At 40.8% G+C, this 128,956-nt stretch overlaps 9 protein-coding genes and 1 long non-coding RNA gene across 17 annotated transcripts; 3 read left to right on the top strand and 7 right to left on the bottom strand.

The window, feature by feature from the left end:
* The first annotated feature begins 17,453 nt into the window (after positions 1-17,453).
* Positions 17,454-21,011, top strand: LOC104453719. The gene is made up of 2 exons (XR_727156.3): positions 17,454-17,755; positions 17,907-21,011. It is a non-coding gene; the product is annotated as an uncharacterized LOC104453719 (long non-coding RNA).
* Positions 21,012-26,133: 5,122 nt separating this feature from the next.
* On the top strand, positions 26,134-26,887 carry LOC104453718 (WW domain-binding protein 2). The gene has a single exon (XM_010068326.3). The coding sequence runs from the start codon at positions 26,246-26,248 to the stop codon at positions 26,678-26,680; it is 435 nt and encodes a 144-aa protein (XP_010066628.1). The 5' UTR covers positions 26,134-26,245; the 3' UTR covers positions 26,681-26,887.
* A 202-nt stretch (positions 26,888-27,089) lies between these two features.
* Positions 27,090-32,278, bottom strand: LOC104453717 (protein WVD2-like 7). Of its 2 annotated transcripts, none has more exons than XM_010068323.3 (10): positions 32,032-32,278; positions 31,632-31,796; positions 30,312-30,971; positions 29,987-30,208; positions 29,775-29,818; positions 29,610-29,696; positions 29,434-29,530; positions 29,270-29,341; positions 28,596-28,706; positions 27,090-27,956 (listed from the first exon to the last, which is right to left on the bottom strand). In XM_010068323.3, exons 2-10 carry the CDS (start codon positions 31,671-31,673, stop codon positions 27,483-27,485), a joined length of 1,809 nt encoding a protein of 602 aa, XP_010066625.2. In that variant the 5' UTR covers positions 31,674-31,796; positions 32,032-32,278; the 3' UTR covers positions 27,090-27,482. The 2 variants fall into 2 exon arrangements, with proteins under 2 accessions (XP_010066625.2, XP_039174316.1); XM_039318382.1 differs by having other exon boundaries at positions 31,632-31,746.
* Positions 31,762-35,248, bottom strand: LOC104455655 (probable aquaporin NIP-type). The gene is made up of 7 exons (XM_039317857.1): positions 35,153-35,248; positions 34,832-35,053; positions 34,378-34,575; positions 34,214-34,275; positions 33,866-34,070; positions 32,401-32,449; positions 31,762-31,796 (listed from the first exon to the last, which is right to left on the bottom strand). Exons 1-7 carry the CDS (start codon positions 35,246-35,248, stop codon positions 31,762-31,764), a joined length of 867 nt encoding a protein of 288 aa, XP_039173791.1.
* Positions 35,249-55,255: 20,007 nt separating this feature from the next.
* LOC104453716 (auxin efflux carrier component 3) lies at positions 55,256-59,269 on the bottom strand. The gene is made up of 7 exons (XM_010068322.3): positions 58,676-59,269; positions 57,705-58,557; positions 57,236-57,548; positions 57,025-57,110; positions 56,189-56,346; positions 55,977-56,053; positions 55,256-55,836 (listed from the first exon to the last, which is right to left on the bottom strand). Exons 1-7 carry the CDS (start codon positions 59,078-59,080, stop codon positions 55,770-55,772), a joined length of 1,959 nt encoding a protein of 652 aa, XP_010066624.2. The 5' UTR covers positions 59,081-59,269; the 3' UTR covers positions 55,256-55,769.
* Positions 59,270-64,673: 5,404 nt separating this feature from the next.
* On the bottom strand, positions 64,674-70,175 carry LOC104453714 (homeobox-leucine zipper protein HOX3). Its single transcript, XM_010068321.3, is given in 5 exon segments — positions 64,674-65,093; positions 65,096-65,234; positions 68,871-68,950; positions 69,072-69,256; positions 69,918-70,175. Coding segments are annotated over 5 exon segments (684 nt in total). The 5' UTR covers positions 70,015-70,175; the 3' UTR covers positions 64,674-64,910.
* A 9,895-nt stretch (positions 70,176-80,070) lies between these two features.
* Positions 80,071-93,502, bottom strand: LOC104453713 (ATP-dependent DNA helicase homolog RECG, chloroplastic). Of its 3 annotated transcripts, XR_005553035.1 has the most exons (16): positions 93,363-93,502; positions 92,124-92,929; positions 91,915-92,027; positions 90,894-91,128; positions 90,175-90,338; positions 89,859-89,940; positions 88,707-88,796; positions 87,764-87,997; positions 87,395-87,466; positions 87,109-87,258; positions 86,880-87,023; positions 85,171-85,329; positions 83,322-83,405; positions 81,424-81,996; positions 80,743-81,042; positions 80,071-80,550 (listed from the first exon to the last, which is right to left on the bottom strand). XR_005553035.1 is itself a non-coding variant. In XM_039317127.1 (15 exons), exons 2-15 carry the CDS (start codon positions 92,838-92,840, stop codon positions 80,950-80,952), a joined length of 2,910 nt encoding a protein of 969 aa, XP_039173061.1. In that variant the 5' UTR covers positions 92,841-92,929; positions 93,363-93,502; the 3' UTR covers positions 80,181-80,949. The 3 variants fall into 3 exon arrangements, 2 of the variants coding, with proteins under 2 accessions (XP_039173061.1, XP_039173062.1); XM_039317127.1 differs by having other exon boundaries at positions 80,181-81,042; XM_039317128.1 differs by lacking the exon at positions 93,363-93,502 and having other exon boundaries at positions 80,181-81,042; positions 92,105-92,278.
* A 911-nt stretch (positions 93,503-94,413) lies between these two features.
* Positions 94,414-96,439, bottom strand: LOC104453712 (serine carboxypeptidase-like 50). Its single transcript, XM_010068319.3, has one exon. The coding sequence runs from the start codon at positions 96,054-96,056 to the stop codon at positions 94,650-94,652; it is 1,407 nt and encodes a 468-aa protein (XP_010066621.2). The 5' UTR covers positions 96,057-96,439; the 3' UTR covers positions 94,414-94,649.
* A 3,667-nt stretch (positions 96,440-100,106) lies between these two features.
* Positions 100,107-116,249, top strand: LOC104455653. Of its 3 annotated transcripts, XM_039316958.1 has the most exons (26): positions 100,107-100,511; positions 101,114-101,226; positions 101,354-101,480; positions 102,642-102,740; positions 102,823-102,891; positions 102,981-103,115; positions 103,181-103,249; positions 104,211-104,266; positions 104,346-104,505; positions 105,063-105,227; positions 105,825-105,909; positions 106,011-106,241; positions 106,359-106,453; positions 106,599-106,641; positions 107,765-107,922; positions 108,660-108,770; positions 109,734-109,802; positions 109,904-110,047; positions 110,211-110,285; positions 110,370-110,546; positions 110,638-110,723; positions 112,916-112,970; positions 114,307-114,432; positions 114,524-114,637; positions 115,472-115,588; positions 115,859-116,249. In XM_039316958.1, the coding sequence occupies exons 1-26, from the start codon at positions 100,389-100,391 to the stop codon at positions 115,922-115,924; spliced, it is 2,868 nt and encodes a 955-aa protein (XP_039172892.1). In that variant the 5' UTR covers positions 100,107-100,388; the 3' UTR covers positions 115,925-116,249. The 3 variants fall into 3 exon arrangements, with proteins under 3 accessions (XP_039172892.1, XP_039172894.1, XP_039172893.1); XM_039316960.1 differs by lacking the exon at positions 100,107-100,511 and having other exon boundaries at positions 101,362-101,480; XM_039316959.1 differs by lacking the exon at positions 100,107-100,511 and having other exon boundaries at positions 101,359-101,480.
* A 1,705-nt stretch (positions 116,250-117,954) lies between these two features.
* LOC104453711 (SEC12-like protein 2) lies at positions 117,955-124,942 on the bottom strand. Of its 3 annotated transcripts, none has more exons than XR_001989216.2 (11): positions 124,612-124,942; positions 123,898-123,992; positions 123,461-123,617; positions 122,766-122,854; positions 122,548-122,647; positions 121,817-121,892; positions 121,604-121,724; positions 119,531-119,647; positions 119,392-119,447; positions 118,337-118,628; positions 117,955-118,206 (listed from the first exon to the last, which is right to left on the bottom strand). XR_001989216.2 is itself a non-coding variant. In XM_018877770.2 (11 exons), the coding sequence occupies exons 1-10, from the start codon at positions 124,879-124,881 to the stop codon at positions 118,513-118,515; spliced, it is 1,197 nt and encodes a 398-aa protein (XP_018733315.2). In that variant the 5' UTR covers positions 124,882-124,942; the 3' UTR covers positions 118,208-118,431; positions 118,464-118,512. The 3 variants fall into 3 exon arrangements, 2 of the variants coding, with proteins under 2 accessions (XP_018733315.2, XP_010066620.2); XM_018877770.2 differs by lacking the exon at positions 117,955-118,206 and having other exon boundaries at positions 118,208-118,431; positions 118,464-118,628; XM_010068318.3 differs by lacking the exon at positions 117,955-118,206 and having other exon boundaries at positions 118,214-118,628.
* Between the last annotated feature and the right edge of the window lie 4,014 nt (positions 124,943-128,956).

Here is a 128,956-nt window from a genome sequence, read left to right as displayed (position 1 = left end):
TGTGCCCCTTAGTGTAAATAGTGTGAAAGTTCGTCCCATTGTTTAGGGACTCTTGTTTAATATCTAGTATTTCATCCTGTCTTTTCAATTTCAAGTTCTAGATGTTAGGAGTTGGCAATCTATAAATCCTCTTTTGATAAATAAAAAGCAGTTAGACCATTGCCATGGGTCAATCTTTGTTTACTGCCGTGTTCATTCATTGTTTTCACCACGAACAGGTAATTATGGATCGCCGGCCACTAATCTCCCGCGAATGGCCTCATGCAATAGGGCCCAATCAAAGTGATGTACAAAATCGTCTCATTAACATTGAAGACGGCGTGGGACAGATGTCCATTGTCCTTCAACAACTCTCGAGACAAATGAAATCCACTCAAGCTGAGCCCAACTCTGTAATTGCCGTCATGACATCCGCAAATTTGCTAGAAAGTAGCCAGTACCATAGACAGTTTGAAAAGATCATGAAAAAGTTAAGCCAACTGCAGGAGCAGAATCCCATGGACCTGTCCAATTACGCCGGCATTGAGATCCCCGAAAAACTCAAAGCACCTGAATGCGAAAGGTACGCTGATACCTCCCGCCCAGAGACCTACTTGCAGGCCTACCTGGTTCGAAGGGTGATTCAATCATACCAATCGAGCTTGATCGCCCCTGCCTTGCGATGGTACATTGTCAGGAAGATTAGTCTCCTTAAAACCTGGAGGGAACTAATTCATGTTTTTCACCAAGAATATGATATTGACATCGCCCCGACATAGCCTTGCCCTACGAAGAGGCGATGATCGCGGAGCACGAGGAACCGTTAGTCGCCGAGATAGGAGAAGAGCATGTCAATAAAGCCTTGCATGATAAATGGGCAGGTGAACAACACACCATTCTTGGAAAATTTCCCACTAGGAAAGGCAAGGAGCCTTTGTACGAGATCAAAGACACGAGCTGTTCAAGACCAGGGGCACGACTAGACGACTCCCCAAGCTTACTCCAAGAGCTAGGGTCCAAAAATACGACCCCTATCAACCCGGAAAGCGAATCGACACGGTGAAACTCTAATGTCTCTCACTTCCCTTGACATAATCGGCGACAAAACGAAGGGCCTTACTCAAAAGGTCTGGACTAGAAGCCAAGAAAAGAAAGCCTAAGCAGATCAATGCAGCACCTGCCAACGAGCCACCGCACCAAAGCTTCGAGCATTCCCAAGAATACAGCTTTGAAGGCTACCATCCCCTAGAGTACAACCCTGAAGACTTCTTGGCTCTAGAATACAATCCCAAGGACTTCCGAGCGTTATTTCGACAATGGCGACGATTCATCGTATAAGCTGTTTCCTACTCTCATCCAGGGGATGAAGGCCCGTCGAAGAGGAAGCATACGTCTTTATCCGTCACGATCCTAACGAAGTACTAAGCTCTTCCTCCGACCATGAGGATAGCTTCAATACTTCATCCTCATTCGGAAATTTTGACCAAGAAGAAAGCAATGGGATAATCTCGGTAGAATCTAACTTCCCTGAAACAGAAAAATTCACCACTACAATAGATATGCAGTGGGAAATCCATTGGCCTAACCAAGATACATCAAGCTCGTCTTGCCCTCATAGGATCATGAGCCCCATAGAAATGTGGATACCTAATCTCCGCAAGTATAACGACACGACTTGCCCCGTGGCCCACTTGCAGTACCTCCATGCTGAAATGAGTCGATATTATGGCCCGATGTCATTCATAACTCAGGCCTTCCAAGAGAGTCTTACGGGATCTGCATTACAATGGTTCATCACAGCAGATATCTACCTCATGAGAGATTGGAATGAGATGTCTTCGCATTCCGTGATATCAAAGCCGGATTAGGAATGAAGTGCCCGTCGAACTTGGTTCACTTCCAGGAAGAAGAACAATGGAGGATTTCCGAGCATATGCAAAGAGGTGGGAGGCTTTTATGATGCAAACTTACCCTCAGCTGGCTGAAGAAGAAATGATAAAGCTATTCATAGGGGCTTTACCTCGCAAGCATCATTGTTGGTTGTATGGGTTGCATTTCCATAGCTTCAATGAAGTGGTTCTCTCATGTGAATACTTCGAGTCTACTGGAGGCCAGGAACTCAAAGGCACTTGATTTCAAAACCAATACTATCAAAGCACTCATTTACACATGAGTTTTCATGGGTTTTACTTGTTTTTATAATTTCATGTTTCTTATCTTATCTAGTGTGCTACGATTGTATTTTCCATCCCAAGTACTCTATTGTACAGTTATAATATTTTTTTTAAGAGCATGAGGCGGTACTCCAAACCAGCCCGGTGATGCTATCCAACCATGAAAAAAGTGTATCATCCAAAGAGAATATTGAGGGCTGGACTTCCTCATGCTTTTTCTCCCCAGAATACATATTTTGAAAACAAAAAACACTTCATCACCAAAAGCTTTCGTCAAAACAAGATGTTAGATTTAATCATATTTGTCTTTCTGACTCACTCACTTTGTGTCTCAGAATATCATCCCCATCCCCCTTAACTTAGTGTGACGGGGGGCATTTGAAGCTGGCATATCATGTGAACTCACCGAATTCAAAGACACTCTTCCAAGAAGACAGTGGGGCAAATAAAAAATCATCCCACTTCAAAGAAGGTAAGTTTTATTCTCTGAATATAATTGTGGAAATGATGTCCTCTCTCTTCTATTTACAGGAAACGAAAGACAGGACGTAATAGGTACAGGCATACGGTTGAAATCAAGCCGTCCCTAGGAGCTTTGTGCACTCCATCTCGCTACTGCCCAATTCCTTCTCAAGCCGAAGCAGCATCTTCTTCCCTCAGCGTGCCCGAGCAACTAAATGCTACGGTTTCATCAACGGGACTTCCAGCTTCGACAAGCCCAGAAGCATAAGGAGGGGATCTTTTCTCTTTGAATTGGCTACTGTCAATAGGGAAGAAATCCAGACAGTTGAAGGTCTCTAGCCCGTATTCAAAATGAGGACCTAGAAACCTGACTTCCTATTCAGACGCATGCTCTCGCAAGAAGTAATTGCCATCAGAAAATTAGAGAAGGAGAAATTCCACAGAAGGAAGGCGTTGAAGATGAATCAACGACCAGCAATCATGCATACATGGTCACAAGTGAGGAAGGCCAATCGAAAGAAATGTCAAACTATGCCAAGACGAAAAGGTCTGTCATCGACATTCAAACATCATCAGAGTCAGCAAATACAAACTTTGGAGAAGAGTAATTTGGTATTGTTTCCAATACTCCCCCTCTTTGAATTCACTTTTGACATATTCCCCCTATTGGCAGGAAGCACCAGGATTCAAGAGTCAAATTTGATGGTTAGGCAAATCAATATTGGCCAAGCTAGTACATGGAAATGACCTACATCAAATTCACCTAGCTTCGTGTAAAAAGACATGTCATCCAGGAGCCAATTCAGAGAATAATTGACCTAATGAAGCAAGGGACATAGGACTTCGTGTCCCCCTCTCACTCTAGGTTCACCCAATCATCTGCAAACCAGTGAAGGGTAAAGTTGTATCGCTTCCAGTTATTCGACTCTTGAAAGAGTTCATAACTAACACATTCCCTCTTATTTGTTGCAGGATCACTTGACTGTCAAAAGCAAGGATAACGAATCAATGAGAAACATGTCTTGTTTGTTGCAGGATTAACTGATTGTCAAAAACAAAGATAACAAATCAATGAGAGGCATGACAAACTCTCCCAAGCAAAATGACGTCTCAAGTATTGCCAAAGCAAATGACAGAAAATCTTCAGGCCTCAACTCACATTTAATTTTGGCCAAACTAATTGATCTACTTGTACATCTTCTCTTCTGCAGGGGCAAAAGTAGAGATGCCCGATCAAATTCCCAACCCCGACTGATCATTCATGTGTCATATTCCTAATCAATAGGGACAACCATCGACGTCCATTTGCGAATAACCCTTTTGATGTTCAAAATCTAACATATTTGGAAACACCATTATGTTAGCCCCTAAAGTTGTCAATAGGGTCTTTTGCGAGTCAAAACCATTCACTTATTTTGAAGAGTTCAAACTCCATCATATTCAAAATGTTGCATGTCATTTCCAGATGAATTATGCATGATGATTTCGTCTGTCTAAGTCACTGATTCCACTGAGGATTATCGGAATAGACAGCTAAGTGAAGAATACAAGATTAATTGAGCATGCTTTGGATGAGGCGTGTCGAATGATGATAGGCAAGCCATATCCTACACACAGTCCCCATCTATACACTTGTGAGATGAGTGCGAGAAGATTCCATGGCTGCGGGGTAAAGAGTTCTCTCGCGAATGGTACGATAACCAAAATAGTGAGAGGCATTCCATCGCTCACCCCATTGAGCCCCATACATTGGTGAAGCTTCTCTCATACCCCGTCAAGAACAACCCCTACTTTGGGCGATTAGAAGCGACAAACATCGCGAGGTGAGAAGAGAGATAGAAATTTTCTTGCTCGCACTCGCATCAATCTTTGGGTGTCTTTATTGCATATGAACACTCACATTAATTTAAGTGCCCTAGAATGACGAAGAGCAATTCTTTCTCTATGCACTTGTATTCATTGTACAACCCAATTGAGTCTGTAATTTCACCCTCACATAGAGGCAAAACAGAAGTTACTGCCACAAAGCAGCATAGCCCAGAGCGCCTACTAAAGATGAAGACTCAAGAGTCTAATAACAGTGCTTCGATTGAACTTGCCTAGGCCAGATCCTCCAACAACAAGAACAAAAAACTGGGGCATAAAAAAGCAGTGTACCTGGTAAAAGCAAGGTCAATGCCCATGAATGAAGAACTGGAATAAAAATAGGGGCATAAAAAAGCAGTGTGCCTGGTAAAAGCAAAGCCAACGCCCCCCAGTCAAAAATACAGCCAAGAAAAGTTGTTGTGGTCCATAGAACCTCCATTTGACAGTAAGAAGAAAGACTAGTAACAAATGCCAAGGCAATCACCAGCTCTTACCTTTTTACACATGAATCAAGCCTACTTTGCATCCCATTGTAAAAGTCTCTTCAGACTAGGGGCACTTCAATTAACGTAGGATTTCATATGTCTATAAGCATCGCTCGAAGAAGTACGAGCAAGATTACTCTATCTCTTTTCGCAGGATTATTGACTTGTAAACCCGGAGATGATCGTGCAGCATTTTCGTCCATCAGCTTCAACCTTGATGGTCCCCTTTGATGAGCCGCTGACCAAGACTTCATCACAGTTTTAACAAAGACCTCTCACATTGGTAAAGTCGTACCATTTGCGAGAATACTCAGATCCCTGCTGACATGATGACAGTGAGATAGTGTGGTCCTTATGAATCCTGCATCAATGGTCAGGATAGCCTTTTCCATGAGAGTGAGCGGAAAGTCCTTTCAGACTGAAAGTCCCTCATCTGGCATGCTCAAGACATCTACATTCTAAATGAAGGTTGTCTTTCAAAATCTTCCCCAGTGGAAATCAAAAGATGCAAAACTGACAAAATTATCATGCATGAATCTCATTTGAACTCATGAATTTACAGCATATACAATCATGTGTGCATATTGTGCAAATAGTAGACATACTCTCAGAAATCAGAGATATTGCCAGGTAAGCATATCCTTGTCCCCATTTGTCTTAAAGTACCTATCACTGTCTAGGTACCCCCCTTCTTAACACTCGACCTATTCGAGTTGTCCCTTGAATTTCGATGCTTACTATTGTCTTAGCATCCCATTGTTTTTAAGTACCGGCCACCGTTCGGATACTCCCTTTTCCTGACACTCGGCCTGTTCGAGTTGTCCCTAGAGTATTGATACTTGTGACTGACCAAGTATCTCTTGGAATATCTACTGCTGTCTAGGTATCCCCATATCGTTAAGTACCCACCGTTGTCCAGGTACTTCCATTTTATGACACCCAGCTTGCCCAAGTTGTCCCCAAATAATAGCAGTTGTTCAAGCATTCCACTGCTTTGTGTGCCTGCGCCTACCCAGGTATGCTTTCTTACACTTGGACCAACTAAGTGGTCCCAGGTTGTATCATTAAATACTTGTGTTCATCCAAGTATCCCAGTACTTTGTACACCTGTGGCTATCTAGGTGTTCTAGCCCTTTTGAGTGCCTGCGGCCATCCAGGTAAGCCTCGTGCTACATTCAAGTTTATGTTACCAGGAGGTGAGAGACCTTCACGAATATCCAAGGTACGCCCTCGATATTCCTAATTACCAGGAGGTGAGAGACCTTCACGAATATCTCAGGTACACCCTCGATATTCCCCTTTACCAGGAGGTGAGAAACCTTCATGAATATGCGAGGCACGTCCTCAATATTCCCTTTTACCAGGAGGTGAGAGACCTTCACGAATATCTCAGGTACGCCCTCGATATTCCCTTTTACCAGGAGGTGAGAGACCTTCACGAATATCCCAGGTACGTCCTCGATATTCCTAGTTACTAGGAGGTGAGAGACATTCACGAATATCTCAGGTACGCCCTCGATATTCCCCTTTACCAGGAGGTGAGAAACCTTCATGAATATGCGAGGCACGTCCTCAATATTCCCTTTTACCAGGAGGTGAGAGACCTTCACGAATATCTCAGGTACGCCCTCGATATTCCATTTTACCAGGAGGTGAGAGACCTTCACGAATATCCCAGGTACGTCCTCGATATTCCCAATTACTAGGAGGTGAGAGACCTTCACGAATATCTAAGGTACGCCCTCGATATTCCCCATTACCAAGAGGTGAGAGACCTTCATGAATATGCGAGGCACGTCCTCAATATTCCCAATTACCAGGAGGTGAGAGACCTTCACGAATATCTCAGGTACGCCCTCGATATTCCCTTTTACCAGGAGGTGAGAGACCTTCAAGAATATCCCAGGTATGTCCTCGATATTCCCAGTTACCAGGAGGTGAGAGACCTTCACGAATATCTCAGGTACGCCCTCGATATTCCCCTTTACCAGGAGGTGAGAAACCTTCATGAATATGCGAGGCACGTCCTCAATATTCCCTTTTACCAGGAGGTGAGAGACCTTCACGAATATCCAAGGTACGCCCTCGATATTCCCCATTACCGGGAGGTGAGAGACCTTCATGAATATGCGAGGCACGTCCTCAATATTCCCATTTACCAGGAGGTGAGAGACCTTCACGAATATCCCTGGTACGCCCTCGATATTCCCCTTTCCCAGAAGGTGAGAGACCTTCATGAATATGCGAGGCACGTCCTCAATATTCTCAATTACCAGGAGGTGAGAGACCTTCACGTATAAGCAAGACCCATCATCGATATTTCCACACGAATATCTCAGGTCTGCCTTGATTCTTCCTTCAGAGTTTGTACCTGTGATCGTCCAGGTACCCTGTCGATACTTGTGATCATCCAGGTATCCCCAAAGAGTTTGTACCTGTGATCGTCCAAGTACCCCTTCGATACTTGTGATCATCTAGGTATCCCCAAATAGTTTGTACCTGTGAACGTCCAGGTACCCCGTCGATACTTGTGATCATCCAGGTATCCCCAAAGAGTTTGTACCTGTGATCGTCCAGGTACCCCTTCGATACTTGTGATCATCCAGGTATCCCCAAATAGTTTGTACCTGTGAACGTCCAAGTACCCCGTCGATACTTGTGATCATCCAGGTATCCCCAAAGAGTTTGTACCTGTGATCGTCTAGGTACCCCTTCGATACTTATGATCATCCAGGTATCCCCAAATAGTTTGTACCTGTGATCGTCCAGGTACCCCTTCGATGCTTGTGATCATCCAGATATCTCGAAAGAGTTTGTACCTGTGATCGTCTAGGTACCCCTTCGATACTTGTAAACGTCCAGGTATCCTCCAAGAGTTCGCACTTGTGATCATCCAAGTACCCCTTCAATGCCTATGGTCAGCCAAATACCAATTTCGACGCCTGCAAAGGCCCAAATATCCTTCATGTTAGTACTTGTGAATATCCAGGTACTCTTTGATATGCTTGTGAATGTCCGGTATCTTCCGAAATTGATGCCCCGAGAAAGGTCGGTGCATCCTCCCAGAAAGGTCGGGTTCCAACCGGTGTCTTCGACAGAAATCAGACGCCCCACAAATCGATGCCCTGAGAAAGGTTGGTGCATCCTCCCGAGAAAGGTCGGGTTCCAACCAGTGTCTTTGACAGAAGTTAGACACCCCCAACAAAACAAATGCTCTGAGAAAGGTCGGCGCATCTCCCGAGAAAGGTCGGGTACCAACTGGTGTCCTCGATACAAATCAGGCACCCACAAATGAGATGCCCTGAGAAAGGTCGGTGCATCTCCCGCCAAGGCGACCGAAGAAAGGTTCGGGTCTTAGACAAATCATGGATTGTTTTAACAGGCGACCGAAGAATGGTTCGGGTCCTGGAGAAGCAACTTCTCGTCACGGCGACCGAAGAATGGTTCGGGTCCTGGAAGAGCAGTCTCCCGTCAAGGCGACCGAAGAAAGGTTCGGGTCCTAGACAAATCATTAATTGTTTTAACAGGTGACCGAAGAACGGTTCGAGCCCTGGAAAAGCAACCTCCTCATATCACCAGGTAAGATGACACCTTGATACTTGCCAAAATTCGAGGTTCACACCCTATCTCACTCACTCCCAGTAAGTAACTACAGGTATCTTCTTATCTGTCTTAGTATATGCAATGTTATATTGCTCATTTTCTGCATAGGACACTAGGTCCTAAATATCATATAATCTATTGCATATATATAGACAAAATTTAGGTATCAGGTTTGTCTTTGAATGCAACCTCTGCGAACTCACCTTCAAAGAGGGGCAGCTGTTGACACCTAAAATTTTGATTAGGTTTAATTAGGTCTTAATTTCTTTTATTTTTTAGATAATAAATAACAAATAACAAAAACAACAAAAAAATAGTAAAAACAAAAGAAAAGAAAAACAAAAACAGCAGCCCCCATTTTCTTCACGTGGGGTGCGGCTTGGCCCCACCCCCCTTCCTTCTTCTTCTTCCCTCTTCTTCTTCCTCGCTCCTTTCTCCGCCTCTGTAGTTCACACGCAAAAGACGACGACGCACGCAAAGGACGGCCTACAGCCGAGAGGAGTAGGCCGACGTCGGTCGGAGAGGATAAGATCTCGGGCGCCATCAATGTCGAGCACGCTTCACTGGATAAGCTCGGATGGGACACCGGTTTGGCCGTCAAGGGCCGCTCGGTGCGCGAAGGGGACCGGCGGTCGAAGTTCCGTCGACCGGCCACCCCCTCGCCTATAAATAGCCCTCGATGTCGACGACGAAGAAGATGAGCGAGCTTTGAGATCTTCCCACTGAGAGACTTCGGGGGAGGAATCGAAGAGCGAGCGAGAGAGGACTCAGGTCGCGAGCTTGGCCGACCTCCCACTGAGAGACTTCGGGGGAGGTCGCCGGTGAGCGAGTTCGGGGAGGTTAGATCCGGCCGGTGGAGGCTCGGATCTAGCCGGAGTGAGAAGCGAGGGGGAGAGATCCGAGAGGGTCGGGTCTGAGAGAGAGGAATCGGAGGGAAAGGTGACAGATCTGAGAAGCTAACGGACCGCCGTAGCTGCCCCGTCGTCGCACCTGCACCCCCCCAGATCCGCTGCTGCTTCGGAGCTCAAAGAACCGCCGCGACTCGGAGCCCCCGTTGCGGAGTTTCGCTTGTGCTGGGTCATCGCCTTTTCCCACGCCGCTGCGCCATACCCTCTCCATAAGCAGGTATCAGCCCCCTCTTGGCCGTCGCCGTCTTCGCTCGCCACCCCTCGCCGCCCCCTTTTTTTGAAACCCTAGCCTCGGCCTCAATCCCGATTGGCCAAGAGGCTCGTGTTCTTGCCGCGCCGCGTCCCATCGAAGTCGGCCGTTCTTTGTCGTCCATGTAGCTGCCGTCGTCGTTGCCGATCCGTCGCCGTCGCGCCACCATGGCCGAGTTGCCGGCCCCGCCATCCCTCTCTAGCGCCGCAAAGAAGCACTAGAATTTGGGGTTGCAAATTCAGGTCGCGACCGGGTCGGGCGAAAGCCCCGTCGGGTAGGGTTCCTCGCGGGAACCGGGCCGGTCGACGGGTCGGGCGTGGATCCTGACCGGGTAGGGTTCCGGTCAGTTTGGGCCAAGCGGGCTTGGACGCAAGTGGGCCGATCTCACGCGGATAGGGACTCCTTTTGTTCCTTGGGCTTTGATTAAAAATTTTGGGCCAGGCTTGTATTAAAAGAAAAAGCCAAAAAAATCCGAGTCGGGCCCGTCCTCGTTCGGGTCGCTAGCCGGGTCGGACACAACCCGCGGATCCGACCGGGCGGTTTTGTTTTATTATTTTAATATAAAATAATAATAAATAAATAATTTATTTTCAAAAAAAAAAATCAAAAATGTTTTAATTTCCAGAAAATCGAAAAATATATAAAAAAATTTCGAAAAATGTTTTATTTTCTAAAAAAATCGAGAAAAATCAAAAATAATTTATTTTCCAAAAATATTTTGAAAAATATTAAAAAAATATTTTATTTTCCAAAAATGCCAAAAATCCAAAAAAAGCCAAAAATTCATAAAAAAAGCCAAAAAAATTTCAGAAAAAGCCAAAAAGACTTGTATTTCTCCAAAAATACCAAAAAATGAGAAAAATACTCAAAAAATGTTTTCCTCCCAAAATGCATGGAAAATCTCTCAAAATCCAAAAAGCCTCGGGGTTTAAACAAGATTAGGTACCGAAAGGGCATTAGTGATTAACTAGTGTAATCAAGTCCCCGATCCTAATTTCTGCAGTTGCGCGGGAGCGAGTATTTCTCCCGATACTTCGTTTGGGTTTCTAATCGACCCACCCCAAACCGATTAGTGGCGACTCCATTTTAAAATTAATTTACAGGTTAAAAATTTAGACTATTAAAGTCGTGAATTGGTGGACTTGGGAGAGTCCGGGCTTAATAAATTTAGCCGAGCCATTAGCCTCCTTTAGACGCTCGTACCCGATTGCGGGCGCCGAAAAAAAAGAGGTCGCGACAATGGTCCCTCAAGTAAGCGTTACGTGTAGCTCTCCAGAAATCAAAGTTCATTGGTAGTACACCATCAAATTGAAGTCACAATTAATGTTGCCCCTCAAATAGAAGTTTGAGACCAGCTTGTCTAGACTAGCACGTTGCGACGATGACAAAGTCGACTTTGACAAAAAAATTGACGTGAGACGATAACGTAGCATCTATTTGTCTCATGATAACGTAGCATCTATTTGTTGGTCCAAGGTAACGAATTCTAGAGAACAATTTATGTTGAGAATTAGTTTTTTTTTTTTCATTTTTGTTCCTAACAATAGAGCAATATTTTTTTTTACTCATTGTTTCGATTTCAAATCTATTCTCTAGTTACTTTTCTATTCCAACAAAAAAGAAAGAAAGTTTAGTTAACTTTATTAAACGGATTTTTGTTTTTTTAAATAAAAAAAATAGAAAAATGGAATGATTATCAAATAAATCCAAAGAGACTAGTTGGTTCAAACACTGCTGAACAATTCGACAGGATGTCCGTTTAAATGAGCGTTACGTGTAGCTCTCCAGAAATCCAAGATCATCGGTAGTGCACCATAAAATCAAAGTCACAATTAATGTTGCCTCTTAAATAGAAGTTTAGGACCAGACGGCCTTTCCAGACTAGTACGTCGCGACAATGACGAAAGTTGACTTTGACAAAAAAATTGACGTGAGGCGACGACGTGGCATCTATCTGTTGGTCCAAGGTAACCATAATTCGCATTAGGCCCCCGTGAGGCTTTCTTCGTCGGCAACTGAAAGGTCAGTACGGAACTCGCGATTTTTGCCTCCGGACCCAGTTTCCAGGCAACAACCCACGACCTCAAATGGGTCCAAATTGAAAAAAAATCACCTGACATCATTTTTCGGGGATTACACAACCTTCTAGTATCCAGCGATATCGTCAATCTTTGCTACAAACCGCTATTTTAGATGTAAATTTCGTGGACGCTAATCCAGAACCCCAACACCAGAACCCCCACTTCAAACACTTTAACAAGAAGAGGGTTTAAATTCTCAACCTCTACAATAAGGAAGAGAACTTATATTAACTGCGCTACTCATGGTTGGATGAATCTGGTCTGTTACGGATCCATCTAATTCAACGGCCGATAAGGAAGAGAACTTACTGGGGCCTGTGCGTGCTCGCATCCCGTTCGCTCAATAAAAGACCGGTTCGATTCACCCCGCCCTAATCAAACGAAAACGACGGGAACGGTCCGTCGTCGGGCGAAGCGGCAGGACCGATCCCGCCAATCCTCGTTGTTGGTCCCACCCCACAACAACCGGACAAGTGAAGATGGTCGGACGGCCCGCGAGGATTCCGGGCACATCGGACGGCCCAGGTTGTTCCTGCGCTTTGTTTTTCGGATGGAAACCGACAGGTGGGGAGGGGAGAGCTTGCGACGGTTGGGATTTCCTCCGCTCCGCTCTGCTTTTTGGACGGTGGCCGATGCTCTCGCCAGTCAAAAAAAGGGCAAATTCGCGCGAAAGTCAACCGCCACTGATTGTCCTGTCAAGTCGAAAAAGGCCACTGAAGGTCCCGTTACACCAATGAAAGAGTTACCTTCCATTTATCCTTTCGGGTGTCTTGTAGCTTTTGCCGATTGTACAGCTTACGGTGGTGTTTGTATACGTTCAATTCAATCTTGAAATGACTAATGGCCATCCCTTGCTAAAGAGGGCCGGCATTTATCTAGATTGCGTATACGTAATTGTTTAAAGACATAAAAAAGGAAGGAGCGCGTACCACTGAAAGAGATACATCGCTTACTGAAAATGACGATTCAAAAAAAAGATAACCCTAATATTTAAGGGGGGATTGAGCCCCTTATTGGATAGAAGGTAGTATGAAAAACAAAACCCGGTTTCGTGCCGTCCACCCTTCAAATGGTTTCTTTTGGTCCCCATTCGATGACAAATTCGACTGGACAGTTGACAATTTGTTGCAGGCTCACAGCAACGTGATTGGTGAGCTAATGGAACCAATCTGGTGGGATTCAAGCTCCTTCACTCATGTCGTTTGCAATGACGAGTCTCATAGTAGCGATCCTAAAAGTTTTTTTTAGCCTCATTCAACTACTAGACGGGGATTTTTTTCCTTTGGTTCTTTCCAGTATATTTTGGGACACAGTGATGAATTTGTCATTAGATTGTTACTATAATGCGAAATTTTCAGGCTGAGATCGGATTATTTAACTATATAACCTTACTAAAGCCCATCCAAAAGGTGTTGTTTGCACCCTTATAACCCTCGTTGCTCAAGGGCCACTGAGCCCATAATGAAGTGTACTTTTTTTTTTTTTTGGACAAATAATGAAGTGTACTTTAGATACTTATTTGGTTTAATCTTTTTAAAACTTTAGTTTTCTTTTTCTTCCAATAAAACTGACATGGTGGGAAGAGGCCATCAATATTAGTAATTATGCTGAACATTATTATGGAAATTGCACACTTGTGATCGAAATATTTATTTCGAGTCATAATTGCTATTCATTTTAAGCGACCCTATCACCATTACATCATATGCCACGAATTGGAATATAGTCGTGATTGATGCTTTGGGCACGCAAGCCAAACCTATGCCATAAAACAAAAGGATTTCCTAAGATTGAGAAGCAACCGGAGGATTCAAACCTATAGCCAATGGGGGCTCCCCACCAATTGGAAGACAGTCTTAAACTACTCGATCAATCGCCTTAGTGGTCTTGCCACTTGAGTTATATCAAAGAGCGTCTCAAGCATTTCCAAGCAATTTAATGTGGACTAGTGCAATATTCAATATTTTAATGGATTGCACATGGTGCGATTTGAGAATCAAACGAATTGGGCATGCTCCTTAAGGCGTGCTTGAAGGCTAATATAGACCATTCCCCGCCTCAACTTTGGTCCTACTTATTAAGGAAACTCAAACTTTGACGGTGCATTACAGAAAGACTGTCCTTTCATTTTCTTTTTTGGTCAGAACAGAAGGACAGTCCTCGAAATGTCGAATTGTGTCATGACTCGGAGCACTCTTGAGATACAACATTCCGCTTTGTTTTTTAACTTACACCAAGTTCCTTCCCGTCTTTGATTGCTCCCTTGTCATTTTCGTGCTTTCACTCCTCTTGATGAATTTGTCTCACCTAACACAGTCCGGTAACTTTTATAAAATTTTCACTCATGAGTAATGAGTTCGCACGTCGTTCTTCTAGCCATCTAACTGGTTTTTTTTTTTTTTATGAGAATTACTAAGAAAATGATGTATTCTCCATGATGTATGATGTTTGCTTTTTACACTTTTGATTTCAAAAAAGATAAAAAGTACACATTTGACCATATCAATGGGGTGATTCTTTTTCTTTTTTCTTTTGCATGAAAGTACACATTTTACCACATCAATTGGGTGGTTTGGTTCTTAATGATTAAGTCGTTGAACACTTGAAAGTAACTTTTTATGGTTAATCGAATAAAATAACCTTTTGGAATCGAGTGAATAGCTTGACAAAAAAAAAAAAGAGGGAGTATTAAGTGGATAGTGATCATCGCCATTGTGCCTTTCCACCCCGCGATCCGGATTTATGTTTTCATTTAACGTCCAAATGCGAAAATTGAAATGGAAAACGAAAATGCAATTTTGAAAAAATTGTCCCGTAGTCGATGGTCTACAGTTTTCCATCCCATAGGTCGGGGAAAAGCTATTGGGATTTAAATACCTAAATCGTTTTATGAGTCCCCACCAATCACTTCTTAGGTCGATTGGAAATGTAAAATTGAGGGTTAGGGGGAATTAAATCACCTAGAGGTTAACTAGTCTATAAAAATAAAATAGATCCGAAGGTACGGTTATATGTGGAAAAGGGTTATTACAACCACGTCGCCTTTTTGGTGTATTAAATGCAGTGTTATTAGATTTCCTTGGAGAAAATTATCCAAAAAAAAATAAAATTAAACCTATTATATTTATACCAATTTCATTATAAACATTTTATTTAGCTAATTTAGTCTGAAACATTTTGGTAATTTGCCAAATAAGTCATTCTAGCAAATTTTGATAGAAAATCATTGACGTAGTACATCGATCGTCGTATGTGACACGGCCGACAATGATTGATGCCAACATAGACAATTTTTGTATTTTTTAAAATTAATTTTTTATTATTTTATAATTATTAATTTCCTTTTCTCTCTTTACTTTTTTTTCTTTTTTTAATTATGCCGACAAGGGTCATCGGGGACCCAACCCCAAAGGCCTTGCTTGTAGCTGGTGAGGCCATGATGGTCTTGCCTAAGGCCTTTGTGATCGTGGGGGAAAGCATGAAGGCCCTCGTAAGATCCAGGCGAGGGTCGTGATGGCCTCGCCCAAGACCTTCATGGTCCAAGTGGTTGTGGGTGAGGTAGACCTCACCTAGTCAGGGCTAAGCCTTTGTGAACGACAAGGGTCGCTGATGACCCTCCTGGCCACAAAGAAAAAGAAATCATTTTTTTTTTTAAATTGCATAAATTGTTCACATCAACATTAACTCAACTTGTGCTATGTAGGATGATCGGCATTTAAGTCGGCAATTTAAGAACTCAATCGCCAAATTGTCAAATTTTATAATAATAAATTGCTAAATCAAAATGTTTATAGCTGATTTGACATAAGTACAAAAAGTGTAGGAATTTTTTTGGTAATTTTTTGGATTTACTTATATATATCTTTTAAGTTTTGAAAATTGAAATATCATTATCGACTCTAAGTGAGATTGTTACGTCATGAGATGAATGACAACTCAACTACATTGTGTGGTGTGGGATGTGATTCGTGTTTATTTCAAATATGTACTGCATTCAAAGCAAATCAAATGGCGGATGAATCCAATCCACTGCAAACGTAACATTGAAAATAGTCATGCAACGTGTGGGCATATTCAAACTTGAGCGGGTTGAATTAAACAGATATACGTCCATTGGAAGTCATCATCTGTAGATTGTAGTATGATATGACCTTCGAAATTTACACAAAATTTTTAAAATTTGTGGAATCCGAGAAGAGAGAGAGAGAGAGAGAGAGAGAGAGGCTCCCAAATCTTGGCAACCAATGAGTCTTGGTCATGTGTCCAATACATTGTCATCTGCTGGTCACGGTAGCTATAAGATATTTCTTCCATGTTGTGCGGGTGAGGAGGACTGTTTGATACGATGTGGATTTCACTTCCTATTCAAGAGAGATGACCAAAGGAAACAAAGAGAGAGAGAGAGAGAGAGAGTTATGTGCTCACAAAGAATAATGGGTAGATGGGAGTGGGATCATGCGCGGCTGGATGCATAGGATCCGTTCGTTTTCCACGATTAATTTCTTTCAGCATTTCAAGAATCACACCAGAGCACCAGCTAAACTTCACCATCAGCTGGCTCCTTCTCTGTACTGCTTTTCAAACCCTACTCTTCAAGTCTCTCTCTCTCTCTCTCTCTCTCTCTCATGCACGTCATAAGAGCAATATGAATATGGAAAGTATGCGCTGGAACCAGTGTCTGTTTGTGTTATCGAGGTGCTACCCTGATATGAATCTCAATACTTTTTTGGATGTGTCATGACCTAATCTGGTCAAAATAATCTAGATACTAGTAAATCAATCTCTTGAGTATCTTCTTCATAGGGACGACGAAGGAACTTCCGGTACGTTAGCATTTTCATGATAAAATAATTTGATTCATGGCGTGCTTTTGAAGATTATCGCACCCTCATGTGCGAGTAATTCGTACATGCACAAATTCTCTCCATATGAGTTCATAAAATTACTATCTATGCACTTGAAAAAGAAAATTTAGAAGCGTATAGCTAGATCTATAAGATGCCCTGCTGATGATTAGGCAGGATACTTATCACAAAAACAACGGACGTGGAAAATTAGATCTTGCACCGCCGGTGTAAAGAAAACTTTACCAAATAGCCTTATCCACCGTTGATTTTTAGGTTTTAAGTACTTACTCTCTCACCAACTATCAAACAAAGAACGGATACAACCGTTTGTGTAGTAAAAATGCACACTAGCAATTTATATTACAATTATTCATTTATATCTGAAACAACTTATTATTGTCTGAAATTCTATACCCATTATGCAGAAAGGTTGCGAACACTGCACTACTAATTGTGCGCAACCTCAGGCGATTCCAAGTAGGAAGGCGATTGAGGTTGGTGGCTTTGGATATGAGGTCGCGACCTCAAGCATGCGCTTGCGCGTGCGTGCACAGGAGAGAGTGAGAGAGGCGATGACGGAGCGGGGAGAGGTGGATGGCGTAGGTAGCGGTGTGAGGCGGCAATGGCGACAACAGGTTGATGATGGCGGAAAGAAGAAAAGTGAAAAGAGAGGTTGAATGGGGAAAGAGGAAAAGTAAACAGAAGAAGATAATTTTTGCCCCCTTAGATTGTGCGGATTCCAATCCAGAAACAGTTGCTCAGTTGTTAAATACTCTTATCTAGTTTCACCTGGGCAATAGATAACTAGAAGGCTTAGTAAAGGTTGTTAAGGTGCATTTGCACATCCTGCTGTGTCGTTCACATATCTACCACCCGTGAGTCAAAGCTTACTCTTCACTTGCCAAGTGAATGGAGTCTGACAAATTATTTTACAGACTACCTTTCTTTGGCCCCGTAGAAAATCTCTCTCTCTCTCTCTCTCTCTCTCTCTCTCTCTCTCTCTCTCTCTCTCCCCCTTTTCCTCTCTCTATAAAAATCAGGCTGGCCCTTCAAATTCATCAAACTGAGCACTCTCTTCCTTCCACCAAGGAGAGACCCTGGTACTTTGTTTCTTTATTTTCTCTTTATGCATAGATTTCTTTGGTTTAGACCTTAATTATACATGCATATGCTTTCTTTTTTCTTCTGCTGTTTCTCTGGTTTGCTGGTGTATGGATTCAAAAGTATTCACCATATTTTGGAATTTTACAGTTTTCGAGGTGGAAGAGGAGGTGTATTCATGGACATGCGCACACGGGTGAGTGTATTTCCATGCTATTCATGCCAAGTGAGCAGTCTTTTGTTTTCTAACCTTTGCTTCGTTGTCTGTTCGACCTTGAAACTGTTGTTAGGGCTTCATGAAACCCTAGATAGTTGATTCTCTCTCTCTCCCTCTCTCCCCGTCTCTGGGAGAGTAGAGAGATCGCGAAAGCATCGCGATAACAAACATCTGTTGGAGCAAGAGTGAGCTCTATAAGCGAAATCACTTGCTGGGTCATTTTGGTTTGTCTTGAAAGAGTCATGCAATGGTGCAATCAGAAGTTGTTCCGCTACCAAAATAAACTTATACCTAACACACAAATAGAAAGTACATATGTTACGTTAACGTATACCAGCCTGATACTCCCTATATTTAACATATGAAACACAGCGGACATGCGGATGCGATATGCTCGACTTAGAAAAGAAACCAAATCGAGAAAATTATTAAATTCTAAAGAACCAAAACAATTATATACAGGTCTCCAGAGTCCTTTTACTTTGTTTGCTTGTGCTAAGGAAAAATACTAGGGTGTGATTTTTGTGAACGAGTACATAGGTATACCATTTTATCTCAACCCAATTAAGCCTCGAGTTCTGTACATACCCCGATCATCTTCGCTTTAACAAAGCACGAAATGCTTTGGGGGTTTTTTGGAATTTGTTCCTTTGATAAAAAATTAGAAAAGGTGGTTAGTGATGATTCTCTCTCTGGTTTGCATGCGTATAAGTGATACATCAGCATGATTGTCTCTTTATTACGGTAGCATCCACGGCAGTTTCTAGGAACTTTCTACCTGATGCTTTGTGTCAAAGTATGACACCAAGTGAGAATTCTTGACCAGATGGCTCATGTCGTGATGAACTGAATGAGATTGTTCAACTTGAGTGACAATTCTTGACTAATCTGCACTGCGGTTGAACACTTTTTTTGATTAACTTAAAAGAGTCAAGGGAATCTTATTGGAAGGCTTTTCTTTCGAATTTGATTCTTTCAATTTATATAGGGTGAAACATTTGTCTAGACTCAGAATGTAAAGTGAACAGAGCGAATAAATCGCAACGGTAGATAGTGTTGGATTTCATGTGATCTACCGTCACTGACCACAAAATCTATTGGCTGTCATATTACTTCGTCCCCATTTCCTGTCCATGCAACTGTTCTGCAGTTTGTGTGGAGATCAGGACAAAATCCAGGCTAGGTTTGTACTAGACATCGTTATCAGAACCTTAAATTTTAAGAACGTAATGAATCTGTACCATTGAACTCTATAAAATAAGCTGGGGCTTTAAGACAATCTATGTCCTAGAGACTTGGAGATTTGACTAAGTAGGACGAAGTGTGACCATGACCAGAAGGTAAACTAAGGGGCCACATGCGTGCGGCGGTGGGTGAGAAAAGAGTTCTTCCTTGGGACAGACTAGCCAATTGAAGTTAGAACAGAAAGGTAGGTGGAGCTGGCGCGAGAACCCACTGCGCCCATTTTTCTGATTTTGGATTTTTTATCTATTGGGGTTTTTATCAAGATAATAAGATTAAAAGATGAGAAATTCTTACATGAATGCGGTATATGTACTAAAATGAATGTGGGTTATAAAAATGACAGGTCTCTTGTTGATTCCACATTAATTCTATTAGATATGATGGTCCAGATTTTATTTAACACAATATACTAAGTTCCTAGATAATTTCTCAACTAAAGATAACTCGTTTTCTTTTTCACACGAGTGAAACTTCTATTTACCAATATGATATGGCTGATAGTTGTACATAGGCTGAATGCCGTTGTAATCGAACACTGTGCACACAAGTCAATGTATAGGAAATACGCACATATATTAATTAGATAGACTGTGTGTTAGGTGAACAGCCTATACGTATTAGAGGTTGAGTATCTATATTCTATATAAGTTTGCGGTTGGTTAAAAAAAGAAAACGCTCATCTTCAATTCTATTGGCGAAGTCAGCACTGAAAAAGAAGCATTTACCAGTTTAACTGCATGTTGGTGCTTTGGTAAATCCACTCCTTGGTCAAAGGGGAAAAAAAGAGATTATACTAGATGCTAACTGGAGATAAAATCTAAACCTTAGTAAAGGCTAGCTCACAGAGTTCAGAGGCATAGTTCGGGGTGGCCGATCCCTAATTTACCATGGATAAGACTTCCATTTCATAGTACCGAATGCTAAAAGGAAGAGAAAAGACGAGGCACTTCCCTAGTTTTTTTTCTCTTAAGTCCGAATTTCAAAGCTAAGCGAATAGGGTTTGAGTGATTGCAGTATACCGTGACCGTTAGGTTGTACGTAGATTGCATGTGAAGTCCGCAAGGGCGATGGACCATTTGACTCACTAGAAGCTGGTGCACCTAAAAAAGTATTACCAAACCTCGTACTGCCTTAGGAAAGGAAATTTGCTTGTCTGTTTCCATGAATGTCTGAGGAGACTTTTGCTCATGTATTCTTGGGATAATACTCCTATGCAATGTGTCCGTGTGACCGCTTGCAAAGAGTTAACAACTTCCCATGCGCTTGAAGGGTAGCTTTTACATGGTTAGACGCTTCTTGTTAGAACTAGGCTGGGGCGTCTTAGGTTAGGGTTTCGCGAATGGAGAGTTTGAAGGTCGAACAGTCAACGAATGTGAGGTTATGAACGGAAGGACCGGTCATTTGGCATGCCTTCGCATGGAAGTCGACACCCCCCCTCCCTCTCTCTCTCTCTCTCTCTTTTGACCTTTCCGTGGTCGTCGTCAGCTGCATGATCAACGCACGGTTCGTTCGTTTCAAGACCAGTGGAAAGACGCAGGAGAGAGAGTCATCACGGAGTCCGCGGTGAATGAGGTAATAAACACACTAAAGGGATCTCTCTCTCTCGGAGAAAACTACTTTGAATTCGAAGTACGTCATTTTTCAAGCATTTGGTACTTGTTTAGATGGCACGTACTGATAAAGTCACTGGAACACGGCCTACATTCGTGTTTTCTTTTTCAATTTGGAGAAATGAGAATTGAGGAGAAATATTTTGTTTTCGCCATGATCAAATACAACCTTCCCTTAATGCATCATTGGGTCCTCTTCAACATCATGTGGTGGTGCGGTGTATATGTGACCAGCATTTACCTATACTATTTGTCGCGTTATTTGTCAAAAGCACAGCTGCAATTTATATTGAAGGCCAAGCTGTGTGCATCGCTCTGTTACGTTAAATATGAAAAAAAAAAAAATGCAAAGAAATCTTGCCTAACGACGAAAAGATGGTCGTGAAAAGTCTAGATTTGGGCTATAGAAGTTCCAAGTGCCAATTTCGGTTGCAAAAAGGACCTTGCTCTACGTCGCTTCTAGCAATCCAAATTATGGTTACCAGAAGAACCTTCAGTGACCTAATCACTGCTAGAACACTACTCCAACCGACCAAACGGGTTGCCAAAAGTTCCTCTCCGGTGACCATTTAGTCCCTAAAAAGTCAATTCTTTATCGATAAATTGTCGCGAGAAGTCACGGGGAGGGTGCTTTCTTTGACTTCGGGAGGGCTTTTGGCGACTAGAAAAGAGAAATTTGAGTCGAGAAGTACACCAAGAATTCCACACCCGTTGTTTTTGCAATTTCCCAGCCTGTAACGCCTGTTGACAAGCGAAAACAGCTTCATTTGCATCCCCGTAATAGGCCATGCGATCGTGAATCATTGGAATCCATACGTATCTCCCTCCTCTTGTAATACAAATCCGTACAACTCGATTACATAAACATAAAATTTTTTACATTGTAGGATAGCAAAAAGTCCGACGATCCCTAGAAATTTCACACGCGCGCAGATTAGGAGTTACGGCATCGATGGTCTCCCGAAACTTTCCCTCGTTGTCCAACATCGTTTCTAGATTTCCTTTCGTCCAGTTTAGTCCCCGAACTCTTTAAGATCGAGTCCATCTAATCCTCTTCCGCACATTCATCAGAAAGCAAACACAATCAAGACATTCGCATCGTGGAGATCGACACCGTTGGCATCCCGACTTGTAATAAGGGTATTCATGCATCCTTCTTAAATGCTAAACCTCGAGCGACACCCGACTTAGCATCAACTCGCCATGAGGCGACAATTGGTGATGTGCATCAGCGATCGACCGTGTCGGTCCTTGTATTGACCGAGATGACGAGAGAATTGAGATTTTAGGACGGCGCGAGACTTCAGCTCAAGGACACTGAGGCAACGTGTCCGAGAAAGTTTAGCTAAGGTCAAGCGTGTTGCTGGCAAATTTGTGCAGAAGTTCTCTAAGAAATCGTTGATCTATTGCCCAATCATTTATTTTGTTGTAATAAACATGATAAGTTTTATTTGAAAATAAGTAATTTGAAAAGGTCCGGTGTAGGGGAAAAGGGAAAAAGAGAAAAAAGAAAAAAGAAAGGAAAGGAAAGAAAGGAAAAAAGGAAATTTTTTAAAAAAATCTCTACTTCAGGGCTTGGTCGTGCCATGTAGGATGGCAATCGCTAACTAGACCCTCATGTAAGTGATTAGCACAAATTGGAAAATTGTTAAAGGGTTTATGACTAAATTAACCATATTAAAAATTTTAAAATTAAATTGACATAAGTATAATAGATTTATTTATTTATTTATTTGTAATTTTTCCTCTAAAGATTTTTTTTTTGATAGAAAGTAAGAGATATATTGACTTTAAACCAAAGAGCTATACAGCTATACAACAAAAACTCGACACCAAAACTTGCACTTACGAAAACAAACAAGTCAAAGCAAGTGGAAGGGTACCAAGAAAAAAGGGGGGGAAGCCACAAACTGCACAGGAGCAGAAACAAGCCAAACAACAGCTAAAAGCAACCAACACAGTGGATACAAGGAAAGGGAGAATAGGGAAATCCTTATAACAAAACAAGGAACAAGGCAAGCGTGAAAAAAGACGCCGGTGAACAGGGAGAAGGGCAGAGGATCCCAACTGAAAGATTATTGTCAAAAAGTCCTAAATTTATTGCATGGTGGTCAATTATTCTTAAACTTTTCAATTTAAACAATATAGTCTTAAATTTTTGATAATTTTCAATGCAATCCTTTCGACCAATATTGGCCAAAAATCACTGAGGTGGACGTTAATTATCTTCCATGACATCACATGTGCTAATGTGGATAATTTTTGCATTTTAAAAAAATTATGAATTTTTTTATTCTTTTCTTTTTATTTTCCACTGCTTATTTTCTCGAAATGGTCGACGAGGATAATAGGGGACTCGGCAATAACCAACCAAGGTTGCTAGCCACAAGTGATATCTATGTGAGGGCCACAATGCCCTCCCGTCATCTCGCTAGATTTTGCAAGGGCCATCACGGCCATTGCCTCTGTCCAATGGCTAGTCAACCATTGGCCATGCATATCCTCTAATTTTTTTTTATAAAAGTAATAAAAAGAGAGAGAGAAAAATGAAAACAAAAAACTAAAAAAAAATCAAAAGACATTGTAAAAATTGTCCATGTTAGTGCTGATTGTGTCATTTAGACTCGTGACACTCATTGAATCATTACGTAAGAGATTTTCAATCAAAATTTATTAGAATGACTATACTAGAAAAAGGTTGTGCTTTTTCTACTCTCTCTTAAACTAATATACTCCCTTTCACAATATCTTGATTATTTGATTCTTTGTGAGTCCCACGTTTTTGGTATCCGAAGGTTCAATATCCATGCTCCTCCTTTTATTTGGTTTCTTTTCTTTCCTTACGGTCCCACTACTCTTCTTGTTCTCTGTGCGTAGTACCATTCTCAAGGAAACAGTAATGGCAATGGTAAACAATGATGGCTAAGAAAAAGAAGACAATCCCGCCACATTGAACCAACCAGAGTATCGCCACCTCCGATCAATCAACGCCGCCGTCGCCATCCGCCGGATTCCTTCCTAGAAACTCTCTTTCCAAACTCCGGCCCACTGCTATCACTCTCCTCCGCCTCCCTCGGCTCCCACCTCTCCGACCCCATAGCGAGCCCCCTCTCCCGAACATCGCCGACCACCATGAATAGTCAGCTCGCCGTGCCGGAGATGAAGGTGGACTCCAAGCCTAGGCATGGAGAGGCTTTCGCCTATTGGGGGCGGCTTCGAAGGCTGCCTCGATGGGATGGGGAGAGCCTAATGCCTCACGTGCCACAACAATCCTTGCCAATCACCTATGAAGCAATTATAGTAGACTAATCCAAATCAGACTTGGACTATCTCTTTTGTTGTTGGGGTGTTCTGCTTCCGCCTCGGACATCCAAGCCACCTTGCCAATCGTCTCTTTGGTTGAACTTAAAACAAAAAGTGGGTGCAATGGATGATGGGATACATAAAGTCACTATTAGCGTAATTAACTATTAAATCACGCCTTCATCTATCAGTTTAAACTTTTAGAATGGTCGATTGTGATTCTACAAAATCTCACATAAAATCAGAGTTGGAGATCCTGATTTCAAATATTTTTATGTTATATTTGTCTCCCCAATTAAATACTAAGCATGAGGGGGTATTAGCGTAATTAAATATTAAACCACACTTTTATCTATCAATTAAGATTTTAGACTAGTCGGCTATGATCCCATAAAATCTCACATAGTATCAAAGCTTGGATGTCCTAAGTTCAATTCTTTCCGGGCTCCATTTGCCATCCCAGTTAAATTTCCACAAACCAGAATAAGCATGATGGGGAGTGTTAAAATATTTAAATGATAAATCGCACTTTTATCTAACATATTAAATTTTTAAAACAATTGGTAGTGATCTTACAAAATCTCACAGTCTCATGTATTGATCTCAGTGCATTGATTTGGTTTGTTTTTCATTGTTGCTAGCTAATGAGGAAAAGGACTGTAGATGCATGCAAATAGAAGAGTAACAAGTATGAAGAAGGAGTGGGACTCGTGAGGAAAGAGACCAAATAAAAGGACAAAATCTCTCAGCCTCATGCATTGATCTCGGTGCATCGATTTGGTTTGTTTTTCATGTTTGCTAGCTAATGAGGAAAAGGACCACAGATGCATGCAAATAGAAGAGTAATAAGTAAGAAGAAGGAGTGAGACTCGTGAGGAAAGAGAACAAATAAAAGGACAAAATCTCACAGTCTCATGTATTGATCGCGGTGCATCAATTCGATTTGTTTTTCATTGTTGCTAGCTAATGAGGAAAAGGACCGCAGATGCATGCAAATAGAAGAGTAATAAGTAAGAAGAAGGAGTGAGACTCGTGAGGAAAGAGACCAAATAAAAGGAGGGCCACCGTTTGAACCTTCGGATGCCAAAATGCGGGACCCACGAAGGATAAGATGGTCAAAACATTATGAAAAGGGAGTTTATTAGTGAAAGATAGAGTGAAAAAAGTGTGGCCCATTGAAAAATTGTCAAATTATTTAGGATTATATTAACCAAATTAAAAATTTTAGGATTGACATAACTAGACAACTATACAATAAGTTAAAACTTTTTGGACGATTTTCCTTATTCATCCACATATTCACGAACATCATAAAAAAATTGCACCAGCCATGCATCTTAGACAACTGACACTAAGTGGATCAAAATTGACTGTGACTACATTTGAAAACTGCTGAAAATTTAAGATTAATTAGTTAAATTAAAAAAATTATGACTGAATTAGATGCAACTTATTGAATAATTTTCCTCTCCTTAGGTGAATATCATATATATGACCTTCTACGGTACTGTAAATCCAGCCGCTATTGATTGGAAAACACGTCACATATCAGGGGAATCACAACAAAAACGGCAGGGTGAAATCTTGGATAAACCAAATCTCTCTTATTTGGTCGCTAGACGTCCACCAGAAGTCGCTGTCTGAAGAGTGGAAAAATGGATTAGGACAGTTGTAGCTAGCTAATTAGTAATCTCCCCGTGGGTTTAGCTTTTTCAAGGATAATTGAAGTGACCGTGTGATTAGAGAAATTCATTATTCGACTTTCTATTTCTTGTATTAGGTAAATTATATATAAAGACATAATAATATACTCAACATCATACGACAAGTGGGCTACGTGTGTCTATGGACAACCTCGTACGTTCGGTTATCAGTCGTTATCTAGCCGCGTGACTTCGCAAATCCACAGCTGTCCAGCTGCATGCGGTGCCTATGTTTTGCACCGCTTGATGGGACATGCGTGGCACTCGCTGATCAACACATTGATGTGAACATTAAAGATTAGATCTTTACTCAATCGCTCGCCGTCACGTAATCTTGTCCGATCTTCTTCCGGCCTCTGCGTCTTTCTCGAGGTGATTCTCTCGACCATCCCCCTCGCATGCTCTATTCACATGGCCAAGCCGGGACGGGCTGTTTCCACCCTCGTCTTAGCTTTCGTGATCCTGAACGTCATCGAGACCACCAGTTCCCAAGGGTCTTGCCCGTACCCGTCATGCACTGGTAATCCACCGCCCGCGTCCACCGGTAATCCGGCATCGCCCTCGGCGGTGATGACCACTCCGACTCAAGAAGGAGCCTACCCGGCACCGCCCGGCACTATCTATCCTCCGCCGGCGGGTTACTTCCCTTACAGTCCGCCTCAGCCAAGCGGCGGCTTTTATGGCGCTCCCCCACCGCCTGATCCGATCTTGCCCTATTTTCCATACTACTACCGGAAGCCTCCCCGGATGAAGACAGCGGAGTCATCGGCCGCAGGTCTCCGGATATCGACGGTCGTGCTTATAGGGGCGGTTGCTAGTTTGGGTCAGTTGTGGTATATTATTTAATGTAAGGCGGTGAAAATGACGATGTAAAAAATGTAGAGCTGTTTTCATTTGCTTGGTATGAAGCTTATGCGGAGAGCACTTCGGGTTTGTAATTTAGTGTTAAAAGAGTAAGCTGGACAAATAGACAATTTGATAGATGTACAACAGATGCTTATAGTGTTTTTGATGTCTGGAGGAAGGAATGTCACTGAGCTTTCGTTTTGACCACCTTCCAATTTCGTGCTTGTTTTCTTTTGGCTAAGCAAATAAAGCTTATATTGATAATCAAACATAATACACCACGAACCAATTTAAGAGGATCATCGTGGATCGACATGTTGTGCATCCTTTTCGTATGCAAGGAGGGAATTTTACTCCAGAGCGACAAGCAAGAAATGCAGCAAGTCGTGGACGAGCAGGATGATGAATATCGACGACGGAATGAAATCATTCATTGTTCTCAAGAGGATCAAGATCCTTGGGTTATTCGCGATAAATTACAATTGTCCTTCGGTATACAGGTGTCCATCCGATAATCGGTGTCGGAAGTGACGAATTTCGCCACCTTCGGGTTGAACTTATGATACATGAACATGCATAAAATGAAATTCTCTGGCTTTGATAGAGAATGAACGGCCAGAGAATGAACGCACTCTGATACATGAGCAGGCTTTCTCTTTTGGCCATGTAAGAATCTACGAAAGCCGACTTTACCTTATTTTCCTAAACTTCCTCGGGCATCTTCTATTCAAGTGATGTGGAGGCAAATGAGTAACAATGAAACAATGACTAATTTAGGGAAGATTTCACGGAAGAAATGCTGTCAGGAAGTAACACTTCCAGCGACACGGCCCGTCCTGCTCGTGCCAACAGTTCTAGTATCCTTTCTCATCATCTGACTGGTGTCTCTTTTGACTCCTGCTTTCTGCTTCCCCTCAACTCTCTGGCCTTTCGCTGTCCTAGCAGTTGCCGATGCTTTCGATTTCTGCTTGTTGGTATTCCCGTTGTCATCGTCTCTGCCCTTTCTCGAAGCAGTTTCATTTGCAATTGCATCTCCTGTGGATTCAGCTTTGTTCGATGATGGTGTTGGAGAGACCGCATTCGAGCCCCAGGTCTTGCTGATCAATTTGTGATCCAGAGAGGCTTCAGGTGGATTCGATGTGTTTAGAGATGCACTCGCGGCAACAACTTGGCAATTTCCAGCCTTGGAATGAATTCTGGATCGTGAAGCAGCTTGATTTTGAGGACTGGGACATCTCATAGATGAAATGCTTGACCTGTCCCTGGTAGATGAAGCCTAAGACATAAAAAAGCTGCCTTGAATTAGAATGGCTGGTTTATAAACCAAGTAAATAACAACAGAAGTATAGTGAAAGTGCATAGGAAATCCACTCAGAAGAGGGCACATTTGACTTTATACTCTGTTCTTCAAAATTCTTATGTTATAAAATGCTTCATGATCAAATGGCTTGTCTGATATAGGAGCACAAATTCTCCTATGACCTTCATGTTACGATGTCAAACAGAATCGGTCTTGGCTGTTTGCTCAGCTTCAAGTTTGAAGTAGGAAATGTTGGACATAAAGTCACACGTGCTGAAGTGGAGCATATTGGGAAGAAAATTAAATCAGATTGATTACGGTTTGGAGATTTGAAAGCCACTAAGATTCATAAGAAGACGCATTAATAATTTCACTTAAGTGGAACTGGCTTTTATCAACCATCATAAGAAGAAGCAGACATGAAAAACCTTTCCCCTGGTCCAGGTTGCAGAGTACCACGATTAGTGCAGGTAAAGGCTTCAGAAGATAGAAAGCCACTAAAAATTCATTGGGAAACACATTTCACAATGACTAACTTATTTCCCCAAGTGGAACTTACTCTTATTGACCCTCATAAAAACAGGAAAACATGGAAAAGATTTTGTGTTAATGTACCTTGTTGCCATCTGACCCAGATAGCAGAGTTGCGCGATAGAAAGAAGGCATAGGCGTTGCTTTGAAATTAAGGCTCTTCCGGAACTGCTTGATTTCAGCTTCTGTCTCTTCCTACAATAATAAGAATGACATTATCTAGATCTACAACCACAAAGGCAAAACTATAGTGCAATAAATCATGCTACCTTTTTAATTACATCAATGTGGTTTCCGGCTCTGAGCAGAGAGAGATCATATAATAGTCAAGGAAGAATGGAAAGGGGGATGGGGAAGGTCAATAAGCTAAAGCATCATTAATTGAAAAGAACAATACAAGAATTGCTTATCAGGTCAAGAAATGGTGATTTACGAAATAAAGGTGCAAAGATTATTTCTCTTCTGTATGCATCGATCATTTGGTATCCACCTTGCCTTGCGTGAATGTAGTATTCTCAATGAAGATAAATAATGATACATATTTGAATAACACTAGTCTCCCAAACTGATATGGTAAGTGATCTGATAAACTGTATGTAATTGACACAGGTGGACCATATTCAACATCAAATAAGAGTCTGCCATATCACTTTATATAAAAGTTTTGTAAACCATCCTTGATGTACCTACTATTATTCTTTGGACAATTCAGTATACCTACATAGCGAAAAAAAGAAAGAAAGAATGATTCAGCATACCTGTGCTTTTGCTTGAATCTCATTAATCTCAGCCTCCTTAGCATGCATCTTTTCCTCCAGCCTCATAAAATACTAAATCAAGCAAATTGCGAAACCAAGTTATCAGGCAGATATACCGACCATGAATTTTACCATCATATCCTGTTATCATTTCTAACACTTACCTCTTTTCTCCTTTCTGCTCGCTGGTCACTCAGAAAATTAAAACCTTTAGAGGTGGACTTTGTTTCTGGCTTCTGTGACTGAGCAATGTGCTTTAGCCTGTATTTCAGGTCAAGGAATTAAGTCAGAAGATTCGAAGACTGATCTCCTCAAGGAGTTCTGAATTTTCTTTTCAGACCTGCTTCTAGTAGAATCTGCTCTTGATTCGAGCTTCGTCATCGACACGGATTGAGGTTCAGAAATTTTCTGTCCTCCTTCTCCTTTGCTGTTAGAAATGACAGTATAAGACCTCTGTAGAATGGAAATAACATATCACGTTTCATGTAAAAGAGGCAAGAAGTACCTATTGTCTTCACGCACTGGTTTCGCCACCAGCTTTTCCCTTTGCTGAGCATAGATGACCATCATGCATTAACAGTTAGAAGAAAGTATCGAGCAAAGAAGAAAGTCAAAGAATTGGACTTTGACATGATTATTGATGTAATCATGCAAGTTGTACTTCTCAATTCAAAACGTCAACTTTGGCATTGTCACTCATCACAAATCAACCGTTACCTCTGGGTTCAAAGTTTTGTGTACTAGACGGGAAGTTTGAGCTGCAGACATGGTTGAATCTTTCTGTCTATTTGTTCTCAATGGAGATCCTCTTATCCTTCCACCCAGAGTTTTGTTCAAATCTTTGGATGATCCGGCGGAAATTTTTCTCTTCTCATCAGCCACTGAGAACTGAGACTTAGCTGTGGCCTCAGTGAGCTTAGTTTCCGATGCTGATGCCGACTGAGATGACGATATATGGACGAATAAGCAACATGAAAAGGAACCAGTACTTTAACCCATTAAACATGATGCATGAAGTCAATTACATGAAAGTATCCCATACCTTTGGAGAAGAATGAGATGTTTCTGAACAGGTCTTTTCAACCCTTTCATCAGTCTTGTCCTTTATAAATGAATAGCTGGCCTCAGAACAATTCTCTGCTTCTCTCTCATCATAGTCAGAACTTGTTTTTGCGACTATGGGTGTCTCAGCAAAACCTATTGGCAAGTCATTATGCCCAACCTCTATATAAACTGGCATCCCTGCATTATGCTCTATAGGAATAAAATCCATGGAAAGATCATTTAACCCCTCCTTTTCATGGGATCGGAATGACAAAACACCTGGATCTTCTCTTTCACCAACTCTTACTCCGTACTCTCCACTACACCCTGATCTTGCTGGACTCTCATCAAAGTGACCAAAATAATTATCCTCAATTGAAAGCTCAAATCCTTCCCTGCTCGTATTGTCTGATGTGTCATCTTCATCATGCTGATGGTCCCTTCCAGTCTGCCACTCAGATGAACTTTGATGCAGAAGCGGTTTCTTCTTAAAATGAGCTTCAAGTAGAGCTTTCTTCTCGTTCACTGAACCAGGTTTGGAGAATTTCTCAACCTCTTCTAGATACCTATTGTGCGAGAAAGAAGACCGCCTTTCCCATGCCAAAGGTTCTTTTTCAAACCTCCCAAATGAAATAGAGCCGGAGTGAATTGAATCAGCCTGCCAATTGGATTGAAAGCACGTTAGAAAGGAAAGAAAGGAGGATCAATTATCTGCAGGGATGGGAGAAAAAGTCAAAGCTAGTTCATCACATCTTAACCAGAAATCCTCCAGGTCACTTTCTGCGTTCACAATCTTCCAGATAACTTATTGGAGATCATAAAAGCTCGAATTTTTAAACAGATAGCTCTCTGTTCATACTCAGCTTCCAGGTTCGAGAACGAAATGCTGACGATATCAGGGAGATACTACGCTACGGGTAAAATCCCAACGCAGTGACCATCTTCACGTCAACAGCAGAGAGAACCATAGAAGAATTCCGAGCTATGTATTCACATTGCTCTCTCTAACCTCACAAAATCGCACTTTTGCTCAGTTCCTGAATCCGGTAATTCAGGCAGATAGCACAGACTAAACGGGCAACCATCGATCTACATAATGCTTTGATCCCGTGATCCTACCCAAATAAGAAGTGATCCTCAAACAATATCATCTAGAAACCATAGCGGACTAGCGATAAAAACTGCACCTTCCTCTTGCTGTGATCCTCTCACACACATACACGAGAAACGCAGAGCAGAGTAAGAATGAGTAGAGTACGTGCGAGTAAGCGGGATCCTCCAGAATCTCCACACACACACAGAGAGCCGCGATGCTAACCTGAAAACCGACGCCGAACGTCTCTTCGATTCCTCCAGCCATGCGAAATAATCCCCCCCCGCCGATTCCGACCAGAGAGAGAGAGAGAGAGAGAGTCCCCGGAACTAGCAGCCGCCTGCGCGAACGAGCATCACAATCCGATCACCATTTCCACCGCCTCACTCCCTAACAAACCGATCCGCAGGCATCACAATAAAGCAAAAAAACACAAAAACAAAAAAGCCCGACGCGAGCAGATTCACCGCCGACGGCGGCGGCGGCGGCGGCGGCGAGCGGCAAAAGGAAAGAAAGAAGGAAGGAAGAAAGAAAGAGGAGAGAGAGGGAGGGAGCATTATGTAGGTGGAGGGAGGGACGGAGGTGTGGAGCGTAAGCGGAGTCGAGCGGAAGGAACGAATGATACCTCGATCACGCATCGAGGCCGAAGGATCACGCGCGAAGCAAACGGAACGGGGATTTGCGACGGCGAAACCCCCCGCCCCGCCCCCGCGGCGGCGCTTCTCCGTCCGACGAACGGAGAGAGGAAGCTCCGGAGAACGCGATGGCGACGGCAAATCCACCTGCAGAGCGAGCGAGCGAGCGAGCGAGAAGAAGAAGAAGACGAGGGGGAGGAGAGCTTTCAACGTCAGTTGCGAATTATGGGACTGTTGCTTACTCGATTCAGCGCACCGCGGGAGCTCTTTCTTGTTATTTTATTTAATTTTTTATCATTAATTATTAATTTTATTTTTGGGGGGGAGGGGAATCCTGGGGGGGGTTAAATCTGAATCACGTGCACTTTTGTCCTTTCTGTCATCGTCCGATCTCGACGACGACCACCGCTCCCGTCACGTGGATTCCTAACGTGCCTTCCTTCGGTGTAGATCCGATCCGTCGAATTATAATCACGGGAGTTGGGAAACTCTACAAGTACACGGTACGTAGGGGTGAGCAACCTCGGTTCCAGATAAAACCGCCCATAGGAACTTATCCAATTCTAAGTTTCCATAGTTACTGGTCCAATTCTCAATTTCAATAAAAATGCAACTCGTATTGTTTGTTTTCGTTCCCAAGAATTAGTTACCGAATAAATTTTTTAAGCACATGTTTTAAACTTTTGATTGTTTAGTTTATCTCATTTATTCATATTTTATAGATTGTCCAGTATTCATAGGTGAGATTTTTGTAGTTATGTTCACTTTCATTTTTGGTTAATTAAAAAGGAAAAATATGTAACAAAAAAAGAAGAAGAAGAAATTGACCAATTCTCTGGTAGACTCTAGAACCAATTAACATGTAGGTTTCTAGTTTCAAAAGTTAGGGAATTGATCCTACGTAGTAAGTTTTAGGTGAAACCTAAATCGACTCTGGAACTACTCATTTCGAATGGCATGTCAAATGCAATCGAAATCCTAACACTTGTCTTAAATGTGATCAAATCCCGAGTTGTGTATCAAATAATCGAGCTCTTTCATTTGGTCACCCTATAGATTCAAAGGGTAAACCAATTTTCCAAATCATACTTACAAGTTAGGACCTCGTTAAGAGTAGAAATTGTCACGTGGAAATCGGATTGCATGGGACTCATTTATTTCTAATAAGTTAGAATCGAAGCAAACAAAAGTCACATGCTTGAAGACGTTAAGCTAGTTTCAAACTCATTTATCGCAATCATAGAATGTAACGAGACAAACATTTCGTTAGGATCGAAACTTTTAGGGCTAATGTGTTCCGAATTCGGACCGGATTGATTCAGTCCCATATAGCCCCACATGCAAAGGAGCTAGGGCCGGGAACTATTTTGCTTCCCGACGAAGCGCACATAGACCCCTGCTTTCATGATTAGATTATGGGTGCTTTTATTTCAAAGGAAAACTTCATAACAAAAGCGAATACTTTTTCCATGAAAATGTTGTCCCCCTTTTCGCATTAAAGAATTCATTTTTCCTATTTTAAGCACGCATGCATATTTTTGACCGTAAATGGTTTTCCCCATATTTGACAAGATAAACACATGAAAAGCTTGGAAAGTCAACACGCGAAATTTTACTTTCACTTAAATAAACACATCCTAAACACAAGGGGCCAACAAGATAAAGTTGGCTAGACAACATGGATTATGTCCGCCCTAAAAGAAAGCCAAGAAAATTCTCCCACAAAAAATAAATAAATAAATAAACAAGTACTCTATATCATCCTTATGGATGCTGTTATTCTATACATTCAACATTAAAAAGGTAAAGAAAAAAAATTCACACTTCGGCTTTGCTCCTGAGGAAGGACGCGCTCTTGGTCAACTCGCCGAGGGACTTATCCGTTTGCCTGATCAGATTATAGGCGAAACCGCCCAAGATGGTGCCGACGAACGGCCCAACAATGTAGACCCAAAGCCCATTGTAGACGTGCATCGTGATGGCCGGCCCAAGGGTCCTTGCCGGGTTCATGGATGCGCCGGAAACCGGCCTGCAATTTTTCAATAAATTAGAAAATTGAAAAAAAAAAAATCTATTTGTTTTTTATTTAAATTCCATCTTAGAAACGTATGTTTGGTACAGTATAATTTGTGATATTTTTTTTTTTCCGATTTATTTTGAGTACAAACTAACCCGCCGACGAACACGTTCAGCAAGATCGTCATCCCGATCGCAATTCCTGCTAGTTCGCCGGTCTGCATGAGAAAACGATCAAAACGTTACCGAAACTGTACTCGATTCATCGTCTCACGGGAAGGACGTTTAGAGGGAGGAAAAGAATTCTCTCGGGGTCGTACCGCTCGGTTATCGGTCGCGACTCCGGATACGACGAACATCAGCAGGAAGGATATGATGATCTCGACCACGAGCGACCGGACGTGGGGACCCGTCGGCACGGTCCCGAAGAACGACTTGGAGTCCACGTCGAAGAGCAGGTAGAGCGTGCCGCTGGCGAGGATCGATCCCAGCAGCTGCGCTACGACGTAGAGAGGTACCTGCACGGCTAATCTTCATGAGCGAAGATGACGCGAACGTGCAACACGACGAGCATCGACTTGCTCGATCGATAGGGCCGTATATCCGCACCAGACTCGATCTCGAGCACGAAAGCCTAGCCCCAAGCCTGGTTAGCCCGACGCGAACACGTTAGGCTCGGCTCGAGAGCTCGGCCTGGGCCCGAGCCGGTCGGACGGCTGCCTCTAACATGCATGGCAAAGAATCTGCAAGAGAAGAAATGAGCAAAGGACTCGCCTGCGTATAAGGGAAATGCCTGAAGATGGCGAAGGTGACGGTGACGGCCGGGTTGAAGTGGGCGCCGGAGATGTGACCCACCGAATATATCATGACCATCACGATCAGCCCCCAGACCACGCAGATGCCCGGGAACGTGACCGACCCGTATATCTTGTTCACCGCCACCGACCCGCACCCGGCGAAGATCACGAAGTACGTCCCGATCACCTCAGCAAGCACCTGCGGCGAAAGAAGAAGAAGAAGCATGAGAACCGAACGGAACCGAAAAGGAACGCGCGCGGGCGGGGAAAGAGCCACGGCGAGGAGAGACTTCGTCACCTTCTGCGTGAGGGAGACGACCTCGGGGGAGGTGCAGCAGTCGCTGATGTGGACGTCGGTCGCGCCCTTGCTAGATTCGCCGGCTTCTTTGCCCATCGTCTATCGCCGGGATTGGTTTTCCTTACGGATCAGGTGCTTTTCGAAGGTCCGATGCTTTGGGGGGGCGCGGGGGGAAGAAGAGGAACGAGAGAGGAAGAGGGAGCGGGAAAGAATGAGCGAGGGGAGGGATGAGTTTTTGAGGACTCTTTATTGGTTCTTTCTTTATGTGGGAGCAAATAGATGGAGGTCAAAGCAACGGCGGTGCGGATGTTTGTCTATTTTGAGGCCTTTTTTCTTAGTCTAAAAATGGAGGAAGAGGATGGATAGGTTTCTATTTATGTTGACGGCAGCTCTTTTTTTTTTTGGGAGAAGGTACGGACCCAGCACTTTCTGATTAGGGCCAGGCCCGTTTGGTTCGGCTTTTGGAAAATGCATTTGCAGTAATGCAAATACCTTTAGGTGAATGGGGTTTTTCGAAATGTAAATATCGTTTGGTAAAGTTTGCATTAAAAAACAACTTTGACCAAAATACCGTTTGGTAAAATGTGCATTTGTAATTAACTTTTATTAAATTAAAAAAGAAAAAATACACATATATTTTTTTTTGAAGTCCGGCCACTGGACCACCGGATCCGGCGGTCGGACCACCGGATGGTTGCCAGGGTCAAGCGACCCCAGGCAACGGCCGCGTAAGGTCATGCAAACCCGGGCGACGGCCGCCTAGTCGCTTGAGATCGCGTGACCCAAGCGACCATCGCCCGGGTTCGCACGACCTCGGGCGGCCGTCGCCCGGGTTCGCGCGACCCAAGTGACCGTCGCCGGGGTCGCGCGACCTTAGGCGGCCGTCGCCTTGGGTTGCCCGACCCTGGTGACCGTCGCCTGAGGTTGCGCAACCTCAGCGACGGCCTAAATCACGCAACCCAGGCGTCGCCTAAGGTCCGACGACCGTCGCCAGGGTCAGGCAACCCTCAGGCGGCAGTCGCTAGTGCGCGCGACCCCTTGGCCAGCTGTCATCGGCCTCTAATCGGCCGTGGCTTGGAGAAGATGAACAGTACCGACTTATATTCCCAAGATGCAACTTGCCAATGCACCTCAAGAGCTCAATTGGGCTAAAAGCCTTTAAACTCCTTTGGAGATGCAATTGCATCTTGCCAAAGTCACACAAAAATACAAACTAAACGCATTTGCATTTGGCCAAGGGACTTTAGAGTCCAAATGAGTATTCCAAATGTTGAACCAAACATGGCCGAAGAAACCTACATTGGAGTGTTTTTATTTCGAGGACAAATTTATAATAAAGGAATACATTTTTTCAAAAAATTGTTTTTTCGAGAAAGCAAATATTTTTGTTGTTGTTTGGTAAGTGGTGAAATGTGATTAAAAACATTTTTTTGATATTTAGATTTTTTTTTAGAAGATGATTTCAATCTCATAACAAAAAAAAAAATTAAATATTATTTGATTTGATTTTAATTTGTTTCCCCTCCATAAGTCACTAAGCTTCAGCAACTACTAAATACTGGCCATAGGTGTGGACTGGCAAGAGCTCAAGTATCACTAGATTGGTAAGGCTCGAGCTCACCTATGTTCGATTGTTGGCTTTCGCTGTAGCCAACAATTAGCCAAAGAAGAAGGAAAACGAAAAAAATAAATGAAAAAGAAAAAAAGAAAAGAATAATTTACTTTCTTAAATTTAGGGAAAATTCCAAATAAGGACCTGAAATAGGTCAATTTTCTCAAATAAGGACTTAAAACAAATTTTGTATCAGATAATGACCTAAAGTAGATCCATTGTCTCAAATAAGAACCCGAAATGGTTGAATCAATTCCAAATAAGGACCTGAGCTTGCTAGTTAGACAAATATTCACCGGCTATCAAGCAGGTGACATTTCCGACGACCGGAGTTTGGGCAATTTTGTCCCAAAAAAATCTAGGGAAAATTAACAAATCCTAAAATAGAAAAAAAAAAAAAAAAACCCTAGGTTTTCTACGATCTCCTGTTCCTTGTACCTATCCTCTGCAAAGTCAAAGACCGAAGTTCTCCCAATTCCTTGTACCCATCCTCCGCAAAGTCAAAGACCCAAATTCTCCGCCGGTTGAGGTAGGAATACAAAAACAAGAAGAAAACCAAATGCTTTTTTCTTTGTTTGCGGAGACCCAAGTTCTCCATCGGTCAAGCAAGACGAGGAGCGACGAGAATTGATTAAGCGATGAGAATCGAGTCGTGACGATGAATGGGCAGTGATTTGGTTAAGGAGCAGCGGGGGAGAAGAAAGAAGAAAACGTAAACATCTAAATGGAAAACCTAAACTTAATTAATTTAGAATTTTCCTTTTTTTTTTCCAATCACAAATTTCTAACAAAATTGTCCCTATTTTAATCGTTGGAAATGTCTGCTGGCGAGCTAAGGTTCTTAATAGAGATTAACTTGACCACTTCAGATTTTTATTTGACACAAAATTTACTTCGGGTTCTTATTCGAAACAATGGATTCACTTTGGATCCTTATTTGACACAAAATTCACTTTGAGTCCTTATTTGATAATATAGATTCACTCAGGGTCCTTATTTGGAATTTCCCTTAAATTTATGCACAAATACTTTGGTCAATTGAAAAGTGTTTTAGGTTGACTAATCATTTTCCGCAACTTTAGATTGTTGGCATCGAACCGTAAATTATCTTACTAATTGAGTTGGTGAGGAGAGAGCAAAGATGATTCATATCAATCGGGTGCTTGATTCACTTATCCCCGTCGATTTTCTTAGTCAATAAGTCTGTATGTGTAACGTCCTTGAACATCGATTACTAATCGATCGATGTGTGTGTGTCTCTCTCTCGCAAAGTAGAATGAGTATTGTGAAAGACCCCGCTTTTCAGCTCTAGGATGATTTGACCTGATAGAATGGCAGATTTGAACAGATTATTCATCTTCATTTCCCATTTTCAGTTTTAGATAAAACCCATCTTTATTTGGATCTAAGCAAAGGGTTGGTTGGACCGAGCAGAAGCCCATTTAGCATGGGCTCGGCCCGATCCACTCCAGTCTTCTAAGGTCCATCAGTTTTGGAAAGCATTTTCAGCCCAACCCAAATTCGGGACATTTATCTGTTCTTTTTCTTTTCTCTTTTTTAGGAGAAGGCCCGGACCGGAGCACTTTCCTTTTGGGGATGAAGAAACCTTCCTTAGATTGGTTGATATCAGACTGTGAATTACCTCGCCAATTGGGTCGATGAGTAGGGAGCAAAGATGATTCGTATCAGTCAGGGGCCTAATTCACTTACTCACTTCAATTTCTCAGTCAATAAGTCAATTTTAAATATGTAAAGAGCTTGAACATCGATTACTAATCGATCTATATCTATCTCTCAAAGTAGTCTAAGTATAAGCTCCGAAAGCTGGTTCCTTCAAGATTAATGTAGATGGGTCGTTGTGCGAGGGATCGATGGAAGGAGCCGTGGCTTGCGTCGTCCGGGACTCCTCCGGTAGCCTCATTGACGGATTCACAAAACTTGTCCAGGGCGGAATCGGTGCTGCGGCTTGAAACCCTAGGGGTTCTCGAAGCCCCGAAGTACTTGAAAGAGAAAAAAAGTCGGGGAGGCTTTGGTTGAGACCGACAATCAATCTGTCGTGAACTGTTTGACAAAGGAAGAAGAAATGAACTGGCAAGCACGTGCGGGCACTGTTCGAATGTAAAAGTCTTATGCAGCATTTGCCGTTAGTGGGCTTAACTTACTGTCCAAGATCAGCAAACGCAATAGCGGACTGGGCCGCGAGACAACAGCGTATGAAGACTCTCCCTCCACGTTGGTGGGCCTCTCCTCCTCTAAGCCTTTGGACGTTGCTATGTTTGGATGCCCCACCTACGGGGTTTGTTGTCTCTGCCGTATAATATAAATAATATAACTCATTTTGACCACAAAAAAAAAAAAAGTAGTCTAAGTATTGTAAAAGACAATGGGGCACACTTTTTAGGTCTAGTGATTTTGGGGAAAATTATCCATAAAATGATAAACCTATTGTATGATCACTAATTCAATATAAAACTTTGTAATTTTGTCAAATTAGTCTTAAGACGACTTGCCAATTTCAATTATAAATCTTTTGATTGTGCCAACTTAATTATAAACCTTTAAACTGTTTGCCAAACTAGTCTGAAATTTTTTATTGAATTGCCAATTTAATCATTCCAGCTAATTTTAGCTAGATATTGCTGATGTGCCAATCTAATCAGCACCAGTATCTTATGCAATGCAATCAATATTGACATGAATGATTTTTTAAAAAGATTTTAATTTTATTATTATTATTATTATTATTATTATTATTATTATTATTATTATTTACATAGGATTGGCAACCCTTGCTGAGCCTTGGGCGAGGACTATAAAGCCCTCGCTAGATTTGGCAAGGCAAGGGCATTGCCGGCCATTGCCTAGGCCCTTGCCAGCCACAACGAGGGTGGGCAAGGGCCACTACACCCTTGCTGTCGTTCATGACAAATTATGTGAGGGCGATAACTTTGCCGAATCCAACGAGGGCTCTAACCTTCACTCGTGCCCGGCTAGGGCATTGCAGCCCTTGCCCATGGGCTGCCGGGCATCTTCATTTCCCTCTTATTTCTGGATAAAACCCATCTTTATTTGGATCTAAGCAAAAGAATTGGTTGGGCCGAGCAAAAGTCCATTTAGCATGGGCTCACCCTGATCCACTACAGTCTTCTCAGGCCGGTCAGCTTAACCCAAATTCGGTCCAGCCGAGTTTTAGCCGGTGAAACCTATGGCCTAGAGTTCTCCTCACCTCCAACCTACTGCTGCTATCTCCTTGCGCCGGTGGTTTGCCGTACATCTCTCTCTCTCTCTCTCTCAAAGGCATTTGGCAAATTGCAGAATGTGAGTCCCCATGCTAGAGAACGAAGCTACACACATAAGAGAGACATCAGCCATCGTCCCATTTTATCCTGCAGACCATGGACGTGAAAGATGTCATTTTTCCTTGTATTCAGATCACGGCTTCACCCGATCGCCCCTTATGATTTGGGATCTCGTCAGCAATGCTTTGAATGGCATTTAAGATTGCAAAAACTTAGAGGAAACCACCAAGACTCGCTCAAAATTATTACGAGACTAATGAGTACATGCTCAACGACGAGGGTGAATTCGTTGCACAAATAGATAACTCAGTACCTATATAACTCTTAGATCCTGCTCATGGAGAAATCGCGCGACGGAGAAGTCGTCGAATTACAAAACCGAGATATATTAAGGTCGGGAGGCATCTAGAGTAGAAAAAAGGGGTGCACGACGTGTTGATGCCGGACGACTCTTCGTGAGCACGACCCGGGATCGATTCCCAAGAGACGGAAAGACGTGTGCCGACCGTGGGCCGACCTCCGAGTTCGGGGACAAAAAAGCAAAACGATAGAGCCGATGTCAAAAAGCCCGGGGTCCATCCGTTCGTACTTAAAGAGGGAAAAAGCCTGAAGGAATCCGATCAAAATGGAGAAGTCACTGCAAAGAAAGCACCCACATCCTCAGCTTTTTGTCAAAGAGCCCCGACCTCGTTGGCTGGGAATTCAATCCTTTTAACCCCCCTGCGCACATGCAACGTTTGGTTCCAATCACCGCTTTTGACAAAATGGAAGGAAATAAATCCCCACATCACATGAGTCCACCAAGGGACCACACGATCACGGACCCCATTGGTGCTTTTTTCGAAGTGACAACACATCGCTTGAAAAATCTGACATTTGAAATTTTCGCAACCCGTGAACGTCGGGCGAAAAAACGAAAATCGGATGAGAATGTTTCGCCCATCGAATAGGAGGGATCTAGTCGGCCCGTTTAAATAGAAGTGAGTAATTCTAGATTTCATTTAGGTTTAAAATATCCAAGAATCTATAGCCTACCCTATTACAGGTTTTAAGATCTACCCAGATTTCACCTATATATTTAATTAATCAATTGCAATAAATCATTACCTCTAATGATTATCACTTTTCTATAATTTACTGATGACAACTCATAATTAGACAGACAAAAATGTAAAACATTAAAAAGATAAAATTCTCAGTCATGGTTATCATTGAAAATAGAAACTCATACAAGTGGTTTCAAATTACGTACTCACTATGGACGTCGTAGAATGCCATAGAATCGTGTGTCTTCGCATGGATTGTTTTAGTCTGTCCGTTGAAAACTATTCTCCAATTTTGAAATTTAGCACCTATCATGCATACTTTAGAATTCAAAACTGGATTGGTTCTTGCCGGTTTGATTTTCAAGTTCTCAATTATACCTGAACACATGTTCACCCTACGGGACTAGCATCTCGACGTCATTTGGCCACTTGTACGCACAGTCGGACTTTCTATATTATTCCTAAGATAGTAGACAAACGACCTGAACAATCAATGGTCACACGGATTCCGGGTCAAACCGGGAAGAACCGGGCACGCCGGGCCCGGAGAGATTCACTCGTCGGAGGATGCGTCATGACAAGGAAATCCCGGTTTGGTTTCTAGCTTTCGCGTCAGAGGGAGAAGGAAGAAAAGAGTCGTCGTTCGTTGCTCACTCCTGCACGACACCGTCGAATTTACGTCGTTCTGTCCGAAGACAAACCTCGAATGATTTGGGGGGGACAGGCCTCTGACGAACCCGGGCTCCGGGTTTGACCCGCTGACGCGGAGAAAACGGACCACCTCGTCCGCCCCTCTCCCCACGATGGATACCGCCACGTGTCCGCTTCGGAGTGGTTGGGTGGCGATTCCCGGTCAAATCTTTTTATTTATTTATTTATTCCGCAATCAGTCACGACGGGAGATGTCCCGTACAGGCATAAAGAGATCGTGAGGAGAATATGGCCTTCGATTCCGTGATTGCATTATTTATAAAGGCAAGCAGGAAAGGATCACATGCTAGTTAGCTTTTAGGTTGCGCAATATGTTTTCTTGACAAATAATTATTTATGTTGCTTGAAGAAAGTATATGATAAAAATATTTTCATCATTGATAATAATTTATATTTAAATATTTTAGATTTGGAAGTAATATTGCCCTGTTGAATTGCATGGGAAGGAACTGAGTACTATAAAGGCTAATTGAACTGGAATTGCGGCATTGGGTGGCGTAAAAGAAAAAACATGGAAAAGGCCTTTTCTACATGGTTTGAGATTCAATGGAGGTCAAGGACCTTGCCTTTTATTTCAAAAGATCTGGCATGGTGGAATGTTCTTTTTTTTTTAATATAAAATGTACCCCTTTTGCATTATGGCCATAATAAATAATTTTCATTGAAAAATTACAAAAAAAAAAAAAGAAATCCCAATTTATGTGATGAAATTCAAATTTAGGGACTATTGGAGTGCGAAAATTAAAATACGTGAACCATTAAAATTTTATAAAAGGAAAGTTAAATGGGAAAAAGTAATTCTAAATATACCCCAAAGTCACTAACTTTGTTAAGATTAATCACTCTTTAGAGAAATTGATAAAGAAAGAATAAGAAAGCCATCAGATAAATCTGACTCAAACATGATATAAGATTAGGAAAAATTCACCAAAAAGATAAATGAAGATATGTCACAATAATACGATTAACTGAAACCTAGTAAATAGATATTTTTTATACCACAATACACAAATCGTTATCTCGAGTACTATATATTCCCCTATCTTTCCATGGAGGAAACCGGAAGCATATCTTTTTATTAATATAACGAAAAATAGGTCCTGTTTTTTCCACAAAAAAGGCACGAAATTCAACACCCCGTACAACACTTTTTCGTAAGCGGTGGGACAGGATCGTGGGCGAATCAAAAGCGGAAAAAGCAGAGGAAAAACACACTACCTTTTTTCTCTTTTTCTTGACTCCTAGAGCTATCCTAAAGAGCTTTCACCATATTTTCCTCTCTTTCCAAAACTCTACCCGAAGTCATCAAATAATTCCTGCCTGGACAGCGATCCCAAGCCCACTAGGATGCGTTTGGGAGAGATTTAGGAGAATAACCTTACATGTGGACAAATTTTTTTTTGACTCGAGGTGTTTTAAGAAAAACCGAGTGGAGATTGGACAATTGACTTTTAATCCATATTCATAAAGCAACTTTGAAGGAAGGTAGAATTAAGAAAAAAGTAAAAACGTGAGGGCAAGGGTTGCAGGATCCAACGAGCATCAACCAAAGGTGAGGCCACGAGTCGCGCGAGCCTCTAAAATCTTGCAACCCTAGGAATGGTGAGACGAACAAAGAGGCAACGTGACGCTGAGGTCGAGAGACCCCAGACAACAAGCATTGAAGAGATTTGAGCTCATTTGAGCCCTTGCGTCAATGCCTTTATTCGATGGTAAGATCTATTTTGCTAATAAGGGTAAAATTGAAATTTAAATGGCTTAATGAGGGCAAAATTAAAAGAAAGCAAGTTTATCGAATCCATGAAGAAGCATTTTCGAATTGCTATAAGTCCAAGCTCGTCCTAAGTTACTTTGAACTTTGAACTTCGAGCATTTTCAAAACTTTAATTTTCATCGAAAGTCCCTGAAATTATGTTACCAAATAGTGAAACTTTAACTCAAGAGCCTTTAGAGGCTCCGGAACTTTATGAAAATGTTGCGACAAACACAATCACGTGCTTTGGAAAAAGGAGAAAAATAAGGAAAAAAGCACAAAAAGTCCATGAGCTTTCGAAGTTCCCGTATCTCATGGCATTCTCTCTTCCCATTCTAGCTTGCTTGCAATAAAGTGAGAAAAAAGAACGTTTATAAAGAAAATATTCACAAATTTTATATCATCACTTCTAAGGATCTGTGCCATAGGAGAAATGTGATAGACAAGCGTGATCGGCAGGGTCGGCAGGGCTATCGGCATTTCGAATATGACCATGCGAAAAAGGGTTTTTGCGTGATTTGAAAAGAACATCAGGTGCTCGGCCGCAATGAGAAGAAAAGAATATTCGATGCGTTCGGCGTATTTGAAAGTTCAATGGTTTTAGGACTACTACGCGGTGAAGAATGGCTGACTATTCCTTGTTGAAGCGGACCGTGTCATTGTCGACGGGACTGTGAGAAATCGTTCTCGCGTCAATTGATCCTGCGGCGGAGCGTGGGAATCGAATGTGAGATGTCATGCTCTAGACGCGTGAAACCCTATTCCTCAATAAATCGAATTAAATTAACAAGTCTTGATGTACGTGTTATGGTATACTTCTTTTCCTCGAAACGACAAATCTGGAACATCCAAATCTTTAGGCTACGTTTGGTCATCCGGATTTCTAATCGGGATAGGATTGGATAGGATGGGATATGAAATCCTGGAATTTTTTTATATCCCGTCTATTATTTGGTGAATCATAGTATTTAAGTTGGATATGTTTACATCATATTATGTATATTTTTTTTTATATAAACGGCATATCATTATAAATAAACATAAATGTTCATAAATGGAGATGGTGAAAATCTCTCGTAACACTATTCTTTTATTTTTTATTTTATTTTTCCTCTTTTTTTTTTATATTATTTTCATTATTATTTTTTCCCCTTTCATCATTCTTTAATAAAATTTTATCAAATAGTAAATGTACTAACATACCTAAAATACAAAAATACCTAAAATATATAATAAATATAAATATTTAATTTATAGATTGAATGTTTATTATAAGATAGAATTAAAGTTGAATATATAAATTAAAATAAGATTAATTAAAAATAATTTTTTTAATGTTTTTATTTTTAATTTCTTAAATTATAATTTAAATATTATTTATATTGAAATATAATTTCAATTTTACTAATTTAATAAGTTTGTTATTCAAGAAAAATAACTTTACTATTATGGACATTAGAAATCCTATCCACCTTTATCTCACCTCCCCCATGAGATAATTTTATCATGTCTATATCCCCTTTATATCCAACTTTATCCTGTCATGAGCGAGCACCAAACGTAGGATAGGATAAATCATATCATATCTTGAATTTTATCCCGACTACCAAACACAGCCTTAGAGGAATGGATGCCTACCTAGATGATGGCTATATGAAGTAGGTGCCGCACAATTTGATAGCGATGAAGGCGATGGCATGTTAGGATTAAATGTTCAAACACAACAAAATAGAGTGAAAGCAAAAAAGAGAAATTGAGACACAAAAATTATCATTGCCATTAACTTTTTTTTGGTTGGTTTGCTATTAACTTAACTAGGGCTACATCTTACATAGCATTACACTATAATTAGCATATCGCATCTCTTTATTACAACCTTCCATTATAGGAGAAATAGATTATATATATCTAATAGCTATTCATGGGCTCAACCTAAATTACTAATAAAATATATTGATGGTGTTTTATTTGCTGGGCCCCACCAAGCCCGTCCGCCCATAAGGGAAACCAAGTTCGTGGCATTATGAGCAACTGTATAGGAGAGTGTTTAATTTAAGAGATTCTTGGATCATTTAGATGTTACGAAGAATGTTGCAACATTTTTTACCAAAAAAAAAAAGAATGTTACAACCTCATTGTTGATTAATTGTGATAGCGAATCAGTGATAGCGCATAACAAGGATTCCAAATATCATGACAATACCAAATATATAGACACTAAGTACAACTTTGTCAAGAATATTGTTGTACAAAAAGATGTAAATTTACGCATTGAATGATAACAGATCCTATGACAAAGTCAATACTTAGATATGTCTTTTGTCGTCATGTAAAATCTTTAAGATTGTGTAAAGGTTGATGTACTAAATATTGTAATTTCCTTAAGTGTTTAAATTTAATGAAATCGTCTTTCATTATTAATGCCTATGAGTTTTTTGTTTGACGTGTATGCATCTTAATGCTTAGTGCATTATAGAATTGAGAAAGCATATCGAACAGATAAGAGATTAGCCTACTTACATGGATAATTGCTTCTATTTACTGTGTGATAAATAGATATGAGACAAATTTTAAACTTGTCATCTAAATAATAATCAAGAGCTCAAGTTTAAAATATAAAAGTCACATAAATTGAGTGTTAAAATAATGACATAATATTTACTGTGTCTGAAAGTAAAATAACCCACATGTTTTACTTTATTTGTTTTTTATGCTAGATGTAAGTTCTGATGGATTCTTTGAAAGAGTACATACGTGAACTCAAGTTAGATATTTCTAGAAAAGTAAGTTCAACTGAATTAAGAATTTCCAAGAAAAAAGAAAAAACAAGTTTGGAAAATCACATTCTAGTCTTGTAGTAACAAGTTGACCAATTATGATTGTTTTGAAATTATCATAATTGTGAATACAATATATCAAAATTAAAAAGAGATTGAAAGAGATATGAATATGATTGATAAATCGATTTAGGGTACTGCATATTATATCTATTTGAAAACGTAATACCCAGTTTGAGTTGTTTTATATTCCTAATAGATATATGACAGCGGGCTCTCAAATTATAATGGTTGCACAGATTATTTATTGGTATGAACGTTGCAGAGATGAGAAGAAAAAATTATGTTTGACCCATCATGTGTGAATGGAAGATGATAATTTTTTTATTTGTTGGACCAAACCAAGCTCGTCCACCCATGTTGGGCCAAACTCGGCCCATAAGGGAAGGGCCATAAGAGAGAAAGAGCAGTTGACAATTATTTTTTAAGTAAAAATAACTACTAAATATAAAAATAAAAAGAAAATGGGAATTTTAATTGAACTGAGATGGAACATACGTTTTCTTCATTTAACAATAATAAACTCTTTTGAAGAATGGAACTCCAAAGATTTCAATAAATCTCCTAAGATTGCGACAAGTACTTAATCTGTGACAAATAAGGTACATGTTCATCTTTATGATGTCTCTTTCACTCGGTGTTACATATATCTTTGAGCTCGTTTCCGCGTTTGTTTTTTATATTCGATTGTTTGAGTATCAATTTGTTTTTAGGAATCTGTTTCTGTCGTATATGTTCAAACTATAAAAGTCATTTGGCAGTTTCATGCACTGCAGCCGCAAACCATGTCTTTCTTGTTGATGGAGAGTATAAATCACTCCAACTTGACTGTCAAGGCTGGGTCGAGAGGAACCTCACGGCCATGGCAAATGTGAGAACCGTGTTCCGACAAGCGATTGTCTTCGGCTGAAGAGCCATGAGCACACCTACCGGCAATAAACACACACCACAATATCGAAGTCAGATCAAAACCACCACGAAACAGGTCTACTGAGGGACCATCTCTTAAAGACGTATCAAATTCAAACTTAAAAAGTCTCTCTCGTCATCATTTTTAACATTTTCTGCAAGTACTTCCATGGACCGAAATGGCATTTGAAAACTCAACCGAAGCCCACCAGCCTTACGACCGCGGGGCGACGAGGGGGGTCGGACCCACATGTCGGGTCGGGCCGAGCTGCTTGTGGGTTCCACGGGGTTTGGTTTGGGTGGTGCTCACAGAATACACACGGCTATGAACTGTGAGTTGCAGTTTCAAGTTCGCAAGACTCGTCAAGCTTTATGGTCCAAGGGGTTTGGTTTCATTACAGGTCAATGTCCCTCGCACCTGCTTTCACACAACCTAGACATGGGCCGACACAGCAGGGGAGGGACAATCATTGCTCCTTGATCGTCAGTATTCTTTCTACCGTGGTTAATCTAGCGGAGACGAGCTTGGTTCAGTGAATATCTGGTTTGACGATCGGCCATGACATTATTTTATTGATTTGCTGAAGTTATCCATGAATATGACCAAGAAAAGGAACCAAACAAGAATTGTTAATGGAGTATATGAAGATAAATGAAAGAAAGGAGAGAGATGAAGTCCTGAACATGGCCACTCCCACATCCCACCTGCACCACCACGTCCAGACGAACACGACCCCCCAATCATTATCACGTTTCACACTCGAAAGTCCCATCTCTCTTCAATCATGCAAGACTATTCATCACTAGCACCAACATACTAAATAATATCCCATAGAACTTTCATATGATGACTAGATCAATTCGTATAATGAATTTCTATATAGGTATAGTGATGTACTGCTAAGTTTACTTTTGTCGAAATTTAGTACCGATTAGCGTGATGATGAATTAGCAATTCTCCATATGGATTAGTTAATCGTCATGGGATGATAGGAAAATTTGTTGCGACAATATAGTCCAAGAGCAGTCATTGGATAATTTGGTATGTACTAGCCGGAAGACAATCAAGGACCAAGTGAGGCCAATGAGGCTCGAGTAGGTGTTAGGGTTCCCAATCAACTTCCTCCACACCATGATTAAGATCGGGTGGGTCATCCCACGCTCGCCGGCGTCATGTGCTCGTTGTTACCCCCAACGCTGTGCCCCGAGTCTCCAGTCGTGGAGCCCAGGCACGGCTTGGATAAGATTGAGATAACTCATTAAGAAGTCTTGGAAGGAAAACTATAAAAGACAGTTGTCTAACTAATAATTTAATAATTATAGTTCCTCTTGTTTCACAAAAAAATTGACATTTCTCAAAAATTCTTTTAAATAGTTTCAGAAAAATGATAATATTTTTTTAAAATATATTTGGCTGATATATGAAAATGAATTAAAAATTATATTTTGTCGCTTGAAAAGGAAAATCTTATTTGATTTATTAAATTGGACATATAGTAATCGGGTGTTAGTGATTTGTGCGTGGGCAGCCGAAGAACCAAGCATGGGCTAGGATCAAGGCTTTAGTCCCCAACTCTCAAGCATGAGCACGAGTGCCAATCCTAGATCCATAAAAGCTGAGCCCAAGAACCCAGTGTCCGTGCCTAGCTCCCTAGCGCACCCGACCAAGTCCATAAAGGTTGGGCCTGAGTCTCAAGTGCTCATGCTCATAATTGTATTCTTGACACTCATGGCCAGGTAATTCAAGGCTGGCCCTGAGACCTTGACTTGGAGGGTGGGCTCAAGAAGTGCTTGTGCCCGAACCTAATCATCGAGGTCTCGAGTCTTAGCCTCGATGAACCCGAACACAAGCATTGGAGAGTCAAGCACGGGCACCAAGGTTCAGGGCCCAACATGGATGGACGTAGGCCTGGGTGCCGAGGATCCAAGTTAGGTTTAGATAGCCTTAGGCCCTGACGTCAAGGACTGAGCACAAGTGTTGGGGTCTTGGGAGTTATGGACCTAGTCCTAGGCATTGAGATCTCGGGCTTGTCCTTGATGGACCTAGGCTTGCCCTCAGTGGTGTCTAGTAAACTCAGCCCCAGCCTTTAGAATGATCGTCAAGTTTCTCATGCTCAAGCACAGAGTTTTTGGGCCCAACGCCAATATCAAGTCGTATTTTGGGAAAATTATTTTCGATTTTTTTTAAAGAAATCATTTTCTTGAATTGAGGCATTGATGTTCCATCCACTTATTCCTTTTAAGCAATCCAAACGCCACAGAGAAAAAACAAATTTTTTTTTTCTGGAGAGCCAGGGCACACCCATCATGATGCAGAAGTCCGAGGTGTGAAGTTGGACCCCTCCTTTGTCTCCGAAAAAAAAAAAAGGTTGGACTCTCTCGGAATCAATTTACGTTGTGAGCAGCTTCTGGAGGGTGTCAGCTGCGATGAAGCAGAGGCTCATGGTCATGGCACGCTGTTGGCGGAGATGAAGTGGAAGGAAAGGAGCGAGACGGGGAAGGTGGCGACGAGGCGGTTGCTGCCGTAGCACTGGCATGGGAGAAGATCCTCGGCCACCGCCCAGAGCTGTCGGCCAGGATCATCGCCACGTGGTGCGGAACCACCACTGCCAGCACATCATTTTCTTTTATACTCAAACCTTAGTTTTATTCGATCAACCTAATAATTTGGAGATCTCATTAGTGAATGTTTTTAATACTTTTTAGGATAATGAAGAATTGAATGAAAGGAAAAATAATATAAATGATCCATGAGCGTTAGTTCAATATATAATGTGGTGTCAAAAGTTTTAATTTATTCAATTGGTCTCTAAACTTTAGCTTAATGTGCAATATAGTCTTTCGATTTTAATTAGTTTAATGTGGTACCTAGACTTTTGGTACATATTTAATATAGTCTCTAAATTATATGCAAATTTTCAATGTTGTCATTCAATTAATTTAAGTTTAAGGATAACATTGCACATTTTCATATAATTTATAAACTAATATTAAATATATACAAAAAAATCCAGAAATAACATTGAATAAATTAAAAAATTTGAGACTACATTATATTTTGAGTTAAAGTTTAGGAATTATAATAAATAAATTAAAAATTCAGAGATCATATTATATATTCAATTAAAGTTTAGAAATTATTTATGTCAAAAAAATGATTGTCAATATAATTTTAGACAATGGAAGTGCAATAACTGTTTGATAAGAGCGCTCTGAGGGCCCTAGTTAAAATGGATCATATCACCAGACCAGGGCATAAATTCCTCAGTGGTGAGAAAAATCAGTGTCATGAAAGTCATAAATATATGTACTCATATTGCCAAAAGTCATTATGAGACTAAGACGGGTTAATTTGTCGCATAAAGAGAAAACATGCGTGACGAGAAAGTCATCATAATTTAAATTCCGAAATATATTTAGTAGGAAAAAGGCGTGTGGCGTATTCGTGCCGAACAACTCTTCATGAGCACGACCCGGATCAATTCCGTAGAGATGAAAAGACGTCGGCCAACCATAGGCCCGGCCCGGAGCTTGGGTCGAGAAAGTCAAATGAAAGAGTCAAAATAAAGGTTGTGTCAAAAGAAAAAAAAAAATATCGTGTCCATCCGTTTGTACTAGTAAGGAAAGCAAACAAAAGAAATCGATCAATCGAATAATAATCCATACACATGTAACGTTTGGTTTCAATCACTGCTTTGATGATTAAAGGCAAATTTCCATATCACGTGAGTCTATAAACGAGGGATATGTATTCATGGGACCCATCGACGATGTTTTTGTCAAAGCAAAAGTGTGTCGCTCCAAAATTCGAAATTTGAAAGTTTTCCGACTCATTGGCGTCACGCGACGAAACAATAATCGGATGAGAATTTTTTCATATGAGAGGAATCAAGTCAGATTATTCAAATGTAAAAGGACCGACACTATCGTGTGATTTGATCAATTCTATTAGACAAAAAAGGGGGAAAAAATAACAGGAGATGTCAAAATTGACTAGATACATGCCCAACTTAGAGATCACTTGACGATGGCATCACGAGCGATAAGGAAATCCCAATTTGGTTTTTAGCTTGTGTGTCAAAGGAAGTTGCTCACTCCTACACGACACGGTCAAAATTACGAGATTTGCCCAACCTTGACCTGGATAGAATGATTTGGTCAGGCCTATAGTTCAACCCACTTATGTCATCGCCAGTCAAAGATGGTCAGTCTATCGTGTGGACACCTCTCTTTTTCCTCAATAAAATTAGCATTCTAAATTTATTGCTCAATTTAATCCTAAACTTTTCGTTTTTTTTATAAATTTAGCTCTAAATCTTCTCGAGAAATTCCAATATAATCATTCAAGTCAATTTCCGTTATAAATTGTTGATACGGAGATCGGTCATCGTTGACTATCTTACGTGACACACCCTTACATCAGCAATTTTCTATGAAAATTATTTGAAAAAGTTACATCGAATTTCGCGTACAGATTTATGATTCAATTAGCATCTAAGTTTATGGTTGATTGGACAGTTCAGCATTTTTCTTTCAATCAGTCATGATTGTAGATGTCCTATAGATGGAAATTTCTATCTATCATGATTCATGCACATAGAAAACATTAGACATGATTGATCTTCGGAGGAGGCTGGAAAGTATGACCTGTCTATTATCTTAGAAAAAGAGTTGATTGCTCGCGCATCCGTTGCTGATCATTGCTTCTCCATTATGCACAAGTTTCGCATAGAACGAGGGAACTTGAGATAGCGACGTTTCAAAATATTGTGATTAGGCCTAATTATGTGTGTAATCACAGGACGGCCGGCTTTGGCGATTCCTACACCGATAAGCAGCAACGAATAAAACGAAAGTGCGGCGTAAAAGAATGGCTTTACCATTCTCAGTGGACCTCTGAGGCACAATTTGGATGCAGCAGCTTTTCAAATCATAACGCCGTTCGAATAATGTGATTTAGGCCTAATTACGTATGTCATCACGATCGCTCTTTGAGTGGTATGCCTGGTTGAATGCATGGGAAGGGAGTTGTGTACATTTATAAAGATTAATGCCGCGAATGAAAATCATTTTATTTCAGAAATAGATTTTACTTTTTCTATTCCTTTGACGAGTTTCTAAATAAAGGAACGTGTTTGAAAACGACACAAAATTTATATTTTTGGAATAGAAATTCGTTTGATAACAACACAATTTCTCTCTCTTGGGCAGCGATCGATGGCAATGGGCGGCTTGTGGTGAGCGGCCGACTAGTAGTGAGAGTGAGTAATAAAGAGAATTTTATCATTTTTATTCCAAAATTAAAGAAGTAGAGAATTTTTACTTCTTATTTTTATTCCAAACCTATTTTTAAAGTAAAAATTTACTCCTTAAATAGAAAAATAAAATTACTTTACCAAACAAATATTTATTTCAAACCTATTCCAAGGAATATAATAATAGTTCTGGCCAAAAATATGATGGTTATAACGTGTGTCGTAATTGATCAGAAATTTCAATATCCCGGGACTGAAAAAAAAAAAAATAGAGAAGGCCTTTTATGTGGTTTGGGATTCGAAGATGGTCAAGGACCTTGCCTTTTTTTCAAGATCTGGCACGGGGAACGTCCCTTTTTTAATTTTTTTTTTATTTATGTAAAAAGTACTTCTGTTGTCTTATGGCCGTAATTTAAATTTTCATTAAAAAATTAAGAAAAAATCAAATCCAACTTAGGTGTCGAAATTCAAATTTCAGGCATTTTGAATTATGAAAATTACTATACACGAACTGTAATTTTTTTATAAATGGAAAATGAAATGGGAAAAAGCTAATTTTAGACAAACCCAAAAATCACATGTTTTGGTAAGATTAATCTTTTTGTATAGAAATGGAAAGGAAAGAATAAGAATGTCACCACATAAATCCGACTCCGACATGATATAAAACATGGGAAAAATTTATCCAAAATGAAATCGTTAACATGTCGTGATTATATTCTTTTTTTTTTTAATCACGATACACAAATTGTTACCTCGACAATGGTCATCTCTTACTTTTCCTTCGAAGAAAGACAATATTTTTTAGTAATATAATGAAAAATTAGGACCTTTTCTTTTTCCACATAAAGCTGGTCCATCTTGCACGAAATTCACCGCCCTACAACACTTTTTTTGTGCAAGAGGGTGGGGTAGGATTGCTGGCGAATCTAAAAGCGAAAGAGCAAAAAGAAAAGCGCACTCCTCTTTTCCTTTCTTTTGACTCCTACTGAAGCTTTCTAAAATGCTCTCTCATCATATTTTCCCATCATTAGCTTCTCATAAAAGCCTTTCCAAAACTGCGCCATGTTTCGGGAGAGCCTTAGAAAAATGACTTCACATTTTAGACAAAACTTTTTTTTGACTCGAGGTGTTTTCAAAAAGAAAAAAAAAAATCAAAGAGGATTTGGATTATTGACTTTCGGTACATTTTTGTAAAGCAGTTTCAAAAATAAGGTAAAAGCTGAAAAAAAACAAAAAAGGAGAGGCCAAGCATTGTTGACCAAAGACAAGGCGATAGCAGGTGATGAGTCGCGTGGACCTCTGAAATTTTGGGACCTTGGGAATAGATGGATGACTTGAGGAGTGGTGATGACTAGACGTGAGGTAAGGCAACACACAAGTCGTGAGACCCCGAGCGATATATGATAATTTAGTTAATGATTTTGTCCGCCGGTCAGATCTGTTTTGCCATTTAGATAGCTTAAAGAGTGCAAAATTGAAAGAAAGGATATTTAACAAATTCATGAAGTGGCATTTTTTAAATGTTAAAAGTCCAAAATTGATGCTGTGTTGCCTTGAACTTTGAGCTTTGAGTATTTTATAAACTCAACTCTACACCAAAAGTCCTTGAAATTGCGCTGCCAAATTTTGCAACTTTGACTTAGGGGTCTTTGCGAGCCAACATTGCGACAAACGTAATTATGAGGTTTAGAAAAGGGGGAAAATAAAAATAATAAATCGATTAGCTTTTCAAAGTTCTCATGTCTCGCGCCAGATTATAATGAAAGTATTCACAAAGTTTATATTAGGGTTAATACCCTAAAAAAACCCAAAATCAATACACGTGCGACAATTTTACCCCAAACTAATTTTTTGATCATGAAAAATCTCAAACTAGTACACTTGTGACAAATTTACCTCAATTAACTATAAAAAAAACTCAAAACTAGTATACTTGTGACAAATTTACCATAAACTAATTTATTCAACTGCCAAAACCCTGAACTGGTACATTTATGACAAATTTACTCTCCGTTAAATTGTAGTAATATCACAAAAATTGTATAACTGTAATAAACATAAAGTAAAATTGCAAATTGGTATACCGATAAACTGTCATATATCATTCAACTTAATAATTTGACAGTAAAATTTAATGGAAATTAACATAGGATAAATTTATTACAAATATATCAGTTTGAGATTCAGTTTGGGGTTTTTGGTTCTCAAAAAACTAGTTTAGAAAAAATTTGTTACATGTGTATCAGTTTGAAAATTTTCAGGATATTAATCATTTATATTAACACTTGTAAGGATCCATCCAAAATAGCATAGGAAATATGTGGAAGCTTTGTTCTATTTCTTTTTTTTTCTCCAAAACCGTCCTTTTTATATTTCTAATTTTTCATCAAAACTATATAGCTTGACTCCATCATTTTGTTGAAATGTCACTAAATTTAGTATAATGAGTTTAGATATTAAACATAGGCCAAAAAAACTTAACCTCGAGATTCCAAACCTAAAAACCATTCCGAAATAGTTATTAATCTTCTAATCGGCCTACGCCACTAGGCTATCTTACAAGACAAGCCAATAAACATTTTTTACGACTAGAGAACCTTAAATGTCGAGGCGACATATATAGAATCAGGCAATAATCGTGACAATCAAAATCGAATATATGGACGGAGCAATAAAAAGGAAAAAGAAAAAAGAGAGGAGGGGAGCCAAATTCCCTCCTCCATCTTCTTCATTCATTCAATGGAGGGAAACTTTAGGAATCTAGGAATAATATAATGAAGGGTATATCTTATCTAGAACCTCCTTCCCACCCCTCATGTCCCCATTGAAAACATTAGACTAAGCTACATAGCTAGGTGTTCTCTCTCTCTATATATATATATTCTTTCTTACTCAATAATCAACACTTGCAAAAGAAAAATAATAAAAAACCAATTCAGACCAGCTCTAATTGGCCTCTTATGGAGACATGAACCCTATTTTCCAGGGGGGGGATTCGCCTAACGTTTTACACCCCTTGTCGCTTCGTTCTTCCCCGTGTAAGAATCCCAGGAAATCCTCACGAGTGCTTCCCCGAATCGCCTCTCCCATTTGTCGTCAATTTCGCCATTGTCGGATTGGATTATGCTTCGGATTCACTTCCTTTGCGACTCGTGTATAGGGGGGTGGGAATATATTTAGGAGGAATCCTTTTTATAGTCCTAGAAGAATGTAATAGACAAGCGTGATTGGCAGGGCTATCAGCATCCCGAATATGACCCTGCGAAAAAGGGAGTTTTGCGCGTTTTCGAGAGAATAATCAGTTGCTTCCTTGGCCACAATATGGAGGGAAGAAAAAGAAGTTTGAAAGATCTGATGCTGCCCGATATCTTCGAGAAAGTAGGATGGTTTAGGACTTACATGGTGCTGAGAACGGCCGGATGAACGTTGTACTCCTTGGCAAACACGAACGGGACGATTCCCTGGGGAAGCGCCGCCTGCCATCATCATTCGAAGATCGTGAGGAGTCGAATATGAGATTAGGGCATGCTCGTTTTCCTCGAAACGTTTCTAGCATCGATTCAAATGACAAAGCCGGAACATCAAGACACTTAGGAGGAATGGATGCCTACCTGGACGATGGCTATATGGAGTAGGGGCCCGCGCAATCCGATAGCGGCGGAGGCGATGGCCATCGCAGCTGGGCCAACGAGGAACCTGACGGCCATGGCGAACGTGGCGACAGAGTTCCCGCACGCAATTAGCTTAGGCTGAAGAGCCATGAACAGACCTGCAAAACCACAAAACCCACCTTACCATATCGATATCAAAACCAAATCGGGATAAAAGAGCCCGACCGGGGGACCATCTCATAAAGATGCATCGAATCTACATGAAAACTTTCAATGAATCCCATTTTTTTTCCTTTTTCCTTGCAACTAATTCAAAAGTAATGAATGGACTGAAATGGCATCCGAAATCAACCGATGCCCGCCAGCCCCTACGACCGCAAGGCCACGAGGGGCGGTCGGACCCATGTGTCGGGTCGGATGGGTCCGACCGAGCCACTCATGGGTCCACAGGGTTTGGTTTGGTTTGGGTGGTGGTCATAGAATATAATGGCTGTGAACTGTGAGCTGCAAGTTTGCAGCACTATTCACACCTGATACAATGTATGGGAGGAACAATGATTGATCCTTGATTCCGAGTACATTTTTTTATGTGGGTTTTAATCGGATTGGAGTAGAGTTTGGTACAGTCAACGTCCGGTCGAGGATTGGCCAAGACATTATTCAATTTGCCGAAGTTATCTACATAAGTACGACTGACGGTATGAACAAGACAGCGAACTTGACCGTAAATGTTGACGAAGATAACCTAGAGAGAACGGCATGGATGGATGACAGGCGGAGAGATGATGTAACCAAGCAAGAGAAAGAACAGAAGAAAGGCCAGAAAGACGACTCACCCAAGCTGAACATGGCCATTCCCAGCCCGGCGTCGGACAGTATGTGGATGGACTTGTCGACGATCTCGGGCATTCCCACATCCCACCTGCACCACCACGTCCAGACAAGAAGTCACCACCCCGATTATCGTTACCTCCCGCGCTAACTACTACTGAAAACACCACTATCTAAAGACGAGACTAGTTATTGGATGATTCGGTATGCCCTAACCGGAAGGCGATCAAGGACCAGATGATGCCGATGAGGCTCGAGTAGGTGTTGGGGTTCCGGATCAGCTTCCTCCACACCATGATCAAGATGAGGCGGGTCATCACGCTCGCCGGCGGCATCTGCTTGTCGTTCCCGGCGTCGTCGCCGCCGCCGTACCCCCCCGGCTCTCCGGCGGAGGAGCTCGCGCAGAGCTTGTTGGGCCGGTCGGGCCCGGCCGCCTCCTTCTCTCCTCCGGTTCCCTCGTCCCTTTCGTCTGCTTTAGCCACGAAGTTGAACTGATCTTGCCCAGTAAATCCCGTCGTTTCCGGGGCAGCTTCCATGCGAAAAAAAACAAAGCTCAGAAATTTGGATAAGATTGAGATGTCAAATTAAGAAAGACTTCAGATTGTCTAACTAAGAATCTAATGATTAAGTCGCTGATTACTATAATGATGGAAAAGGGACAACGTTGTTAGATTAATGTCTATACTTTTGGTCTCGCCGTTGGGCTGGTTATTATCGGTAACCATCATCCGGATCTCCTTGACGCTGTGATCGGCCCGCCTGGATTGATTGTCCGGAGCCCCGAAATCGCCGCTGCCGAAAACGTGGAGCCCGCCGACTTCCGAAACCGGCGAGGCGCTGGAGCTCCACACGAACATGTGGAGCTCCTTGGCGTCGTAACTGTTTGCCTTCGCCGCGCCGTTAGATTGCTGCTCCGGCGGCGCCGGCGGCGGCTGCTGCTGTTGCTGGTTGGGTTTGCCGCTCTTCGCGAATGCTGATGCGAAATCGGGGATCGGAGCCGGGTACGGGGCGGACGCGACCTGGGCCGGGTAGAACCCGAACTTCGGGGACGGCTGCAGGTTCTCGTCGAAGTTCGATGGCCTCGGGGTCGGGCCCCGGGAGGACTGGACGGAGTACACGTCGGAGGGTCCGAAGTTGGAGAGCCGAGGCACGCCCATGATGGAGTAGAAGTCCGAGTTGGAACCCCTCGGAGTCAGGTTCCGCGACGAGCTCAGGCTGTAGATCTCCACGCCGCTGAGGTTCGAAGGTCGCGGCGTCATCCCGGAGAACGAGCCGCCGCCGCCAGGGCCCAGGCCGAAGGACCGCCGCGACGCGTTCGACTTCCTCACGGTGACGTGCAGCTTCCCGTCTTGGCCGACCTCCGCGTCGGTCTCGAGGAAGTTCCGGCCGTCGAGGGAGACGACGTCCGGGTCGACATTGAAGGACACGATGGACGCGGCGGTCTCGGGGAACTGCTCCATGATGAGGATCTTCGCGCCCCGGTACTCGAAGAGGAAGAGGAGGAGGGTGTACCAGATGATGCACTGCAGCACGACCACCTGAAGCCGGCAGCAGACGCAGAAGCTTAGATTACCATTTCGACACGAAGTTTTTCGAAAAGAAGTAATTTAAAACCGCGGAGCACCGAGCGGGCGGCCGGTGCGGCGGCGCTCTGACCTGGACCATGAGGTTGCTAGCTTCGGTGCCGTACATGGCGCCGAGGAGAGGGATGCCCATGACGAGGGTGTTGGGGAGGGTGGAGAGGGAGAAGACGGTGATGGACCAGTCCAGGGAGCCGCGGCGGTGGAGGTTGGCCCAGAGGGCGAGGAGGAGGAGGAGGAGGAGCTTCTGGAGGGTGTCGGCGGCGATGAAGCGGAGGTTCATGCGGTAGGGGTCGTTGGTGGAGATGAAGTGGAAGGAGAGGAGCGGGACGGCGAAGATGGCGACGAAGCGGTTGATGCCGGAGCACTGGTCGGGGGAGAAGATCCTCCACCACCGCACGGAGCCGTAGGCCAGGATCATCGCCACGTAGAGCGGCACCACCGCGACCAGCACCGCGTAGAGATCGTGCCACTTGATCATGGCGGCGGCGGCGGCGGTCGTCAAGCAGGCGGAGAAGCGACGAGGGATTGAACTGTACTGCGTACTATGTGCAGTGCAGAGTTTTCGCTTGCTGCGAAGTGGAGTTTCTGTGGGGAAAGTTTGGATTTTGGTGAAGAAGACGAAGCAAGGAGAGAACCATGAGAGAGAGGGAGAGAGAATGATGCGATGTCATAAGCCTTCGGGCATGTATTATATACATGCGGAGGGGTAAAGCGGGTCTGGATCATGGGCTCGTGGAGCGAACCCGACCCGGTTTGGTTTGGTGTTGCTTGCTCTTGCGTCACGTTCAATGTTTCATGGCCTCATTTGACTACATGTGACTCAATCCTACGTGGGGAAAGTAGTGAATTATTATGAAGTGCCCTTAGCCTTAGGTTCGAACTTGGTTCGAGCTCAAGAAAAATCAAGCCCGTCTCGAGCAGGCGAGCGAGGGTAGCTCGACTCGCTTGCACCCTCTACATCCGATAGAATTGGGCCATTTTCGGATGCAATACATCCTTTGGGACTGCTGTAGCGAAATAAAAAGGATTTTGTCAATAAGTGACTTAAGAGTTCAACAATCAACGGAGGAAGTTGTATTAATATACTAATTGTTCATCGTACCATATGCAATCGTTGATTTGAGAATTGAGTTTTGCCAAATTAAGTATAGTTTATAATGATTCCCTATATGTTAAGTTCATTAGAAGACAATCGGTATTATTAGTGGGTCCCATGGAGAGAAGTCGCTTCCCCTGTTCACCTAATAGTTCTATTGAATTTACCAAAGATTCGGAGGACAATTATGATAATATAATGTCCTAAGGTTAACGAAAGGTGTTGCTTTTATGGAAAAACGATAGTGCAAAAGTCCTTTTCACATACCAAAAAATCTCCCTCCCTCTCTCATCACATCACCTTGTCTCCAATCGAACACGTATGGCACATCCCACGCACACACAAGCAAAAGCAAAAGAACAGACACCTACCCGTTTCTGCCAAAACCTTGACCCGCCATGCCCCAATATTATTATTATTTTTTTTTTTGGTAGGACCACACCGCATTATTCAACGTGACCAAATAGAACGATTTCCCCCTTTGATAGTGACAATAGCCCTGTGGATTTACCTAGGCTAGGATTAGATCCACGATGTTAAACGAGAAATTTCTAATATTTGTTTGTCGCACAATGGGCGTAACATGATAGATGTTAGGATATAATATAGTATAATATGATGGAGACGCAATAGCTGTTACACATTGTTTGGTTTAAGTAATGTCATATTTATTACACTGTTTGGTTTCATGAATGATATATGTTAGAAGGGGGAATAAATAATTATTTCTAATGGTAAGAAGCTGATACCATGCTAATTATTGAATTATGAACAATTTCTAAAATAATGAACGGTAAATTATTATCGAAATATCATAATTATTATTACATCATCTATTGACCATGAATCATCACAAAATAATCATAATTGGTGTTATCATTTATATAAATAATTTAAATTATTTTAGTTATAACTAAAATAAATTTAAACAATAGCTAATAATCTGAATTGGCAGAGCAAGCGGGAGCAAAGAGAGGGGTGTCCTAGGAATAACAATTATAGCCTCGTTGTAATAGTTATTACACAAGAGATCAAGTAATGGCTATTACAATTTTGGTTATAATGGGGATTGCGTTGCAATAGTTATTATCAAAACAAAGCAGTCGGCCTATATGGCATTCGTAATAATAACCACTATTGCAACTAAACACGATATAAGTCTCGGCATAAGATGAGTTTCACGACCCATGAGTCATTTAATCAGTTTGTAAAGTTTTCATAAGCTTCCTTTATGATTGATTTATAAACTTTTCTATATTAAGCAAAAGATGCAAGATGCGCTACAATTAACCATTGCCTTATTAAATAACACCCGAAGAAATGAAATGTGACATAGTCTCTTATGTTCATAAGAACAACATCTTCGACTTTGTAGGCAGAATTAAGGATTTCACACCATGCCTGATATCATTTCTCATCTATATGCCCATAGTAAAGCTCACTTTCTCAAGACAATTGCATTTGATGTGAATGTTAAAATTCCAAAATTGACTGTAAAAAGAATATATGAATATATGAAGTATAAAACATGGTTATGAATATTAGTTCTACCCAGTAACATCTCAAGTGAGAAGCAGCTGAATTAACTCTATGGCAATGACAAATTAATTATTCTCCGGGATCGACTTTTACTCTTTTATCTTCTTTTTTTCGTTTAATCTAGATCTCAGGACTCATACTTATGCTTCTCTTTTTCCTTTTTCTTTTTAACATTCGAATTAATTGAAGTCTTTGCATTGTCCAAAATGTTGACGCTTAGATTCGCAAATAAATTCTACCATAGGTTTTTGAAATTTAAACAAGTTTTTTTTTTTTTTTTTTTTTTTTTTTACATTCGAATTACTTGAAGTCTTTGCATTGTACAAATGTTGACGCTTAGATTTGCAAATAAATTCTTCCATAGTTTTTTGAAATTTAAACGAGATTTTTAAAAATTGATTTTGTCCCTTACAATACAATGTGTAGTAGAATTGACGGACACTATGAAAAATAATAAACCCGTATAGAAAGAATATCTATAATGACAAAGAGAACTATACGATGTAATTATGCAATGGAGAAAGTTAATTTGCATTTTAAAGTAATCATAGTAATAATCTTTCTCTTTTTCGAATTTCCGTCCTCGGACAATGCAAGAAAATATAGGAGGAGTGCATGTGGGGACATAAAATGGAGGCGAAATGTGTCGGCCCATTGGGCCATGGCCTCACGACCACAAGCCCATTTCACTAAGCCCCCTAATCCCAAAATTAGCATCCCCGATTTCTCACGCCTACTCAGTATAAACAATTATACTTGCAAATAGATTTTTATGGCTAAATTCACGGTCAGTCCTTTCCTCCAAGAGTCCCCCATCCGGATAATGACTTGATCGCAGTGCAATCGGAAGACGATCATGGGCCGCCATCGAAATTATCCCGATCATCTAGATCCCGCTTGGGCGTCGATATCGAAATGGTTCGCATGAAAAATAGCGCGACATGTGAAGGGCCGGCGGGTTCATAACCCTCTTGTTAGCGGGTCGTTGTTGTGGCAGTTATATGCTGACCAAGCCAAAATCAGGGGTCACGTTTACCAAAATCCACAGAAAAATGCAACTTTCTCGGTCCATGATGCCAAAAAAAGAAAAAGAAATTTAGCATTAGTCAAACATGCGTCATCCAAAGTTTAGTACGATTAAATCGGTCATTGCTACAATCATGGCCGGTGATTCGGCCAACAAATAATTTGATTTGAAGTGACCAATTATTTTTTTAAATGTCGCCCCGATAATCCAGACATTAGTCAGTCCTGATCAAATTAGTTGATTGAGTTCGCATGTAATCAAAGACTAATATATATAAGATTGTCCAACCGCCAGGCCCATCAAAAGAGGGTCGCGTGTGATTACGGAGTTGACTAAACTAAACGTGCCTTGGACAAGAAGATTAAGTGCCAAAAGAGCTTTTTAAAAAATCGTTTTAATCGTGTCGTTTTCTGCAGTTATTCAATGCAAAATTAGAAGTGCTTGATGAATGATGGGTCTGTTCCGACGTAATCTAGGCAGAATATTATATGTACTGTCCAATCCGTGATTAGCCAAAACCATTAGGTTACGTTTAGTCATCCCGATTTTCAATTGCAATAGTATCGGATAGGATAGGATATAAAATTTAAGGGATTTTGTTATATTTTATTAACTGTTTAGTAATTACAGTAATAAAATCGAATGTATTCACATAATATCATATACATTATTTGATATAAATGACATATTAATATAAATGAACCACAAATTTTATAAACCGAGATGGTAAAATCTCTCATAACACTTTTGTCTACTTTATTTTATTTTATTTTCCTTTTTTTAAAGTAAATTATTTTTTTCTTTCTTTCTTTCCGTCCATCATTCTCTAATATTTTTTTAAAAAGAAAATTGTACTAATACACCTAAAAAAACTAAAATGCCTAAAATATGTAATAAATATGTATTTATATATTGAATTTATTTTATAAGATACAATTAAATTCAAATATATAAATAAAAACAAAATTAAATTAAAAATAAATTGTTATTTTGAATTTCTTATATTATAATTCAAAATATTATTTATATTGAAGTATAATTTAAAATTCGTCAATTTAAGAAGTTTTTATTTGAGCAAAATAATTTTCTTATTTTGGATATTAGAAATCTTATCCACATTTATCCCACATCTCCGATGGATAACTTTATCCGGCCCATATCCTTCTTATATCCAATTTTATTCTATCTTGAACAGACACCAAATGCAGGATAAGATAAATTTTATCCTATTTTGAATTTTATCCTAACCACTAAGCACAACCTTAATGTAATTATGCATATCCAGAACAAGGAAGCTATGAGAAGATTATATGAAAGATCCTAAACCTATTGTATGATGGCTAATTCAATTCTAAACCTATTGCATGATAGTCAATTTAGTCATAAACCATTTAGTTGTGTCAATTCAATCCTAAATCTTTCGATAATATGCCAATTTAATACTAAACCTTTTAACGATTTGCTAATATAATTCTTCCAACCAATTATTCAAATAATATGTTTAGGACTAAATTGGAAAATCTTCAAAAAATTTAAAATTAAATTGACATGATTGAAAGGTTTATGACCGAATTAACCGCTATATAATAGATTTAGGATTTTTTAGACAAGGAATATATTATTCTCCTCTTTCTACCTTATCAAAAGAGAGAGATTTGCATGTGGACCGGGTTGGTAAACGAGAGGCTGTCATGTAGTTGGTAAATTATGGGGGATGTCCCCTAAGAACCTTCTATGTTAATGATTCTTAAAATCCCAATTGACTACGAGTAACCACATCATTTTTTATTTTTTATATTTTTCCCACCGTCACTAATTAAACAATTTGCTATATTAACTGTTGCTATCTCTACCGTTATTCATTGACTAAATGTAAAATGAACTGGGTTTAATTCGATGTATATTCCACAAGAGAAAATATCATAAACATGACCTCTAGTGATGGAGTGAAATGATGAACTTCATTGGTTTGGAGTCACTTTCTAATTTTCCATACTTCCATCTCTACTAAATACAGAATTGAGAGGAGAAAAATGGCACAAAAGATCTACGTGGTTCGGGCAAATGCCTGCTGCCCGGGCCGAGGAGGAGGAGAAATTCTTTTGCGAGTATTAGGAGCACAATAAAAAAGGAAGAACTCTCAAAACCCTAGCCTCCCAAAAAAAAAAAAAAAAAAAAAAAAAAAAACATCTCCCCTGCTTTCCAAAGATAGTGTATAACGAGTAAGAAAAGTACCAAACAACCTCACCATTAACTCAATAAGGTCATTTCAAAAAATTTATTGGATCAGGTTGCAAATCGAACCTGGCACGTAAAATATTCAGAGTCAAAAGTTAGAAGATTATCATATAACCTCAACGTTGACAAGAATTCATCATGTTCCTCCTCCAAAATTTCGCTAAACATTTGTTAATCCCAAGCTTAATGATTATCATATATGATTTGATGAGTTCCAACTTCCATCATCAGCATCTCTCCCTCTCCCTCTCCAAAGCTTAATCAACGATGTCTTAAAAACATTTGTTAATCCCATCCCCAACCCAAGTGAGAGCGAATCGGTTAAATTATGTCCCCCAAATCCTAACTATCCACAACTCTATGCAACAATGTGAAAATCGCTGTATATGTCTCTTTCCACCCTCTGTGCTAGGAAGCCGCTGATGGCTGCCTCGAATGAACTGAAGGGGGCGACAGTTGTGATGCTTTAGACGGCGCCCTGGTCGCGGCGGAAGGGGCGGAGGTGCTGGTGGGGGGAGGGGCGGTGGAGGTGACGCGCTCGCAGCGAGGGCACATGCTGAGGGTAGAGGCGGGGAGGGGCTGGCATGTGTGGGGGAGATGACGGTGGGCGGGCCAACCTTGAGGGCACGAAGCTCCTCCACCTCCCTCTGGAGCCGCCGGTTCTGCTCCGTCAGCGATCCGAACCACCTCTTCAGGTACTCGCACTCCATCTCCGTTTGCTTCAACTTGCTCCTGCACACGGTCGCAAGTAGTTTTTCCTTCCATCGTTATATAAAAATTTCATAAGATCACCATCAATTACACTAAGTCATAACCGTTCCTATAAAAGAAAGTATAGGTTATCAAGAACCGAATCGATTGACATATACATTTGACCAAACAAACAATCCATCAACATTTATGTGGGGCTTATACGACCATGATGAATCTGATCATTGCGGACCCAAGCCCAGGCAAGACCTTGCCCATTATCAAACGAAATATACATATGTATGCATATATAGAAAGGAAATTAAACATGCTAAAAAAATGAAGACGAGTAACGGCAATTTGACAACAAGGAAAAAATGATTTTTTGTTCTTATTGCTATAGCAGAAGAATTTTTCATAAATCACACGATAGCCACGTGAGTGTGCACTATGAACTACAACTCCATACTTGAACTTCCATAAGTAAAAACCAGTACAGGGATGCAGGCAAATGTGAATATATGAAAGAATAATAAAAGATATCATGATGTATACGCAAATGGACTTCAAGTATACACACGCCGCATCCCGTAACGTGCATACTAGCTAGGGAAACTCCTACATTTACAAAAGACACTACTAGTCCATACTTTATTGAGTTCGTCTTTTGCTCCATATCAAATCCATACATGGTTTCAATGTATAAGCAGAACCAATGGTTTCAGTCATCACCCCCGCTTTGTATATTTCAAGCAATACATACAAACATACATACATACATACATACATACATCCATACATTATCTGTCATAAACGCGAAGAATCATGGAGGATCCGCATGATATCTGGACTTGGACACGTACCATCATTATTTTCCCCAGACCTAGTTACTTGAAATGTCAAACTCCAAGCATACATACACATTTCATCGTGAGCAGGTCCTATTGCCCTGTCTAGAACCTGAACGCGCAATAATGAGAACTTCCAAACAAGGCGGACAGATAGGTAAGACGACCCCAGAAAACATGTATGCGCAACAATAATGACGCTTTTCCCAAGAAAGATGACCTAATTATTGCACCATACTAGGGTTTACAGAAAGAGAGAGAAAGAGAGGGGGGAGGGGGGAGGAGAGAGAAGGAGAAAGAAGAAGGGAGTGCGTGCATGGCCAGTCAAACTGGCATTCGATGATGAGAGGAAGAGCACACGAGGACGACGACAACACATGGATATCTGCAAAAAAGACATCCCCCGCCATTATTAATGTGGCCCTCCCTCCCTCTCTCTCTCCTTCTCTCTCTCTCCTCTTTCTCTCTTCTGTCTATAAACAAATTGGCGTTGCACTGCAATGTGCAGACAACCATCATAGCCGATGTCTCGCAAAAAGCCGATCTCTGTCTCACGAGATGATCGCATCATTGACTGTTCATAAATATCCCTCACCTACTTATATTTTCCCGTTCTTTTTCCAATCTTTTTTGGCGGGGGCCGTGTCTTCTTTCGAGAGAACCATGCAACCGTCGCTTTTGTTGACCCGACACTCCCCGATTTTAAAAAAAAAATGCATGGAAAGCTAATGTGCATAACTACGTTTTACGTAATATTATTATGTTTCTTGTGTGCTTCTTTTGTCTATTTTTCTCTCTCCGTATCGATGGATGTTGAACAACCTTTTCCTTTTGTTTTCTTGCCCAGAACTCAGAAGAACCGAACAAATCGAAGTTTTTCATAGGTTGTAAGGAGGCCTGAGGGCTTCTAGAACAAAGACGAGAACAAAATGATAAGCTAATCAAGATGAAACCCACGCCTTAATCGAGCGGAATATATATATATTTTAAGCTGTTTTGTAAACCATGTTCATGAAACATTGTATTTTGGCGCTTGATAAACAGAATAATTTTTTAGGTTAAAGCCCACATGTGAAAAAGAAAAGGATCACTTATGCAGTCTTAAAATGAAAAAACAAATCTGATTATGGAAGGAATAGAAAAAACTGTGTATCTACCATTGTTTAAACCGTGCTTGTAGAATCTGTCTTCTACAGGTTGTATAGGAAATCGATATTCCAAAGCACAAAATTCAATTGTTACTGAAAATGAAACTACACGAATTATCGCTTTCCTGATTTTCAAATGCGTAAAATAGAAACTTTGAATATATTGGTAGAACTTAACTGATATCTCAATCGCACGAGTTACAAGACCCTAATTATAATAATAATAAAAGAAGAAAGGATTTTATAGCCAAATTTGGGATCTATAGTTTTCCAGATAAAAGAGATATGAGAATATCAGGCAAATCTTGAAGAAAAGTGAAAAATAATTAGCCAAAAAAGGTAATCGATTGTTCCAAAAAGGAAAGCTATCTTACAAAAAAAATACGACAAGATATACCGTACAATACCTGTTTATAAAATCGATACACTAAGGTAACATTAAGACAAACAGAATCTTATAGGGTGCCAAACATGGCGTTCTTTCTTTTTAAAACAATTCGCCACATCACTTAATATTAAAATATCTACATATCCAATAGAAATTTTTTTAAAAATTCGGAGCTCTATTTTTCTGAAACCGACTGCTAATTTCTATCGATTAAAAAAAACCCAGAGAGAAATGCCACCAAAGAAATCGAAAGCACACCTGCAGGCACGACCTTTTTTCCCTCAATCCCGTGACTTCACCGCTCGAATTAGTAAAAACTTATGTGAACAGAACACACGAACTCAGTCAACGAATCATCAGTTTCACGTTCCTCTATCTTCCTACTCGAACAGAGAGAGAGAGAGAGAGAGAGAGAGAGAGAGACTTAAAAGTTGAGAGAGGGTGGTGTTACATACGGCTAGACGTCCTTGCTGCAGCTCTTAAGGATTATATTTTTCCAGAGAAAAGGAAAGGGCGAGTAAATGCAGAAGCAGGCTAAAAGAGGCTGCAGTGCTCGCAGATCTTGGAAAGCAGAAATGGGGGTGGAAAAAAAGAAAACGAGGACAATTATTAATGAGTGTTGACCGAGCGTGAAGGCTGCTGTTTACGTAGGCGCATACATAGGCGCTTTGCTCATTGATCGATCCAATGGTCCCTTCCCCTCCCCTCCCTTTCCCCTATTAACTCTCGACATTGACCGAAACAGCCCCTCCCCTCTCCTCCCCACTTCGCCATCGTCAAATCACAGTTCCAGGGTTTCTGTACGTGTCTACAACCGTGTCGTCCTCAGAAAGACAAAACCCTTTTTCTCTTTCCTGCGATTTCATTTGGAGGGGATCGCTTTGTGTGTCATTAAAGGCATACGTTTTTTTTCTCCACGGGTAGAATCTGATTCAGATTACACAGAGAGAAGCGCCACTTTGTGACGATAATATTCTGTCAACGCTCTTAATATCCTGATCACTTTTTAGTCCCAACCACCAGCACCACCAATTCTCAAAGCCCCCCAAACCCCCAAAAAAAAAAAATTGAAAAAAGAAGAAAAATTTAAAGAAAGCAAAGCGTTTCGCTAGCACCCATTTGTGGAAAATCAGTTACCAGATTCTAAAATTTTGTCTTTGATCGCCTTTTGCTTCTGTGTGTACTTATCAGTGGCTAGATCGTTGTTAAAGGTTTTGTTCGCTTATAATTGTTTCGCTCACGGAATACGTACATGACATGTAGAGGAGATCGAAGTAGTGGGAGAGATACGAACCTGGCCCTACGGTTTTGGAACCACACTTCGACCTGGCGCGGGCGGAGCTTCAGTTGCGCCGCCAGTGCCTCCTTTTGCTTCTGCGAAACCACAACGCCGCCACATAAAATCACGCGTGCGCCCATGACGTTCTCGATCGCAGTGGTAATGACGACGATGGATGATGCTTATGATTAAAAGAAAGTTGATGAGGTTTCTAACCGGGTTGAGCGTGTGGTTTTGTCGGAAGCTCTCTTCGAGGAGGCGGGACTGCTCCTTGGTGAGGCGGAGCTTCTTGCGAGGAGGGCCGCCGTGGCTGCTCTCTTCCTCGTCCTCCATCCCTCCGCTCATCGTCATCCACTCCTCCTCGCCCCCCGACGGCACTTGGTTTATGTCCAGGTCCCTCACTGCATCATCACCCAACATCTGTTAATATCAGTTGGTGAATTTTTCGCTGTTGTTGTTGAATTGATGTTGTCCGACAGTTGCAGACCGATGATCTATGCGGTTCAATATCTAGATACTGTAACGAAAATGAAACTATAGCGATACTGATAGAGCACGCACAAAGTGCACCAAATCGATCGTAATCCGGCCAATCTCGACATGGTTATAGCGATGAAAACGTGAAAAAAGAGAAGGACAAAAAGAAACTTAGGGCTAAGGTGGTCATCAAAATAAGAGCCTGAGATGTATCAACGCCTAAACAAGGAAAAATATTTCAAGGAAGTGAATAAGGACCCATAAAGGAATTTCCTCTTTATTTCGAATGGAAATTCCGGGATCATGCTTTATTTGCGTGGAAACTACTTTTCGGTGAATATATCGCGCTCTTAGAGCCCAAAAAAGCAATGAAATCTATGATCAAATCGAGACTAAACTCGAAGAAAAACAAGAAGAAGTCAGAAAATAAGAAGATGAAGAAGAAGGGACAGCGTTGCTGCTGCTGCTTCGCTTGCTCTTTTGTTTACGAGAACAGAGTTCTTTTCAGATAAAAAAAAAAAAAAAAAGAAAGGAAAAAACGAAGAGGAGCTGATAAGGTAATCCCTGGAATCGAGAGACGCGTACCAGACGAAGGGAGGGGAGGGGAGGAAGAGAAGCCCGGGACGGAAATAGTCAACTCCAGGCTCGAGGAGCTCCCGGGGAAATCTCCCAAATCTCCCATGGATGGCGGACGTTTCGGAGGGAAGACGGACGAAGCCGTAGGAGGAGGAGCAGGAGGAGGAGGACGAGAGAGAGAGAGAGAGAAGACGATGGTGATAAAAGGGTTGATCTTTCGAAGGCAAAAGGTAAAGTGAGAGAAGTCCTCTCAGAGAAAGAGAGAGAGAGAGATGGAAATGGAAGAAAAGTAGGGGGTCAAAAGGTCAAATAAATAGAGTGAAAAGGAAATAAATATATATATTTTCTCGATGAGAAAAGCGGAGGGCGAAGAAGAAGGAAAAAGGGTTTCTTCTTTTTCTTTCTTTTCGGTTTTCTTTTTCTTTCTTTTTTTCGTCGTCTTGGTGGGCTTGGGAGTAAGGGCAGGGGGCAGGGGTTTTGCGCGAACATTGACCCCCGGGGTCGCGAGGTCAAAGGGCGTCCGACCCGTCCGATGGGCGCCACGTGTCCGACCGACGGGTGGAAAAAGAAATCGCAGAAGAAGGGGAGCGGGGGCAGCAGGAGAATGAGAATGACCAGCAGGCTTTTCTGTTTCCGGGTTTTATCATTAAAGAAGTCGAAAAAGAAAGGGAGGGAAAAAGAGAAAAGGAAAAAACAAAGGAGGAAAATAGAGAGATAGGGGGAGAAGGTTGTTGATGAAGTCTCTGGGGGTTGTCGGTTCAAAGGTCAGCTTGGGAAATGATTGGGAACACAGACTAAGTGTAAGACCCCAAGAAAATATATTTGCATTTTGTCCTGTTTTGATTTTATTGCCTGTTGCAAGAGTCTAAGATATTCCATTCTCTAAACTGCCCCACCATAACCCGTCCCGATTATCTCGAAATACTTATTAAGCATACTTAACGAGATAATACTTATTTTTCAGATTATTAATTATGCGTATCTCGAGCATGATCAACGAATTTAAAAATTACGATATTCCCTTATTTGGTTGTTTAGCACGTGTCACTAAGGCCCATTGAAAAGGAATCCCGCCTTTTTTTTTCCGTGTTCAATAATCCCCCTCCCCCCATTTTTGGTTTTTTGAACCTCCCAAAAAATTAGTATTTTTGGCTAGCGATGGCTACCAGCTAAATTAAATTGATACATGGAATTATCGAATTAAATGACCTAACATATTATAAGTGGGTCATATATAATAATCGGTGAAATTATCGTATTAAATGACATGATATATTTCAAGTGGGTCATATGTAATATTCAATGGAAGTCTGCTACATCACTGATGTTGATTTTGTAAATCGATCTTAAGATGTCCATGATTGTTTTTTTTACGCGGAAGTGTAACCCCAAGGACTTTAGGAAAAAAAAAATTACTTATAAGTATTTTATTTGCAATGTTTAGTGTTTGGATTTGTAATTAAATATAATACCGAGTTAATTTTCACTAATCATAGCGGTCCCTCCAAATAAAAGATTGCCTGAATTTGAACTCATAATGTTTCTCATCTTAATTAGCGTGACAGTCTTTGAGCTGTAATTCCATAAAATTATTCTGAGATTGATGTCTTGGATAGATTTTATCATGGTATAGAGAAATCATGTAAAACGTACTAAAGTAAAACCGACAGAGTTTAATTTGAAATCATGCATCTATCTTAGCGTATCAATATTGTCTAAAGATTGAAAACAAGATAGTTACGTTATGATAACCGATATGCAAATTGGCTATTGATGATGTAATAATTACAATCACTGAAAGTCCATGGACAATAATGTTTGTGACAGGATCATGTGAGTAGACAATTTCATTAGCTCCACCGTTTGAGTAAAAGCAAAGTTTAGAGCAATGCATGCTGGCCTCTCTTCATTTTTCTCAGTAATTATACAACTAAATCTTGACATATATCGCGCACTTGAAAGGGCTTTTGTGTAACATGTATCGAAAAAGTTGACACTTATATCGCTACGAGATTGGCTTAGTGGTTAAGGAACGGACTCAATTTATGTATACAAAAATATACAACGTCATCGCATCATTAAATGAAGGGATTTCACGTTTGGCCTACCCTATCAAAATTTTAACTCGCGCTTCGCTCGAGGCGATGAAGTATCCGGTTATTTTGAAATTTACCTGTCTTAGATCACTTTTCTCATTATTAACGAAAAGGGTGGATTTCGTTCAACGTTTCCTTTACACGGGGGATAGAGCTGATACCAAGATCGGATACGCCGGTGCGTCTTTCGGTTCTCATTCAACTTTGATCCCCAGAATTCATTCGCTTTTGACCAAGGAAAGGAGATGGAAAGGTGGAGGAGGGGAGAAAAAGAGGGGGGGAAAAGGTAGGGCTAAAGGGTGATCGACGGGAGCGAAGGGATCTTTGGCGTGCGAAGATAATGAGACCATAAATGCAATTTACCTGCTCACGGGCACAAAGAGGGAGCTGCAACGCGTCTCTTTTAACGTGGATGCCGAAAGAAGAAGAAGAAGAAGAAGACATGAGATTTCTAGGGTTTCATGCGTTTTGGACGAATGTCATTTATATGCCCTGAGGATTCTTCATTATCTTTGCACTGTTTTCCATGGATTTCTTTGTTCTTTTTTTCGTTTCCTTTGCTATTATGCCAAGTTGAACTTGAGACTGAGTTGATTACATGTGATTGCTGTCATGGAGTATTGAAAACAAGAAATGTGAAAGGGGACAAAGAAATCGAGAAAGTTAAAAGTGCTGATAACAAAAGCAGTAAAAAAGAGAAGGAAAGAAGCAAAGAAAAACAACCGCCAATGAGATTTATATCCGTCATTAATTATGTAATGAGATCAACATGAAATTCACATGATCAGAAAATATAATGAAGTCAGTCCACAAGAATCAGCTCATGAGGTCTTCAATCCGGTCTGATGTAATTATAGATTAGGATTACGGCATATACCACGCCCTCATGGTGTCGAGGAAGGATCTAGCGATTTTTAATGGGGAAAAATTTGACCAATTACTTAATAATCGGAATAGTACTTTTACAATTTCAAAAGCTGACGTTGTGTAGGTTTTGTTTGACTATAGTATATCGGTTTTCCTGACTCCAAAATTATTTATTAAGATTTATTTATCAATATGTTTTTTTTTTTTCTGTTGTGGGGGGGGAATTCAATGAAGATACTTTGGAATGACACGCTTCCATACTTTTGAGAAATCTTAGGGGTGCAAAACATATATAATCTTAGTACAAGATTGTTAAAAGTAACTAAAAATTCATGACCTAATAATTCAAAGTTCTATCAAAATTATTGGGAAGCAACGTCTAACATCGCTCTTTTTACGGTTACACGTTGCTCAAAACCGCGAGTCAGAAGGAACTAATTAAGAGGCGATTAAATTACAAATCTGGAAAGAAACCGATTCTGCAATGCCATCATAAAGAGCAGCAGGGCAAATTATTGCTCAACAAATCAAAAGATTTGATGCGATTCGCAATTAGTACAAGAAACATCAAGTTGACTCTTCAACGGAAGACATTTACAGCCCATTATTAACTCCCGACTTGTCCTCGTACTCTAACTGCAGTCCAGATGTTACCTAATGCTTAAGTTCATTGTTAACTTAAACTGAAGTGCGACTGGTTTTAAGTCAATAAGCGTGTTACGCTTGACTTACTAAAACCGACTTACGAAAAGACACGGTAGACAACACCAACTCCGAACGTCAGTTTCATTGCATCGCCATGTTACTTGAATGAATCTCGTCCTACGAAAAGAACCCATTACAGGGAAGAAAAGAGAAAACGAAGCCCCCGGCGGAGTGGTTTTCCACCGCCGGTGCGCGTCATCGTGACGGAAGATGTCGTCATCCGGAACACACCACTTAACTTTTGGCAAAACCCCACCGCCACTAACTTACCCCCTCGCGAGAGAGGAGGGGTGGGCAGCTTCGTGGGTTCGCTAGGTTACGGCCAAACACGGTGCTGTTGAATCTTGAATGCGGAAAGCCTTTTTGGAGTTCATGCACAGGGCTGGACACTAATGTCCGAGTGCCGAGACTTTTGCGAGCAGCCGAATCGTGCTATGTGCATCTTTGCCCCCCTTCCCCTCTCCACTCCTCACCAAGTCAATGAATCCAATCACTAGTGAACATGGACTCGTGTCGCCTATGATGTCTCTCTTCCTCTCTGTCCCGTTCCGCACTGTCTGTCGCTTCTGGTTTCGCCACATATGTTTCAGTGGAGAATATCATGCGGTAGACTTGGAAAATCTACTGCGGTGGAATATGTCGTGAAGGGTCAAAAATAGAAAAGAGAGATTGTGTGGGGAGCACTGTTCTTGAGGTCGCACTAGATAGCTTCGCTGCTTTCTCCTGCTTTGCGCTTGTCTTGTACCTTTTGGACACTCGACGGAGGCTGTCTTTTCTTGTTCTTTTCGTTTCGTTTTCGAGAGAGAGAGAGGGAGAGAGTAAGGTGACGCTAAGCGGGATTTCACATGGATCAGGTGTACGATTTTTCTCGTGAAAAATCGGCGGGCACTTGGTTGGACCATTGGGACATCTCATCGTACTTCCCGAGAGAGAGAGAGAGAGAGAGTCCCAGACGGAAGGTGCACGATTTTCACCTTCCGGGTCTGCCCCGGAGAGAAAAAGATAAGAGAGAAATTAGGTGCGCAACAAGGAGAGGTCAAGCTCAGCAAAGGGGAAGGTCATTTCTCCGTTTCGTCAAGCCCCCACACGAGGCACCGCACGAGTCCTCCTCCTACACGGCATTGTCGCAAAGCAATTCGCATTGTTTTCAATTGTCGAATATTGGCATCCATATATGACAATTGTGGCCCCCCGTGACATGTCGATCATCTCGACCGACCAATCTTTCTTTTTCTCGGGTGATTTCAGATCGTGCGTTTCGGAATGGAGACCCGCAATCCAAACCCTGAGCATGTCCCGATAAGGCGTTATGAGTCAGATTCATGAGATCTATTCTTTCAGTATCGAAACAATGGGAACGGAACAGTCATGGACTTTGGTATATCATTACCAAACTATTAATTTGTATAATACTATCCCCGAACTTTAGTCCAATGTATAACGCTATCCTAAACTTTCAAATATTTTCATATAATTTAGAGACAACATTGCACAAATCAAAAGCTCATAGACCACATTGCACGTTAAATCAAAATACAGGGGCCGCATTACACAAATTAAAAGTTTAGGAATTGCATTATACATTAGACCAAAATTTAGAGATTGTTTATGCTATTATCCCTTGTTTTTTAGGGAGAGGATTCTCGAGATAATCAAAGGCTATTTATAGATAAAAATAAAAAAGGAAAAGAAAGAGAAAGCCAATTCATCTTCTTCTTTTTCCCCATTTTTCTTAATAAAATGGGGGAGGCGTGTCCCATTAAGGCATTATGAGTCAAATCTCCGTTCGGTACCAAAACAGTGGGATAGAGCAACAAGCACAGTTGTTCATATAGGGAAAATAGCACAAATGATCCATAAACTTTAATATAATGTGTAATATTGTTCCTAAACTATTAATTTGTACAATATTGTTCTTGAATTTTGGGCTAATGTGTATTATCATCACTAACTTTTTAAACATGTTCATATAATTTAGAGATCACATTGAACGTTTGTTAATAATTCATAGGCCACATTGCACAAATAAAAAATTCAAGTATGACATTGCACATTGGATCAAATTTTTAGAACCGCATTGTACAAATTAAGGCCATGTTTGGTAACATTTTTATTCCTCTATTTTTCTGTTCTTTTGGTCCCTAGAACTAAAAGAATAAAAAAAAAATTGGTAAAGTCAATCAATTTTCTATTATCCAAGATAGATCAATAGCTGGGAAAGAGATTTGAAACAAAAAGAAAAAGTAGAAAGAACTTCTTTCGAGGAACAAAAACAAAAATAAGGTCATTTTAGGAAGAAAAAAAAAAGCTTAATGTAACATAGTACTCGTCTTTACACAATCAACACAAAGTCCAGTTTCTTGATTCAATCCAGTCCCCATTTTTCGGAATAAAAAAACGAAAAAAAAAATCAGAAATTTAGGAAAACATTTACAAATTAGACTTTGAGTAGTTTTACTACATTTTAGTATTAATTCTAATTTACAATATTTTAACATAAAAATTGTGAAAATCTTTTGATGAAAATTGGATTCAAAATTAAATAAGTTTTTGGGGCTTTATTATATGGATTTTTTAATGTCGTTTTCTTTTAGAGATGATGCTAAGTTGCGAAAGCTTTGCGACTCCAAGTAACTTTTGCTCTTCCTATTGTAGCTAAAATGGTCTATGCACTTATTTATTGTAATGCTTAAAGATTTACTATCAATCTCCTCTAATTGTGAATTATAAACCAATAAGAGTTTCACTGCAATTTCCAACCATCCATCTTGACTAATTATTACATTGGATTTTCTTAAGCAATCAATATCGATCAATGAAATTATTACAAAAACCCAGTTTTATCCGAACATGAAATGTTAAGTCTCAATTGAAAAAAAAAATGCGAATAGAAATTTTTAGGGTCTCAAAGACATTTACACTCTTATTCTATTCAAAGAATGAAAATATCATATCATTCGAACGCATTCTTCCGCTTTCGTGAAGCATTCAAAGAGTTAACATAAATTGTTCTCAAAAACATAATTACTATCAAATGTTTGATAATTTAGGAATAGCATTATACATTAGACTAAAATTCAGGAATTATCTATGCTATTATCCCGTTCTTCGGGAGAGAAAATTCCTCGAGATACTCGGACATGTTCTTTGTATATTTATTTTTCCCCCAAATTGTCTTAATAAAAATGTGGGGGAAGCGTGCGGGGCGGGGGAGGAGGGCGTGGGGCCCGGGGGAGATGATGAGGTTAGCGGACAAAAGGGAAGGAACAAAGGGGGCAGCAGAGTGGGGGTGGGGTGTGGGGACCGCACTTGATGATTGGGTAGGGAACCGAGGTGGGCCCCCTTGTCCGCTTGTCTTCCCCCTGAATTTCCTGATTTTGCCCCTCCCCCCTCCTTCCCCTTCCCCCGTCCCTCTTCCCACCGGATAAACTTGTCGGCCCCAACCCTCTCTCTCTCTCTCTCTCTCTTCGCACGACAAAAACATTCGCTTTTGCGAAATCAACATCTCTATCTTTTTCTTTTTTTTTCCGACCCAAAATTAATAATAAAAAAAAAAAGAGGAAAGAAATCGACGTCTCTCTTTTTTTCTATGGATTACTATTTTGATATCATTAAGGTGTGCTTTTCAACGACGAGACAGCCTGCTTTTGAAAAGAGGAGAGGGGAGGGGAGGGGTTAAAATTCCCGAACACACTCGGATCGCATTCTTACGGATCTAATAAAACAAGGGAGGGCTCAAAATCAAATCGTGTGCGCATACAATGCGAGATCATCATCATCATCATCATCCCATGTTCGGTGATTACCTCTTTGAAAAGTTTGGGAGGAGTTCTTGAAATGGTACTTGGTCGGATCGAGTTCGAGGTGACGAAACTGAGTCGAGGGGTCGCGCTAGGGATCTTGGACGGTCCCTCCCATTTGGGGCATCAATAACCGTCTTTCTTATCAAGTAGAGGTGGCTTGGCGATCGAGCAACTTGTAATCGTTCCTCTTATGTTCAACCTATTGCAATTATATGAATTTAATCATAATTTTTTTACAATTTGTTAATTGAGTCCTTTTAATTAATTCGGAAATCGTATAGACGTCGGTCATCTTACGTAACATAACTAACGCTATCGTAAATAATTTTTCTAATTCTTTAATTATTATTTTTCCTTTCTCCCCTTTCCTTTTGGCTGAGGAGGATTTGGCCGAGGCTAGTGAGAGCTACTAGTGGCCGGTCAAAATAAAAGGAAAAAAAAAAAAAAAAAAATTAAAAGTAAAGAACATAAAAGCAAAAACAAAGAAATATAAAAAAAATTAAAAATTATTCAAAAATTATCAATGTTGGCGCTCGGCATACCATATAAGACAACTAATGTTCACATAGTGATTTCCAAGCAAAATTAACTAAAACGATTAAATTGGTAAAATGTAAAAATGTTTAGAACTCAATTAATACAATTGAAAGATTTATAATTCAATTGACACAATTACAATAAGTTTTTCAAATACTTTACCCTGCGCATATGTTATTTCCTCCTAGATCTCATTCTCTTTACCCGTTTTGTGCAATGACTAGACAATCCATCCGCGTCGAGGTTTTTCAAACCAGTCCATTGATCTATGCCGATCACAAGTTTCCATCCATTATTCAAAAGTACCAAAAAAACTCCGATGATTAATCGTTCACAACCGACGTGTCGTGTTATATGTGGTCTAAACGTGAGCGCGAAGGCGCAGTTAGAAAAAAAAAGTGGTGAAGATTATGGGAAAGCGAGGAAGACAATCAGCATTCCATAGATTGCCGAATTTTCTGTCTCCCTTTATAAGGCTCAAGCATAATTGCGCATCGTTCATCGAGGAAAGTAGGGTGCCTATTATAATTGCACCTTTGTCTCCACTCACAGACAAGGCGAAGAGATTGGAGGCACGCTTTTGGTTTCTTTCTTCTTTGACAACTCAATCATGGAATAACTCCCCTGTTTTTTCCTTTCCTACAAGCATGATGATCAGCCTAGTTTGTGTAAATTCCCCCCATCTATCATATGTTATTTAAGTGGCATTGCATGTGAACCATGATGGAAACATTAAGCTTATTTGTTCGATTCGATTACTTTAACTGTGTGGTCCAAGACAAGCCCAAGGGATGCGGTGGAAGCTGGTCATTCCGACCTTAATGGCGTTCTCGAATTAAGAAATTTCATTTTCATCTTCCACAAGTTGGATAAACTATCAAGGTCGCCGGACTTTCGGCCTATAATATTGGATAACTAAGCCTCGTAAATTGTCCCTACTCGCCCCTACTCGCCCCTACTCGCCCCTGTCGGATGACATCATGCATGGTGTCGCATGTACCCTTGAAGGTATCGGTTGGATGTAATATATTATTTTCTGAGGTGACTCGATTCATTTGGATCTGAAACAAAACTTTTTATCGATGTATTGTGGTCGTGCTATAATATCTTGACGGGTGCAATAATGAGGCTGCCAAACATGCATCCAAGGGCAAGGTGTCTTCCAATTTGGGCGAAAAGCACAAAAAGCAGCATTATGGCTTTAATATAGTTTGAAATCTCTAATTTACTGTCAAGAGTGAGCTCTCTTTCTCTCTCTCTCTCTCTCTCTCTCTCTCTAACCCACTTGCTTATTACCCACTTCTTGGCCAAAAAGAGAGAAGAATCTATATCTTGTCAATGATCTGCTCACGCGTCGTGATGCTCAAAATGTATAGTTGCTTGCTGGACTTTAGCTATTTTATCTTAGCCAATTAAGTTCAGTAGCAACAAAAGAGGGGCAAGCCAACTCAAATCTACTAGAATCGAGCCACGCCAGGTTCTATTAACAGACCGTTTGAGATGCTGGAAAGGGGATGTAAGGTCGGTGCACAATGTATTATTGAGTCAAGTTTAGACTTACCCATCTTTTCTTTTCTTAGGCTCTAATTCCATTCCCCTCTTCATTTCTTTTTAGAAAAGTGCAGTGTCTTGTCCTTTTGTTTTTTTCCTTCCCTCTTTGAAGTCCCCAAGTAAACCGTTCTGGGAGGTGCATATCCATCAGTCACGATCCAGTTGTTGGACAACCCCTCTTTTGTACAAGCAATTCCCTTCCTCATCTGGCACCGACTATCCCCTCATGTCTCCCATAGTTTCCTCGACCTGCATGTGATCACTTCATTGAATGGGATTTCCCCCTTTTTCCTCCTTAAAACATGGCCTAAGAATGGGCCTGAAAGGTGTTGTGTTCTGGGCAGTGGTCTTCCCAACCACCCCCATAGAAAATTGCACTACAACCTTCAGAGACGGTATTACCTCAGTTTGTATTTCTTCATATTACACGTAATTAATTTGGTAAGAGGAGATTATATTATCCGCGTCACATAAACTTAGGTAGCTGCTGCACATGATATTCTTGCTAGTTCCTTCTTACACGTCACCATGACATCCACTTGTGCAACCAAAAAGCAAAAATTTATGCGACATGTTTATCCCCTACCCAATTCAGTCCTCAGATTTCATCAGTTCCTTTTTCCTCCTCTCCAACCTCCAGATTTCATCAGTTTTTGATTGCTATGCAGTAGGAATTGAACCCTTCCAAAATCAATCTCACGACAACTAAGAACATGAGTAGGTGAGAACTTCCACAGATACGGTAACCCAAAAAAGGCATAATCAGCTGCGTAACACTTTCAGTCAGGACAAAATTTATTAAAAAAAACAAAAAACGTTGGAGATTGAAGACATTACGAGCCATTAGCTCTCCAGCGGCGCATCCTATCTCAATTACTTTACAGTAGCACTTCCTTCCTTACTTGTAGCTTGATTGATTGATGAAAAGATCTTCTGCATTCGAGGCTTTCCTGTAGTATTTTGTCTAAGTCTCACGAGAATGCTTCTTCCATGACAAAATCTTTGGTTATAAATGACATCAAATCCTTCCAGTATGTACAAGAGTCAAGTGCGATGATCGCTCCAATGATCATGCCTGTCATTCTAGAACAATGGCAACAATCAAGCAAAACAGTATAGTCAACAACCATGAGATAGATCAGAGTAGCTATGCACTAAAAGAAGTGACCTGAGGCCCATGCACCTATTGTTTCAGCTTACATCACGGAGACTGTACAAATATTCCGTAAGCTCCTACTCTTAAAAGGTTAAAAGGGAAAAGGGTGAACCACTCACCCAGAAAGCATGAACCTTTCAACTTCTGGCATTAACTGCCACATGCATACCATGACAGCCACAAAAGAAGGTTATGTACACTGAGTGCGAGCTCTACAAAACCCAGTTTGAGAACTTGTTGAAAAATAAGTCCTGCCAGATCTCTGGAGCTCCATCTTGCAAATGAATTTGATCATTTTGTGCCTTAGGCATCTTCGGGTTCAAAGCTCAATCTCCAAGAGGGCATAGTGGTTGACGCATGCTAAGCTCTACCTTTAGCCCTGGGTAACGCTCCAGGTCATGCGAAGAACCCAAAACTTTCTGCACATCAAGAAAAACCAGGGCTTATGAGAAACTTTCTCAATTGAGTGTTGAAAAGAACTCTGACAGACACTTAAGCAAGCTACATCTCAGACATTTGCCCAAGAGAATGGATATAAGACAGGCCTTCACAAAGTGAAAGGAACCTAATAGCCTCGTCCCAACAAAATAAGGACAATAACAAGGTGGAAAGGGATAAAGACACCAACAAAGCCATATTTCAACCAAATATTCCATGTGACTAGGAAGAGATGCATCTCTGGCTTGATGCAAACGAAATCAAATTTCATGCACCAACCAACCTCGCCATGGTAACTTGACATCATATCTGATAAAGTAGATATAAAAATTTCCACTAGATTTTTTTGAGTAGATACTTACCAATACAGCATGATGTGCATCTTGCAAAATATTCCCATCTATTTCAAGTCTGGCAATGGGAAATTCTGGAAGGTGTCCTGACTGTCTCTTACCAAGCAAATCACCAGGTCCACGCAAGAGAAGGTCCATATTTGCCAAGTGAAAGCCATCAGTTGAATTCTCCAGCACCTTCAAACGGGTCAAGCTACCGACAGTAGATGCTAAAAGGATACATCTGGACTTTCTCACTCCACGTCCAACTCGTCCTCTGAGTTGGTGTAACTGAGCCATCCCAAATCGCTCAGCATTCATCACAACCATCATTGATGCATCTGGGACATCCACACCAATCTCAATCACCTGTGTGGAAAGCAGTATATTTGTATCACCTGATCTGAATCGCCGCAAAGCTTCATCTTTCTCGTCGCTTTTCATTTTCCCATGTAACAAACCACAGTTGTAATCCTTGAATCGTTGAGAAATGTCTTCTAGATCAGCAGAAGCTGCACGAAGCTGAGGCAGTTGCTCGGATTGCTCAATTACTGGATAAACAAGGTAAATCTTCCCTCCTGCTTCTAACTCATCCAACATCATCTGCATCAATCGAAGCACAGTATAACATCGTAAGTTATTCATCACAAGTCATTGTGTTTTCTTTATGAGGACGGCCTCCTAATAGCATTTCTCATCTGATGAATTTAAATAAGTAGCCAATTTGCCCTATGGTTGAGGAACTGGTCCATTTATTTCAGAAAAAAACTTCCAGCAAAAGATTTAGTAAACTTCACAAGAATTCCTGCTTCAACCTACTCAATTATTATAAAATCTAAAAAGTTATCAATTTAGTCAGTCTGGATGCCCTCGTTACTATGACTCCTAATTTCACTAGACAAGCAGTACCAATTACTTCCTCTTCCGGTGGGCAAAGTAGCATCAATTACTTCAAATATATAGGAGACCACAATCCATTCTACCAATGAAAAGGCAAGGCACCAGGAAAGATATGAAGAACATTCAAATAGTCAAAAAGATAATGCTGTCTGTTAGGTGATCAATCCACCGGATTCAATTTGTCCTTTGACAGACGCAGAGTCCGACATGAAAGGGGAGGCCAACGTCTTCACAATTTCACCTTGGTAACTAGATGGGTCATAAAAAGGAAATGACAACTATTTATTGCAGGCACGGCCTTCTCAACCCAGTAAATGGCTAACCGAACATTAGGCTTCTTCCTTCCTAGCCAATAGGATCAAAACTGGCATGTGTTTTTATGATCTTGATTGTAGAACATACCCTCAGAAGATGTCTGCTCTTCTATAGTTAGACATAGATCTCTTCCCGGATAAGAATGACCTTACTTTGATTGAAATGAGATGAAAATAAATAAATAAATAACGAACAAAAACTCATACAAACATCAATTCAGTGTCAGAAACAGAAAGAAAGGATCATGAACTAATGAGCACATTTGAACCATTTTTTTTGCGAGAATAACCCTGGCCTGGCTTCTGAGAGGTGATGTTTAATATTCTAAGAGAAGGTCACACTGTAATTCAAAGGTTGAAACAGTTTCACGACAAGAGCCCATAATGATAGTCCATAGATCTCCCATTTCCCTCTTGCAATGTGAAAGATGTGTTAACCTGACAAGACAAGCTTGCTTTCCCCACAACTTCTCAGGAAAAAAGAAAATGATAGAACAACCTAGTGGAAGTCCTGAAACCAAAACTGGGATATATAGCATGACGTTTGATGAAATAGAATATGATACGATAAATATGAAGCACAAGAACAGTGATCTAACAACCAGAGACTTCAAGTCAATCAATTGAACATGAAGAAGTAATCTCAACAAGTGTAATTTTATGATTGCCTGAAATTACCGAAAACGGGATTCTTAAACAAGGGGACATGTTCACCTTATACATTTCTTGAAAGCCTTGTTCATTTCCTTCAATTACATGTGTTTCAACGGGAATTCTTCCAGGAGGCAAGTCAGTGATCTGTTTGAGCAAACAAAAGATGGCAGTTAGGCCAGAAAGCATACATTGACAGATGCACTGGAAAATCAAGTGTAGAATATCAAACAATTTTTGTCAAGACAAAAAGAGCACCAGTGCGTCAAGAAAGAGAAATTCTTGAAGCAACAGTATGCAGCGAAATGAGCAGCAAGGAGAGTTTCTCACTCAGGCCCTCATCAAGAAAAATAAAGCAGTCATCTTCCCCAATATGGGAGTACGAACATGTTATATTAGCAACAATAAACATTGTAATGTCCAGTCTACCCCATCTCATAAGAACAACCTAAACAAGCATTTAATCCTAGCAACACCTAACATCTCTGTCAAAAGCAGAAGGTAGACTGAAACTCACCTGCCATGCCCAAAAAGGGCAAGCATTATATTTAAGAACCCTCACAGCCAAAAATTAACACCCGAAGCTTAATTAAGCGCCCAAACATATACTCTGTATTGCCAAGAATTACAACCCCTTTTGTTTATATACACAATTAAATATGGCTAGAAAAAGCTTCCTGCCTTGGCTTTTATCTCCTTTACTTGGGTGGAGTAGTTTTTTCAAAAAATTCTTTTTTGTCCATGAGCTTACAATTAGAAGTACTGTCCCACATTGCTTGACAATGGGTCCTAAATACTCTTTATATTCATGTGGTTTCTCTCTACCTATCAGCTTAAGCTTTTGTGTTGGAATTTCTAATGTTGTATTAGTGCCAATGCTATCCCTTTCACGAATGTATGTGGTCCAAATTCCAAGTGAATGTAACTTTCTAACATTACAACTATTTCCAATCTAGTCCCTAAACTTTTGATTTATCTAATCAAGTCCTTGAACTTGCATAAAAATTTCTAATCAAGTTCCTCTATCAATTTGAACAAGATGTGGCCCTTGGAAAATATTGGAGCATGACGTTTAAAAAAAAAAAAAAAAAAAAAAAACCCACCAGGGAAAATGACCTGAATTTGTTCCTGTGGAAAACTTTACCTTCATGAATAAGCCACAATGGAAAAAAACTCTAATACCCCTCATACTCCAACATGATCTGACAACCACATCAGCTCGAATTGCCCAGGATTGGTGCCTGAGGAACTTGATTAGAAAATTTATGCAAATACACTGACTTAATTACATAATTTATGTTGGTTCAATAACTTGATGAAGACAATTTAATATTCAAGGCTTTAAGTGGAAAAAGTGCAAGTTCAAGGATGAAAAATAGAGTTAACCTAGGTTTTTTTCTCACTAGCCTGCCATTTAAGATAACACAGACCAAAATATAAGGAAACTTCACCAAGCTTCTTTTTTCCTAATTTTGAATGTTAAGAATTTTGTTTTTCTAGCAAGGCATCTACAAGGATACAAAAGCCCAATAGAATACATATTTCCATCCAGCTAAATAAAGCCCCATCACCCCCATACACCTCTCTGCACCCAATGCCTAAGCTCAGGTCACCAGGAATTCCCCTTCCCACTGAATGACCACAATCAGGTGAGAGCCTCAAGTGCTTTCAACAGCACTGCTGCTCTTCCTTCATCGAGAGTTTGCAGTATCTGTCATTTTTACTACTGGAAATGCCCAAATACCAACTATGAGATGCCACCAAACATTCAGTTGCTAATTACCTATATACAGGAAAATATCATTACAGGGAAAAACCATCAATTGATTTGTCTATCAATTTGTTAGATTATGATACAGAACCATGTATTACATGCAGATACTTTTGTTTAACAAAGCAAATATTGACCCACCTGTGTCATGGACATATCTCCATACAATGCTAAAGCAAGTGTCCTGGGAATTGGAGTGGCTGACATGGCAAGGACATGAGGGGCCATATTAGCATCACCTCTGGAAGGATCATCAAGATGAGCTGCAGCAGTTCTTGAACTTACAGAGTTATAATACAACTGCAGAAACGCAATCTGATCACCCTCTCTTTTTCAAAAAGGACTGAAAAAGATATAAGGAAAGAAAAGGCAATGGTCTCCGACTGAAGAGTGATATTGAGATCAAAACTTCCTCCTATACAAGCAATAGATAAAGAAAAAGCTTAAATTTCCATCTTCCCCAAAACTTTGACCATCTATTCTAGCTTCAACCAGAACCTTAAGATGCAATTCATCAGATAATTCACAGTGTTCAGGGTTTAAATTATCAGTCTGAAGCCAGGATGGACATCTTACGTTCTTGGTTTAAAACAATAACTAGGGTAAAACACATCCCAGAATGTAAATATCGAACTTCAAATGAGATTTAATATCTTGTCATGATAATTATTCACTATTGGCTGAAGCGGTTTGGCACTAAGTCCAATCTGAGAGGAAGATGCTTTTTTCCCTTACTCGATGGCTTAGAACTGATCTTTTGGACCGGTTGAAATTGTCAATTCAGAGTGCTTAGTCCCAATACTGGTACTTCTTACACAGCTCTGATGCTTTTGTAGGCCGATCAAGTGATCAAAATGAAATGGACCTTTGATTCAAATTTGTTTAGCATCCTGACTGATTTGGAGCCCCTATTCCCGAGAATAATTGGTTCAGAGAAAGTCCAAAGGTAATAGTTTCATTTTCTATAACGTGATTTATCATACTGTTCAAACCATTGATGGTCCAAATTTTATGAGATAGATCATTAGAGATCTTAGATGGATGAAAACTGAGAAATGAGTCATTCCCTCAATAAATTACACTGATTTGGCACATAAGCAATATCAATCGTGCAAAGAAGACATCAACAAAGCCTTGTTATAGTATCCAGTAAAAGGTCATTAAAGAAGAAAGGAACCAGACCAGAGAGAATTAAAAAGGGCAGAATTTAATGCCAATATTACATATGCAACAACTAAAACTCTCACAGACAACTGAGTATACAACGAGTCCCATTCCCACCAAAACTCAAATATGCTACCTTTCGTCTAATTATAACACCTTTTTCCCTCGGTGTTCTGGCTTCCGCATTTTGGATGATTGCCCACACATATATACTCTCTGGTCATATACAAACTGACACATTTTTTTCTGTTGGAAGATCATATTGGCATGTTGCTTGGTGCAAAAGAATATCTATGATTATGCTGAGAAATCCCATGCTGAAGAATCGACAGTCAGTCACCCAAAGCAAAAGAGAGCATATTCTTCAAAGGAGACAATCTAAGAGGTCATCCTCCAAAGGCAAAAATTATCCCCTTTCAAGAAAAAGCAGAAAAAAAAAAAACCAAAGGATAAAACATAACTAAGGCTAAAAATCAGATGCTGAAGAAATGTACAGCTTCACATCCCATCACTGCTATGAAAAGGAAATCAACTTTTAGTCAATATGTTCTATTGCAAAAAATTTATCCAAGTCAAGGGAAGGGAATGACACATGGCGTGGCCAGTACACAGGGCAAAGAGAATTAACTGCCTATCTAGCAACAGCTTCTGCATAGCTAATTCACAATGTAAACATATGTATTTACCTTACTATTAAACCTCCCCCTTTGAACCACACCAAACCGATGTTGCTCATCCACCACAGCAATACGTAAGGCAGAAAACTCAATCCTCTCGGCTATTAAACTGTGAGTTCCAATAACGATCGATATTTCTCCAGTTTGGAGCCCCTGTTAAACAATCGCAATACCAATAACGGAAGCAATGCATGACTGGAAACAATGACAAAAGAAGAGAATGCATACAGATACATACCTCACGAATGACCCGAGATTGTTTTGAAGGTGTTCCACCAGTAAGCAAAGCAACAGAAGGTCTGGATTCGATGTCCAATTTCTCAAGCAAATCAAGCAAGTGCTCGTGATGCTGGATCGCAAGCAACTCAGTTGGAACCATGAAAGCTGCCTAGACATGAGATAGAGAAACTATAACCATAAACTATATTAAAAACTAAATCCATCTTAGGTGGGCTACAAAAGGAAAGTTTCGCATTCAAAGATAAGAAAAATCTTGACATGAGAAGATATTGTGGAGAACCAACTTGATATCCTGAGCCAATTACTTCCATGCAAGCCAAAAAAGCTACAACGGTTTTGCCACATCCCACGTCACCCTGAAAAGGAACACTTTAATTGAGTATGAGCAAGCTAAACTGTAGAGGCTGTATGCCAATTACGGGTTTTACTTTGAACGACCTTCAGCAGATGGCAAAAATATACAACGGCCTTGCATACCAACACAGGGACTCCAACTTTAATGCAGAAAAAATTTAAATTGCAGAAAATGGTTAGCTAAGCCAAGAAATCTGAGTGTGCACAATCATTCAGATGAATCACAGGTCACAAAAATTACCAATTGACAATAAGAAAAGGTGAAGATCATAATGATGTTTGTTTATACAAAACCTAACCTGCAAGAGCCTATTCATGGGAACAGGTCTCCTTAGATCTGATATGATCTCGGAAACAGCACTTAGCTGACTAGTTGTGAGGTCATATGGAAGAGTCTTCAAAAACTTTTGGGTAAGACTAGACCATTCCTTAACATATGTGGAGCTCATTTCAGGTTTTCTGTACTTGTCCAGCAACCCAACTTTCTCTATTTCTGTACCAAGACCTTCAAGCATTTGGAATAAGCGTCCCAACTGTCAGAAGATTCAGTTAATGGTTAAGAAATTAAGTTTGGACATGATTTGTGCATGGATAAATAACTTGTGGTCAGAATATAAAAGAAAAATCTTTAGCAAGGAATGGAGCCAAAGTAAAAATCCACTGAAACTGTCGGACAAATTAGCAGAGGATCATGCTAAAAAGATGCCTGCTCTTATTACACCATATAACTGTATCAGTATAACCTCTTACACCATATTTAGAAAGCTCTCTGACTGAGAAATCATTCAGGGCACCTGATCCTTTGCATTGAAGGAGGCCAATATAGCATTTCAGTTTAACCATAACTTTTGTCTGGTCCCACATCCAGAGTGACTTAGATCATAGAAAATGCAAACTTACAACTCTGCTGATTATTATAGCACTAGCCATACAAATTGAGATCCCACAAACTCTATATTTGCCTCCTCTCCCCTCCCACTAGCATCACGAAATTACTTTTTCTAGATGTTCTCTGGTAAATTATGGATGAAATGGAAACGAAATTGGAGTTTAATGAGTGCTCCCAAGAAAAGCCAATGCCCACTCTAATCTCCTCATATGACAAATCAACCTAAGTACATAAAGTCCTGACAATATTCTCATATCAGTTCTTTCAGAGAAGATCTTGAGATTTTAAAACTAAGCAAGAACAGGAATAGTCATCTTTTGTTCATAAAAGCATACGCAAAAGAGCTCTTTTACCTGCAGGTAAAAAAACTCATCGAATATCAGCCTTTTGCGAGCTGAATCAGCCTCATATATATTCTTTGGCTGGTGAATTCCCATGTATGCCTGTGTATTACAAGAAAACCAATAAATGATAGTAGATAAAATGCTCCAGATGAACACCTTCATGGAAGCATTGCAAGACTTAAATTTCTGGCAATGCCGTCATATTACCAGATGACATACTACAGTATTAAGGTCATCTTTTCTCATCTTAAATCCCATTCCCTTACCTCAACTTTCTCAATAAAAATGACAAAATTAACTCTTTGTGGAGAGTTTGGATGTCCATCTCCGTATAAAAAGAGTAATATAAAGTCAACATCCAAGACTTCAAGCAAATCACTACCCTTTTTCCCCTTTTTTACTGTTAGACCCATTTTCTTAGTAGCATCTTTTAGAAGCACTTCCTCTTGAGTTTATCCGCCCCTTTTTTAAGTACATCAGATCAGATATTGTTGTCAGGTTAACTTTGGGCCAGCATAATTCTGACATACAAGATCAACCAGAAATCCATCTTATAGGCACTCTTTTTAATCTAACATAAATTCAGACATAACATCAAAAGCACTCTTCAATAAGGTTGAAATTTCTGATGCATGATAGACCAATTTACTTATTGGGAAGATAAATTGTTCAGGGTGCACTAAGGTGAACCTCAAATGCACGAATAATTGTAAAACAGAGAATAAGAAAGAAACAGAACAAGAACAGGTTATTTAGAGGCTTTCCCTTTACTGAGATGGTCTCACATTAGTTAGTAATTGAAAAGAAGCCTATCTACCTACAGAGGCTCAACTTGTCCCAAATCAATCCAAGTGAAGACAAGCCAGTTCTTAGAAGAGGGAGTTCCAGCCACTAAATGGCAAGGATGTAGATGGCATACAGGTCAAGGCCTATGTGGCAACATATCAGCTATCCACTAACATGCAGCATAAATAACCTAGCTGTCGCTAAATCTTTTTGTCCCAGATCCTTTATTTATTTTATTATTTACTAATGGCAAGGGATGGAGTTACGAAGATTCTTATTAGTAGATTAACCGCACACTCAAAAGTTAGAAAATGTATGTTTGAGGTAAGAAAAAATCTCTGGAAATGAAGCAAACGAAAAGGACAAACCACTTACATCACGAAGACCTAAAATTCCAAGTTCCTGAGTGACATCTTTTGGAATAGGATCCACACCAAAAGACAAGGTTTGCAAAGCTCTGGCACAATAAAAGTTGCATACACAAGATGCATATAAGATTATGCACACAGATAGAGCAAAATTGTATATTACTGTGATAATACAGGGGATATGTCCATTTACAGAGACTGGTTTTGTCTAAATAGCAATGCAGACAGAGTAATATATAGGGAAGAAGAAAAGATGGTTCTATGCAAGTAGAAGTGCGTGATGAAATCCAGTATTGAGCAATGACATTTTAGGAAGAACTCACCTTTGAATAACATCCCTAATAAAGGTAGGGTTTAAGCCACCTTTTGAAGGGTATATAGGGTATGGCCTCCCAGCAGTGCAGAGAGAGGAGTCCTCTTCATCTTCAAGCACGTCAATATTATATTCTCTAATTTCATAATGATCTTCAGAACTCATAGATTTTACCTAAACGGAGAAAAGTGCTGCTCAAAATTTCTAGACAAGAAACAACTTATTATTCTGTTCTCGAGATATGTTACCATCTAAAAATATCTTCAGACACGAATTCAAATAGAAGTTTTTGTTCAAGAACAAATGAGGGAGGAAAAACAGAAGTTCAAGACAAGCAAAATGGATTTGGCATTACAGTTGCAAGAATATGCAGATTATTTTTCCTGGCAACACACTTGTCGGAAAATGCAGATTATTATTCCATCCACCTATCTATCAAATAAAAGCTAGAAAAGAAGAGGCTGAAGAGTGTATGCAATTTATCACAAGGCAAAATGACCAAAACTAGGATGCATGACTGTCTTTCAAAGATTTAAAACATTGACAACATATAGCTTCAGCAATGCAAATTCATGAAATTCACCATCTCTATTGGTAAACAAATATGAAGTGTACTGCACAATTTGAGAAAACAGCCAAACTAATTGGAAAAATGAAGAACCAACGTTTTCCAAAATGAATTTTTAGATTCTCAGATTGCAAAATCAAAACATTTATGCGTATACTAACCTTGCCACTAACACACACAATGTCCCCAACTCTGTGCTTCTCCTGAAGGATTCTTAGAAAAGATTGACTAGTAAAACGAGTACCACGAAAGAATTTCTTCAGATGCAGATAGATTGTCTTTTTCTCCTTCTCATCTAGATCACCATTCATATGCTCCCAAGTTGATTTATCATCAGCGATCTGACAACTTACAACCACCTCTAGAAATGAAAATGAAGAGCCTGCTCTGATTCCTCTGTGGAGAATGGGTAAGGCTTAGTCATATAAAAACATCCTTATCCTATTTCAAAAATTAAATAGCCAATGCAATCTTTCAAAAGAAAAATACTGACAGCCGAGGCTGCTATAGATCCCGAAAAAAGGAGAGGAGCAAGTACAAATTAGTAGAAAGGGGGTTTCAACATATTTAACTGCTGGAGCCACATGCATTCAAGTTTTACAGAATGATAATGTTAACAAGAACAGCAAGAAAAATGTGTATAATATCGTCAGACATATTTATATCCTCGCTCCAGGTAAAAAACAATAATAGAGCAGTTGCAGTAGCCAAAACTTTAGTCAGGAAACTCCAGAAAACTACAAAAACTAGTAGTAAAGAAAATACAGAGTGGATGATCACAAATCAACAACAGATTTCGTCAGCTGATAAACTGATTTCAGTAGTACATAAAAGGCCAACATGCTTGCACTATTTGCAAGAATTGCCAACAGAAATCGGACTGAAGCCAGTATCTTCTGTCCCATTAATCACAAAAATTTCTAATTAAGTTCCCCATCTTCCATTTTTCCCCATTAAGGGTTGAACGAAACACTTATATGCAGCTATCCACATTTCATGGCTAGATTGATTGCAAATGATACGATCATTTTCATCAAATGTGTTGATGCACAACACTTAAAAGTGAAAATTACTCAGCCAGATGGCAAAATGCGCATCATCACTTCCCTCATCAGAAAAACTGGACTAGCGCCTAGAACGCCTATGTCAATAGGCCACAAAATGATGAAAAAATGGAATTACCTGGAGGACAAAATCCTGCCAACTGAGATCAAGTATTGTCCATCCTGAATTCCAAAATGTGCATTCTGAAGATCAGCATAAGTCCTCGGAAAATGGTTTAGCAGTTTTCGTATCTACAAGGAAACAAAAAGAGCAGTGAAAATGCATGCTTCATTTCGTGAATAAAAGCTAGAAGAAAATCAAATTTTACATGATCTTGAGGGGCACACCGTGTGAAAGTCATTCTTTTCTAGTAGATGGCGCTGCCTCTTAGTCAATCCAGGTAAGGAACTGATCGGTCTGTCGAGAATCATCTCAACCAATGCAGCAACTGAATCTGATTCAGCATCCACTTCATCCAAAGATTCCTCCTCAACTACTGAGCTATCCAAACTTCCAATTTCCACAGGCATGGGCTCATCAGGTAGCAAACTTGCAACGCTTTCTTCCATTGGCAATTGTGATGAAGACTTTTCCTCTTCGAGAGAGACAGACAACGAGGACCATGCATTGCAGAGTCTATTAGGAACACCCCAATCCGCATCGACAGCAGCGGGGGGAAATCCCCAGCAACTTTGGGTTGCTGCAGAAGAGAAAGATGTCGTCCCGTCATACAGCTCTATCGTCGGCGAACTGCCGATGATGATGGACGGGTATTTCTTGCACACCGAGAAGGGATCAAATTCATCCTCGAGATTTGCACCGGAATCCTTCCCATCCCAATCATCCTCAATGAGATCGTGAATTCCACCGTCGCCACATGCTACAACAACCCGAGAACTCAAACGGCGGCCTGGAACATAAATGCAGCTACGGTGGCACGAATGCAGCCGGTGCAAGTAGCGGGACACGATCCCAGCATGAGGCGGCTGCAGAGCGAGATGATCCATGACAAGCTGTCCGGGAAGGCCGCCGCACAAGTTCACGAGCAGCCGCTGGATTCTCATCTAAGAGAAACGGAGGTCGCCGCATAACAATCGAATCTACGGGCCCGCGCAAGTACTTCCGGCGGAATCTCGCGGTCGACACGACGCATCTGGCGCAAACATATAGCCGCAGGGGCTCTAATTAATCAGCAGAAGCCAAGGAAGGGCGCGACACGCGACGACGGCAAAACAATCGCTGCACTCGAAATCAAGCGAAACTAATCGCGATTCGAAAACAAAAAAATCAGCTCCGTCGCCGACGTCCACACGGCCAGCCGCGGCTCGAAGAGCAAAACGGCATCGAAACGGCGGGGAACGCCGGGGGCAGAAGCGAGGAAAAAGACGCGAACTCTCAGTCGAACAGCCGCGCGACGTTCCGTCGCTCGAGTTCCGCGAGCTCAATCGGACCGAACCGAATGGAACCGCCAGCTCGTCTCGTCGGAAACCGGCGGAAGAGCAGAGCAATGCCAGCGGAAGTTGCAGGGAACGAAGAAGAACGGCGATTTTCGAAGAAGAAGAAGAAGAAGGGAAGTGATGGCTTACGAGCGTTCCGTTCGCGAGTTCTCCCGGTCCGTTGCAGAGGAGGGAGAGAGAGATGAGTCGCGGTTGTGCAGTGGGAGCTCGAAAGTGCTCGAAAAGATCGCGAGCGTTTGATATTTTCCCCCCTCCCCTAAAATGTTTCGACTTTAAATTTGCAGAAATTGTAAAGAAAACTGTCCGTGGCTTTTTGCATCGAAATGAGTTTGGAAAAGTAAAAGAGAATATTTGTAATTTTAAGCTCCTCCACATTTTGTTATAATTATGGCACCTATGTATTCGAGAAAATGGATCTCGCTTTTACTTTAAACACTTATCGTTTATTGAATTTTGCGTACTGTATAAAGAGAAAAGCATGTCCTATTGGAAGAAAATTAAGCATTTGATTACTTTTCTTGAACCTCCGTGAGAGTTTCCATCACAACTTTGCAGTAGCAGAAGAGCCCACTCCCCCTCAAGGCTCAGGCAATGTGCATCCCCTGGGTTGTTAGAATCCGTTATTATGTAATTGGATTGAATTAATCCAATCACTTAAAACTGCTCACATCTAATTGTTTGTAATTGTCTTTATTTCGATTTCATGAGAATTTACGAAGTTTGGAGATGAAGTCGAGGGTGGAAGCTCATTATTTGAAGAAACAAGTTTCAAGTTTCAATTATAAGAGGGTTGAAGTTACAAATGACTATATACTTAATTTGGAATTTGAAATCATGTTGTTTGCTTGTAATTGCGCTCTAGACAATTCTTAACTGAGAAAAAAATCAAGTCGAGTCCCAAAAAACAATTATGCAATGTTGGATTATATGGAGCTAAAGACTAGTCAAGAGTCACATCCTCTTGTTTAGGTTATTCCTTCCGAGCAAGTTACAACGGAAACTACAAAGCTCTGTTTCCGTGACAGAATTTTATGATAAAGTTGTTGAAAAATATATGACGACAATATGCCAAGTGTCATTAATCGTACTTTGGATATGACAAACATATTCTGATTTTGAAGGAAGCAACTCTTTGAGAATGCATCTGATTTCAAATTTCAAATTATGTTAACACGTGTTCTTACTAAACAAACTCTCACCCCAAAAAATGGGGAAAAAAGTTTGCCAAAATTCAATTTTATATATCCGAATTCAGCATGAGTAAACCAGTGGAATTTATTCTAATAATCAGCAATCCCATCTTCTTGGACTCCAACATCCTGCCCATCATCTTTCAGGCCTTTTCCGAGAAAAAAAAACGATTCATACAAGGGGCACAACAGCAACAACAACAAGCAAGGATGACGACGAATCCAATCAAATTGCCAAGCGATGCCTTCTCGCCGGACGCTCATCTTCCTTCGAATCGGCGAATAAGCCCTTCTCCAGAACCCAGTCCTCGATCATGACCTGAGCGCTCAACGGCTGGTCGGTGGGCACGAGGTGGCCGGCCCCGAGGACCACGGCCTGGCTCAGGCTCCCGGACCTCTGCACGTACCCGGCCAGCGCCCCGTTCACCCGCCACACCTTCCGCTCCGCGGACAGGAACTCGTCGATCCCTCCCCACCGCATCGTCTTCACCCACGCCTCGACCGAGACCACGCCGTCCCTCAGGTCGGAGTGGCCCTGGTACAGCAGCACCCGGCTGTTCTCCACCAGGTGCTCCACCATGTACTTCACGCTCTTCATCACGTCGTCGTGCAGCACCGCCCCGACCGCGGCGCTGCACTCGTCGAAGACGATCGACTCGTTGGCCTTCAGCGCCCGCTTCGCCTCCGGCTGCTGCAGGAGGCGGGTCACCCACTGGGTGTTGTACGGCACTTTCCGAGTGAAGTCGTACAGCGTGGCCAGTCCCGTCATGTTCTGCAGGAGCCTCAGCACCCCGGTTCGGGCGGCCGTCGCTTGGCTCCAATTCCCCATCTCGGTGAGCTTGACGGCTTCCCCCTGGGCTTTCTCGAGCTCGGATTTTTGCCTCTCGTTGATCAGGCCGGAGAAGTAGGCGTTCACGGCGTGCGTCGCCACCTGGGTCACCGGGTCCGTCAGGCCGTTGCCTATGGCGACCCCCGCCAGATTCAGGCGCTGCGACGGCGGCAGCTCCGCATTCCACTTCAGCGAGTAGTACCCAATCGCGGGGACGTACTTCCCCGCGTAGCTCTCGCCGGTGACGTAAATGGGGCGGGATTTGAAAGCGCCGTCGAGCTCGACGAACGCGGTTATCGCCGCGAAGAGGTGCTTCGCGACGGTGAACTGGTCCCGCGGGATCTCCTCGGGGGAGGCGGCGACGCTGAACCCGACGCCGATGGGGTTGTCGAGGAAGAGGAGGCCGAACAAGCGGTTCCAAGCGCCGGGGTTGGGCTCGACCACCAGGCGCTCGGCGTTATGCGCGACCGAGCTGACGCGCCAGGGTCCGAGCTCGTAGAAGTTCCCGGTCATGGAGGAGCAGCCGGGGCCGCCCTGGAGCCAGATCAGGAGCGGGGTCTGCGAGGGCGGCGTGGTGGGTCGCTGGGCTTCGTAGAAAGCGTAGAAGATGGCCGAATCGGAGGTGGGGCTCACCGGGAGGTAGCCGGATCTCGCGGGCAGCGACTCTTCCGGGAGGACGGGCTCCGCGGCGGCGGCGGCGGCGGCGGGACTCGAAACGGGAATGCGAGCGACGAAGGAGAGCAAGAGGAGGAAGAAGAGCAAGAGCTGCTTGAGCGGAGGAGGAGCTGCTGCTGACGACGCCATCGAGATTCCCCGGTCGCAGCGAGCGTCGTCGGTCGGCTCTGTTCCGTGGGATAAGAACGAGGAGTCAAGGACATTATTGAGAACCGACGGAGGAGAAGAGAACGACCGATTTGCTGGTGGTGTCTGACTGCAAAGTTGTCTTTTTCGGTGGGGGAGACTTGTCCGGATTCATGTGCGGATTCTTTTTTGTGGCTGGCTTTTACTGGCGGGCGCTGGAAAAAATTAAAACCTCGATGCTCGTTTTCTTCCTCGTCCTCGCCTTGATTCGATTCCTTGGCCCCGGGAATATTAATCGGGACGATGGTCCGGTGCACGTCCGCTCCATCCGGATGCCGAGCCGATGGCCATTCGAGTGGATCCCATGCTGCTTTGCTCGAGATAGGGGTGCAGTCAGGCTCAAATTTGACTAGACTTCGAAGCTCGATACTCTAAACTCAATTCGAGCATGAAAGAGTATTAATTTTCTTATAAAAGCTCGTACCTGGTACGAAACCTAGCTATTCGAGCCCGAGTTTAATAAGTCGAATATAAAACGATTTTAAGATATTCTTGTTTACTTTGGTCATTAGATTTTTTTGAATGAAATGATAGGTTTTTGGTTGCCTTTGATTGAGCTAGCGGACTGAATATTAAGGAAAATGGGTGAAGTAAGTTGGTAAAGTTTGAAAATTTCCTAGCTTGAAGAGGAGGTTTTCATTGAGAAAATATGGCAAACAAGAAAGCCATGAAGAACACGACACGTGTGGGACCCAAATTGTCACGTCATTGAAAGCTCCTCTCTCTTCTTTCCCCTTTTTCTTTCTCTTCTTTCTGCACGCTCTCTCTCTCTCTCTCTCTCTTCTACCTCCCCTGCATGCGCTCTCTCTCTCCTCTCTTCTCTCCTCTGCAGGTGTCTTCGCTGCCCCCTCGTCCGATCGACGAACCACCGCGGCCGACCGACAAACTTCGTGACGGTGGAGGCGGCCTTTCGAAGCGGAGGTGGAGGCCGCATGATGGTTTGTTGGAGGAGCCACCGTGCCCGACCGACGAACTTCGCGACGGCGGAGGCAACCTGGAGGCAGAACCGCGCCGTGGTTCGTCAGACAAGCCACATGCCGCCTCTCCGGCTCTGCCGTCACTGAATCGCTGCCCCCTTCTGACTGCTCTCTCTCTCTCCCCGAGTCATGACCGAATCCTCGTCTGACGAAACACCGCGCAGCCTCCACCTCCGCCGTTGCGAAGTTCGTCGGTCGGCCACGGCGGTTCGTTGGTCAAACGAGGGCTCTGTTGAGAGGGGGTGGCGAAGAGAGAGAGAGAGAGAGAGAGTCGGGTGAGAGAGCGGGTAGGGGAGAGAGGAGAGAGAAGATGGAGAGCGTGAAGGGGAGACAGGAGAGAGAGAGAGAGAGAGTGCAAAGAGAAGAGAGAGAAAGAGGAGAGGAGCTTTGACTTAACAATTTGGGTCCACGTGCGACAGGAGTCGCGTTCCGGACTTCTTGTTTGCCACGGTGGCACAGAAGACATACTCGATATTTTCTCGGTGTTAGGGGTTTAGGTCAAGCCTAATATGTTGCTCCAACATTTTTATTGCTTAAAATTTATTTAGTAATTTTCAAACCGGATTGGGCTTGGGCTAAAGACGGTGGGTCGGGCTTTTTCACACGTGTGAGAGTATTGTTCCAATCCATCCATTTACCTCCGATGCAAGAGCGGGTTTGGCAGCTATTGATCACCTCTAGTTGTTTCTTTTAATCTAGATTTGTTACGCCAAAATGAACAAAAATAAAATAAAATTGAGAGACTAAGAGAGTGATTGGGCAATAGAGCCATCGCCCCTTGGAGACTATCAATCATCACCACCCCCTCACTCAACATTGACAAAAGATCGTAAACCCTCTTTGCCATCACAATTCATATTTTGAAAGCTTAATGTTTGTAGTGAGCATATATATCCTAAAATCTCCGCCTCTTGAGGCACTATTTACATGTATCCTTGTCGTTATACATGCGAAAATATCTCTCGTGAAGAGCTGGAGTGGATCTCGGTATATGATGAAATTGATTACGTATTTATCTAATTGAGTGAATACAACGGGCATATTAGATGTGTAATTGATTTTATTGATGCATGCTTTTTGGTCACTAGACAAGTTAACTAAGAGTGGAAATGACAATTTTCGAAATTTTTTGAAATTCGAAGAATTGCACATTTTAACAAAGCCACCTACTTCACACGATAAATTTTGAATTTCCAAAGCAATTTAATGAGTCTTAATAATTGCCTCGCGGACACTTTTTTAACATTTTCGATGGGTAAATTTGATGATTAAATTTTATATGTTGGATAATTAAGTGGATGTTTGCTTTGATGAAATGAATGGGAACGGTAGTTTTTACCTTTTGTATATTCTAAATATAATGAAACTAGTGATGAGCGCACGTTGTGAGAGCTTAAAGTTGGATACATATGACAAAATAAAAATAATACATTGAGAGCTATCTCAGTAAAAGGAAAAGGTTAATAATTTCTTGAGTAGAAAATCAGGCGAGGCCAAGCACACTCTATGGGCATGCATGTTGCTCTTACACTCTTTCTACTATATAAATTTCAATTTAGATTTAAACTTCTCAATTTTGCCAATCTAACTCTATAAATTTACATAAAATTCCAATACAATCCTTTTTGTGGCTAGTTATTGCTGAAGATTGCTAAATCAACGTCCAATTATCGCTAATCGTGTTACGTGGCATGCTGACATAGAAAACAATAATCAAACTGACATAATACGCAAATTGCCGTGTCAACGTATTCCAGCATTAATTAACCATAAAGACCGTATTGAAATTTCGCGAAAAGATTTTAAAATGTATTGGCAAAATTAGAAAGTTTATAATAGAGTTAACATTCAAATACTAGGTTTAGGCCTAAATGAATATTCTTGGGTAGTCGTTATTATGTGAAGGAATAGAAAGTGACACAAAATGGTATTTTGATTTATATATATATATATATATTATACATATGCGCATGCGCGTGCGCGTGCGCTTTTGTATAGATTAGACTGATAGATAAAATAAATTATATGGATATTAAAATGTTGACATTTTTTTTTTGTCATTAAATGTTGACATTGAAATAAGTACACTTCCTTCTATTATAGTATCGTATTTTTTTATGACTAAAATACATACGGGGCCCCGATCACGTCCCGCTTTCTTGGCGGAGTTATCCATTTATCTCCACCAGCTTTGCCCTCCTCCGGTCCATTTCCAGGGCTTATTTTTTTAATATATTCGATAATTTCCCGTTAGAGACGACTTTCTACTTCTAACTAAATTCGTAAATCTATCTAACATATAACTATAATCTTTTTTTGGCCTCACTTCTTGGGATTTCCATAATTACCTCCAACACGCAGAAAAACAACGCTTATAGACAAATTAATGAATATAATTTGACTTTATATTATCTTTCACTACTCCATTAAGTAACACTCCATTTTTTATGGGTAATCATTTATCGTCCATATTAGGCTCCGTTTATTTCACAAAAAATATATATGATTTAAAAAATATTTTTCGAAACGTGATCGTTTGTATTATTTAAAATGATTAGCCATTAAAATATTGTTATGTGTGACAATCTAATTTTGTCAAATTGTACGGGATACTTAGTATTCATGATAAAAATATGCACTATCTTCCTTTTCTTTTCGTCGGACAAATTGCATGCGACATAATATAATAGAAAAGGAAATCATCAATTATAGGGACCAAAATAAGGGATAAACGACAGAAGATTAGAGAAAATCGAAAAGGGAAAAAGAAAAATCACGGCTGGGAAAAAAGGACAAGTAGAAAGGAAAAAAAGACCAGAAAGTGGCCAAAAGGCCAAAAAAAGAAGAAGAAGAAGAAGGAAAAAAAAAGGGAATCCGAAAACATAAAATGGAAAATGAGTAGAATCTGGGGGGGAGGGGCCTTGCTTGGAGAGATTCTGTCGCACCCATTTTGTTTCTCTCCTTTTCCCATTTTTTTTTTTTTTGGTTTGCAGTTAATTTAAGATAAAAGATTCCCTCTGCATCTTTAATTGACCCCAGGGGCACGTTTCTCCCGCTACAAGCAATCGGGAGCAGAAGGGGAGTGAGAGAGGGGGGAAGGAAGGTTAGAGAGAGAGAGAGAGAGAGAGAGAGAGATTCCCTCTGCAGCTTTAATTGACCCCATCGGCAGGTTTCTCCCGCTACGAGCAATCGGGAGCAGAAGAGAGAGAGAGAGAGAGAGAAGGAAGGTTAGAGAGAGAGAGAGAGAGGGGGAAGTTGCAGACGGAGGTTGGTGGCGGTTGTTGTTCCGAATCGGGAGATGGACGACGAGGTGGTGCAGCGGGTGTTCCAAGAAGGAGGGAGGGACTACTTCCAGCAGCAGCCGTCCACCTCCTCCTCCTCCTCCTCCTCTTCGATCCTCCAGTCCCTCCCTCTCCACGTGGTATTGCCTCGATCGTCTCTTCTTTCTCGCGCGTTCTCTCCTTCGCTTCGTTTCTTGAATCGACGCGCGCGCCTGCGATCGTCGCGAGCTCGGAGCTCGCCGGCTTTTCTTTTTTTTTTTTTGGGGGGGGGTGAGAGAGAAATGGACGGAGAGGGAATTAGTCTACGGATTAGCGCATTGAGGCCGGCGTTTTTTTAGTTTGTTCCGTGGAGCTGGCGTTCGTGTCGCTGGATTGGTGGGAATTTGTGCGAAATGATTCGGGCATCGGGATTCGGAGGAAAATCAGCGAGCTTGGAGATGATGGGTTTTCGTGTTGTGTTCCGTGAGGAGATTTTTGGTTGGTGCCTGGGAGTTTTTCTTTTTGATTTTTTTATCAAAGTATTCTATGCTTGGAGCGAGGAGGAGGAGTTTTGCGCTTTCAATTATTCTCCCGTGATCTTTGATCCATTGCCTGAGTCGACATTGATCGTCAATGGGCTAAGGAGAAGCAATTTCTTTTGGCACTAATTCTTACTGTGCTCTTGATTCTCCTTATCGATATTCCTAGCAATGTCCTTCAGAAGCTTTCGTGTGTCTTGCTTATCACACGACGTTTATTGCAGTCTTTCGATCACGGGTATTATTTGTTGGTAAAATCCATTCAAGAGCTTCGGGAGAAGAAGGAAGGTCTTGTTACCGTGGGCATTGGAGGACCAAGTGGTTCGGGTAAATCGAGGTACTCGTGCTATTGAACTTTGCTCTTATTATTACAGTTTCAGCAAATTTAGCAAAAACTAAAACTTTTTAGGTAGTTTCTTTGTCCGAATTACACTCATTACTTAGTTGTTTAATTGTTTATGAAGCTTAGCAGAGAAGGTGGCATCTGTAATTGGCTGTACTGTTATATCAATGGAGAACTATCGAATTGGATTTGATGAGGGGAATGATTTGGACTCTATAGATTTTGATGCATTGGTTCAAAACCTTGAGGTCTGTACCCTTCTTTATCTTTACAATGGTTGCATATGTCGATACATTCTACAGCTGTTTTAGCCATAAGATGCTCACGATTTAGTGGATCTATGGTGACTTATTTTTAGTTAATGATTGTTCTGGGATACTCATAATATGTATTCTGACAACCAAATCCTTGAAATTGATAGTTTCGCAAGTTTTCTTCTCGATTTGCATTAGCTAATTTCTTAGTGATTCTTTGATATTCTGATGGTATATTAAACCGAGTATCAATGAGACCGAATGTTGTGTCATGAGCATGGCATTGTTGCCAATGACGTGCATGGATAAGGGCTTTTGAAGTGGAGGTAGAAGACATGTATATATATAGAGTTGATAAGTGTAGAAGAAGAATCCTTTTGTAGATTTAAATGGGTGCCAATGTAGAGCATCAAATGAATAGAGATCTTTGGACCATTAGCTAAAGTACACGAAACTATCACATTCTCTCTCCTAGAGTAGCCTAGACCCTTTTTGAACATTAAAGCGTGTGTACCATTGTGCAAGAGATGTTTCATCCCATCTAGCAAGTTTTTACTGCGAGCATATATTATATTCCTTACATGAAATTGCCCAGGCTATGCATGTAAATATGCTTTTCTAGCTTTCCATGTGATTAAGCAATCAAGCCGCTCTTGTTTCGATTCCTGTAAATTACCAATCTTAGAAGCACATGTTGAAAGCTGTTTTACACCTGGAATCCATTTCTTTGCGAACTCATATACTACCTCATCTTTCTCCCAATATTCAAGTGTCATTATCCTAAACTTGTTGATTGCATGCATTTTTTGAGATGGTTGATCCCTCATATACTCGCATGCTACCTCTAGAGCTTAGTGAAACCCGTGGCATGTGGACTCTAATTCCAGGTTGCCAATCTTAAGGTGCTTCCCCCTTGTTCTCATTTTATGTTGTTTTGACTTTAGTGTGAAGAGTTAAATTCATAATGTGAAATGGGTGTTGGTGTGCTCAAGGTTTTGATTGTGAGCTGTTCTTGTAATCTCCTTGATTCTTCTAGTGGCGGTATAGTTCTATTCTCCCTATGGATATGGGTTGTTGACTGAGTTGTGTGAAAGTCTTATGCATTAATTTACCATTTCTGCTCATTATGTCTAACGATTTAGACTTTATTAATAGGATCTGACAAATGGGAAAGATACTGTGGTACCTGTGTTTGATTTTCAGCACAAAAGGCATACCGATTCAGAGACAATTAAGAGTGCTTCTTCTGGTGTGGTATGCTTCTATAACTCAGGGGTTGATGTGTTGCTTGGCACTGTTGCAGTGGGGTCATTTAATCTTCAATTAATTGTTTTAGGTAATTGTCGATGGTACTTATGCTCTACATGCAAGGTTGCGGTCTTTGCTAGATATTCGGGTTGCTGTGGTAATTTCTTGTTCAAAAACTGCACGACTCATTCGATTTGTTCTTAATATGATGATCATATAATCAGATTTGTCTCTTCTCTGGATCAGGTTGGTGGCGTCCATTTTAGCCTCCTTTCAAAGGTCCAATATGATATTGGAGACTGTCGTTCACTAGATTCTCTCATTGACAGCATATTTCCTTTGTTTAGGAAACACATTGAGCCAGATTTACACCATGCACAGGTTGGTCTTTCATGTTGTCATTTCTAAGCTTGCTGTCCTTGCTTATTTTTTGGATTTCTCTGCAGATTAGAATCAACAATAGCTTTGTTTCATCATTCAGGGAAGCAATCTACAAGTTAAAATGCAGAAGTGAGGTATGTATTGTCCAATTTTCAAATTTAAATCTGGGAGAAATCATTTCCTGCACTAGCATAAGACTTTGACCTCGTTCATGTTTATGTGCTTACATTGTCTTGTTTGTTTGTGCATTTTGGTCATATATCTCGTGCCATTTGCTACAGTGGATCTCTATTGAGAGCTACTTCTTCTCTTCGTTCTTCTCCCTGTACATTTTTTAATTTTTGTACCCCCACTATCTTTGTCCCTCCTTCCCCTCCCCACCACAACAGTAAAATTCATATAGCAAAAATTTATCCTATGCAAACCATGATATGCAGGCATAAAAAGAGTGAGGATAGTTTAAATCACGATGGAACCTGTCCTATGTTAGTCATCTCAGGGTGCAAAAGTTCTGAGATGGTCGCTGTTTTTGGTGAACCTTTCTATGCCTGACCATATGAAGGGACCTATTACTGTTAGGTGGGACAGCAATTTTTTGGAAGTTGGGAATAGCAATATTATATCTATACTCTGAAAAGACTTCTTGAGTTTAGTGGGACTGATGCAGACTTATGATCCAATACTTATATGTCAACCTCATTGGCACTCGTGAGTAATTTTTTATATTTAACTAAGAAAAAGAGGCAGTAATCTACATCCAGTCATTCTTGACATATTGTGTTGTTCGATACTTAAATTGTTCTCAGGATTTTTTTATCAGACTTGTTTCATGGTGGATAATCAACATCCTTTTTTGTCAATAGTGCCTTCTTCACAAGCAATCAGCATTACTTGTTATATGTACTCTCTTTACGTCATGATAACTTAAAATGCTGCGTTAAGAGTATGCCATACTGAAATTCATGCTCTGTGGCAGTTTTTCAAGAAGTTATAAACAAAACATACTATTATGAACACCATCTCCTGTTTAAATTCATTTTTATTTTTGTGTTTGGTGGTTGGAACTTCGAATTGATAATCAACATAATATTACAGTCTCCACAAGCCTTTCCTGCTCAGGTTCTCCAAGGAAATGAAGCTCAAACAGATAAGTAAGTATATCTGCGAGCTGTTACTCTTTTGTAATGAGTGAACTTAATTGTGGGGGATGACATCCTCTTTTGCTTTTAGCTTTATTGAGATGTACCTGAGGCCTCCATCAGCTAGTGAAGAAGCACGAATAAATGATTGGATTAAGGTGCGTCAATCTGGTATAAGGTACTATCTTGCCCTGGGTGACCAGAGGATTGTCGACAAGCATTTCATCATCCGACCCAAAGCAGAATTTGAGGTAAGAAACATCTGATATCTCATTACACTAAATAATTGTCCTCTAAGTTGACTTGATGATTTACTCTAGTGGTGTCTGCCCCTATTTATCAGTTTTATAAGGTTTCTATTTCACTCATAAGAACCTTGACATGCAACTAGATGTAGCATTTGTCTTCAAATTTAGAATTAGCATGTGTAAGAATCAACTTACACACATATATTCGGTAGTAGCCATGAGAGTAACGTGTCCATAGAATACTTCCAAATAACTGTATCAAGGAATTATGAAGATGGAAAATTTTGGTCGTACTCTGACTAGTAGATTTTTTGTAATCATCAATTTGTATGGCCACGAATAATTATGTTTACTCAATGTTGCATGTATAATTATCTGATCTCAACTGATAGTCTCATTTCATGGCTTTTGTCTGAGAAGCCTTGCCTTTTGCAATTTGGCAATTCAATACAATTACTGACTTTGGTTGATTTTTTATACTCAAGTTGTGTTCCTACTAAAATCCTGATGAATTGGGTGGCTATTCAGGTCTGTCTCTCATTGATCTTATATTGAAACAGGTTGGACGGATGACACTAGGTGGATTGCTGGCTCTGGGTTACACAGTTGTGGTCAGTTACAAAAGGGCATCTACTTTTGTTAGTATGGGCAATCTCTCGATGTCTCTTGAAACCATTGATACTCTTGGCGAGACATTTATGGTGCTGAGGGGTACAAATAGGAAAGTATGAATTTCTCTCATTAGTTTAGCTATATGTTTTGTTTTTTTTTTTAAATGGCAGATGTTTACATTTTCGCTTGGAGTTTCAATTAGCATTTCCATGAGGCTTTGGAGTGCTTCCTCTTTGGGACGTGTCTATTTTTAAAGTCAAGTAGTAATCTCATATGCGACCTATTTGAAGAAGTTTGCTTATGTTAGTACCCTAATAATCCCCATTTTGGATCCCATGACATTAATTACTGCCTAAATACAATCAGATTGTTTTTGACTTGCAAGAATAAAGAAATAAGAAGGTACCTATATTGTTGTTAATCGAATAAGTCAATAAGTCCTTTTCCATGCAGTCCTTTGTCAACCTGCTTGAAGTTCCTGCTGCCATTGGGTTCTATATTCTCTCTGTGTGGAGCTTCTTTAGCTCTGATCCTGTGTTCAAGATGCAGCTTCTTTTGTCTTGTCTCTGTAAATATATGCTGTTTGAGTATCTGTGCCTCTAGTTTGCTAGTTTGAACTATGTATGCTTAATTGTTGGTGAATTTCCCATTCAGTTGAGGAATCTGTACGCGGTATTGGAGTTTATTTTCGTCAGTTTGTTGTGCTTTAGGCTGTAGGTGCAGAAGCATTGCGATTGGGTATAACAAGACCATGGATCACCAAGTCATATTTGGAAATGATTCTTGAGAGGAAAGGTTGGAGTATATCCCTGGGTTTCAATTGTTCATCTATTTACTTTCTAGTGGTGACAATTGCAGCTAATGCTTTTCACTAACTTTTGTTAATCTGATTACAGGTGTCCCGCGCCTTAATACACCACCACCGTCATCAAGTGTACTGATTGGAAATCAAGAGAGAACTGTTGTCGCCCCAAAGCCGATTCGTGTTACTCCAAATCCTGTGACACGGCTTGAGGATCTGCCGCAACCATGGACTCGATCCCCTACAAAATCCAAAATGGAACCCCTCGTTGCAACATGGCAGTTCATTTCGTCAGATCCTTCCGATGTTGATGATCCGGTCTTAGGTATGTTTATAGTACTGCTGTGCTGCTGTTCTTGCATCTAAATAAGTAGTTAAGTTGATTATAATATACAGATCTTTTCTAGATATATTTAAGGCTTCTCTCATGAAGCAACTGCAGTTTCCTCTTCCTTCAGGGATACTATGAAGCTTGCTCCAATGCCCGATTCATATGATCTTGATAGAGGCTTGCTTCTAGCTGTTCAGGCAATTCAGGTAAGCACTGCAAATTAAGCCAGAGGCTCACAGGCTTACGTAGCTAGACATTTGGGTACCTGAGTTTTCTGCATTTTTCTCTTTTTTGGCAAGTTTCCTTTTTTCAAACAATATTCAACCTTATGTTCTCTATTTCCTGATGCAGGCTTTGTTGGAGAACAAGGGTGTCCCTGTTATTGTTGGAATTGGTAATATGGGACTTTGATCATTCGTGAACACCCACCCTCTATATTGCGTCCTGGTTCTGTTGGCAATTACTCATGTTGTTTCTGCATGCATATTTTTCCTTCAAAGAATTTCAAGCATTCAGAACCATATCATGAAAACTGGTAATAGTAGAAACTTGTACATACACAGTGTTCTCTGGAGGCCACTTTCACTATTGTGAATTAACATCCCGTTGGTAACCTCTTCTAGTTTGGATGATTTCTCAGGACTGGAGTGCTTGAGGCAACTCGCATGAGACAGAACAAGTCCTCTAGTGCTGCCATCTTTATTCTTATTATAAGTACATTTTACATGTCAAAACCCAAAAAGTAACTAAATGAGTTTGCTCGGTGATGAGCGTGCATTCATAATTTCATATGATATATTAAGCCTTTTTACTTGGTGATATCTAGGAAGATTATAGTTTGCAATAGGAGGGAAACTATATTGGGTCTAAACTTATCGGGAGTAGAAGACAACTAAATTGAGAATGACGTGTCATAAGAACTTCTCTGCTTAGAAAATTTGAATTTTCTCGTCAAGATATTCTTTAAGTACAAATCAGGCATTCAAATACTGATATAAGATTACCATTGCTAAGGTACAGAATACATTTTTCTCCTTTCTCTAATAGCTTAGGGTTTTGAGCAAACAGTTGCACATTTCAACATGTGTATCAGATTATAGCTCATCATGACTCCAGGACTGATGATCCCATTTACAGTCATTCTGTTTTCCTTTTCTAGTCTCCATCTTACATGTGAGGAGGAGTGTTAGAAAAATTACTAGATTTAAAGCATTGCACAATCCCTAACCGCTTAAGTTTTCCCAACAAGTTCATATAATAGATATGAATGACTTATATCAATTCAACTTTCTGGAGGTTCTTGCTGTTCATCTAGACATCTGATGTGAAAGAGACCAAGAAAATAGTTGTTGCAGAAAAAAGTTGTTACTTTTTGTGTCATTTGTTTTGCATGCTTGTTAGACGAAAGTTCAAAACTGTTGCATAAAATGATTTAATGTAGCCACTCAACTGACATATTCTTGGAACTTGTGTATTTCAGTATGTCAAAGACTTGTATGCTTTTATTGTTGTTGCAGGAGGTCCAAGTGGCTCTGGAAAAACTAGTTTGGCTCACAAAATGGCAAATATAGTTGGCTGTGAAGTGGTTTCTCTTGAAAGCTATTACAAAACCGAGCACATGAGGGATTTTAAGTATGATGACTTTGGGTCTATTGACCTATCTTTGCTTTTAAAGGTGAGCAAGAAAAGAATGATGGCTTAAGTTGCTGTTTGTAGGATCCTTCTCCTTGGCTTTAAATGCCTAAAAACAGTTTAATGGTCTTTTGTTGAATGGTAAAGAAAGGAATAGGGTGACTTCTATTTGGGCTATATACACGTTTTATGTTCTATGACAGAAGAATTGTCATCACTAAATTTTCAAGTGTCAATTAGCTGGCTTATGCTTTATGGGGTAAAAATAACATTTAGGCAATCAACTTTCTTTTTCCAAAGACACTATATTTGCAAGGCATTTTGAACTTGATATATATTTCGTGGCTTCTCTCATTAGTTTGAGAGCAATGGATTAGTTAGGCCTAATGTTTTTGTGGCTTCTTTTGGTTCAACACTGAAGGTGGGCACTATACCGTTTGTTATCTTGTGCTGTCTTCATCCCCAGTGACCATCTCTTGACTGTAACTTTATTTAATGTGTAATGTGAAAGGATGTTGTGTTCCTATGTATACTTTTTTTTTTGTTTTTTTGGCCATTTCTCTCTTACTTGATTGTCCATCTTCAATTACTTGAAATTTTATAGAGTATGTGCTAGGCAAATTCCCTTCTGTGTTGGGTCCTATACATCTTGTTCACTCAGGTTTCCTGACTTGAATAATGAAGATGCGGTTGTCCTCTTGTTGACAGCTTCAAATAGTTGTCAAGCATTTCTATGGAAGTTATCTTTGAGCTAATATCTGACTTTATGACCATTTGCAGAATATCAATGACATTAAGGAGGGTCGGAAAACAAAAACACCAATATTTGACTTGGAGACTGGTGCTCGAAGTGGATTGAAGGAGCTCATAGTTTCTGAAGATTGCGGTGTGGTCTGTCTTGATGATCCTTATAGATTGCTCCCTTGTCTTTTCTTAATTTAGTCTCCCTAAGAAGTCTTAGTTCTCTATGATTAAATTGCTCTCTCTTAAGAATAGATTCCTCATGGAAGAAGTCATAAAATTTGGTAATCTAAAGAAATAGGCTAAAAGGGAGTTGAACTGATCATTTGATTATCAAAGCTTCTTAACTTGCAAAGGGGAAAAGATGTAAAGCTAGTGTTCAGTGGAGGGGAGGATGCAAAAGGTGGTTAATGGGGAAGTTGGGACCACGTTTGGAGTCTGCACACCCCTTTTAAGATTGAGTGTGGACTCAACTTGGTAGAAACCAACTTATGGATTAAGATTCTGGATCTGGATATCAGTGTAATCATGAATTCTTCTCAACTGACAAATGCATGACTTGGAGGTATTTTTCATCCAATAGCTTTTGCTGCTAACCTAAAGGCAATAACTTGGTTTAAGAGTGTCTTTCAGTGTGGACAGGACAAAAACTTGCCATCACTCATATAGTGTCAATTGAAGCTATTTCAATCTAAAAATCAACTCAAAGACTGTCGTATTACTTGATTATTATGCACGATCATTATCGATGTAAATGAGAAACATCTTTTCTTTGTAATCATTGTGGTGTGGGTTATTTGGTTTGTTAACCATGCTGCTTTTACTATGGGTTGTGATGATGCCATGTATTCGTTTGCAATATTAAAACAATGCGATGGATTTGGCTTATAATCCGGCAATAACATGGTAAACAAGAAGAGAAAGAAAGGAATGGGATTGAAGTAGGTTTTCAAATTTTAAGCAGCCTTGATCTATAGATCCTGAACAAAGTACTTCCTCCGAGATCTATGTGACTGGGGGACAATTATTATCTTTAAGTTTGAATTCTTGTCTATATTTATGGCATGATGTATATTGATGGCAATTTATTTTTTCCTCCTTCCACTGGAGCAGATAATTTTTGAAGGCATATATGCTCTGCATCCTGATATCCGAAAAGCACTGGATCTGTGGATTGCTGTTGTATGTACTGGTTTATACTTTTTATGTAAACCTTTCAATCTTCATAATTTTCTGAACTTTGAACATTAATAGCTAAATGCCTCTCAACACTTTTCAAACAGGTTGGAGGCGTTCATTCACATTTGATATCTCGAGTCCAAAGGGACAAAAGCAGAGTGGGCTGTTTCATGTCTCAGAATGAGATCATGATGACTGTCTTCCCCATGTTCCAACAGCATATTGAACCGCATCTTGTTCACGCACATGTAAGTGAATCTGGGATTACAAGGCCGGAATGTTTAATTTTAAGTGAATTTTTCATAATTTGCTCTATCACTTAGATAATTTACCTTGGAGAAAAATGAACTTTTAGATGCTACTTTGTTCTAATTGTCTTCTTTGAGGGTTAACTTTGGTTGTGCATTGCAGCTCAAAATTCGGAATGACTTTGATCCAGTACTTTCTCCTGAGAGTTCATTGTTTGTTTTGAAGAGCAACAAACAAGTAATAGCACTACAATGGCTCTGTTGCTCCTATCTTGAATATTTATTTGGTGGTTTAATGAAATGCAATACCCTTCTATACTAGGTGGCTTATCAAGATATTCTAAAAATTCTGGACCGCGCAAAGATCTGCAGTTCTGCTCAAAATTTCATTGATATGTACTTGCGGCTTCCTGGAATTCCTGCTAATGGACATTTGCAAGAGAGTGACTGCATAAGAGTCAGGATATGTGAGGGCAGATTTGCTGTGTTGATACGGGAGGTTTGTGATGAAGTTGCAATTACCATCTTTCTACTTCTTATAGCTAACAAAAATACTAGCTTCTCATTCTCTTCTAAACAATATATGTCAGCCTATAAGGGAAGGCAATTTCATTATTCAACCCAAAGTAGATTTTGACATCAGCGTCAGTACAGTTGCTGGTCTCTTGAACCTTGGGTGAGTTATTATATGAATAGCTGGTCTAATTTACCATTTCTTTTATTTCCTGTAGGATTTTATTTCAATTGAACTTTAAGTTTTGTGAGATCTTGTAATGTATCCTTTTTCTTGTGATCTAATGCTAGTGAGCTTCACATGGTTGTGTTCTTCCAAAGTAGATAGCAGGGACTCTGTCTGAGTAATGCGTACTTTTTTTTTGGGTCGAAGAGTAATGCTTACCTAAAAGTTTTCTTATATAATAACTTTAGGATCTTTTGGTATCAATAGTTCTGGCCTTCTGGGTACATAGGAAGGTTTTCCTTTTTTAGAATTTCTACTGGATATTGATGCCTTTAGAGTGATAATTGAACAAAAGAATGATCCTTTCAAAGTTTTGATGCCATATACTGACCTTAGCTAAGTGTGTAGAAGCCATGCTTATTTTTTACCATCGTGGATTTTCTTGAATTTCTGTAACTGTCTGCTCAGGAGCATTTTCTTAAATGTGAGAGTGACGGTAGAATTGAACCGCTGTATGGTTCTTTTTTTTTTTTGTGCAAGAATATGCCAAATGCTGAATGGGGTGGTGTCAGCTGTATATTCTCATGCTAAAGAAACCTAGTCTACAGAAGTATCCTGATATTGATGTCGGATTCTTGAGGAAGAACTGTCGTTTTGTCTATCGTTGGGGTGGAATGGTTTGGAATGCCTAAAAGAGGAAGAGCTTTGAGGAAAGAAAACAATGGTGATTTTAGAGATGTTTGTTAAGTGTGTCACATCATTTGTCTTTGAGTCTTGTCTTGGCCTTATGTACATGTTATCTCCTTCAACCTGATAGTTTAAGCTTTTGAGTTTAATATCCTAACAAAATATTAAATATTTTATTTTGCTTGTGGTTCTTGTATGTCTTACCGCTTTCATCATTCCACTTCCCGATTTGCACCTGAAAAGGCATGTTTAATGACCTATATAACTTGTCTACAGGGTTTGTTAAGGCCTTATATGTATTTGCCCTAGGCCTTATAGCTTAAGGGCATGTCTACAAGGGTATATTAAGGCCTAGTCTCCCTACACCTTATAGCTTACTGTGCACTCATTTGACCTTTAAACCCAAACAGCTAAAACTTTCATAAAGATAAAAATGTTGACACATACATCTGCATATAGTTTTTCATTACTTTATGAAATTTGGATTTTTTAAAATTTTGCTGGAAAGGAAAAAGGTCGTTTTTGCCTATGCTGAAATGGAAATGAACAAGCTCTAAGCTTTAGTATTACCTTAGCTAATAAGACTTTTGGTGCTTTGACAGAATTATAATCACCAATAGTTAAAGGGCAGTGTCGGGAAAACTTCTCCCGATCTTAGATTACCTGCGTAGATGGTTGTCTTAGGCAGTTTAAACCTTGCATCGGACCCTCCAACCTAAGAATTTCAGAGTTATTCATAGGTGTCACAGCTCATGTCTTCTGCAAGGAATGGAAAGATGAAATGAAGATACCTGCATCTTCCAGCCAAGCTGCGACTTGATGGAACATAACTGGCCCGAGGGCATACATAAGCCCGTTTAGTGATCTTTGATCAGGGGAGAAAGCTGTTCTCTTTCCTGACAAAAAGACTTCTAGTAGCTTGATACAGTTTTCTAAATAATTTAGACTCAACTTCCATAGTTCCAAGAGAAAATAGTTCTTGTGCTGCTTACTACTTGTGTCAAGAATTTTACATCAAAGTGTTTGGACAAAGAGAGATGTTGTGATCTTTCTCTCACAGCAATTTAAGTGGTGCCTTTCCCTTTTCTCCTTCTCCTCTTCTTTATGTGGAAACAACTTTTGTTTGTGTCCTTGTTTATTATCTTTGGGTATTGAGGCTGTGGTGAGAGTGAGGAAAAAGTCTCACTGGAGAGATAGAAGAAGACTGATCCCATTTGATTGCCCTCCTATAACCTCACAAATTGGAGCCGCAGTTGTGGCAAAACTTTTTGGAATTACTAAACCACTATTCTTTCGTTTACTTGTCCCACGTGTGTGCATTCCTTATTTAACTTTTCTTTTTTACCATTATCTGCTACTTTGAAGAGCTCTACATACATGCACAAATGTTACAGATGCATTCCTGCTTGCCTGTGCTTTGGGTTCGGTCCACTCATAGCTGGTGGCTTTGGTTTGGCAATCTGTTAATAACACCTTTTCTCTTTCTTCCTTGTCTTCTCCAGGTATCAAGCTGAGGCATACATCGAAGCTGCGGCCTTCATATATCAAGATGGGAAGGTTATAATAGCTGACAACCTTTTATTTTATTTTCCTTCTTGGGTACAATAGTTGATGGCTTTTTAGTAGGCAAAACTTGTTGCATCTTTTATGTGTGCACATTTTGCTATGTTCACTAAGTGGGCATTTTATCTATGTGTGACTGAGGTCCTTCCATTTTGCTCACTTTTGGAGGTTGCTTATTTAGTCCTGTTTTCTCTGTATGTAAAATTCTATGCAGTTAATTTTGTGAACTATCTCCATTTGTTTCACAGAAAATGAATAATTTGCAGAACTTTTTTTTCAAAAATGATTGCTTGTATGGCTTGAAATAATTAGCCAATGAAAAATGTTTTCATTATTGACAACAGTTGCAGACCTTTTTTTTTGGGGGGGCACAATATTAGCAATATTCAAGTACTTGTGGGGAGGCCTTTAGAAGTAAACTTGACCGTGGTGAAAGGAGTGTTTGTATAGTTTGTGTAGGTTTCAATATTATCACCTTCAAAGTCTACCATAGGATTTCATTCTTGATGAGCAAGCTCTGCCCGGAATTTTGATGGACTTGGGTACCAATTTCTATTCCAAAATTACACTCAGGGAGGCCTCATTCACAGATTACATTCTGGGCGATGTTCAATTTACAAGTAATGTTTGTGATGCATTCTCTCTCAAGAAACCCAATCAGTGAATTAGAATCAAAGTGTTTATAGTGTCATTACTCCAGAAGCAACAGGATATTACATTGAGTACCAGTATGCTACAGTTCCTTTTGGAATTTTTAGGATCCTAAGTATTTCAGTAAAAAGAGAGCTCTAAATTCCTATGCTCCTCGGTGGCATTACAGTGCTTCTTTTGGACAAGGCAACTGATTTCACACTTACTGCCGTGTGATGACATGGGCAGTTGCCATTGCATTGCATCCCCCTTAATAGATCACTTCCTATAACTCGGTATTTTAAACGTTCTGTCCACATTGCTAGCATCCTTCTCTATCAGTTTTGTGCATATGGCTGATCATCTGATATTTCTACTTATTTATCCATATATTCTGCCTAAAGCTCATTATTTCCTGATGAGTCGAGCCGACCTCTTTATCTGGTGTATCTTGCTGGTACTTGACATGATGAGTTATTAGCATGAGATCTTGTCTGCATATCCTCCATATTTTCTGTAATGTATACATGCGGTGAGTGATGATTGACTCCCTTCGATTCTGATCTTTATTGCACACGTAGTTTCTTTTTTCTGTAAGTTGTTGAAATTTACAAGTCTAGTTTCTTGTACTTAGTATGTAGCAGAGCATGGGGCACATTTGCTTTTCAAAACCTTGACTGTATGTAGATGCATCTGTCAGATTCTTGTTGAAGTTGACCATCTGCAAGATATTCCTAGTCCTTATTTGCAAATCAAAGGGGTCAATAAGGAGGCTGTAACATCTGCTGGTTCAGCTCTAAAGTTGGATGGTTCCTATACAACTAAGGTCCTTCCCTTCTTACATGAAGTTATTTAGTCATTTTAAGCTTTGATGTCTTGGCATGCTTTATGTTACCTAAAATTTTTCTTTTTATTAGAGCTATCTTCAAATAATTATGGAAAGATTGCCAGCAATAGAAAGAAGTTCCAACGGGATTCATGCTCGACAGTCTGCGAGATTGCAGGAGCTTGTGGAGCTTATACAATCTCAGGTGCTTACCTCCTGCCTACTTCAATTTGCTGAAACTTTGCACTGACTAGTTTATTTAGGCAAAAAGAGTTTCTTGTGGTATGAATGCCTTGCTAAGTCAATTTTCTACTATTCTTGATCTCTTTTTTTTTTTTGGTAAAGGACTATTCTAGATCTCTTAATCTCTCCTTTATAGAATAAAGGCTGTACTTCTGGTTCTTTGGAAATATACCTTTCCTTTATCAAGTGAGGCCTAAAACTCTTACCAACTTACCAAAAAAATTGTTCTCTATGGGGTGGATAACATGTCATCTTTTTACCGAAAGAGTTTGTTGAATTGCTATGTCATCATATTTTAACCAAAAAGAATGAATTTTAATCTATATGTTCGCCTGAAATGGAACTTGGATTTTGCCTTGGTTTTCAAGTGCAATACTTTTACGGCACTGATGTTGGCTAGTTGACTGCAATAGTGTGAAATAACCTATGGCAACATTTACCTGTCCTAGACAGTTTATCCTCGACTTAGATCCCACATGATGGATTTTTTCTCTACTATAATCTATTTGAGGGTAGCATTTGAACTGAATGAACCCATTTATTTTGTGGCAGCCTCATGAAAATGTAGCATTTCCTATGACAGATATTGAAGCTGACCCAATTGAGCCATGTAGCTTAGGTTGTCGTCGAATGCTCAGTGTGAAATTTGTCTTTGTAGAGAATGTCATGGCTGGGTCTGTACTAATTTGATTAGCTTGCCTTCCCTTATTATGGGCATTGGTATATGTTATGTATCCGCACCAACGGATAATAAAATTCTAAACTTCTATTCTGCATATTTTATTTCATCATGTAGGGAAGCTGTTCAGCTTCAGAATCCTCACCAAGTAGAGAAGTGGTTCCAATAGAAGGTGTGATCGAAGACATGCAATCCAGGATTAAAAGGCTGGAGAGATGGCATGCGATTAATACGGTAATTATCGATATCTCTATTTAGATGTTCACTCGTTTCTTTCGTGGAGGGATTATGTGAAGTGTATTTTTGGGGGGCGGTTGTGAACCTGTGACATATGCTTTTTCACTCCGTGGGTAAGTAGTTTACATCTACTTTAGAATCCAGAGATCTATACGTAAGGCAAATTGAGCAGTGCTTAGTTCTTGCTCGACTGCTTATAGGCATAGCAAACTGTAGTATTGTTTGTTGCCCTAATTTATACTCCTCTAATGTGTCTGATATTTTCAGGTATTGTGGACTTTTCTGATGTCCACCGTCATTGGTTACTCGCTTTATCGAAGAAAGCGCCTGTAACTTTTCATACTCCTCGCATGTACATAAGCCTATTTTTCTTTGATAGTAATTGCACATCACAAGGGCTGATTCAACTTTCTCAAAGGCCCGCTTATCTCGAATGTCCATCAGCAAGGATTTTGCTGAAGATCATTAAATTAACCCGGAATTAGAAGAGGAAACAAACTCTGGAGGTTGTAAATGCGGTGCAGGATTTGCTTAATTCTTTTTCTTCTGTTAGGATATTCAGAACATGAACACATGTTAATAAATATTCTTGGCTCCCTACGATCCCATGGATCGATTGAAATTATACTGCAGATAGAAGCGGAATCTCTTCCTCCTATTTTTCCTCCTGCCTTTATTGCTGGGTCATTACCAATAAATTACTATGGGCGCATTTGGTAACGTTTTTGTTCAAAAATTGTTCCAACTATTTTTGTTCAAAAAAACAATTTTTACCATAAAGACGCGTTTAGTAAACTTGTTCGGGAATAAAAAATGAATAGAAACACGGTTAGTAAATTTTTTTTTTTGTTTCTTTTAATTTTTTAATTTTTAATATTTTTTTTTATTTTCCCTTTTTTTTTTTTTCTTTTTTTGGCTAGTCGTCGGCCATGTCGAGGCCGGCGATCGGCCGACGGGGGTCGGCAGCCTCGCTTAGATCTGGCGAGGCCGAGAGTCGCCGGCCATGGCCGAGGCCGGCGACCGGCCAAAAAAAAAAGAAGAAAAGAATCAAGCCATGGTTAGTTGCTGTTTCCATTTGGTTGTTTTTTTTTCTCGTTGTTGATACCGGCAAGACCCAGCCAGATGATGTCTGCTGGTTGGTAGTGAGAGGACTAATAGTACCTGCATACCCAAAAGGGGGCGCTGATTAAAAAACAATCATTTGATTTTGTTTCTTGCTCTCCCTTAGCAGCAGGAAAGGAGTCTATCTATCTGCCTAGCTTTGGTGGATTTCCCCCAACGCAATCCACAGAAATTCCACGAATCCCTTGGTGGATAAGTCCGACGACTCAGCAGCAGTGCGGAATTGAGTTTCTTGTCCGGTGGATCTGATCTATAGTTAGGAGGCAATACACACCAAAAGGTTCGAAGAAGGAAGGCGCATAAGAGTGGATAACCAACCCACCCTTCTGTATAACCTATTCACATTAGTGAAGCGGCTGGATGCATAACATAAGGGAAGTGCATGTTTGTGAGACCTTAGTCGGGATGGGGAGTCAACCTACGAGCACAAAAGAGCGTAGTACCGCTGCCCCTCTCTAAGTAAAGGTAAAGTCTCTCGTTCAGGTAGAATGGTTGGAAATGGAAAGAAGCTGAAAAGGGTCAAAGGCGGTTGCTAGCATTGAAGAGAGCCGTCATCGACGAGAATGTGGGAGTTCAGACTTGGCGAACGAGCTCTTTCCGTGGGAGAGGAAAGCGGGGCAGGCAAAATAACCATTCCGGTGGTTGATAGTGGAGCAAAGGCTGGATAAAACATGGATAGGCATGCCTTATCATCCAAAAGGATTAGAAAGAGGGAGTGTGTTGTGCGGCTTCTTTTATAGCGCACGCGTATGATGGTGAGCAGCAAGCTGTTGGTTTTTCAAGTAGGGGCTCTTACCACCAAGCGCCCAATCCAACCAGAATACAAGTAAGTAATATGAATCGGCTGTCCCTCAAGCAAGTAGGAAAGAGCCATTGCTTTTGTCAAACCAAATGCTTGAGTTCGACCGATTTCTTTGTATTGTAGCATCCGCCAATCCCCTTGAAGAAAAAAAAAGAGAAGAAAAGAGGAGAGAAAATTTGTTCTTCAGAAGTGATTCCGGAACAAAAAAACTTTTTTTGTTTCTCATTTCTGTTCCAATTTTGTTCCGAGAACAAAAAAACGGATTTTGAACAAAAACGCAAATAAACGCGTTTCTATTCTTTTTTTTTTTTGTTCCCGGAAACAAAAAAAAACAGAAAATCTGTTCATGAACAGATAAAAAGAACACAAACATGCAGGGCCTATGTTGTCAAAACACTAGAAATCCACTAGAAATCACTATGTTCTCGCTGAGGCATAGTTATTATGAAATCCTTTCTTAGTTAATCTCCTGTAAATGTGGGTTACACACGTAGAATGAAAACACCGCGATACGAGAAATAGTGAGGTGCAGGCCGGAGTGGACTTCGGAAAGGTGGATCTACCACGAATTAATGAGGTGCAGGGCAACAGGTTGCACGGACACGATGGTGTGATGGTAAACAGTATACGTCAATAATTCATCTTGATTAGGGTATTACGAACAGAAGCGAGGTCATCTGCCATGAACAGCCTGCAAAGAATCATAATCCATATGTCGATGATGATCAAAGTAATATGTTGTCCACTGATCACTTTGAAACTATAAACAGTAGCACGACTGAAACTCACCGAAATAAATCCACCTAGTGCTTATATCATACCTATCGATAGATGTCCAAAACCGAATTGAGGCCGAGTACATTCACTGCACAGTAGACCAATTTGAAGGGCCACGCATTGGTGAAATCACTGTGATGTACTTTCATTACACGTCCGATTCACTGTGATGTACTTTCATTACACGTCCGTAAAATTCGTTTGTGAATTTAGCTTTCCCTCACTTTCCTGCATCGACTATCGCCTTGAAGGGAAAAAGGCCCCATCTCCTCATGAATTCCGCGGCTATCGCAAGTAGAACTATAAATACAATGAGCCACAATCTTGATCCTCCCGCTGCATCAACAAAAGATCAAAAAATAATGAGACGGTAGTAATAAGCTAGGGTCACATCATAACTAATTTCTTAGTTGGAAGTAATGAAAATATATAAAGATGATAACAAAAGAAGCTCTCTAAAATCAAAGATCAAACTTCAAAATTTGAAAACCTCTAGAATTCAAGGACCTGGACGATTTCCAGAACATGCTATAAATGAGAATACAGATTCAAGTACATAGACCCAAAGATCTTCACACCATTTGGAGGTACTGGACTCAAATAACTAGGACTCAACACTGAAGGATGGATTAATTAGAAGTGGAGTCTCCTGATGCCACCATCTAACGGGGAAACAAGGTGGATAGATCGATTGAAAAAAAAAAAAGAGTCCCAAATTATGGTATTCATTCTGTGGAAAGAATGAGGTTCTCTTCAATCAATTGACATGACTTGAATAAGGGACCGTAGACCTCAATCAACTTTCACGAGAAATTGAAAGAATAAGATCTAGCATAAGATTATGCTTCCCTTTATGGTTTACTTTATAATAAAGATCTAGAGTCCTAATATATATTACTTTAAACTTTAAGTTCACTTTCAACTCACAAGAAGTATTCCGTCATTACCGTGCCTTGCCATATTCGCACCTCTAACACAACATTCATTTGCGACAATAACTAAAACTTTTGACCTTGTAGGATCTTTTATTCAAAGCTGCCTTGGTTTTCAAGGCCAAGGCCATATTTGTATAAGTTTGGATATCATAGAAGTCACATACCACCCTGAACCTGAGTCACCGTAGCACTTGAGTCCATGGATGCTGAAACAATTGCCCTGCAGTGCAATCAATCAGAGTTAAAGCTGGGGAGCACAAAAATCCTTTACTGCAAAGATGAGGATAGTATCTTAATCAAAACCTTGAATCGTGAGAGAATGCTAATGCTGTTACAAAACCAATATGTGCTTTTTTCACGACAGTCTGAGTCTTCATACTAGATGAATTTAAGATAACGATGTCTCCTCCTTCCGTGCCGCTGCATTTCAATCATTCCAATCAGAAAAGGACCGTATGAGTGCCTCTTAAACTCAGAACTAATTTGAATGTGAAGTGACAAAACACGTGTAGCAACCATTCAAAGTAAAGATAGAATGAACCCACGTGTTCACAAGAATGCATCGACTGATGTAATCAAAGCAAACATTGAGTAAGAGGCAAAAAGGATCATTCAATATCATTCAATGTAGATCTAGCCTCCAGGGCAATGAGATGAGCAAGTGTTCAATCAAGGTGAGTACGTTAATTAATCATTTCAACCAAACTGACAAATATTTTCTCATCCGTGTGCCCACAATGTTGATATAGGATGGTTTTAAGGTGGCACTGCATTATCTTTCCAATGAGCACTTCTGAACTCAATTGAACTCCGATGGCAAGTATAAAAACTGAATCTTAGACTTACAGATTTGCATATGTGCCTAAACAGTAAAGAATTACTAGATGAGTATCACACATAGGAGTATCATGCATAGATTATATACTCTTCTTTCTTCTCCACATTGATTATTAGAATTTTCAGTGCTCCAAATTCATCATGTAGAGATATTAGCATCCAAGTGTCTACAGCATATTGTTGCTGGCTGTGGATGCCAGATCCAAGAGCACTTCATACTGAAACCTTCTGAATGAGGATAGCTTCCTCCAGGGGCACATGAATTTGAGAACCTAGGGCCCTTTCTTAAGAGGTCCAAAAATAGAAGTAACACCACACTTGTTTTGCCCCACTCCCACTATCTATCACTAGTGACTGCAGACCCCACCCTTTCTCTCCTTTACCATACAAAGTCATACTTCACAGATTCAGTTGGTTGCAGTTTCGTTCCCCTCTTTTTTTTTTTTTTTCGAATATGTAATATATGAAGGCAAAGCACATTTCTATCGGTTCATTTTTGTACCTACCTAAATTGTAATTTATTTTCTCCATAGACATAACAACCCAATCAGAATATCAATCATCAGGTTCTTTCTCAGTTTTCCCCTCATTGATCCCATTACTAAAATCAAATGGCAGACACTCAAACAACTTAAGCAGATGAGATACATAATTTTCGTCGCAACTTTATGGCCACATTGATTGTGTGCCACTCTATTCAAGACTACTTGACAGATGTGGAGGAGTAGAAGAGCAGACTATCCTTACATACATGATACCTTTGCTTCTTTGGATATTTAATAAAAGATACACCATTTCATAGTATTCCAGGTTCCCCTATCCTTTAAAGGCACCTGATTAAGGTTCAAGGTGGGCTTCATCCTCATGCAACTTAATCATCGCCAAGTTGCAGGAAGAGGTCACTCATTTCAGTAATGGACACCAACATTATAGGCAAACCTAGTAAACTGAACTTGCTGCTTCTTAGTGGCAATTCAGAAAAAGCAAATTCTATATTGAAATTTGAAAAAAGATATCAATCTTCTTATATTTCACTTAGAGCAACATCAATTTTGTTCCACTATCCAAGACTACTTTAAGGATGTCATCTAGTTATCCTTAGAACCAAACCATCCTTACATACATAACATTTTTGTTTATTTGGACAATGGAAACAAGATACCCCATTCCCTACTATTGCAGGTTTCACTATCCTGTTAAGGCACCTGATCAATGTTCCAGCAAGGCTTTATTTTTATGTTACCTAATCATCACCGTGTTGCAAGGAGCATTCACTCATTTCAATGATGAACAGAAGCTTATATGATCAAGTAAATCAAAGCTGCTGCTTCTCACTGGCAATCCACAAAAAAATCAATCTCCAAATTTTAATGAAGCCAAATGCATGAAAGCTGCAAAAAGAGAGATTCCCAAGAAGAAGTACTATGACAAAGGCTGCCTAGTTCTTCCCATCAAATCAAATAACTTCTCAGCTAAGAAATGGGTGAAAAATATAATGGCTACAATCAGTTGTCACATGGTGAGACCGTGATCACTTACACCGCAACGAGTTTTCCGTCTGCTGAAACATTAAATGCGATAACTGGAACACGAGCTACATGCTTGGAGCCGATTCTCTTCCATGAGGATGTGTTCCATGTCAAAATGCTCGCCCCTCGACCTATTTGAGAGTTTTAGAAACTATTTCAAACCAAAAAATTGGCGAAAGGAAACATTTCAGTGAATAATAGATGAGGCCCTCGATGTTATCACCTGTGACTGCAGCGACAAACAAAACCTGTGTCCCATCACTACTTTGAGAAAATCTGCAAAATCTGAATTTCTCACCCTGAACAGAGCATAGGAAGCCATCAGACCCAAGACCATGAAAGGGCAAAACAGCTCTACTGACAGTGATAGCTAGGTAAATGTCCAAGAAAGTTGTCCTTTATTTTGGTTATGCACCATAAACATGGTTAAGTTCAAGAATGACTGATCTCAGTAGCTGCATGCATTTAGGTTACCTTTACCAGAAATGTTTCACCAATTCAAGCAAATTTTCTTTTGGGTACTTGCGCAATGTGCATACTTTCATTTCTAGATCCCAAGTATAAGCTTGACCCATTCAGTTCACTTCATAAATCAGGTCCAAATCCTAAAATATATATATATATATAGAGTTTTCACAGACTACCAAGGCAACAAATTTATCAGCAATTGAACCTGCTTCAATGGTCTGCCTTATAAACTGAAGAACACGTGCATGAGTTCAAATTCTGATCCTCTGTAAAAAAGCTGTGAATTGCCTCATTAGACAGGAACCCCATATGTGCTTTGGTTGTAATTGTACTCTAAAAACTCAAGTCCGCTTAATTGCTTGGCAAAAATGGAACAATGTACATATATTAGAGATACCACAGCACAGTGACGAACCGGATCTTATATGGAGAATCTAAGAACTTGCAAGAAAACTTTTAAACAAGAAAAGGGTTTCATGAGCTCACATCCTCTTTTGGCAGAGAAGCTTTGGCAACTGAGGAAGTTAGATCCCAAACCCGACAGGGGCCAGAATCCCCCAAGGAGACAAGGAACTTTCCATCGAGACTGCAATGAGGAGTGTGTTGTACTGAGATTCTATAATTAAGGGCCACAAGAACCTTATTCACATTTTTTATTGAGCTTTCCAATCAAGAATTATTTGATGCTACAACAATAAACAAACCTGAAAGCAAGGTCTCTCAGAGAAGAACCCTGGGCCTCATTGAGAATAATGTCCATGCTGGGCCACTTAAAGACCATTACCTTGCCATCCTGTACTGCACCGAAGTGCACATCATCAGTCATGCTATTCCAATGATTTTTTCCCAAAAGTAAAGCAAAATTTATATCATGCTTCATCAGATCATTCCCTAAATGGATGTAAATTAAGCAGCATGTTCCAAACAATTATTAGAAAAAAAGAAGAAGCACAGAAGTATGCATGAGCTTGGGTATTCAATGAAAATGGAAGCGTTTAGAATCTCAAAAAAGTCACCGTATTTCTTTTTCCCACCGTTCTTGATCATTAAATAACCATTAAAACAAGAATCAGACTAAAAAAAACCTTTAATTTTTTCATGACCAACCTCGAATTAATTAACCTAGGTCAAGGGTTCAAGAAAGCATCCTAGAAATTAATCTAGCTAGCCATGCTAACTAAAATACGCAACTAAAAAAAAAAAGAGAGAGAGAGAGACTAAACTACTGTCCATAATTTAAAGTTTTCTAACTAACCCGTATTTTAAAGGGCGCAAAATGCATGACACTACATTAGCAGGCCAATGCAAAAGCATCTTTCCATCTCTCCTCCTATTAAAAGTACTTGTGCAATAGATCCATATATCCTCTTTGCATACAACAGAAAAAAGAAATGTCTACCTCGCCCTCGTCACCAGCAGCAAGCAAAGAACCATCGTGGCTAAATACTAATGCTAACTGTTGTATAGCATTCTCTAACTGCCCGAGCACTTTCTCTGACTTCCTAAGGCCCAATTTATGATCTTCGGCATTTTCAGGATCCTCCCATTCAAACCATCTGTTTAAGCCAAATAAACATGTTTAATTCCAACTATCGAGCAGCAATAACCATAGTACAATATACCCTTTTCTTTTCAATAAAGAAGAGATTATAAAGGGAAGTGGAGAGAAAACGAGGACATAAATTTCCTGACATTGCTGAAAGTGCATCATGAGATAGAACTTCCCAAAACGTATAACTAAACGCTCAAATAGTTTGCCAAAGTTACCACAAACATTATGCTAGTGTCAAGTGACCACGATGCTCATTAGAATGGAAAGGTGGCAAGAAAACATACCTACAACCTTTTGGCGATGCACAAAGGACACCATCTCCTTGTGGGTGAACAGCCATTCTATAAGGCAATTCCGAACCAGTGCCAATCTTAGTGACCTGAAGTACACAAGATAGAGTAGGGGCCCCAGTTATGAGACCAATAACCCAGAAAGTGCAGATGGTAATCGGAATTACATTTCCCATAAATGAATGCACTGAAAATAAATATTCCATATCCAATTACAGACATGAAAATGCAGATGATTCCCAGCATTAAACTTGACCGGTACACTGCCTCCATCCATTACAAAGTAAACATCAAAGCCAATGGGGAAGAGAAACAATCAAAGACAATGTATGACTCAGAACCAATCACTGGCTAAAACACTCAACAACTCCGATTCACTTCAATATCTCGTCGAACATGATTAAAAATAGGCACCTTTAATTTTTCAGAAAAAGCCTCACCCTCCTGTGATCTAAGACTTCGAAACGAAATGTGCTACGTCCATCCATTCCAAAATTCAGAGAAACGTACGGCGAGATTCCAATGAACCGTGAAACGAACGCAGCCGATTAAACTCAAGTTTCCTAAACAGCGTAGATTCGCAGCTCCACCGCGTTCAATCAACCAAAGCGAGTGACCAGACGCCGCAACCGATCAACCAAAACACCCAAACCGACACGCCAACACAGCGAATCACACGGACCGATCGAGGGATTTTCGGGATCTTACGGGCTGCTCGGAGAGAGAACCGGAGGCGAAGTCGTACTCGGCGACGAGGACGGCGTTGGGGATGCCGCTCTTGCCCTCGCCGCCGCCGCCGGCGAGGACGACGCAGCCGCGATCGGCCGCGTCGCCGCCTCCGCCATCCGCCTCGCGCTCCGCCTCCGCCGGCGGCCGGCGCGACCTGAGGCGGCGCCGGATGCGGTCGAGGGGAGCCCAGGCGGCTCCGTAGAGAGGGACGCCGTACTTCTGAGTGTCGCGGAGCTTGCCCTTCGCCATGGGAGACCGGTCGCGTCGCTCTGTTTCCTGATCTGAAACAGAAAGAGAGAGAGAGGTGAGGAGAAGATGCTATTGCTCTTTTTGGCCTTGGAGTTAGATACGTTATTTGGCACTGCTCCTTTCGAGTTTCTAATCAGGTCCTTGAATTTTTCTTAATTTATTCAATCGCGTCCTCGAAGATTGCTTGAAATTTTACTAGACAAGTTAGGATGTGCTTGATAACATTCTAATTTCAGTAGAAAAAAGTAGTTTTTCATTCACGGGAATAATTTTTATAAGTAAGTCATTTTCTTTTGTTTATTTTTTTCTTTTCTTCTTCTTTGTCGCTATTTGTTGCCCTCGTCACTTGTTGCTAGTCGTTGGACGCTACTACCGGTCGCCAAACGCTACTACCGGTTATTGCGTGCCTACCGCCGGCTGTCATTGCTATCGGCTAGAGGAGGAGCAAAAAGAAGAAAAGAGGAAAAAAAGAAAAATCTTAAAAAATTATTAAAAAATTAAAAAAATTCTACGTTACAAAGATTTTGTAGTCATATCAAATGCATCTCTTTTTTTTATTTATTTTGATAATTATATAGTTACCAAACGTGTTATTTTACTTAGAAGTTATTATGAGTGTTATTTTACCTAGACCTGGACCGTGTACCCAACCCTGTTATAACTATTCCCAACCCTATTTGCATTGGACCCTGTTTCCGACCCACCCTGTTTTTCCGGTCCGGGAACAGGGTTAACCCTATTTTGCATAAAAATTGCTGTACAACACTCATATGTAAGATAAAGCGTTTTAATTGTTAAACTCTTTATCTTACAACTATAACGACCCCTCTTAATGGGAAGGGAAGAGGAAGTGATGTCTGATAAACAATGTGACCACAATGTGAAATAAAGTGCGGTTATCATGTAATAGCACACGATATGCTTATTGCAATGTAGCCGACTGAATAAAGTTTTGCATTTTCATGAGGCGGCACATCTCCCGTCTCATGTACAAATGAAAACGGTACCGAAACGAAAAGCATAATGTCAATAAAGTACTGAGACCAGCATTATCTGCATCATGATTTTCTCATTTTGAGATAGTAAATATAACAACTGAAAGAGCAAATCGCTCACCTAGAAATCTTACAAAACCAACCCTTGGATCAAATGATATCCTTCAATAACTTGAGGACATGAACCTTGCGTTCTCTGCTCGTAGCAATCTGCAAGAAGCAACCAACAGGGTTAATTGTGACACGAAGAGAATTTAAAAGGGTTATTAGGCAAATGATCAAAGTTGCAGCGGCTGCAGATGATTCCTAATCCTTTTAAGTCATCTCTGAGAACTGAATGAGCCGTTTAGAGAGACTAACTAACTCCATTGAATTGATGTGAGCATTCTTGAGATCCTCTCAACCATAGTGATGAGAGGACTTTAAATTAAGAATGCTAAAGAACTAGATTTCTTAGAAATACACCATTTCAAATCCTACCAAAAGAAGAAACCACGATGTTAAAAAAAGCAAGATCAAGACACGGCTAAACGGATCGGCGGCGAGTGGACCAGAAGTAGCATCAGGGTCTCGCGTGGTGAGGATAGGGACAACGGTGGAGCTGGGCTGTCGGCGGCATAGGTGTTGCTCGGGAGTAGGCTCGAAGTATATCCGTTGGGCGTCGAAGCAGATTTGTCTAGCGTCGAGCAGAGGAGGACCCAGCGGCAAGGGCAGCAGCGGCTTTGCAGGGGAGGGCAATGCGGGCGAGGCATTGTAGCGGGGGCTCGGTGGGATGTGGTGACGTCGGGTCGACGGGGATCAGCACAGCAGCGGCTTCGACGGGCTGCTGGTATTGCAGTTGGTGAGGGCGGCAAGGATCGACGAGGCTTCAGCGGGCATTAGCGAGGGGGCTAGGCCAGATTGCGAGCAAAGTAGGGGGCGTCGTTCGGGTGGCGGTAGATCGACAGCAGGGGAGCTCGGGAAACAGCGAGCGGTGAGAACATGATCGGTGGAGGGCTACTGTGGGTTGCTTGAAGATGCGATAAGGTGGGCTTGCGGATGTGAGATCTGTGGCTTAAGGGCGTCAGTGAGGCAACAGCAGCAAGTGGAACGGCAAGATCGAACAGAGGCGGCGTTGGTGCTCAGGTGTGAGCTCAGCGAGGGTCAATGGCTTCGCGGGCAAATCAGTGGAGTGGAGCTTCAGATGACTGGCAGAACAACGGCGGTGGTGCGAGCGCAAGGGGGTGCGACGAGAGTGGCAGAGGTGGCGTCGACTTCTCGATTTTGGGAGGGGAGCTCGAAGCAAGGCTGGTGAGTAGTCAGGAATTGGGTTGATAGAGGCGGCGTCGCGATTTCGGGGGGCGACGGTGGGCGAGCAGAACTAGGATCGGCAGACACCGGACGAGCGGAGGTCACGAGCTGCCGTCTGCGGGTGTCACGGGAGGAAGCCGGTAAAGATAGAAAGTAGAAATTAGGATTTTGCTTTTGCATTTTGGTCTTTAGGGGGGCTTACAAGCGGTCCTCCAACCGGTTCCCAAACCGGTTCGGTCGATCCGATTCTCAGGTGGGTAATCCCTCGGAACCGGTTCTCGAACCGGTTCAAACAGAGTCTGAGGTTTGGGAACCGGTTTCAACCGGAATCGATTCCCGACCCTATTTTCCGGGTGGGCTGGATCGGGAATAGGGTAAACCCGGTCCGGTTGCACACCCCTAGTAGAAAAAGCAAAAAGAGCATTACAGATTATGTTAGTAATAATTATAGATTTTTCCAAGACAATTTCCTTTATTAGAAATATTTTGATAATTCTATTGATTTTCCATATATCTCAAAATCGCTCTTATACCTTCATTTAATTGTATATACCTTAATTGATATGTTATTTAAATAGTTATCTAATAAAGTATATAAATACTTTATCAGGCTCATATATTCTTCTCCAATATATACCGAATTATACAAATATCCTTTAATTCTTATTTGAATCCCTAATTATCACCATCAACATTAACAATTAAAATTCAATATCTCTAGATACTCACTAGGGGTGTGCAACCGGACCGGGTAAACCCAGTTCCCGGACCGGCCCACCTAGAAAACAAGGTCGGGAATCGGTTCCCATTGAAATCGGTCTAGGAACCGGTTCCCAAAATTCAGAATCGGTTTGAACCGGTTCGAGAATCGGTTCCGAGGGATTACCCACCCAAGAACCGGATCGACCAGATCAGTTTGGGAACCGGTTTGAGAACCGGTTTGTAAGCCAACCCAAAAGTCCAAACCTTAATTTGTTCCCTATTTGAGGATCGGGTTGTATACCTTCTTGTCGGCCTTGCAACTTCACTAGTTGCTGGTGTCATGAGGAGCCGAGCGGCGGTGCTGGTGCAGTGGCGACTTCACAGGGGCAAGGGCGACGGCGACGGAGCTTCGGGCGGTTAGAGGTGTCGGGTTGTCACGGTCATAGCAGGGGCGATGAGTGGCGTGCGAGCTCGCGGGTGAGGGGGCTCCGGCGGTGGCACGGTGGTGTAGCCGCGGCGACGCAAGTGCAGCAGTCAGCGACTGTGGCGTGCGAAGGGAGCCCATGAAGAAGATGAACAGTGCACTATTCTGTTTTTTTTTTTTTCTCCCTGTTGGCTTGTCACGTCTCCCTCACGTCCCTCTCTACGCTGCCCACCTCTCCTCTGCCTCCTGACCTTGACCTTGACTCTCAAGCTTTTCCTTCCTTTTTTTTTTGTGTTTCTTTTTTCCAAGGAACGAAGAAGGCCTCATGCCGAGTGATCCCAAAAAAAAAAAAAAATAGTGGACTCGTCAAGCTATCGCGACCTAATCTCAAATGAATTGCCTAAAATTTGGCTAATGCATGCGAAAATGAGGTAGAAATTTACTTATTAATTACGCTTAATATTTTAATATAAATTAGAAGAATTATGTTGTTTTCTCATGTATTAAAATAAAATTTGAAATCATATAGATGGCGGTTGCAAAACAGGGTTAACTTTGGAACCGGATCGGAAAAATAGAGTGGGTCGGGTATAGGGTCCAATGTAAACAGGGTCGAGTATAGGGTCCAAAAAATGGGAACCGGTTATAACAGGGTCGGGTATAG

Source organism: Eucalyptus grandis, chromosome 7 (genome assembly GCF_016545825.1).
Source record: "Eucalyptus grandis isolate ANBG69807.140 chromosome 7, ASM1654582v1, whole genome shotgun sequence".
NCBI lineage: Eukaryota > Viridiplantae > Streptophyta > Magnoliopsida > Myrtales > Myrtaceae > Eucalyptus > Eucalyptus grandis.
This window is presented reverse-complemented; position numbering and strand designations above follow the sequence as displayed.

Bases quoted from the DNA above. Each gene is read 5' to 3' on its own strand.
- LOC104453711 (XM_018877770.2), bottom strand. From the start codon at position 124,881: ATGGCGAAGGGCAAGCTCCGCGACACTCAGAAGTACGGCGTCCCTCTC. The intron at 123,993-124,611 runs GTAAGATCCCGA...TGTGTACTTCAG, and splicing joins GTTCTCTCTCCGAGCAGCCC to GTCACTAAGATTGGCACTGG. The intron at 121,893-122,547 runs GTGAGCTCATGA...TGCTCTGTTCAG, and splicing joins CTTCTCTGCCAAAAGAGGAT to GGTGAGAAATTCAGATTTTG.
- LOC104453716 (XM_010068322.3), bottom strand. From the start codon at position 59,080: ATGATCAAGTGGCACGATCTCTACGCGGTGCTGGTCGCGGTGGTGCCG. The intron at 57,549-57,704 runs GTATAGACATTA...TTCGCATGGAAG, and splicing joins GCCCAACGGCGAGACCAAAA to CTGCCCCGGAAACGACGGGA. The intron at 55,837-55,976 runs GTAAGTCCTAAA...CCTTTTTCGCAG, and splicing joins CCGGCCGTTCTCAGCACCAT to GGTCATATTCGGGATGCTGA.
- LOC104453713 (XM_039317127.1), bottom strand. From the start codon at position 92,840: ATGAGAATCCAGCGGCTGCTCGTGAACTTGTGCGGCGGCCTTCCCGGA. The intron at 87,259-87,394 runs GTTGGTTCTCCA...TCTCATGTCTAG, and splicing joins TAATTGGCTCAGGATATCAA to GCAGCTTTCATGGTTCCAAC. The intron at 87,024-87,108 runs GTATGTATCTGT...ATTGTTTAACAG, and splicing joins AATCTCGGGTCATTCGTGAG to GGGCTCCAAACTGGAGAAAT.
- LOC104453717 (XM_010068323.3), bottom strand. From the start codon at position 31,673: ATGGCTGGAGGAATCGAAGAGACGTTCGGCGTCGGTTTTCAG. The intron at 29,819-29,986 runs GTAACGGTTGAT...ATCTATGCTCAG, and splicing joins ACAAAACTTTGAACCCAGAG to CAAAGGGAAAAGCTGGTGGC. The intron at 27,957-28,595 runs GTACATTAACAC...TTTATGTCTTAG, and splicing joins CTGGGTCAGATGGCAACAAG to GCTTCATCTACCAGGGACAG.
- LOC104455655 (XM_039317857.1), bottom strand. From the start codon at position 35,248: ATGGGCAAAGAAGCCGGCGAATCTAGCAAGGGCGCGACCGACGTCCAC. The intron at 35,054-35,152 runs GTGACGAAGTCT...CTTTCGCCGCAG, and splicing joins TCGTCTCCCTCACGCAGAAG to GTGCTTGCTGAGGTGATCGG. The intron at 34,276-34,377 runs GTACGACCCCGA...TTTCTCATGCAG, and splicing joins TCGCGACCGATAACCGAGCG to ACCGGCGAACTAGCAGGAAT.
- LOC104453712 (XM_010068319.3), bottom strand. From the start codon at position 96,056: ATGGCGTCGTCAGCAGCAGCTCCTCCTCCGCTCAAGCAGCTCTTGCTC.
- LOC104453718 (XM_010068326.3), top strand. From the start codon at position 26,246: ATGGCCAAGCCGGGACGGGCTGTTTCCACCCTCGTCTTAGCTTTCGTG.
- LOC104455653 (XM_039316958.1), top strand. From the start codon at position 100,389: ATGGACGACGAGGTGGTGCAGCGGGTGTTCCAAGAAGGAGGGAGGGAC. The intron at 100,512-101,113 runs GTATTGCCTCGA...CGTTTATTGCAG, and splicing joins AGTCCCTCCCTCTCCACGTG to TCTTTCGATCACGGGTATTA. The intron at 110,048-110,210 runs GTAAGTGAATCT...TGTGCATTGCAG, and splicing joins CGCATCTTGTTCACGCACAT to CTCAAAATTCGGAATGACTT.